The sequence below is a fragment of the Neodiprion pinetum genome, chromosome 3 (assembly GCF_021155775.2).
Source record: "Neodiprion pinetum isolate iyNeoPine1 chromosome 3, iyNeoPine1.2, whole genome shotgun sequence".
NCBI lineage: Eukaryota > Metazoa > Arthropoda > Insecta > Hymenoptera > Diprionidae > Neodiprion > Neodiprion pinetum.
The window spans coordinates 7,560,762-7,682,657 of NC_060234.1; the positions used below are offsets into that span (position 1 = coordinate 7,560,762).

A 121,896-nucleotide genomic window follows, 5' to 3' on the forward strand; every position below is an offset into this window, starting at 1 on the left:
TTCTCCGCGAATTGAAACATCTGTGACCCTTGGCCATGTATAATTTACACCAAAAACGGAAAAAGGCAAAATTGAATCTTCGTATAGGTATCTCTTACATTAACGAAAATACGACTGCACCAGCAATAACACTTGACCTAGATGCTTTAAAATTTTCTTTTCACAGTGACATTGTGAAAAATGAAAATACTGAATGACTTCTACAATTCAGATAACGCTTTTCAATTTATATTTCGATCAGGTGCCGACAATCCATCAATACTGCCGGATGAAACAAACATTTTCGTCAATACTCAATTACATTTTTTCGTTATAACCGATATGGCGATATGACGTACGAACGTAAGGACACCAGCTGACGCCCGTCGTGTTAAGAAATCGTTAGAATTCATTCAAGGGGGGAAGTTCCTTCAACAGCATTGTGATTGACATTGATGTCAATAATATTAAAAGCACCCCGGGTAGAAATTTACTAAGGCAAGCCCGACGTTCCACCCACCCTGATCTGCTCCCGAGCAGGCACATGTCAGGCGAATTCGACCTCGGCATAACTGATCAGGGCCCAATCGGGTACAGGTTAGGAAAACTTTACTAGGGCGCACCTCACTAGACCTGAGACATTGCAAGTACCGCGAGCAGCCACCAGGCATCTTGGGAGTCCTTGGCGTTCTCGTGGTAGAAGTACCAGATGACTTGTAATAACCTGTGTCCTCCATACATGTTGCAAATAACATTAAGGAGTATAATGTTTTAATGGATATCAGCTTACGGATAACAGCATCTGATTTGTAATAGACTCCTCTCGGTATCTATAGATAGGTAAATTACTTTGCAATGTAATTTTTAGAATTCACGAATCTGAGAAATCGCGGCCACAAAGTTTGATCAGGTTAGTGCCTCGACTGGCCCTGATTAAAGCCTGATGAGGTCCTGGTTCAGTTCCAATTCCGGACGTGATCAGGCAACCTGTTCAGAACCTGTTTTGTAAGTAGGAAATCAGTGAGGAGAGCCTAATGGGGGTCCTGATCCCAGCCTGATTTAAATTTCTACAGCGGACCCGATGGAAAGAAGGGGACAGCCTAATTCCAGAATTGGCATTCTTCTTTTCTTCTATTGTACTGAGAATGCGTTGTGTTGTTTACCAAGTGGCACTTTGTCAATACTGATGATCATATTATAACTGGATATTAGGACGTTTTTCGACACTTCGCGTAGTCGAAACTCCGGAAAAATTGATCGCCAGTTTAGTTTGAGTACTGTGCTGGAACTGCCGAGGTCATAACTTCAGGCAATCAAACTTACAGGTACATTGGAGCAGGTGCACGTTTAATTTCATATCCGAAATTGTTCCACATGCAAATAAAGGAATTAACTTGCAGGTGAACCAGTACCGCTTTCGGTCGTGAAATGAACGAACTATGTAGAGCTAAAATTGACATCAATACGCCGATTCGAATCTGCGGGCCATTAACAGTTATAGGACATAAAATTGGATATTCTTGTTGATGTTTGCATGCGAGATTGCCGGGATTTTTTTTTTTTTTTTATGTTGACCTATGCAATTTGAGTCAATTTTCCGCATCACCGTATTTAGGCAGAAGTCAAATCACTGTAATCGGTATCTTTTTTTCGTATAGAACCTGCATCAGACTCCTCGTGCAGGGATATATTGATAATGATACTTTATCCGATCATTTCGTACCTCGTATATATATATTTTTTCAGTCACGCAATTTAAAACTTGACACTCGCTGATCGTGGAGTCGATTAGTTGTGTTAACAGTAAGGGAAAATGAGAAGATTTCAGAGTTTTAACAATAATTATACTTGCGTGTAATTTTGAAAATGTAAAATTCGTAATGCGACTAAAGCCAAGGCCTAGCTGGCATGTGGGAAAGTGGCTGACGCTAATTAGGAAACGCTCTAAACCGAGCTCACTTTCGACAAAAACTTTCCCAGCGCAATTTTCATTCGTTATCCTCGTTAAACAAACCCCGAGGGTAACCTAGACTGAGTTACATTAGGTGGCGAGTGTGTAAGGAACTATCGCACCGCCCACCATGCCGAGAGTTAATTACTTTAAGATGTCGGGCGTAATTAAGGAGACCCTATTATGCATACCTGAAACGTATCCCACTCACGTCTCGATTGTACTTTCATTCCTCAACTACGGTCTACGGTTTAAAGGGGCGAGGGTGAGGCCAGCTGCATGGCGCAGGATCAACCCGATACTCCACTTTCATCCTCGAGCCCTCCACTTTCTAAGTTTCCATTTGTTCACCCCCGTCAGCTTCGGTTCTCGGTGGGTAATGAAGTACGGTGAAAGCCTTCAGTCCGTGCCGAGAAACACAAGGTTTCGGATTTTATGAACAAGTCATCTACCGGAACAAAAGTATAAACACACATCTACCAGTATTTGCTCGAAGTATCGATATTAATGATCTGCAGACGTCCAAAATTTATAGTGAAATGCACTCTCTTCTTTATCCTCTGCACTGCAAGCAAATTTCGATCTGGACTTCTAACGATCACAATTTCATGTTAGCCTAAACCTTTCTGAACTTAGTCCAACGCTGTCTAATGTCATCTAAGCATAGCCTGAACCCAATATAACTTTATTTAATGTCCTTCTACCACTACCTGATTTTCATCTAACACCACCCGATATTCCGATGTCAATCTGACATTATTTCAAGTCATCGTAATACTATCGGAGACTGCGATGTCAATCTAGCCTATCCCAACCCTACGTTATGTGATGTCATTCTACTACTACTTGATGTCAGTCTAACACTTATCGCATATTGAATTTCCAAATTGATCGCAAAAATTGTTCTCTATAAGTGATTCCCGCTGGTCGGTTTTGTTCGACATTAACACCGCCATCTGTTACAGTGATGCGTAAACTCAACGTCTGGCGTGTGGTGCTATACCAGAAAGTTGTACACTGTAATTTATCCAATTCAGGACTTTGCGATACAAAATCACGGATGGGTACCGTAACCATTACTACAGCACGAACATAATTTACAAGGTAATCGAAGGACACGAGGGTCACGCCGCGTTGATAAATCCCCTATGATACATAAATACATAAAGGTAGCGTAGTGTATAGCATAGAGAGGGATACATCATCTTCCGAACAATAAACTTCTCTCGTACGAAACCAGAAGGATCAGGAAGTTGCCCACCGCCACCGCACCAAAAAAAAGGGAAGAAAATTTATGAACTACACGCGCTCGCTCGCTCGTGTTCCATATAAGACACCTAACCGCTGTAAGCTCCCTGTAGTTCTCACATCGTGACCCCTGCCTTGCCCTGGTCATCGCTGCCTCGTTCCAAGCGAACCCCTGGGACGGCGGAACCTAGGCTTCGTTTAGTTTGCTGGGGAGACGGCAATAACGACTGAAGCACACTGTCCCGAATGATCGCGCATTATTCTTTCTTTCCTTCTTCCCCTGTTATTGTTATCATTCTTTTATTCTTTTAATTACATTTTCTTCACCTATTTTTCCACAATGCTTTAACAAAGTTCGATGAGAACTGAATCGATTCTTCCGCTGACAAGAAGTCATTTGCTCCAAGGTTTTACCCACCACTTTCTGGTAATATCGTACAACATTTCATAACTTACTGGCACCTTTTAGGTAGCTGTACGAAAACAGCTTCTCCCATATAAGAGGCTGCCTCCGCCAATTCTTTCACTTTTTTATTTCTTCCCAATACACTGCCAAATACCCTGTAAAATTTACAGCAAAATCGAAGGTGTCGCTTTGAAAGAAAAAAAATTATTTCCATTTTTTTTTTCACTGAAAATAGCCTTTCCGCAGACATATATAATATATATATTGCATTGAATAATTCATGTAAAAACAAAACTCTTTTGTATTCTAGTTTTTTCTTTTTTAGTCCGAATTCAACCTTCCATGATTGACGGGTTTAAAAAAAAAACCATTTCCGAAACGAGCAACTTAAAAAATCTGACAAAATTCACAGAGAGTACCTTTGAATAGTACTACTATACAATTAATTATAGAACAGATCCGAGAGAATAAAAAAATAAGTAGCTGAGTTGACGGAACTGCCCCATAGATGGTATTGCTAAGATATTCGACCAGAAATTTCCTCCATCAGAAACGTTCGTGAATCTATTGACATGTTGTGCAACCAAATCAGTTTCATTCAATTTTCGATGAGTTTTTTCCTCACTCGTCAGATCAAAATCAAGAACGCATGAATTGAACACAACCGAGAATTGTAAGATTAAAGAGTACACGCAGCTAATGCTTATTCTCCTTGCTGACTATAAACAGTAATATTCAATTTTCCTTCACTTCTCCACTTCGAATAACAAATCATCTTTGTGCAGTTTTATTTTCTTGGACCAAAATCCGACCAATCTAAAAATTGTCTTCTTTTTCACGTTCCAATTCGATAAAAGTTCCGCATAATCGAAGCACATTTTGCACAAAATGTTTTGTGCGCGTTTATGAAAGATTATAATGGATTTTCAGTTACAGAATATTCAGTAATGAATTAAATAGTTTTAGAATCCGTGGTTCTTGCATAATTCACCAAATAGTAATCTGGATGAAAAAATCATTGGTTGCGGGGGATTTCAATAACGGACGTTTAGGTTGTATGAACAGAGTATTTTAGAAAGGTTTGTTTTCAAAAGAAATATTATTCAAAGTTGCTGCAGTAGTTTCATTTCGTACTAATCTGCAACCGCTACCGCAAAATGCAATCTCCGTGAAATATGAACCCTGTGACTTGATAGCTGACCAAAATGAAGACCACAAAACTGGAGCAACGAAGCTGACGTTCGTTATCCACGAACAGTAATTATCGTTGTACATTTTCCCGGTAATAGTCCCGATGGAGTGTCTCGTTACCAATCGTGACCAAAATTCTTGACGAGTTGCAAGGCTTAATTGCAACGCAAACTACTTACTACTCCAGTAATTTGCCGGGTATGAGTAGCATCTGGTGGCGACTTGCTGCGGAATCTCTGTGGATCTCCAAGTGCACTGCATGGCTGCGACCTCGACGACATCCTGGCATTACCACTATCCTGGTTCCAGTGCCAAAGTGTCTCAGCGGCGTGCAAGTGAGATTAAACAACAATGAAAACATGTCTAGTCAGTGCTGTTCGCAACAAACTAAACTCCCTCAATATGTGGAAGAAATTTGTGTTCAATTTGAGGGACGTATTTCTTATGACAAATTAAAGGATTCATCCGTGTGGGAAAAATTTTCCACTTAATGCGAATCCATGATTTGAAAAACTTAAAATGCCAAATATAGTTGGAGTAAGATTTCCGAGTTTTTGAATCTCCTACCAACTCAGAAATAAGTACATATAACCACTTTCTAGATGCAGCAATTGATGTTTAAATTCAAGTAGCTTCAAGTATTGTGAATATTTTTGAAAACAGCGTTCGAACGAAAACAACCCTTACCTTATGAAAAGAACGGTTTGAAATATTCACTGCCAAAGTTGGTGGATTTTTACTACTGGGTTATTAAATCTCGAGGACGTTGCGAACTCGACGGACTGGCACTGAACCCTCCTCGAGTACAACAATAATTCGTGAATCAGAGTGTACCTGACTTCCGTTGTAAAACATGTCATACATCATTTATTTGTGCACAACACCGGACGCTTGTCAACCGGCACGGAGACCGGATGCGTCGGAGCATGAAAAACGTTGCTGAGCTTTGTGGTCAGCTTAACGTGAAACGTACAACGACTAGATGCTTTTGAAAACAGGGTATGAGTTCGCAATTCTCGCACCAAAAAGCGTAACATATTCGAAATTCTTTCACATGCACATGAAATAGGTTGAAAACAAAAAAGTGTCTGCTTACAGTCAAACGCTACTGATCCATAGAACGAATATTAAAAATTAGATCTTATTTGTTACAGGTTTCTGAGCAACCATTAGACTTCCAAAATTTACCAATAAGAAGAATTGTTTCACTTTTCTGAAATTCGCTCTTCTAACTTTCGACCAATTTCCACAAATTTAAGACTAACATAAAATACCTGAGATGAAAGAAAGATTTTAATACATTATTCCCTCCATTTTTTTTCCTGCTACCTTTTAATTTTCGACGTAGGGCAACTCAAATTGATGTATCAACCAAAGCAACAGAGTTCGCTGCTCGAGCCAATAACAATTGGAAAACAAATGTTGGGACACTACTGCATTATTATAACGGAACTGCAGCATATGTCGTACATTAACTTTGGAACAGTCCTGACAGTTCTGAATCAATAGTTACCATTAATAGACGAGTTCAAGTTACAAATCATGGTATTTTTTATGCTCAGTCACAATTTTTTCAATTGCTCCTCACGGCGCGCGGCGCCTTGAGCATATATTCAAAACCATTTTCTCGCCAAACTAAGTCGGTATAGGGTCGATTACTAATTGATTTCCAACTTTCGACGACCGATCAGGCAAATTCCAATAAAGCAGTGAATCGATACTTACAATTAGTTGTAAATCATCATCCGTGAGATTCATATCCAAATATTCGCTACGTGCTCGTGGCGTTGAAGCAATGGAATTGAGGACAGCGCGTGAGGAGGACTTCAGTGATTTGACTCAAACTTGTAATTCATCGAATGACTCAAGTAATCATAATCCAAATGTTGATAAAGAGATGCTAATTTGCTTGCGGGAAGGTAACAAGTCTCTCAGCTCCTCGCGGTGGGTTAGAGAGACTGCAATGTCAACCGCTTTGACCCGGTGGACATTGCAGAGTCCTGTTTACCATGCGGTCGCGATCATTTCACCGATATTTTCAAATAATGAAAAATATAATTAACTGAACAGGTCGATTTCGGGCATGTTGCAGATTCTAATCTTTCCACTATCCGTCAATAATTCACGTGAAAAATCTAATCGGGTTATTATTATTATTAGTCTTTATTAACGTCCATGGCAATGTTGGGAAACTAAGATTTGCCTGTCTAAAACAAGTGCAACAATTACAAAAGCACAGTTTGAGAGATGAGAATGCCAAGAAAACAACTCCAGATACAATAAAATAAAATACAATAAAAATTCTTAAGCCAAAGTAAACAATAAAAAAACAGTAAAAGTGAGGGAAACCGAGAGGTTAGCCTTCGGTTTTTCACGATATTTAAGGGCCTTTTTCCATCAACTGGATCCTAAGAGACTTATTAAATAAAAAATATCCAGAATATCGTAGAACCAGTATCTGAGAAAGTACAAAAAAATTCAACCGTTTTTCACCTCTAACTTTTCAGCAGTGCATCGCAACAACTCAAAAATACTTGCAATCGTTTTCTTCTATAAAAACACGTTGATATGGCCTATAATTGAATTTGTCCCAGCATTTTTCTTAATCGGCCAAGATTTGGCGAAAAAATGCAAAGGGTTACCCTTACTTTGAAGTTCAAAAAAGACATTCAGAACATCGTAGGACTAACAGCTGAAAAAATACAACCAACTTTTCATGTGTTGCGGCTGTATCTTTTGAAACGTCGCATGATTTAATTCGAGTTTGCGATCTTCAAAATCAATAAAGATCGCAAAAACCACAGTGCTAAATTGTACTACAGATGTCTGAAATGATTAGTAAAGCATTATTATCAACTTTAGAGACGGGATCCGTAGACATCGTCAATTTTCGCTGGCTTTTTGAAGTAGCGTCGCTACGATCAGATACGTTTAATATTTAAGAGGTAACAACACTCCAGCGACCAAAAAAAGGGCTCAACTTTGACGATTTATTTTGAGAGTATGGGAAACGAAATAGGATTTCTTTTCAGAGTGTTTATTTAACAGATATTGAGGTATGAAAAAAAAAATTTCATTATCATTTCGATGCAAAATGGCGGCGACGGAGCCAGTCTAGGATATCGCCTTTTTTTAAAACTCCTTCACGGGAAGATGGATTTCTCGTAAAATATAAGACCTAGAACAAAAAACCAAAATATGTTATAATCTATATACTATTGCCTATAAAAGTGCGTAGGGAGTTTTTTTTTTAAACAAATGTTGTAAAAAATGGTACACTTTTCAAGAAATGAATCAATTTTGGCCAAAAAATAAGCAGTAAATTACTTATGAAAGAAAAGTTTACATTGGGTAAAAAAACAGCTACGTACTTTTATAGAGAATGTACTTGTGAAGCTACTGTTAAAATTTCAAATCTGTCCGACCAACGTCGTTCCAATAATCTATCCTGCCAACGTTTTTCAAATAATCTATGCTCACACTTTGAAAAAAATTGATTCGGGAAAAATATCTTAAAAGTTTTACGAGCACTCAGGGCGCGCTTCGAGGTACTGGGGCAAAATCGAGTTTTGAACCTTTTAAAAAAATTTTCTTCACTATAGGACCAACTGGATATTATTCTTACGGCCTTAAAGTATTCTTTAAGCAAAAAAAAAAAAAAAACGCACTTTCCAAAATCCTAGAGTGGTGTTACTTAAGATGCCGCAATTTCATTCAATGACTAAAATGATCGCGGTATCAACAGCACTATTCGTTTCAACCAAAAATTCTATCACATCTCAGATATGATATTTGTGTACCAATGATTTCTATAAATCAATATTTCTGCTTGCAGATCGTATACCTTATGTACTTATGCTGTATAATGTGATATTCCAAATTATATAATATAAATATAATATCTTATGGATGTATCCAAACTTACCGCGTGTATGCATACATGCTGAATTTATTCAAACGGAACACCGAATCCAACTTGACCTATGAAAATCTCATGTACCATATGAGTCAATACAGCGTAGTGTGTTGACTTTTTTCCGCTTCCCAACCAGACAAAGGCTCCAAGCGCTTTTCATTCGGTTTACATAACCAAGCCCTTTGTAATTTCTCTCTATTGTGGAGCAGTATTTCCACATGTTTTTCAACGAAGTTTGAACCCATGTAGGCAAAGCATTATTCATAAATTGGTTCCCAGAATCTTGATTACTGGTGTAAGACAAGTGGTTTTAAAAAAATTATGTTATTTACCTGAAAAAAATTCCATAACGGTCGAGATTGTATTTAAAAAAAATTATTAAGAAATTGAAAGCTCTATAATCAAGTGAACACTTCTCCTTCATACTTTAATTTTTCCCCACTCAAGAGTTTTGATTATTTATTTTCTGTGATCTACTGAATTTTTTACAAGCTACAATCAAAAATGAAAAAAAATTCTTGCCTTAACTTATTATGCTATCTTAACTATCTTTTGACCAAAGCTGAATGTGCTCATTTGCGGTTACCAATAAATTTTGCATTACTTGCAATTTTTTGGCGAAAGAATTCGACTGATCGTGACTGACTGTAAAACGCAAATTTGTAAAATAAAATATCTCAAAGGTTAATGATCAGGTTCACGTGGTAAGTTCTATTTAACCATCATTTTGTCGCCGTAATAAGGAGTGACAAGATTTCTCCATCGCCGCAGTGCGTAATTGCTTGATCTGTCCAATTCGTTGTATTAGTTTTACACGTCCCAAAGATATTAGGGCTAATTGTATTTAGCAACCACATTCAGTGCTTCCCAAACACTTTCCCCAAGTTCCACATAGTTATATCACACAAACTCAGCTTGATGTAATAACGGATACCAATAAAGTACCAACGTGGTGGCCAAGTGCGAATCATCTAAATCTGCTGTCTTGAAATTAGCCAAGTGTCTTACGTGTTGTGGACCTCGTAAAAAACGTATCCGGTATCACGTGCAACTAAATCTACCTGGAAACTTCTTCCAACGTAAATTCACAAATTTACATAGGAAAAATGTAGAAAAAATCCAGCAGCAACAGGAAATTACAGCGACGAAAACAGCCCCAAGACAAGAAATACATTGAAGGTACTACCGAGAGACGATATCAGTGTACCACAGGCACAGATACAGCAGGTCATCAAGAAAACTGATAGCATTCGTGAAATAAAAGAATGAATTAACAAACAAATCAGAGAAACAAAGTCGTTATAGTATGACGATGGACGCCATTTAAGAATCTGTCAACTTTGGATTAGGAAAAATTGACGACTTCACCAAGCTAATTGTAGAAGTGATGCAAAAACCAAAGCGCTGTAAAACTACTGTGCAAAGTTGAAAAATTTAACCAAAGGATCGAATCGAAGTACCTGGAGCAGAAACTAGAATTCCTGGGACAGAGAAGAAAAAATCACAAAGTAAAGATAGAGGGTTCACCAGGTACGTAACGATTCTCACTGAAACGTGGACTTCCACAAAAGCAGAACGTGCGAAATTCAGAGTCTACCAAACTTACTGGGTGTAGTCCTTGTAAATTGCAGTCCTAATCAATAAACACGTATAAGTTCGAGAAACGGAGACAATTATGACAGATAAGAACTGCTTAAAACTTACGTTAGAAATAGACCAAGAAAAGGTAGTCTTGTATGCTACGCACAGATTTCCTTCGGAAAATACATACAAGCAGTTCCTAAACAATATCAGATCCAAATTCGAAACCCACCCTAGGCGAGGATGATGATCGTAACTGAGCATCGACATTGACACACTACCGAAGACCATATGGACTGGTAAACAAGTATATTTATATTATGGGAGAATGGGGTTTTGTCTGAAAAAATGGAAACTAAACAATATCCAAGCATGTGCACTAAAACTAACATCATATATCACTACGCCATTATACTAGAACTATAAGAAGAAAAAATTATAAAAGACCCCTTGATCACAAATCAGCACAATCGCAATGGAGAGGCTAGACGGGATTGTCCTTAAAGAAGACTAGATAAAAGTCCGCATTGGGAACAATGTAAATAAAACTACTGAGGAGTTTACGGGAGTAATAACAGCAACGAGCTTAAACGGGTGAACGATATATAAAATATTAAAATGAAGTAACAGAAAGAACAATTGACGTGATACACAGAATCAAGCCGAAAAGAGATAAACCAATGCAGAGGATAAGGCAAGAGTCTTTTAAAGGAAACGTAAAAGGAGAATTCTAGGGACTTAGGAATATCGTAACAAAAGAAATAAGAGAAATGGACAGAAAAAGACAGAAAACAACAAGAAGAAACTATGGAAAATTATAAACGAAAACAGAGGAACAGAAAACAGTACAATCAATACCAAAAGTTTACAAACAAATATGAATTGACTAATGACGACAGACAACAAAGAAATTTCAGATGGCTTCGCTTACTTTCTTCCTCAATATCGGAAAAGAAACAGCAGATGCAATACCAGTTAGCAAAGATACAGAGCACCAGGTACACAAAAGGCTGATGCAAAAAAGTATTTTCTTCTCACTGATTAGCAAAGCCGAGATCTACAAATACGTACAAGAACTCAAGATCAATAGAGCTCCCGTAGAATTAGGGGTTCCAAAGATAGCTAGATATACTAGCAGAAATAACGTGCGATCTTCAAACACGTAACACACATATTTAACCTTAGAATAGAAACTGGCTGCTTTCTTGCTATTTAAAAGAGAACCACCGTAACTCGAATCCACAAAGGCAGTGACAAAAAAGAAATGAAAAACTATAGGCCCATATCAATGATACAGAACGTAACTAAAATTTTGGAAGATTGCATTAAGGTCTTATTGAACGGATATTCCCAACCAAAAGTGAGTCTCCATGAGAATATTGAACACTTCGAGATGAGGTAAAAATCTGAAAACAATTGGTCGTAACCGAGTCAATGAGATATTTCGTTTTGAATAATAGTAATGCCAGAAAGTTGTTAATAAACAGTTCAAATGAAAATTTGTTCAAAAAACCTTTAGTGAAATTTGTTTTATTTCATATACAATGAATTCATTGACTTTTCTAAATACCTATGAATTTTTTTAGAATATTCGGCTATTTCGAATAATTCGGTTTTCCAAAATTTTCTAACGCCCTATTTATGAAACTGTTCGTTTCACGTCTCTAAAAGTTTTTGAGTCTAATATATAACCATTTACGAAAACCTATCGAAAAATTCAGGACTTTTGATCCATTTTTCAAAGTTGAAAAAATTCTCGGAGCCAGTTTTTTCAAAATCACCGAAAATTCCAATAAAATTCATAGCTATTCAAAAAAATCAATGAATTAATCCTGTATGAAATAAAACATACCTCACTAGAGATTTGTTAAACAAATTTTTATTTAAGCAATTTATTTCCAACTTTTGGGCATTGTTATTATTCAAAAAGAACTATCTTATCGAAAAATTATGACTGATGTTTTAACAATGCTTATCTCATCGCGAAGTGTTCGATATTCTCACCGAGACTCACTTTTGGTTGGGAATATCCGTCCAATAAGACCAGAAACGTCTGATACAATAACTAGACAAAAACGAAATAATCTCCAACAGAAAATACTGGTTCACGCAAAAAAAAAAAAAAACTCATAACGCCGTACGATGCCTTACAAAATATCGACCTTGCAGAAACCTTCAACACCGTCCACCGTTCGTGGAGTTCTGTTCCTAAACCTGCACGACACTGATATACGCGGCACTCTGGTTGGTTGATTCCAGAGTTATCTGAATAAAAATATACAATACCACCCAAGAATAGTTAAATATGGCCTACCGCACTATCCTTTTTGCAAGTTCTGCAACCTGATTTAGCATATCGGGACAATCTCTTGAATCTTGAAAACCAACTGCGCATGCGCCAAGTAATTCAGTCTCATTGGTCGGCGAAATCTTCCCGCAGCGATATTCTTGTCTGCAATGCAGGGGGCCAACGTACACAAAATGTGTACATTTGAATTTTCAAAGAGCATAAGCATTAAATTCCGATCGTTCTTTGAATAATCAATTTTCCGACCCAATAACAAATGCTTCGCAAACCTTTCCGAGTCATTAGCTCGATTATTTGAGATTCTAACCTCGAAAATTCGTATCAACTACATCGCCGGCAGAAACAGTTTGACAGCTGAAACTCGGGATGGCCAGCCTGCACGAACAGCCGATAAAACTCGCGCATGCGCAGTTTATTTTCAAGTTTCAAGAGATTGTCCCGGTATATGTGAAGGAAATGTAGGACATGACACCGTTATAGGTAAACAATAGACTCAGCAGGCTCAAACTATCTCTCAATGAAAATAAAACGCAATACATAACCTACAAAATCGACAAATCAGAAGCAAAAGCAGCAGGGATTGAAAAAAATCATATACGCATAAACTCATGTTTGTGACCAGAAGAAAAATGCGTGCAGAATGGAGTAAAATAAAGAGAGTGGACAAGTATAAGTACTTGGAAATAACAATCGCCTCAAACCTGAAATGACAAGAACACGTCAAGAACACCGCGCTTGGGTCAGGGAAGCAAATGCGCTCTTTTCTCAATATGAGAAACATAGTTGATACCGAATAATGATAATAATATACTACAACCTCGTTAACTCGATCTTGGAATACGGAATAATAGGCTGGGGAGCGAGTACAAAAGAATGCTAATGCCACTGATACATTCAGAAAAACTCATTATATGGATAGCATTCAAGTAACGGAAGGACTACGCAACTCGTTGAGGGAAGCATATACACGTTATATATGGGCATATAATGTGATAAACGTATAGACGTCAGACAAATATTCATGATAACAATCCTAATTGACGTCCGCGCAGACAACAAAGATGCAGGATCGGAAATAAGATACCACGTACATTAAACGAGGGCGAGCACTAACGAACAAGTGGCGGTTAAAAGAATAAAAACTACCAGAAGATAAAAAACAGGAAAAATACGCAGCGGCAAAACTATGGAACAAGATAACCCTGGAAAAGAAATAAATAAACGGATAGTAAACAAAGCACGGAGCTTTTATAACTCTATCTTTGTAACTTAAGCACGATATCATTGGTATAAAAGAATAAAGCATGTATTGGACTTACACGTATTACACTGTACCTATAAATTATATTACATATAGCATAAGTCATACATAGGCATTATAATTCGTCTTTGCGTGAAATAGAGAGCTATAAACATTATAACACCGTATGCTTCTGTATTCTTCGCAGTTACGTTGCGAAAACCGATCACTACAAGATGTGAATCTCATCATTTTTTATTTCTTATTTCATGCTCTAAATTCTTGAGCTTTTGAAAAAAATTGATAGTCTCAGATGTTTACTGTTCGAGAATGAAAAAACACATAATATACATGTAGGCTGTTTAGTATCGAAAATTTGATACCGATTTCCGGTATATCGAAACACCGCTCATGCTGGTGATTACGGTGATTACAAAACTGATTTTTCTACCGGTAAATAACGAAATACTGAATTACCGATAAAATATTGAAGTAAAGATGAAATATCTAAAAACCGTTTATGGAAGTGCGTATCAAATTCCAAACTGTTGCACCTGATTGCAGCAAATAGCTGAATGTACATGCAAGTTCATTGTGTAGAACGCAAATTCTTCCACGGTTAACCGTAGTCAAATATATCAGCTACTATCATTCAACAAGGCGGTATCACTATGTCAAAATACAACATTACACGAAGATTATTCGCACTACACAACGCAGAGGAAGTACCGCGAAACTACAGAATACTCAGTGGTTTAAAATCTGCATTTTGATATGACGGTCACCGTGATTGAGAGTTGGGCTTTCAATATTTCGGTATTTCGGTATTTGGTATGTGTAGTTTCAACTTTCGGTATTATGATAACGATATTTTGGTGTCAGTATTGGAAGCCGATCTTTATACCGGATTATTTTGAAAAAAAATTTTCAAAAAAATTTCTATTCACCGAAATATCGCGTAGTCCTACTATACATCATTGGTCATTGGCATCATTTGGGTCGGCTCATACATATAAGTTCTCTTTTAGGCAAAACCAGACGGACGTCATCATATTGACCGCACATCGTTGGTCCAGTTCGATTACTCGAGGCACAGTCTTCTTCGGAACATATGCCATTTCCGGATTGCATTGTCTATAGATATGCGTCGAAGACGCAAATAGCAATCCTGTATTTGCGATTGGTTTCAAAGAGAGGGCAGGTTCCGTTTGAAAGGCGAAGCGATTCGGAATTCCGCTTGTTATTCCGTGCTTACTCCTCCTTTCATCCCTCTCGCCTTCTTGCATGGTGACCCACGAGCGACCCAAGCGAGCAGCGATTTCGGTGACCCTTGCGAACCCTTTCAAAGGAGACGACTAAAGGGCAAGTTACGTAACATTTTCATCTGAGCAAAGAAGGCAGGAAGGTACCTACCCCAAAGGTACAACAAGCGTCACAACATTCCAACTGAATTCGAATCGAGTTCAATTTAAATTTCAAACACTGCTCTGGCTCGCAGCTAGGTTATACAAAAGCACACGGCCTTCGCCCGTTCGAGAGAGAACTTTCTGGTCCCCGTCTCTATCCCGAGTAACAGTTTAATGCTGGAAATTGCGAGGTTGGTAAATAGTCGTCGGGTAGTGGAACAGAATGAAAGTAGGAATAAGTTCGACATTTGATTCTTCGGAATTATACGGTTATACATAATGTGCTCATCTAGAACATTCCAACAATGAGAAAACAATTTTCTTCCTACGTTTTTTTCTTGTGTCAATGTCGCGTATCTTTTCGAACGCTAATAATAACAACATTCCATGCGATGCAATTCTTCCAGCAATATTTTTCTCCTCCTTTAAAGACTTTATACTGTGCGTATTCCGGGTTAAAAGCTTACGTCAATCAAGCAGTTCATCATTTTTATTTTAACCGTTTCATTATTCAATTTTTTTTTAAAGATTGAGTGAAATAACCTTGAGAACGGAAAAAAGTTTTCAAAGTTACGAAGTCTGACGAAAATTAATATCAAAGACAGATAATATATTGCTAGAAAATGTGCCGCGCCTATTTGTCTTCACTCTATATCTCTGTTCCGGTCATTTTAGCTACCGCAGAGAATAATGATAAAGAGAATTCGTTCCACCGTCCTGAATCAAATATTTGTAAGGGCTGCTAAATGTAACGTTTGGGAAATCGCGAGAGACAAGAGGATGAATACATAGTAAACGGACTATCTTCTTCTCCGATGTGTTAAAGTTACGGATCATAAACCGAAGGAACGATTCGCGCTTCATGTCCCGTGCTATCTTCAGCTCATTTTAATACAGATAAACCGTTTCATTTGGATTTAGTATAACGTAACTATTATAGCAGTGGAATTCGTCTGCATTTTCGATTCCTCTAAAACGTTTCGTATTCTATTGATAATTTTCGCATCGATTGCATAATAGTTGAAAAAATTAACTTGTTTGTCCGAGTATTTTATTCCTGCGTTCTAGTGAATATTAATCGAAAAAAGCGCACGATTGGATAGATTTTGCATTTATCGCATAAACAGCAATTTACAACGACAGTTTATCTACGACGTGTTTTCTCTGAATAACATTGATGAAACGGTCAATATGTCAAGAGAATGAAAATTGATTCCCCACAAAATTGCAAGCCCACAAGAGTAACGTAAACGCTATCATTACGTTCTCAACGGGTGATTTCAACTCACGAAAATCATCGTATCTGAAATTGTCAATGAAAATTAATATGCTGTGAAATCATCGAGGACTACCGAAGCATCGATAAACTATTGAGAAAAGATAATCCGAAGACTTGATACTGACGATATAGCGAATCACAATATAGGCCGTTTCCAAGTAAGCAACATAGTATGCTGGGTTGCCTACCGCTAAGGTGCACAAATATCGTTACAACAGATCTGCCGAGTTATCGATAGGCAACTCGGTAGGTAACGCGTTCAAGGTCCTCGCTAATGAGCTGCACACAACTTGGCAAGACGGGCGGTTCCGGCTCACTCGCGAGGACATTAAGCGCGCTAATTATCGATAAGTCGGTAGGTCTGTTTTACCGATATTTGTCATCCTTACTGGTAGGCAACCCAGCATACTGCGGCGATTGCTGGGAAACAACCTGTATTACCACCAAATATTGCTTCTCCGGATTCCCTGAGTAGAAAACAATAAATATCGAGGTTTGAAAAACCGAAAATGTGTATTGCACGCAGGGCAACAATTCGGGCACCGCAGCTGGAGATGTAAATAACTCAGAAGAGCGAGGTCTAGACTCTGGAGAAAAAAAAAAAAGATGAAAACAACACCCGAATAGGTAAGGTCTGCAATGGCGTGGAAGGAGTACTCGGCGTGGCTTCGTGGCATTTGTAAGAATAAGTGGCACTTTACGCCGCTGAAGTGAAATTAAATTCAACCAAGATAAATGACAGAGACTAAGCCAGCTGGGTGCGAACATGTGAAATGTAAATTAGCCTGAATTAAGGCGAATGGTCACAGCCCGTATAAAATATATAAATATAACCTGTTCCCATGTCTATGCCAACAGTCGACCACCTTTTCGCTCTCCGCAGGATTTAATTAAATAAAAAGGCACACGTATGGTGACAAATAGACGACGTCCTTTACGTCCACCGGTGGCTTTAAACTTTATGCACTCGGATTCCAGATTTGCGTAATAGTACAATTTATATGAATTATATTTCGGGTCAGCTACTCTCCGGGGAATATTATCGGGTCAAGTGCGATTCGAGTTGAAAACCGTTCGAGGAAAAATCACCGCTATCCGTTTACATTCAACACTTGAGCCTTTGCGTTCCGTAGCGAAGTATGGTAGCACTCTTTATTTTCCTGAATAAGTGTCTACGCGATAAGTTATTTCTTTTAATTATACAGAAGGCAGCCTAATTACTCGGTAATCAAACTGACCGTGGCATGTTGGCAGAACTTATTGCAAACTCTTGTGATTAATTGTTTCGCAAATAAACTATCCGTCACAGCTAATACAAAGCAAAATTTTAACAGTCGATCGACGATGCGTGCGTTTAATTTTGACCGGTAATTTTAAAACAGCAATCCAGTAATGGATCTACAATCTACATAATTAGCTTCAAGTATCAGATTAACTCATAAAGGAATGATTAATTTTTAGCTTAATCTATTGGTCGTGGTATTTTTAATACCTTTCTGGAATTTCCAAGGACCAAAAGTTTCTGCATTTGCATATATACGTATATACGTATAATGTACACGATACATCATCGCGGAGAAAAGTTTTGACAGCGACAACGAAATCTATATCTGGTTATAACAATGAGATGCAATTTAATATAATTAAGTAACGTTTGATCATTAATTACCAACGCTGAACGGCATATTGTCCGCTTTTCAAGTCGAGGCTACAAGTTCACTTTCACTCCGGAGAATTAATGAAAACCAAAATTAAATGTAACATCTGGCAGTAATATCATTTGTTGGGTTAATCAGCAAAAGAAGAAGAGAAAATGAAGTAGAAAACAAAATGTATACTCGCAAATTGAGCCGTTTCATTAATTCCTTCGAATTGTTTCACATCCCAGGAGAAAAGATTTACATCTCTATGTTCACGGTAAAAAATTCAACCTTCGATATTTAATTTATACATGGAAGTGTGAACGATACAAATAAAAGGAACGATATTCATCTTAATTCAAAAAGTCGATGATGCGTAAAATTGTGAAAGTAAACGGTGCGTGGAAATTCTTGAATGCTTAAAAAATGGAACAAATTCTACGAATGACAATAAAAACAGTAATTTCCTCGGCTCTCGGTTCGTCTAGAAGAAGATGATATGAAACCGGAAGTCGAACGTGATCGTGTTTCCAGACAGATCGGCCAACGTAATTTTACTAATTTCTACGCGTATAAGCGATTCCAGGCGAATGGATGTTAAAACATATTCATATACGGTTGGAAGTGTTATTTTTTTCCTCGTTAAATCGATTGAATCATTCGTTCAGTATACTATAAATCTGACGTTATTGAACCCCTGATTTGTCATTTGTGAAATGCTCGTTTCCTCTTTTCTCTCCTCGCTACTTTCTTTCATGCTATGGGTTTTTTTCACGCCTTGAACCTTGCATTTTCCATCGAGCTTTTCCGTTAGTTTTGAAATACTTTCTAGTCACGTACTGGATATGCATGGACTTTGAAAACGGCAGTTCCGTGCTTTACGGAATATTAAAGATATTCGCAGTAACCATGGCTGGATATAATGTGGAGCACTGAATGCCATTAGCGAAGTGATTATCTGCTTTTTACAGAACTTACTTATTTTCAACTCGGTATCAAATGTGACACGTTTTGTTTCAGCATCCGTCCCAAGATTTATAATGTTTTCTAGTTTTTCAGGGTAGCTACTTTGTTCCGACAGTCACATACAAATTAACTGAACAGAAACGTCCAATACAGTTCACGAAATGAATAATCACAGACATAAAAATTGGATATAAATTTTTAACGAGTGTCGTACAGTTTCCTGGAATCATTATTTCACGTTGAAATTTATTCTTCATTATAAATTGAGTGTAATTAGTCAGCTAAAACAAACGATCGAAATTTTATGAAGACAACAGCGATATAAAAATTTTTTTTCATCGTACAAAAACCATGCAATCAACTATCCATAAGCCATTTTTTCTTCGAAAATAAATTTCGCACATTGAAATAACCAAATCCTGGCGAGCCTGTTTTTCACTCTTTGTAGTTGAAGAAAAAATCCATGCATTATATACGCGTTACAGATATTCTTTGGAGCTTGCAATACGATGTAAAAGTAGTAAATTAATATTCAATTGATGCATTAACTTTCCGGCTAACTTCTTTTCGATTCTATACGAATTATGTGACAATGCGTCCGCCAATAATTGTCACATAAGTCGCATAAAATTCAACACGCGTTTTCTTTCGGACGACAAAAAAGTTAACCGGAAGGTTGAGGCGTTAATGAATGTTACTGTACATAGGTCATAAAGTCAAGCAATCAGAAAGTCGACACTTTACGTCCCGGCGGAAGAAATGTTTCTGTAATTCTTCAAGTCGGCAGATTAATTGCTTGCATATACATATATATATATATTAAATGCCAGGATAAACGCCATCGTTCTTACAGAGAAACGAAGTATAGTTTCATTGCCATTTTCGACGTCGGAAAAGGTTCGCATTCTTTCTGCCAGAGCTGACTCCCATATTTTCACGTCAACCCCTATAACGCGCAACTTATTACATAAACCTGAAGACTGTTGTTTTCCGTTTTTTATCCTCGATTCTATCTGCTTTCCTCCGCCCGTGTTGTTTATCGTTCTTCCTTACAGGATCCAACGGATTTCCTTTCCCAAAACTCTATAGGCGCGTATCGTTTCGATCGCGAAGTGAACGTTCTTCTCTTTTCCTCCTTTCCTTGCCTTCGCCAAATTCATAATTCAATCATTTCTAAGATAAATGACTTTCCGAAGGAGATGGAAAAATGGGAAATGTTTTCACCTTGTTTCCACTCCCCTTTTTCACCAAGCTCGTTATAGATATATCGGCGTACTTGTTCGATAATTTATACCTTGTCGTTTGAATGTGAAGCATTAAGAGCTTTTTGATCCTTTGATTACGAATATTTCCTCACGTTCCTTTCACTGAATGAATCGACTGCATTTTCGTGTTCAATAAGTACAGCTACTCACGCAAAATTTCACTCTGGGACTATTCACGAGTCTCATTATTTATCCCCGATCATACAACGCCCGCACAAAAAGCTGTTCCCACATCAAACCCGACTTTCGGCCGTACCCACACGAATTGGCGAGACTTGGGAAAACTTTTTTCCACGTTTTTTTTGCGTTCATCTTTTACCAAGTGAAAACTTGAGACGTTTACTTAGCAAAGTCTACATAATTTATATCCTGCCGCATGAGAAATTATGGACAGACACCTGTCATGAATTGTACTGCGTATAATTAAACGGCGTAGAAACAGTCAAATTCTATTTAGATAGGCGACCAGGTAAACATTTAACCCCGTCTAAGTATAACTTTTGGAATAGCAGAAGCAAGGGTCCGACCTGTGTAAATTCCACATCAAATCGAAATTGAAGTATGAGAATACACAACTATTTATCTACCAGCAGAGAAAATGGATTTTTAAAATTTACTCAAGCCTTTTCCAATCAAGTTAAATAACTAATTACTGGTATGTATCTATGATGTACGTATATTTGCCTTATACATAATTATATTATACTATATGACAGAAAATTCCTCTGAGTACGTCTTACGCTATTTCGAAAATAAATTGCAAGACGCCCGGAGACCGGAAAGATTCGTTTTCTTCTTCGACAGAATGGCTTGTCATCTGTTATAGTTTAATACGCACGCGCTACAATCCGAGAGGAGTTGTTTACCAGGTTGACCAACCGTCATAAAATTAGACGGCAGCTTGCCGCGATGTATGCAACCTCAAAAATTTCGACAGTTGTCAGTGTTGAACACAACTGTCAACGACCGTTGGCAAAATTTTTGAGGTTACCTTCGTGACGGTTGGCTGCCCTGGCAAACAACTGCTCTCGAATTATGCGCATGCGCATTAAACTATATCAGACAGCCGGCCATTCTGTCATCAGCAATTCACGTTATTCACCCTGTCCATAAAATTCGATGTTTCTCTGTCTGTCCGGCCAATGTCGTTTGTAACTCCAGAACTACCGAACCGATTTCAGTTAATTTCTTTTTTCCGTGAATAGCTGCAAAGTTTGGCCAGATTTTAGGCTATGTTTCGTTACAACCAGATTCATATTTTTGAAACTACAACGATATTTACACGCCAAGTCGGAACAGGATCACAAACTCATACGAACGCTGACTAAACTCTCACAGATTGAGGAAAATTGCGTTAAAAAGTTTTCAAGGTCTCGACAATCTCTACTACAAAGTCCGCCGGAGCGTATGGCCATTTCTGATAACTTCTGGAATAATAAAGGAAACAACAAGGCAAGACGATATCGGGATAACCGAATGTGGGACGGTACTTTGGTATAAATGGATTATGGAAAAGGGTAGGTATGATGTGTAACTGAAGCACATGATCGAAACGGGCAAGGATAAAGGGACGTGAGCCAACAATTACCGAAAACGACAAAGTTAGGCGCAAGCGGACAGCCGGCGTATAATTAAAGGGACTCGAACCGCGCCATCAACTGTTCCATTTCCGTTTTACACTCGTAACCGTTGCGGCTGGAGGCTGGGCACCGTGACTCTCGGCAAAGTTTTTGCCTCGAATTAGCGCGCGAATTTGCAGTCGGATCACGAACCGCACGCGTGTTATAGGACACGTGTGTCCCGGTGCTGACTGCGAATCAACACTCCGAGCAGCCGTTGGTTTACCGCAAAGTGATCAGACTCTACATTTAGGTACCTCTACGTCCAGGGTGCGGGTTCGTGCACCTGGTGCGTGCAGCCTGCATTCTCTCAGATAAAACCTGACGTGGGGGTAAAAAATAGAATTACCCGATGATGGAAGGAATGAAATGGCGAATTTTTAAACAAGTGGAAATCTGCGTCCTAGAATTATCAAAATTTAGAAATTAGTTCAAGTATAGAAAATTGAAAACATAGAAGATCAAATACTGAAAGGTCAAAACACGGAACGGCGAAATGTAGAATCTAATAGGATTCCATATTAGCGAAAGGAATTCTGAGTATTCTATGTTTTTGGCATTTTTTATTCTCACGTTTCTTCTGTGTTTCTCCTTCATACTTCTACTTTCTACATTTTCAAATTCTAAAAATTAAATTTTCGCTTCTTTAACCTTTGGCTGGCATCTTGCGGTCATTGACGACCCCAATAGAAAATTGCTTGCTGTAACGAAACAATTTAATGTTTCGACTTAAATTTTTTTTTTTGGGGCCTTTACGTGAAAGTCTTTTACGAGATATAAAAGATCGCAACAATAATTTTTAATCTTAAGGTACTAAAAATTTGAAAAACTGCAAAGAACAGTTTTGAACAATTACGTATTTCGCGGTTAGAACAATAATTTTTGTTATTGAGTAAAACGTGTGCATTTTTTTGAATTTGAACATAGAAAACGTTTATTCCAACATGTTTGGACAAATAAAATTTCAGATGATTCCAGAATATTCAACGATATTTGCAAACAAAATTCACAAAATATAATCGCAAAAGAGTTCTGAAGATTTTATTGAATGATTTTGTAAGATTTCAAATAATTTCGAGATATTTTTCGATGGTTTTAGAGATTTTAAATGACTTCCGATGTCCTCCTTCCATTTTAACCCGTGTAAATTTCACCACTAATATATGCACAAAGTTGATTCCTGGCTATAAAAAATAAATCATTATATCGGTTGAATTTGATTTTAAAATATGGCCACACTGTCATAATTATAACAAAAGATAATTGGACGTACATGTCCTTCGATAATAATCTTTTAAAATTACGAAAAGGCAAAAAGTGTTGAAAGTTGACCTGCTGATTAATAATAATCATCTCAGTTTACCACGATGAAACGAGTTCTCTTCTGAAAGAGGATATTACGTCAATTCATCTTTTACAATAGACGCATCGCTGTCTTCAGCAACCATTTCACTTGTTAAAAAATTGCGGAATCTCTGAAAAGTTTTGGGTAAAGCTTAACCCGGCGTAAAAAACCTACCCAACATTGTGGGGAAAACTGAAAACGAAGCGGAGTTTCAAAGTTTATAAGTTCGGATCCACGAGTTAATGACCTCTGCAGGATACATTTGGAGAAGAACCGTGCACGCAATTATTTCCCTCTTTGTATTATCCTTACCTGTATATATATATATGTATATATTGTGACGTGGATTTTTCCCGCTCTTCGGTCACTCGGAGAAAATGGCCGAGAGCTTACCGCGTGCACAATAATTTGGCGTCCACGATGTACCCTGGATCTGAAACAATATCGCAAAGTTTTTGTTGGGCGCCTGGCGTGATTAACACGCCTCGAAATCATTAATACGCTATTCCTCGGGCATATGCTCGATAGCTCAGTACCGCGGAGAGGAGAGGGGTAATTTTTGGAGAGAGAGAGAGACACTCGAAATATACACGCTATTTAACAAAAGTAAAATAAAATCTTATATTTCACAATAGCGGTGATACAAAACAAAAAAAAAATATAATTCAAAAATCGCTCATCGCGAGTCTAAAACTAAATAGAAAATTACACGTAACCTACTCTATTTCTTACTCTAATGAGCTCGCGGCTCCCTAACTAAAACGTCCCTCGACGATCACAAAATCCTCATACGCAGTTCTCAATTTGCAAATTCGCCATTTGTTCTCCATGGCGATTACTGCTCGAAACGAAACTAAAACTAATTATTCGACGGTGCGCCGTCAGGTCTCGCAACTTAAAACACCATGCTCAAACTTCTCGTCCCAACTGCTGCGCAACGCAACGGCAATTTCGACTATACATCGCCTAACCTCGACTAAACACTATCTTAACTAAACGTAAACTTAACTAAGCGCAAGCACCACTACATTTAACTTCAACTAAACACAAGCTCAAAGTAACCCAACTCAAACTACCTTATCTTAAATAACGGGTACGGAACTCAATGCAGGCGCCACTAAACGTAACCTAAACTATACGCAATCGCAACGCATCCGAACGTAATTCTTTTCAAAATCCTCCAAAATGTTACCCGCTAATCCGAGCACTCCAATTCGGCACTTCCCGACCTACTCGAGAGGTGACACTAAAAAAAAACGATAACGCGGCTCGACCCGGTACGGCGAAATTCGGCTATACTTGATTTCACTAACGAGAAAGATTCAACTGAAACCCGTGACTCTACTCAACTTTTTCAGAAACTCAAAATTTACTTTACTCTAACCCGCGTACTCAGGCTACGGTCATCAAGCAGGAGAATCGGCAAAAGAATTTCGAGTACTTTTCTACAACGCAAATCCAAAACGGCTATCCGTTACTCGGCAAGCCTTTTCGCAATTATGCTCGAAATTCAATCGCGGGGATAGAAGCAGCGCTTACCTTCTACATCCTTGCAACCCCCTTTCCATTCCCTTCGCGATTTTTGGGCGACTCCATTGCTTCGCGAACTCCCCCAAAACGTGACTACTAATCACGACCGCCAGAACCAGAGTGGTTTCAAAAACCTACCACCTGCCGCAACACGGATCTCGATACTCCATCCCACACGTGACGTCATACCCCCAAGAATACGCAATAATCGATCCGTCATCGATTTCGTCGATCGCGCAACTCGACGCGCACCTTCGATAGCATCGCTGCGCAGAACTTAAAGCTAACTCGCAATCTCGTCCTCCGCGCAGCTCCATGACGTCTTGGCGGTGAGCGTGGTGCTCCCTCGTCGCTAGTCGGTCCGTCGCAAGTTCGCTGGTCAATTGTTGGCGGGGTGAAGGGGAAGAGGCTGCGGCGCGCCGGCCGCCAGCGGGAATCGCGTCCACCTTGGATTCCCGCGATGCGGGGATCTGCGTCGGCTCCCCCTCCGCAGCCTCGACATCCTTCCTTCGCAATTGTCGCTAGTCCGCCACTTCGCACTTTCCTTGAATTCGGTGTCGACTTCTTGCCTGATGCCGTTGTAGCTCGAAAAATAAAAAAAAACAAAAAAAACTGAAATATCTTACGCTGGTCGCTAAAGTGTCCCCTCTCGTAGTTTCGGATGCGTGACTCTAGTCCTGGCGCTCTTTTCCAAAAACTTCGCGACTCAATTTCGGAAATTCCTAAATTTTTGGTTCCGCCCAGGGTTCAAGAAGCCCCTTGTAACGGGCATCAAAAATGCCACGTTACAATATGTATATATGCATATTTTCTTTCCGCAAACTTCGGGATATAGAATTTTTCTGGATTACTCTATGACCGTTTTTCATTCCAAGGAAAGAAAGCATAAACAGTGAGGGAATAACGTTATCCCCAGTTTTCACAGTGTCAAAAGCCAAATAATGGACCTTGGAGGATCTCACATCCACCTATTTTTATGCTCACGCTTGTATAGCCACATAAGCATGTCTAAAAGAGCCTTTTTAGGGTGTTCTCACAGATTTGCTCGTGCCTGGCGAAGGCAAGAAATAAAAAGGAGGAAAGACATTAGTCACTTGCTGACAATCGTCTTTATGTATCCGGATCTCCTCCCTCGAAGCTAGGGATCGCGATTAGGGTGGATTTATCAGATTTTGACGGAAACGGGTCAGAGACCGCGAGTCCAACAGCTGCAATTTTTTTATTTTTATTTATTTTTTTACTACCAGTTCCTTGCAATTGCCTTGTTTTCTCCAACCAGAAGTGGCTTTGGTTTGCTCTCACCTTACGTCGCGTCGTTTCAAATTCTGTCCAACCGTCTTGTTTGTTTATTTTGTAATCACTGCAGTGGAACCTAAATGAAAATTATGAAACCGTAATATTGTTTATTGCTTCTATTATAGTTACGAAATGATTTTCGCGTCAGTATCAGTATTACTGATCATTTAAAGGTAATCGCGATGGTTTCAGAAATTTAATTAATACATATTCGAATGGATCGTTATATCATTTTTTAAACGACGTCGATGTATACATATATCGAAAATTTAAGAAACGAAGTGTCCAGATTTTATTTAAATCTGAAGTGTAATTCAAATGTCCGAAATTTTGCTTGTTCAAAAACTGACACTGCACAGATGTCAATTAATTTTGCCTAAATCAAGATTATACTTGAAATGATCGCGCTGATTAGTTATTTTTATTATTCATTTTTATACACAATTATGTAATACCTATGATAAAAATGATCAGAAAATGTAGCAAAGGGAACTATACTATAGTGTTTTACAAAAGAGGTACAACAAAAACTATTATTCAATATTATGTCACAGTAAGTTGCTTATTTTTCTGGGTATACAAAAATGGTGAAAACATTCGAAAACGAAGTACGTGAAAATTGGAGTATTAAGGAAGTTTTATCGCAAAATGAATTGACGGTTAGAAAAAGATGAAACTCGAAACCATTCTTCTAATCGTCAATTCTTAGACGAAAAAAGTACTTTGCCATGAGAGTACTTCTTAAATTACGAATATACCGGAACAGTCTCTTAAAACTTGAAAATCAACTGCGCACGCGCCAAATAATTCAATCTCATTGGTCGGCGAAATCTTTCCGCGGCAATATTCTTGTCTGCGATGCAGGCGTGCCAACGTACGCAAAATGTGTACGTTTTAATTTTCAAAGAGGATAAGCATTAAATTCCGACCGTTCTTTGAAGAATCAACTCTCCGACCCAACAACAAATGCTTCCCAAACCTTTCCGAGTCACTAGCACAATTATTTGAGATTCTAACCTCGAAAATTCGTATCAACTACATCGCCGCTAGAAACATAGTTTGACAGCTGAAACTTGGGATGAACAGCCGATAAAACTGGCGCATGCGCAGTTCATTTTCAAGGACTTATCTTTAGATGTTTACATTACCCGTGTTTCAAATCCTATTTTTCTCTAACCCTCAATTCGTTTTACGATAGAACTCCCTTAATTCGTGCCCATGGTGGTCACGTCACGCAATTCATGTGCGTATATACGGAAAAGACACAGGTGCAGACATGGCAGCTTAATATATAACCTTAAAGGTGATGGGATGGAGGGAAAGCCCGAGGAATTTATTCGAGGACATGGCTACCATTATATCGAAACGGATAGTTCTGCCCAGGAGATGTATTTGCGGGTGTAAATAATTTATGAGCAAGTGCTCGACTGTCATCCGGACACCTTGGAGTTTCCTCCAATGCTCTTGAAATCGACACTCCGGCTGCATTGTTTATTCCGCTGTGTGTCAGCTTCGCTCACTTTACCTAATTCAATATGCATCTATAATATATTTTTACCTAACCGCGTTGATTCACCGCTATTCTCATACACAGCCCAACGCCACATCTAATTGTAATCTAAATGAAAATCTAATGTTTGATGGTAATATGTTGAGAAAAGTTGTGACGGGAAGGTGTTGTCTCCTTAATTTCTATCTTCCACTTTATTTTATTACGGTTATTTATTTATCTGGTTCGTTACGAGAAGTCTTATCAATTCACCTCAAGATAAATTGGTGATTTTTTCAAGATGTTTTCTTTTAAGTTTTGTCAATTTTTGGAATCCTTAGCCGGTTAAATCCAGGCCTTTAGTTTTCTGGACCACTTTTCCTTTTCGATAAATTACAGTTGCCAGAATCTCTCTGATGAACTTTTACAACAGAGGTGGAACGACTTAAATTGAATAATTAATTCAAATAAACTTTTCCAGTGCACTTGATGACACCAGCGATATCAAATTTGTAAATAACTTTACTTATCATACACAAAACGTCGCAATTTCTCCCAACATATTTTACCGGATTCTTCTCCTCCCTTTTCACAACAATCCCGTGAAAAGAGTGTTGTTTGTCAAACTTGAACTTATTTTCTATCAATCCAACATTTACAAATAACTCTAAATTAACTTAGAACTAATTTGCAAACTATAAATCAATGAAAAAGCCTTTTCTACACAAAGCATCGTTTTTTTATCGCTTATGCTTCGATTTTTTTTTTTTTAGTCCTCTTTCTTATCATTATACTGGTATAATTAGTCGTAGCAAAGTCCGAGTCGACTACTGACAAAAAAAAATTCTGTAGCAGTAACATTGTGAAATCGGACAAATCTATTTGATGTTTAACGATTTTAAACCGATTTTAAATGAAGCATCGATACCCCAGACTTTTATTTATCATTCGAATATTTTCTATTTGTGTATTTGTAACGAGATATTTGCACTTGACGAATATAATAATTAATAAATTATACTCGGCGTACGACTATCTCGTAATAAAATTATTAAAAAGTATGAATTTTTGTTCGTCCAAGCCGTAAACTTTATACGATTGTTACAACGATGTATTAAATATTATGTGACCCGATTTCCCGTGAATATTTTTAAACTCTACAGCTGTGTAAACAAATAAATCGCATTTAAACTTATTTGGGAAAGAATCGAGTCGGTGTGTACAGCGATAAGTGTGAGTGGACAGTCTCCATTCCTATCCCGACGAACTCGGCAGCCATATACTGAATTGCACACTTCATTTCAAGTGAATATTTATACGCTCGCTTAACGGTCGGTTGTAAACTCGTCCGAAAGTTTATGCATCGTATCCCTTCGCAGTAGTATTACTGCAATTTTATTGCGTTACTTAAAGTGATCTAGCTTTCTACTAGATCAGATCGTTGATGCAGCTTCCGTGTTTCGCTGGGAATTACGACAAAGACAGATGCGGTACACAGACGCAGTTTGGCTTATGGAAGGAAATCACTTCTCACTGAATTAAATCAATCACAGTTTGCCTTTTATCAATCTCATCTGATTTTGTACAATTATTTGAAACACGGATGGGCATATTTTTACTTTTCAAGTCCAACGTACAGAAGTAAAAAATTACTTAGTACCGATCAGATTATCAGTATCCAAGTACAGATGGATTTTGTATTGAGAAATGCAACAAGTACCAAATACCGGTGTATTTTTTATTTATAATTCTAGTCATTTCTAAGTACTACGGTATTGAGGTGATTGGAACTTGTCAATGCTGTAGTTGCAAAATACATAAATCGAAAAGTAGGCCGAGTTGCCAAATGCATTTATCTCTTTTAAACATCGTTACACGTGATCTCGTAATTTTAAATTTACGCGGTTGTATCGGTCATGTCAACAATTGTTTTATCGATGTATATAAAATTTGAAATTATATTTCCAACATTTACCATGTTTGCCGAAGAAACTTTAAACTTTTTCATCGTTATTGTTACAATTTTTTTCCTCATTCTTGCTTTTACTGCTATATATTTCAGAAGATGAACAAATTGTTCCTCAAAAATTTAGGTTGCAACTATTCTTGTACTATTTTGAATTCACGCGTGATAATTTTCTCATTCAAAATATTCTGGAGATATTTAAGAACGTCATAAAATCCTGAATTAGTAAGTAAGTCTTTACATTAACAGTACAATTTTAATTATTATTTCCTATTTCACAAAGTACAAATACGTTCGTGCTTGGTATTTCAACTTGTAATTAGTATCTCCTATCTCAAAAAATACGAAATACATTCGTACTTGGTATTTCCTATTTCACAAAGTAAAAATCAAAATTGCACTTGGTATTTTCTGTTTAAAAAAATACGAAATAAATTTTTACTTAGTATTTTGTATTTCACAAAGTGCGAAGTACATCAGGACTCGATATTTAGTCAATATCAAATACAGAAGTATCATGTACTTGGTAATTACCGGGGCTATTTTAAGTACAAATTTACTCAAGGGCTGTGCATTCCTCATATGAAATCTATAATAACCGATGTACTTTCTTTATCCGTGTTTAAGATAAAGAAAAAGAATAGAAAAATTCAAAATAATCAGATTTTTCAGACGGATTAAGTAACGAGAAATTCATCTTAAATAACGATTTTGAGTGGTCATCTTTGCGGTATAAATGCCTGAAAGAAATTTCAACACCGTTGAATGAGGAAAGTTCGAAACATATAACTCGGCATTAGGAGCAAAAGCTCCTCGAAACGAATAAAATTCATTTTGAAATGGTATATAATGCAACGAGGAGAAGGATCAGCGAAGTTTTTCTTTGAAACGAAACTCGGTCAACGATACCGCGAATTGTACTTAGCAACGGTGTTCCGGATCTAAATGCGGATATCATCATCTATCAGTTACCGCGGAACGAAGGGTAAAATCTCGAGGGAGGCCGGGGTCGAGGCATTTCTAAAAACGCAGATTGCAATATCGCAGGGACGACGGCGGAATCCCCGTAATGGATTCAGGAAACATCTATCATCTACCCGCCATCAGCGTCAAAATCCCGCAGACCGGCAACTACAGCGGGCAGCGAGCTTTTCCCCACACATATGTACGTGCCGGTGCAAGCATGGATGTAACAGGGACGCCGAATACCGAAGAGTAAATATAAGAGCTGGTGAATAGCTGATCACAGTGACTGGCATCTCCGTCGGCGAATTTTCACAGCCCCATCCCGATTTCTCCAAGACCAGACTCGCTGGTTATTTGCGATGAGATTTCACGGAAGTGTTTTTTAAGCCCTGATTTGAACCCCCCGCGATCCGCGGGGAGAAGGAAGAAAAGAAGCCGAGGGTTTTTCATGAATTTTAGAGATTTCCAAGATTATTACCGAACAACAATCAACCTCACCCAAAGTTTTCCAATCGTCCCGTCTAGTATATAAGACGTTATTGTACACGTTGATACAAAATTATGTTTTTTTACTAATTTCTTCTACTTTATGTACGTGTTTCAATTTGTATACGAACACCGTCATGTAATTTATTCTCGAGGCAATAAATTCACCTCGTGTAGTTCCGTTGAATTTAAAACTCCTTGACGTCTCGGAAATTGAAATATTTCCACTCTTGGGAATTAAATTTTTGTTACCCCGTTATAAGGTTAAAGAAGTTCTTATAATGGAAATAAAGAATTCATTCGCAAAACAAATCGTGAATTTGTCGTCAGCAATCACCGGGACATGAGCAAACTTTTATATCTACTCAGAGCAAAACCTTCGATTTGGTTCTCCTAATGGGAAAATCGATTGAAAAAACGTTTGAAAAGTCTACAATAGAAACCGTGCTGCAAACACATGAGAATAATTAGTATACCGTAATCTTTTTTCAGACCTTGATGCAAATATTCGCGAGATGTTGACGAGATTTAGGAAAATTGTTTTTTTTTTTTGCTCGTATTTTACGATGTCACATGCTTCCATAAAAGAAAAAAAGTTTTTCAACATACGAAATTCATTTTCTGCTTACTCGTAATTCTTTGTTCAGAAATAAATTTTTGTCAACCTATCGAAATGTAATTTTCAAATACCTGCGTCAGTCGAACAAATCAGAGTTCTAAGAAAAAAATGTATTTCGAGGGGTGTACACAGATTACTGTAATCTCTTGTATTCATTGTAATAATGTATATTCTCTGTTATCTTTACGCAATCCATGTGTAATCTTTTCTAATAAGTTGCAATGCTGCTGTAATATTTACAATATTTCTGCAATCTTTGCAATCCTTCTATAATCCCTGCAATCATTGTAATAAATTTGTGATATTTTTAATTGCAATCGGTACATGCCATGTTCGCATAGTGTCTTATTTCGCTTTTCTAAATATTACGTTAAAATACAGAAATGCAACAATCAACGAGAAAGATCGTGGAAAGTTTGCGTCAGCTTGGCCAATGAAAGAATTCCCGTGCATCTAACAGTTAAAACTTTGTCAAGAAGCTAAGGTGGTGTGAGCAGCTGGTCTTTGTAGCGCGATAGCTTTATCCGTCGAGAAAGTTAATTTCAGGTTGTACCACTGCCGAGCCCTCAAGTGTTTATAATCTAAGAAACCGTATCTTATAAAGCTGAACAGCTTAATTTGCAATCGCCGGCCAGGTTGAAGATAATAAGAATAATGCCTTGTGATTATGGGCTGGGTAGTCTTATCAGGGTATTGTTGTGCTCTCCCCGCCTGCACCCTCGAACATGAAAACGCTTCAAGGTTTTTTAACCTCTCAAGTTTTCGCCTTATCCCAAAGCTTAAGCCAAATCTGTTCAAATTCGAGAGATTCTCATTGTACGACGACCTTTATTGTCATACCATTGTTTACGGAATCCCGTGACGCGAAACTGCTCAAATCACACCGCGAGAAGGTAATGAAATAAGAGTAACGGTAACGATCGTGTTAATCTACAGATGTTGAAACGGTACCTTTTGAATGGAAATTCGCGTCGCGAAATCTCGCTGCTACTTTCACTTTAAGGGTGGGCGGGGTTTTATATACGACGTCAATTCAAGAGAGCATGCAATATCGATGCCAATCCACGCTTATCAGCACACCGGGGGTAAGTGAAGTAACCCAAAGTCGATGGGATCCCGGCTCTCCTCGAAGGAAGCCAGGGAGACACTTTTGGGTTCCTTTTTCGCGGGGGAAAAGGCAATTCTTTTAATGGGTTGCGTGATGGCCCGATCAGTACGTATCCGGAACACGCAAGCCGAGGGAAAACCCAACTCGCCATCCCGTGCTCGAAACTCCGGCGTCTCTATGGCGGCAGGTTCGGCTGACCGTTGGCCGACGTCGACGTCGAGGGTGGGTATCGTCGGATAACGCGGACGGCGACGATGAGATAACCGAATCAGTCGAACGTGCCCATAACACGTTAAATTGGAAAATTATCTACGATTTGTTTGCGCTGTCTTAGCGACGACGAAGAATTCGTCCCGCGTCGAACCCAAGCGATCTGGTGATGAGATACGAGGCTGACTGGTTTAAAAAAAGTTGGTACAAGCTAAAGGAACCGTTTAAAGAACCTCTTGTTTTTATTTTCCTAGCATTTGATTTAGGGGGCCGGATCCGTTCATTCGTAAAAAGGAATAAGATTTTCCCTGTGCATGGAAATAGTGTTTTTGTTCAGAAAAACATCGTGCCATGAAAATATGGTGTTTACAGTTTTTCGTTGTATGGATTATGTAGTGCCTGGGGGGTGGGGGTAGGAAATCAGTAGAACCGAAAATCAGAACGGACAGAATTCCGAATTTAGTAAACTCTAATGACAAACGTAAGAGAAGAGATACTGTCAGAAATTTTAAGTCCCTGATGGTGCCCAATAAAAAGCTGCAGTTTACCTAAAATGTATTTGGTAGAGGGCTCTATTATCCGAACCCATTTACTTCAGAAAACGTTAATCCAAGAATTCAGAGATGCAGAATTTAATAATGTATAGAGTCAATATTCCAGTGAACGAATTTGTAGAAAGTTTCATATTCTCAAATGTCCAAATATTATAAAAATAAAAGTTGGAACTTGATCATCTAGAAATATATTTACGTTCGGAATTCTGACCATTCTGATTTGTTACCCGCATCAGTGCCTGGGTACAGACCTTGAATTTGTATTCCCAAGGCAAAGTTTGGAATGAAACACCGAAGAAAGAATAGTACATTTTCGATGAAGGCAACAATATTATACTGTAATAAATAGCTAAGTCATTGACCGATGGTCAAATTTCCCACTGGAATAATTTTCTTCGCTTACAGAACAACATTCACTACCTCCGAGTAACGTAAACTATCTTCTATAATCTACAACAGTCGTATATTATTCATACCAAGTACTTGGAGCAGACCGACCGCAACCGTACGAAACTACAGAACCGTCATTCGACTCAGCTAATTGCAAGACCATACTATCCACCGATGATCAGAGGTTGAAGTTTAGATTAAAACCATCCGAAGAAAGTTGCGAGGGCTTTGCGTCGAATCTGTGTTGACCTTTAGGAAGTTTCACAAACTGACCACAGAAGCAGAAACAGAGCTTCGCTGCCAGTTTCTCGATACTACAGGCTGTCTGTCCTATCCTGAAACTAAAGGTTACTTAAACACGAATTGCAATCAGTCTCCAAGGTACGTATCGAGGTATGAAATCGACCAGATGTCAACGAATTTAGATTAAGATGCGTAGGAACAATGCGACTAATTCTCATCTCCAAAGACTCCGAGTGCTCGCAATAATGGCAACTCTTGATTTTCTTTTCAGTGTGCCGGCACTCTGCTCTTGCAGAATTCCAATTGAATTCCGCCTGGGGATGAGAAATATCGAATAAGACATTTTACCACACAGCTAAATACGTAGCGAACCCTTGATTCGACCACTTCGTCTTTTTTGTTCGTTCTCTAGGCTTGAATCCGACCAAGCAATCAATATCTATCCACCATTATTCGAACTAAAATGCAGAGTAAGTTCACTTATTACTGATCGACTGTTTTAAAGCCCACGTAACTTTATCACTGGCCTGTTTAACCGTATTCCAGATGAACGTCTTAGATGTTCGCCATTCTTTATTTTCCTTCGCCAAAATTCACCTATTAAAGCAATCACGAAACAAGATGTCAGTGATTTATAACGATATGCTAAATATAATTAACGAAAATCATGAATATTGTGTCAGTTTCTTCAAATCAGTTCCAAAAGATTTTCGTATTTTCAATATTCATTAATTTCAGGTGAAATGGAAATATTTCGTTAGTATGGGTATATCTGTTTAAAATGAAGCCACTTGTTATGTTTCTGAAATGAGAAACGAAGTAGACAATACTTTTTGAAAACATTATCAAATAAGCGGCACAGTCTTGTCAGAGCCAATTGTAACGGATCGAAACTTTTCAAGTATGACATACAATGGGAACGTTATAAAAATGCGAGCATTCCGTTACCCGTGAAACTGTTGGATCGAGGGTGAAGCGCCTCGGGTATGGAACACAATCATGTTGATGATTTGCTCAAATGAACTAACGAATAAGCTGGTACAGCATTGTTAAAACTTTATCGTCAAACTTCTCACTTTGGCACTACGAACTGCAAGATGCAGCGGCTCGAAAGTTACCAGCAGCAGTTAAAATTCATACCATCCGAGGAATATCTAGAACAGAACCAAATAAAATGATTCACCATTCTCATTGAAGACCCTTAAAAGTTTAATACAGAAATTACAGAACGGAATGAGGAGTTGTTACCGCTTGAGAATTATCTACAGACAGTATCTAGGACGGGTTAAAACATCGCAGTAACATCGCGGATGCGTGAAATAATTTAAGTACACAGTGTGCGGTGGGAACTGGGTTACTAATTAACCCTAATCGATCACGTTTCTTTCATAGTTTTTTGCTCAAAATCGATTCTGTAAAAATAAAAATAATTTACAATATTAAAACAATCAATTTTCGTTAGGAAAACTGTTAGAGTTTTTTCTGCGATCCTTAACCAATTACCAGATATTTGTCTAAGATTTTTAGAACTCATTATTGAAGCAGGGTATAATTTTTTTGGAACTGGGGTCAATTTCACCCCGTGTGGCCGTTATGCGATTCTACTGACAATGAGGTATGAACTGTTAGGGTCAATATCTCAGCTAATCGAATTCCAACAACTTCTGATAACATCACCTTCACTATACTGCCATTGTTTTTCATTTCTTGTCCCATTATCATACAACGACATCAGTTTGTTAAACTGATGGGTACTTATGATCACCGACGAACAGAATTATACTAATCCTTCGCCAGTTGTAAAGTAGGTAATTTCCATTCGGCAAAATGAGATGAAATAAGTATTGAGGCATAACAATGTCCATGATCGAGGTAGAACATGCCCTGTTTCCGCCTCACTGACCACCGCCCATTTCTAATTGTGACCCCCATTTGTCATGGGCTACAAGCTGCTTTCGTGTTGATCCTATCCCGTTGCCCGTTATTACCCAGTTTATACACACCTATTCAAATATCATCTACGGCTGTACTACGAGATCAATATTTGCTAATTAATACCCGTCAACCAAAAATAGGAACACTAGCAACAGTATCGGGTTACTTGTACCGTTGGTTATGAAAGCCGGATAACACCGTGCAGTATAATTATTTACTGGTATTATTACATGACTATAACAACGTTGTTACACTCTCGGTCATTCGTAGGTCTAATTATTCAATTTGAACTTTGCTGACCATCTTCAATTAGAGTATTTACTGATCCTTTGTTTGGTTTTCAAGCGTTGATATCTACACTTTCGAAACAAGCTGTTACATGAACTAGGATAACGAGTAACATAACCTCCAAAACCGATGCATATGCGACGGCCTCTGATAAGAGTTTTTATCGCTACCCAGCTGAAAAAAAAACATCTTTTTTCACTTCGTGCGAGTCGTTGTACCTTCATCAAGAGCACAAAAAATAATTAATTAAGCGACTTCAGCGGCATTCTCACTTTAGCTGAAACATAAAAAGATTGCAATGTCGGATATGCTTTTCGTCTTAAGCCGTCATGTGTACATTAGAGTGGTCCTTACTTAGGGTGTTGACGAATTTCTGGAGCAAAGAAATAAAGTATAAAGTGATCATAAAATCCAATTTTATTCGTATGTCGACGCAAAAACCTCTTGGAACCAGCGTAAGAAGTTGGCGTTAAAGAATAATCAGTGGATAATATAGCGTGTCCATTGAATTGTATTTGAGGTACGTGGTGGCGCTGCCGTATACTTGTATCTATTTAGTCAAGTTAGCCTTCTTGAGACGGCTGTTAATTATGTTACAGTGACGATAAAGAACTTCCAAAAGATGTGTGATATTAATTAGAATCCCACCAGATCTGTTCAGTTGGGATAAAGATTTGAACTCAATTTAGGTTGCACGGCGCGAGAAAAATTCAACACCCCAAATAAAGAATTATTCGGGAGGTTATGTTGCCCGCTTCACTGGTTCATAGAGTGTGTTGGGAGCGTAGATGTTGGCAGTAGAAAATCGCAAGAGGATCGGTATTAAAGCTGTGTTCTAATTAAACAAGTTATTCAAAGTCGGAGGAGAAAGCATGAAATTAGATTTCTCGCGCACTAAGTATTCGGCTTTGAAAGGAGAAGGGATTCGGTCGGACTCGAAGTCTGTATAGTTTTCAATTGTTCTTTTCTCACGAGACGTATATAATACTGTCTGTTCATTGTATACGAAATGATTTAGACTCCAAGCGTGGATCGTTCCGTAGTAGGTGACAGACCAGAGTAGAAATTGAGACGTTTTTTCATATCTCAAAAACGCAGAACGTTTAGGCAGCTGGTTTTGGGTAGGCAAAAAGGTCGGTGTGTACAAGGTATAAAAAATAATAGTAACCCCTGCAGATGCTATAAATTTCTTTGGACGACGGGAGATGAAACCGACTGTAAGCTCGGCGGGATACGAAAGAGCGGATATAAGGTAGTACGAAAATGATAAATTTCTTGTGAAGGATGGTAAATTGATGTTTGCAAAAGACAAGCGAGAGGAAGTCTACGGGTGACGATGTAGGGGGGGGTGAAAAAGTTGAGGAATCCCGGGGTTTCGATGCCGCTGTGTCACTCGGGCATTTTTGAAGGATTCGATTAAGGCTCTACCTCCAACCGAGATGGACCAGAAGTTCCGGGAGGGGATGGGAAATAACCAGCGAACGCCCTTCGGCGGCATATCGCTTCTGGGGAATTGAATACCGCGGGCTTTTCCCCATCCTCTATTTTTATCCTTTATCTTTCTGTCCCGCCTCGCCCCTCCGCGAAAATTACATTCCGCAAGTACGAAACGAAGATTTCGATCTTTGATATTTGTTTATGCTTCACGCCTCGCCCCTCATCTCATAACTTAAAAACGCGTCGGTGCCGCTGCCGCACAGGAAATCGTATTTTTCACAAAACGAACGATGATATAACGTAAAAGTTATCGATACGTTAGTATACTGGACTACTCAAGCGTTCGGCACCGGTTTATATTTCGGAAGAAATTATATCGGATGCAGGTGAAAATTCAGATTTATATGAACTATAATCATGCCTGTACAAGCTTATCATTCCAGTGGGTCAAAACTTGAAAATATTCACATAAATTACGATTAATTATCGCAAAATTCTAATCAATAGAAATTTAAATTCTTAGACTAATGAGATTCGACACCTTGTGGCCAATCTCAATTTTTGTCCACCTGGATTTTGACCCGTGTTAAAAATATGAAAATATGGTAACGATATACTTTTTGCAAACAAAATAATTTTGGTATCATATTTTCAATCTCCCATTAGTCGTATTGACTAGTTCTAGTGACTAATGCAGGCTTCAGACAACACTATTAATAAATGACGGTGATGTTATCGGAAATATTACCCCATTTGGTTAATAAGTATAAATAATATCCCGGTTCAAGTCAGTTGTACAAAATCGTAGACAAAAGTTGGCTGTTTCCAGACGAACACGAAATAACAGAATCGATTTGAAAATAAAAGATACCTCAACCTAATGGAAATCAACTTACCTGTTTTTTAATAATTGTATTCCAAAATCGAAGAATGGCCGTTATTAAAAACATTTTCGTAGAATTATGTTATCGCGGTCGCATTTTATATATCGCTAGGCGTAGTGCGACACGAAATACTGAATCATATGAAAGCCCTTGGGCAATTAACGAGCTTATCTGACGAATTTTTAGTGACACGGCAGACTTAAATTCTTTGAAAGCGTAGGTCAACAAACTATGGTGATGAATTCTTTATTTCAGTACGATTCAACGTCACGATTGTTGATAGTGTGAAATTATTCCGCAAATTTTTACAAACTTTCCAAACGTTACCCTTACAATTAGTACTTTAAGATAAAAAGGTAATTTTTTGTTTGAACAAATAGTTTATAAATCAAAAATACTTTAATATTAAGAAGGTATTTTTTACCCAAAATCTTGAAATCGAGTTTTATGTCAAACTGTAATATTAGTGTATGTAAACATAGTTTATATAATCTATGTATAGTTTCATTATTCCTATATGTGCAGAAAATCGCAATGTGTGTTAAAACAATGTTGAGGGGCCGTTCAAGTATTAGCTAACGCTATAACGTGTAGGCCATTTAGAGAAACGTTATCAAATGTTACCCTACAGTAATAGGCATTCCAAGCAAGTGTTAGCTAACGTAGGAAATTCAAAGTGCGTGCTGAAAGCCGGCACGCTGCCTGCTCGAGAATGATAAAAAAACTTCTCTAAAAGGATGTGTTAATAATACATGAATTGCTCAATAATAATATCTTAGAAAATATATTGTTTATTGTATGCATTTATGAAGAAAGACAATATATAATCAAATGTCAAATTTCGAAGTCCACGCATCTGAAACGCGAAAAAGAGCTCTGCTGTCTCGTTATATACGCAACTCTAAACAAAAACACTCTAATACGTTTTCATTTAACGCAAAAATAAAAAGATGACACGGATTCTACGAAATTGCAATGGCAAGTTAGTAGATCTCGTGCCATTTCTCTATTTCTATGTCCAATCCGGCAATGTCGAAATCGCCTAGGACACCCTTTTAATACTCAATGAATAATAAATTGACGTTTTATCAAACATGTCAATGTATATTATTAAGTATTAATAATTAATATTTAATAAAGTAGGAATAAATTGATCAGGATGTGACCGTAACTGGCATTTCTGCCATTCCCAGGTAATAAATCGATTTTCAAATAAACTTTTCAAAACGTGTTAGCTAACGTTAAAAAACAGTTCTGGGCAAAATAAGGACACGTTGCCAATCGTTATCACTAGGAATGGGATGCAAAAATTTGCAAAACATGCGTTAGGTCATAAACCGAGAGAAATTTTTGGTTCCGGTTACCGTTCAGTCCTTAACTATTTTCATTTTTTACCACAATCGAAAAATATACTTCTAGGTAGAAAATGAAAATTAGTCTTTTAGCTGTTACCGAAAAGTCTAGTATCCGTTACTATTATTTCTCATCACGATCACTATTTGCTATACTTTCTTGTAAGTGTTGCGAAAATTTAATGCTTGAGCAACAATAAATTGACGTTAAAGCCTTGTTTAACTAAAAAAGTAGACTAAACATCACAAACTGATTTTGCGTTGCAACTACCAAAAAAGGATCGGCAATAGCGCAAAATGGTTAGGCGTGCCTCGTTTTTCGTAATTTCAACGATATTAAAACAGTTTTTTTAACGATACCTGTTTTACTGAATTTTTCTCAGTGTACTTCAATGGCTCTTGAATAAAATTTCCCTCGTAAATAACACGATGAAAACCGATCAATTTGAAAAACTGTTTCGTAGAAAGAATCCAGCGTTTCGAAACTTGTAAGCGCGTGTAAGATTTAAACAAACGCGTCTGAGCTCCGCCTGACTAGTCGTTATTTCTACGTGGATAAACCATGTAAATATTTGCGTCAACGTACAAGCGGAAGAAGTTGTGCACTCGTACATATGTACACGTGTACGAGTACATGTACCTCTATGTGTGCCATTGAGGAGCGGGAAGAAGATGAGGAGAATACACCGCAATGCAACATCCTTGGCAATTTGGTTTTACCGCACCGCCGAGGCTTATCTTCCGCTGCTCCTCGCGTCCTCTTTTCCTCACACTCTGGCCCGCATCGGCATCCGCATTCGCAATTCAGGCTGAATTCAGATATGCGGGTGGCAACGGGGTAGCGAAGTGACGAGTGCCAGGCTGCGATTTCCCGTCTATATAAGAAGCAACGTTGTTTGCACCTGTAGTTCGAAGGTAAGATATGCTGAAATTGAAGGTAGCGGGATATCCATTGGCGTGTAAATCAGATCTCGAAAAATACTGGTATAAGACTGACATCGCTTGACGCCGCGACTCGTCGTGATATAAAGGAATAAAGATAAGAAGGGACGAGAAAAGACCGAAATCGGCAATCGGTGGAGAGCAACGGAAAAAGAAATTTAGTTTCCGCACTTGAGCCGGTAGCCTTTGATTACAAAGTTAAATTCAGTTTATGGTAATTCGACGACTAGATATACCTGCAATCGCCGACTGAAAGCAGTGTCGTCACTTTGCGAAGAGTCTTTGTCTTATATACAGGCCGGATCTTTCAATAAATAAAGAAAATGCTCAGCGTAAGCTCGGACGGGAATAGATACTTCAAACGTTGTCGTTTCAAATGAATTATTCCCAGTAGAGTCGAAATTGAAGGTGGCATAGTATTTGAAAAAGGGATTATTTAACCTTCACGGTATTCTGCTCGGTGACCAAATAGGTCGATATTTATTAAACATTTACGATCGATTCAAAGCAACGAAATTCAAGTATTGTAAAACTTACTTGAGCCTATAATCAGTGTCAGCTGAACATCGAATTCGCTTTGTCGTCATTAATGAATAATATTCTGCATGGTTTATTTCTATACGGTTGAAAAATACCGATTGAATTGAAGAAGAAGTGAAAACAGAAAATTATGAAATAACGGCCAAAGGTTTAACTAATTGTAAAATTGATTGTGCTCAATTCAATTAAACAGCGTATCCTCTGATTACAAAAGAAAGAAATCGTTAAATCGTGTACTGCAAATAATATGGAAATGGAATGAAACTAATTGTGAACCAGGATTAATTTCCACAATTTTGGAGACTTCCAGCTTTCATCCTCAATCTGCCAGAACGCCCCCAGATGCCAACGGAAGTCGCCTTCTTGACTCTGCTGCAAGCCTACTGAGCGTCAAAATTGATCTCTCAGAAATAGCGACCCAACGGATTACATCCACGGATTCAACTGACGATAAAACTTATAAAGGAATAGCTGAAAACCTACCAGTTATTGCATTTCTAAGAACACTACCACGAGCATTAATGAAAATTAATAAAACACATCAGTCGTATCAGGATTTTTCACATCTTAGGTATGTTACCTGAAGATTGTGAATCCGTCGAGTCATGTATCAAAATTTGGCGGTCTACATAGAACTCATCAGATTTCAGTGAAAATTTACAGGTCAGAGTTATTTAGAATTTAGATGAAATAGAATTTTGAAAAGTTGACGTATTTGCATGGATATATTTCTGAAAGTACGCCTTCCATACAGTTTAACAGAAATTGGAGCAAAACAATAATTGCCACGATCATTTTGGAATTCTCCGTGATGTAACGGTTTATCAAGTTATAGATCTGCTTAATTTCGACTGTATTATGTACTACGTATTCCGATCGGTATCCTTAGCATCTCTTCATTTAGGTGATCGGGAAATAAAAAAAAGATCAATCATCACTGTCGGTATGCCACTTGACTCTGTCGGTATGTCACTGGATTTTGCCGGTACTGCAGATACCAATCAATCACGAATCCTACCAACTATCTGTGGGTTACCATCGAATTTCAACACAACAAGTTGAGCATCTGCTTTACCAACTGATAGTTATCAGCTGTTAGGAAGTAGTAACAGTATTAGTAGGTCTTTTCGAACTAGCTCACGAGTAGTTACTAACCAATTAGAAAAAATAGTTGGAGTAAAAAAAAACTGTTCAAACGTCAAAATTTGTTCCATCATTCACCCGACGTGCAAATGAATAAAAGTATATCATGGCTGAACGAGCCATGAACACCGGTAAACGTTTAATTAGCCCATTTATTTCAACTATCCACTGTCTTAACCTCAATGAGTTTATTTTGTTGAGAGATCGTTGTAAAAACTTGAGACCAGGCGACTCTAAGCATATTAGAGACGCAGCTTAAGAACATCCTCGAACATAATAGTATCTTCATGTTGCTTCCAGGAAATTTCTCTCACATGTTTGGGCCGCTCAATTTTCCCACCTGCAATTCTTCGAAATGTAAATCGCAGTTTATTGAACTGGACGATAGACCTCAAGATACTAGATGCCTGCTGTGCGAAGAGACGTATTTGCTTCCTAACAATCAACAAGAAATGTTGACGCATATTTTCACACAGCATCGGCTTGTCATCGGGGATGTTGAGAAAATTGCGTCCCTCAAAAGGTGGATAGAAAGATGGAAAATTGTTTACCAATCATCTGTTATTTTGCTCTCCTATTTATTTCATGCGCGTGTATCTTTATTGGATTATATTGAGCGATTCTAGAAATTTATATGTAATAAATAAGCCGTTGTCGTTCCTAATTGCAATTTCACTTTCTTAAAATGGGTAGCTACATTCATTACTGGAGAGTGAAACTAAGCGAAGCTCCATTGACACAATTCTGCACTTCCTTACTGATGGATTGCACCCCCGATGGAAAGCCAAGTAAAAACGAACCGTACTTCTTGCTATCTGACTGCGTTGCAGAGGACAAAACTGTACGATTCGAGATACAACAGGCCAAACTGGTAAAAACAATCAGTCTAAAGAATCTTGTGCTCGTAACAAGAAAATAATACCATATGTGCACAATTTGTAGTGTACGTTTTTACAGTAATAACTGAATTCCATTAATGAATGATTTTAGTTCTTACCTTGTCCTTTTTTTTCTCACGTCTCAGAAAATTGGGTTTGTTTTCAGTCATGCCCATTCTGCAAACATGTGAAAGATTCTATTTTTATGAATAGGAATGGGTCCTGGCGCAGCAAGATAAGGAGAGAGCCGACACTAGCTTCAAGCGTGGCTGTATGTTCTGTCGAACCGAGTTCTCAGGCTCGCGTAACTCTTACTTACAGCATCTCTCCCGAAAGCATAATCTACAACTCGGAAGACCTGAGAATTTAGTTTTCGTCGACGAGTTATTGGACATGCTGCAAAATAACGTTGAGAAGTATGCTAGTATGGTAAAAAACTCCTAGCTATGATTCAATGTATTCTTTCCACCTTTCAGACTGATATGTTTTTACTGCGAAGGTGTGTTCAAGGATCGTAATACACTGAAAGAACACATGCGGAAGAAACTTCATAAAACACTTAATCCAGCGGACAAAAAGTATGACAAATTTTATGTCATCAATTATCTGGAACCCGACAGAAATTCACAACAGAAGCAGGTTTGTATTTCATAGTTCTACATCTTAATTGGATTAACAGAAGTTAATGTTATAGATAATGTTTGATGAATTCTAATATTGCAATGCTGGATTCTAAAATCTCATTTTAAATTGTATTTGCCAGTTGTTTTGACAAAAAAAAATCTCTCAAATCTATTTCAGTGTCAATTAAACTATTCTATAAAATCACAGTAAAGATTGCAGAGTGTTGAAAAATTTGTAGAATATCTTTGAAATATTGGTAAAATCTGTAAAATTTGGTATTCTTATGTTACTATTGTGATAAAGGGCAAGATCATTTTATTTCCGTTTTAGAATTGTGTTGACGATTCTGAGGATCCAACTGGCTTCACCAGCGGCAGTGAAGATGGTGAAAATGCATGGTCTGATTGGGATGAAGAAAGCGTCAATGTAGTCTGTCTATTTTGTCCTTACAACAATCGCGACTTCGCTAACATCCTCAGTCACATGATCAGCAAGCATCAATTCAATTTTGAGGAAGTAACCAAAGACTGCGATTTTTATCAGAGGGTACGAAAAATAATAAAAAATTAGAATATTCTTCGAAAACATAACGAATTAATTTCTATTACTTTCCTAGAGTGTATAATAATAACTTTTTTTTTTAAATTGATTTTATTCAATATCTTCTCGAAATGTTGGTGGGGTATGAAAAAAAAATCTGACTCTTTGAGAAAGTCACTCTACTTTTTTTGCTATTCTCATTCATTTCATTCAACAGGTGAAGATAGTAAATTTTGTACGAAGACAAATTCACATACAAAAAAAGTGCGTATTTTGCGATGAGGCCGCAAATGATCTTGGTGAACACATGAGTCAATTACGCCATTGTAAACTACCTGCTCGTCGTGTTTGGGATCAGCCAGAGTAAGTATTTTAACGCAACATCGCCCAATCCAGGTCAACACAAATCTGAAAATTCCACTCATTTATTCAGGACAGTAAAAATTGCTTTATCGTTTTCTCATGATTTGGAATCAGTTTCACTCACAATCAAAGAAGCAATATTGATTTTAGTATTTCAATAAATCGATTTTGTCAAAAACATAGATAGTCGGTAAATTTCTGTACGCTAAACATTTTCAACAATTCTTTAATTACTCCGTACTTTTTTCATGTAATAAATCAGAGATTAAGTATGTCATTTCTTGAAACACCAGTAGAGAATTTGCTGTCTTTTAAAATTTTTTATATTTTGATATTCCAGATACTATTTTCCAACGTATGAAAACGATTCCTTTCTGTATAATCTCGAAGTAAGTGGTGGCGACAACCAAGATTCTGATACGGATAACCTTTCTGCAGAAATGTAAGGGTAGAAAACTGATAATCATAATTATTGACAATGAGCTTTTCAACTACTTACCTCGCAATTAGCTTTGACTAATTGAATTAAAAAAATTCTTTTTTTCCAGGAGCAACCTGTCAATAAAACTGTGACTCAACCGACTAAAAATCGAACTGTAAAATGTATATACATATAATTGAGTGTGAGGTTATTTGTAAAAAAAAAGTAAGAAATGATTATTTGTACAAAAGTATGTTTAGTTAAATTATGATTGCCCGTAATAATTTATTAAAATGTTAAAAGTTTGTGTAAAAAAAGAAAGAAAAAAATATATATATTTCGCGTTACTATAATTATGTTGTTGGTAAGTATATCAAGTATTTCATTGTGAGTCAGCAATTACGATATTTCAAAAAATAAACGGGACTATCAAGGATTTCATTTCTTTACCTCAACATGTTAGAAATGAAACATATTTCCATATCCTGTTATTGGTGTGTAGAAGGTTTATACAAATGTAATATTGGTTTCTTTTTCTTTTTTTTTTTTTTTATGACAAGAAATCAGGTTCGTTATATTTTTGCGACGAAAATAAAGCGCATTTACACATGTCTGTGATCGATTATACCATAATTTAAGTAATATACAAACTCACGTTTCAGAGCATTCAATAACAAGCCTTCGCTTTTATTCATCAGTATACAGTTATTCTCAAAATATAAATAGATATATTAAAATAAGCTATTCGTACAACAAACCCGTTGCTGTACTGATTATATCACTGAATAAACGTGATATTTCTCTATTAATAATCTCTATTGCAAGGCCACTGCAATTCACAAATATATTTTCTCTTACAACAATTTTTTTAATTTATAGCTAAAATCGAAAAAACGAGGTATTATTTTTGTAATTTGATTACCCAACAGTGAAACAGGCACATTTAAGTGAAAAATTGTTCTTGGTCTTTTTCCAGGCTAATTTCATCAAGATTTTACACTCCAGTCATGTCTCAGGAACGTTAATTTACTTTTATTCGTCAATCGCAATTACGGTTACCCTAACATAGTGAAAATCTATCCTAACTATGGGAAATCGTAAAAGCGTTCATTTTAGATATACATACAATCCTTGTGCGAGATTCAATAGTAAAGTAAATTGAGTCGAGTTATATGTATGTACATCTGCTTATACGACTATCAATACTCGTCATGTAGGAATGAGATAATCAGAAAGGTTCTGCAATAACAATCGGAATCTTCTGAACACTCCAGTCAAACCGGATCCATTGAATGTCCAATTTTTCTTGAGTGATATAAAACTGTAGTAAATTTTCGACGTGTTCGAGACTAGTTAAAAGCTATGAACTTGTCTGCGAAAGCGCAATAAACTCAATCTTTGGCCATGCTCAGTGCAACGACTCTTTAAACCCCTTTTTTGCAAATATTAAATCATTTGCAAGATTGTTCTTGTGCGTTACCAAGCCGATAACATCGTACCCTCGTTTTGCCATCATTGACGACATAAGCTCAAGACTATTGTCGCCGTGAATGTATTCGACGGAAAGGGTCTGAAGAGAGAAACAAACATTTATTGATTGCGGTTCTTGCACGAGTTGCAAAGTCAGTGATAATTATAACTGTAAGAGCTCGGCCCTGAAAATCAATTTGTCTCATTATGCGGTTGTCTTGTTCTCACCTTTATATCTATCTTGTCAAAAGGAATCGTTTCCAGAACTTCTAACTCTTGTCCCTCGATATCCAAACTGAAGTAATCTACTCGTTTGAAGTCGAGCGCTGCGACGTAAGATGCCAATGGTAAGCACTGTATTTTGATATGCTCGCCGTGATGGGCCACGTCTGGAGTGTTTTCCAAGCCTTCTTCATCAGTACCGAGTTCCGTATGTAACCGACCGATGTTATCAGCCATCAGAAAAGTTCCCTGAAGGAAAATTTATTGTTGGACATAAATAATTGCAAGATATAATGATAAGATAAGTGAAATGGTAAGATCACTTCCTACGGTATCGATGTTAATTTGAGAGTATGCTGTATTAAGTCTTTACTGATGGTGTTGAATGTGACTTAATGTCAAAGCATGTAGATATCACAGTCAGCGTAATTCTACATGCAACGCGGAATACAATTACCCCAAAAAAGTTTTGTTTTACGCAATAATGCCGAGAAATGTATGCCTGCGATTAAGTTACCACTTGTTTCAGGAATACAGTTCCTGCCATTATTTTCTCATTAAATGTAACATTTTTTTGGACAGTTTTGTTTGAAATTTCATGCAGAATTGTACTGACTACAGCATTTTCACAATAATTCTGTATAGAGTTCAATAATAGTCAAAATGAGCGACATTTTACTTGATTGGTAAAGACTGACCAGAGCATCTCCGTGAAAGTTAAAATGTTGTTAAAAACTTTATGAGGAAAAAAACAACTTACCAGCATAGGATATTTTTTAGTACTAAGACAAGTGTTGGATAAGTATGCCTTTCTATTTTTCTGCTGCAGTTTATGGTAGTTGATGGGATCAGCCTCGATGAGAATACCAGTCCAGTTCAAGTATCTTTCGAAGAACAAAGTGTTGCTTCTGGTCTCACCGTCGTAAGCACCGCATTCTATAAAAAACCCATTTGTCTGAAAATAGATAAGAAACAAGACTTGGATTACCAGCTAGAGGAAAGTCTGAGAGTAAAGAAAATCGAAAGGTACGTTACATTGATATTGTGTAAATCATAAAAATCGACTTGCCATGTTTTTGAAAACTTCATTGATTTTCGCTGCTTGTCCCATCGATGGGTCGATCACTTCTGGGTTATCGAGATTGTAAGGCAACGATGCGTTGTATCTATTTACTATCCACTTTTTCCGCATCTCCTCTAAAAGTCCAGGATCAAACATGGAAATGCTCTTGTTGTTGTAGTTGCTTTTTTCGACTGAACAGAAAATTAATACTCATACAAGATCCGTGCTGATTTTATTTCAATCTAATACAATATCTTCATAATAAAAATTATTTCAGAGATTTTCAGAAACTTTAAGAATATCCCATACTATTTGCTCAAAAAAATGTTGCAATAACTTTCCCAGAATTTAAGTTGGTAAGTTTTTACCGACTGAGTAAAATTTTTTTCATGTCGCGCGGTTATATTATATTAGTGCTAGACGTTGATGCCAAAAACTTGCAGTCAAACAAGAATATCAAAAAAAAAAAATGCTCATACTAAGCAACAATAATTACAGCAAAAGTACTTCGTCTAATTTAAAATCACGACCAAATTGCAAGGATACATATTTTGATTATCTGATATCATTCTCACAATGTGTAGAAAAATATTTGAACAATTGTATTTTCGACATAGCCGGTAGAATTACGCTATTTGATGATAGTCAAACCAAGTGACATTTTACTCAGTCGGTAAAACATAACTACGGCATCCTCTTAAGATTTTCATAACAGTTGATGCTGCTCATCGCCATGAACATTAATTCAGAGGTTTTCAGAAACGCTCTGAATTACCCAAACTATTCACTTGATTAGTTGAATAATTTGATAAAAAATTTCGCTAAATCAGAGTTTTTGAGCCTAAAGTAAGGTTAGCTTTCACGGTCAAATTAACCAAATCAATTAAAAAAGTTTTAACGCAATACAGTGACACTTAATCAACAATACAGGCATTCTTCAATCTCTCACGAATAAAACGACTTTTTGTGTCGATTCTAGATTATTCTAAGCTAGATGCGTGACCGCGTTATGCAAAAAAAAAAGTGTAACTTCATCCTATAATAAAAAAAGAAATTCTACTCATGTTGCACATGAATATAAGTAGTGAAGGCCAGCTAATTGTCATACTCTTCAGTTTTCACGTATAAGGATGGAGATTCAATAAATCTTGGCTGTTTATTACGAATTTTCATTTCGTCAAACAGTCGCGAACAGAAATAATTTAGGCTGATTTGTATCCTTTGTTCACGTCTAACATTTATTCGATTCCCCTGAAAATAACCATTTCTACTATCAAATTTCTGCGCTAACAACAAAATACTTCAATGATTCTTGTGCGCAAAATAATTCCAATGATTGTTTCCTGAAATTCTTTGACGTTCTCCATCAGCGTATTTTTGTGTATTCATAAAAAGAACAAAAGAATTTCCATTCCACTTTGAGAGACAATTGAAAGATTCACTTAAAATGTATATCGTAGGTTCTAATACCGCTATACGCAACAGAGCATATAATGCTTCGCCATAATCTAAATTCATCCCACGTTAATACCGGCCTATTAACTATACAATACACCAACTATTCTATTGTATAGAATTCTGCAATATATTAGTTATTCGCTGGTAAAATGTCTCTGCACTACTTAAAATGTGCAGAATGGCGTCGCAATTTTACTACATTAAATTTCCACTTTAGAATATATATCATGCACTAATGTAGCGCCTGATGCAGATGGTATTACGTCACCAAACTTGATGCTAGTATATATATATATATATATATTAGAGAGCTAGGTATAACATGGTAGCAAAGAATCGATACGTTTTAGTAATTATAATTACGAAGATAATCAGAATAATCTTACATCAGTTTCGCAGGTACAATCATTAATCATTCGTTCAACATGTTGAGTGATTAACTTACGTACACAAAATCCGGTAGAATTTTCCGTGGATTATGTGTGTCAACGAAGCTATGAAACTTGACGAATCAATTTGAGATAACCCTGTCACAGATAATTTACTCATCTGTCATCAGGCTTCATAAAAGTTTATAGAGAGAAAAACTTATATTTCTGGTGCTCAATCATTCGAACGGAAGTTATACAAGTAAGCGAAAAAATGTGTAAGAATGAAAATACGCGTCTCGGCAAAACTTAAAATTTTGACGAATGCGTGTTTCGTCAGAAAACTTATATTTTTGCAGGTATTCGGGAAAAACAACTTTTGTGTTTTGAAAAAATGTTTCAGAAGTCGTAAACATTGATTTAAAAATTTGACATTTTTTCGGAGCTTTTGGTAATATTTTACCAAAGATTGAAAAATACAATTACAATCACGATTATGCCTCGAGTCAGTGTCCATATAAATTCTAAATAAATTCTGTTATTTATTCCTGAATAAATGTACTCGTCCAACAAATTGATTTATTTAAAATCTTTGAAAATTAACTGTATTTTTGCTAAAGACTCGTACTAACGAGAACTGGCCAAAAACATGTCCGCCGAATAGAAAGAGACAAACAGCAGCACAGGCTTATTTGTGTTTTTCTTTGAGCTATGGCGATATTCAGCGGATAGCGGTCTTAAAAATAGACAGTGATTGGCACTGACCACCAAAAAAAGGCGACCAGTTTCCAGACCTGTGTGCTGAATTCGCAATTGTCACACTTTCATGCAGGTTACATACATCGTAGCGAACTGTCGTTTGAATTTATGACGGTTAGTCGCCCTGGCAAACAGTCGCCCTCGGATTTCGATGCGTGCGCATTAAATTTTAGCAGACGACGAACCATGCAATCGTAAGAAGTCGTTCTGTATATGTACGTATAACGGAACAATCTCTTGAAACTTGAAAATCAACCGCGCATGCGCCAAGTAATTCAGTCTCATTGGTCGGCGAAATTTTCGCGCAGCGATATTTTTGTCCGCGATGCAGGCGTGCCAACGTACGCAAAATGTGTACGTTTGAATTTTCAAAGAGCATAAGCATTAAATTCCGACCGTTCTTTGAAGAATCAACTTTCCGATCCGATAACAAATGCTTCCCAAACCTTTTCGAGTCGCTAGCACAATTATTTGAGATTCTAACCTCGAAAATTCGTATCAACTACATCGCCGCCAGAAACAGTTTTACGGCTGAAAACTCGGGATGGCCAGCCTGCAAAAACAGCCGATAAAACTGGCGCATGCGCAGTTCAATTTCAAGTTTCAAGAGATTTTCCCGGTATATTTACCAATCATTTCGTTTCTCGTGTAATTTTGGAACTTTGTTACTGATCTCTGTGAGGAGAGTTTCAGCGAACACGACTTCCTGAACTTTTTCTTGTATACCTTCTAGTTTTCGAGATATTATCCTGAGGCGGATAAAAAATACTAATCTGTATACATATATATCGACGTACATTTGAACCTGAAAACTTGAATTTTGAATGCTGAGCTAATGCGATGTTTATTTGTAGCTCTTGACTTACATGAGAAAAAAAATTATTTATTTTTTATACAGACGTTTGAAAAATGCATGCATGCCAATAAATTGTTGCATTTATTTTCGACAAAAAAATATATCGTCAGTATAATATATTTTAGCATTTCTCACTATGTGAAGAAAATTTATAGATCAGCAGTGTAGATAATACGAGCAAAAAGTGATATCTATTCCTTTCGATTTTCAGATTCTTGGGTATTGATGATATGGAATTGCGTTAGTAACGTTGATGTAACGAAACATTGAAGCAAAAATGACCATTCTGAACTTTCAAAATGACTTTAAAGAAGTCAGGTTCCCAAAATATCATTGTCTTCTGTTTTATGACGGCTTTTACCAAATTTCAAATATTCGACAGTCTCCGAAACAAGGATTTTTCCTAAAAATACATCGTTACATCGACGTTACGAATTTCAAGCCGTTATAATGGTAAGTATACTTATTTTTCTTTTTTTTTTTTTTTCGTCTCCTAGCAACTACAACGAATGCTAATTTTTCTCAGTCTGAGTACTTTTTTGCCACAGATACTACGGTATTTGGATATAGCTCAAGACTAGCGCTAAGTGTTTAAAATATGCAAAATGCCATATGGAAAGTCGTAACTCTGACAATATCTCTATCAGACAAAGCCTGCACGATACTTAACTCAGTTATTGGTCCGAATAATAATTGTAACTGATAAGCGGTGACCTATTCGCATGCACAGGTGTGTGTATAATTACATAAGTACCTACAGCTCGCGGGGCAAACATTGGAAAAGCGTCGGTAATTGAGAATGAAGGTTAAAAGTAAAGAGGAAAAATTCGAATTACAGGTTCATGACAATGTTGATTCTTAGAAATTCAAATATATTCAGCAGTTTGTCTGATTTTATATAATAGCTCGGACATTTTGGTTTTATATAACCGTATAAAAATGGTATACTTAAAGGCTGATGAAAAAGAAACGCTTCTAGGCTGTTTATTCAGAAGATATTAGGAACTAGAATTGAACCATTTGTTCCAAATAGTGATTGACATTTTAAATTCTACGGGTGGATAAAATTGATACTCTCAAAACAGCGTTTATTACAATCAGAATTTCAAAAGTAAAAACTTCTCTGGTCAAATTGTAGATTGTTGTGAAATTGAAATATTTGAAATTTAGATATCCGGGTGTTCTTCCACCAAGTATTACATTTGTTACGCTTAGTAGTTTTTTATCCGAAAATCAAATTGTGATTTTTCATTTTCAAATATCGAATCTTTGTGATTTTTTTTAACTCGGTATTTGTTTTTCACCCGATTTGTTGTTCCTCTCGAATTCTGGTAATATCGACAAACGGCCCAACTTCCTCCAGTTGCAATGTTTCAAACAAAATTTTGAATAGCGTATTGATTAAAAAATATATTCTTATCCGCAACTTTTCGTTCTTGACAGAATCACGCTGAAAATTGTTAAAGCCAAAATGTAACCTCAAAATTAGTATGATTTCGAAGTCTATCCACAATCACGTCTTAAAATTGCTTGAAATTGTTTTTCTGTACATTCTTTGTGGTGTATAATAACAATCCTGACTTTTGTTTATCAAAAAGCATAAAATTTGGCGTTGCGAAATTTGATCAGCGTCTTTGTTCGATTACTTTTCATCATCCTAGACTGGAATTAACAAACAAGTTTCAATGTATTGAAGCTAGTTGTATTAGTTGATTAGGAGTTAGAGAATCTTAGCTGTTTAAACTGGTATTGCATCATTTATTCCACGCTTTAACCGCAAAAATAGCATTAAAGTGGCTGTACTACATGTGAACTAGAATTGAATAGCTAACTTTTTCCGGCATGAGGAAAAAACTGCCCGCGATGTATTTTTCCTTACGATTAGTCCAAACAATTCCTGAATTTGATTCTCCCTTACGAGACTAATTAACCAATCAGCAATCTCAATAATTTCAGATTAGACACTAAATTTGTTTCGATATTTACCGAGTTATCAGAGCTACGAAAATTGTATACAAGAATCTAAACACTTAAGTATCGAAGTAATTTTTCTTTTTACATGTTGGTTCAGACACACATTACGTGATCTACCGAGCTTCGAATTAAAGTACTAATTTTTCTGAAATATTCTACGGCTCGAATATCGTTCACGAAGGCCAACTCATCCTTCATAAATCAATATGGAACGTTTCGAGAGCGAAACAGATTCTATTTCCTTCACAAGCTATAGAACCGTACAAAAAGTGTAATATCAGAAATCCCCTGTGACGAAAATTCTTCTCTAAAATATTTTTGCCAATGCTGTGATGTCAAGTACTTCAGAAAATGAGGTTCTCTAAAATTTTTGCATTCATTCCGAAATAAAATATTCCATAAAATATTCGAATTTATCTTCGATAAATGTCAATCATAAAATAGACGGTCAAAGTCTTACGATGAAAAACGCTTGGAAATTTACTCTTATTTGAAAAAACTTTGCTGAAAGAACCAAGAAATTTCCAACTGTAAATAAAAGTTTACCGTAGAAAAAAGTTTGCCTTAAATTCAGTATTTAATACTACAACGCAAAAAATTTTCCTGATAGTCGGATGGCAGAAAAGCTCCGAAAAGCTCCGACTTTTGGAACAGTTGTATTTATTTTTGATGTTTATTCGGGATATTCTGAAACTCACACGTTTATTATTTAATGAAATATGTACCGAGTTTCAGAGTATTATTCACACCACAATGTTATGAGTTAAAATTCTCATTCATCTATGGAACTCGCTGAATTTTTTGTGTAAAGTGTAACCGAGACCGGTTTTTAAGATGACTTGTTACGTGTCTTAAATCAAAACTAATATATCCACAGTAGTCGAGCCAAGGAGTGATCCATTTTTTATAATTTTTGGTTTATTACTTCAGATCCGTCATCAGCGTTCTTAAAATTGCTTTAAAAATCCAATTTTCATCCCAATCGAATAACTGATTGCTTTTTAGTCAGCCATGCTGGATCCAAAATTTTGAATTTCCAATTTTTGAGTTCAGATTCGTAATCAGTGACGTCAAACTCACCGGTTTTTCAATTTGTAGCAACCGAAGGTATGCTTCAATTGGTCAAATACTCAAGTAGTCACTTTTGTTGCATCACATGCATTCGTCAATATGTGCGATAGAAAAATTTCACTTCCACTTTAGCACTCTCAATTTCATGCGCAACACCGCTACGGCTGTCATCCATGTATACCTATGATAACGATATCGCAAACATCAGGGCCGGCTTATCCACTATGCGGACTGGGCACCTTCCTATGGGCCCCAAAGCAATAGGGCCCAATTAATAATAATAAATAATTTCTGTAAAATTGCAAAGAAAGCAACAAAATGATAATATCGACGAATAGACTTAGAATAAGGAGCATATATGAGGTATTCCAAACGAATGTGAACAATGTTTAACCCCGATAGCCACCAATTAAGGAATCATCGATTTTTTCGCTGATTTTGCCGCACAAAATGGACATTTCCAAATCGCTCTAGATCTTTTGCATTATAAGCTGTTTAAGAGGACCCGCAAGTGAAATTCTAGCCATAAAATACATATATGCTCGAAGGCAGATTTTTTTTGTGCATGGTTTTGGGTAAGAAATAATGTCCCACGTCGAAAAATAATTTCGGCAAAATCTTCACCGTGATCGAAATTTTTATTTTCGAATGAAAAAGAGTTTCGCTAAAATCATGCTTGAAGTTGTTCGAAACAGTCGACGGAAAATGTGAAAAAATCGGTCAATCTTGATAACAAGAGATACGTTTTAAAGTAAATAAAAACCACTAAAAGGCCGTTTTTGTACTAGCAGGCTTCTCAGTTTCATGTTTTATAACTTCTACTGTCATATTTTCAACAATATTCATTCTTTAACAAAACCAAAAAATATCATTCTGGGTATAAAATGAAAATTGTATCCTGATTATATCTTTAATCAAAGAAAATGCACAGATAATTTGAGTTGAAACAAAAATGGAGCTTACGAAAAAAATTCAACTTCGTACATATGTCGGTGCAAACAACTTTGTACAATTCCAAAAATTTTAGTATAATTGATTTTTTGATTTCGAGCAATTCAAAACAGAGTTTAATTTTTCCGTACTCCGACAAAAGTGTAAGGTTTTCATTTTACGAAGTAATCAGTTTGAGATACCTCGGTTTTAACAATTAGTGCAAAAATTCCTGTGAAACTAGATAATGTCTATCTTGATGCGGTACAAGTATAAGGAAAGCAATTGGGTCGGAGTGAAAACTAATATTCTTTGTTGATAACGCCTAACGTAATCAAGGATTGTACGAAACAGGGCCCATAGTTATTATACATACCCTTGTCGATTTCGACGTTGAGATATACAGTGAGGTACGTAACATGTACATGATATGTACGAATACGTTTGTCCTTGTTATAACGGCAACTTGTCTATTAGTACAGGCAATAGGGAATTTTTTCCTGCACTAATTTACAGGAGTTATTTTTTTTCATAAATAGGTTCAGTATGACGTACCGAATGTAAATTTACAAAATCCTTACAAATTTTAAGGGCGGAAGTGCCGCCATTTTGAGGAAAACCGTTTCGGCCTATATCTCCGTAACCGTGCACTCTAGGTCAAAAATGATAATGACCTTTATTGTAGACAATGATATTTTCTATCTTTTTTCTTGAATAATTTTTTTTGTATCACTAACTATTTGTAAGTTGTTACTTATACGACTGCCAAAATTTATTTATTTACTTTTTGATCAATATCTCCCCGAATAATTGTTTAAACAACGAAATGTTAATAATCTAACTTTCAGATCCACAAACTTCCCACAACTTTTACTTGAAACTTTTTGTCCTCAAATAAATATTTACGAAGTTATAACGCTTTCTATGTTGCACCATCGGGTGGAAGGTTAATAAAAACGCGGGATGCATAGAATAATGATGAAAATTCTTCAAACATGTGCAAAAAATATTGATGAGATGACAAATGGCAATAAATAATTTGCTTTCTTAACTGCAGAAAAAAAAAACAGCAACTACCTGATGGAATTTTTTTCAAATTTATATTACATTTTGGCAGTCGTATAAGTTGTTAATAGTTAGTGATACAAAAAAAGTTATCCAACAAAAAAGATAGGAAATATCATTATCTACAATAAAGGTCATTATCATTTTGGGCCTAGAGTGCACGGTTACGGAGATACAGGCCGAAACGGTTTTTCTCAAAATGGCGGCACTTCCGCCCTTAAATTTTGTAAGGATTTTATGGACGTACATTCAGTACGTCATACTGAACCTATTAATGAAAAAAAAATAACTCCTGTAATTTAGTGCATTATGGACAAGAGTAACGGGTCCCCTATTGCCTGTACTATATGCAACATAGGATAACAAGTCCGATTCTATATGCTCGTTTACGTTAGTCTACAGATATGAAATAAAACAGCACGAGTTTGAATAAATAAACTAATTAAAGAAATTATTCCTTATCTTATTTAAATATATCCACTGAAAAAGGGTTCAACAGCCCGATTCTACATGCAATTCTAAACAAAAACCCTGCATACATTTTCATTTAACGTAGAAATAAAGTAGAATTCGTGCCATTTCTTTCTTCTCAAAATATACGACATTTTACTCGGTCGGTAAAGGCTGACTACAGCGTCCTCGTGAAGGTGGTTGGAAACAAGCCGGTAACCCACTGCAGCATAAAAATGATAGCCCGCCTTTCCTTTTGTTGTTATTACGATATTATTTAGTACGCCACGTGACGTAATTGGGGCCCGTTCACGCATGTCGATCAGCGAATCAAACTCGCTTTCAAACTTGTTCCCTGACAAAATATTGACGAAAAGAGATTGTTTTGCCAGCCATAGACAATTTACAGTATTTGTTAACGTCGATAGTAAGTTTCGGATGCGCAAATTATTTTGTAAAAATAATTACGCCGGTTGTTTTGTCTCAGATTAGTCTTACCGCGAAACGTCATCGACGCATTCGTGCTCGATAACACATTTTCTTGCAAAATATATTGCCTGTCACATTGTAAGTTATTTTCCTAATTTTCAAGGATTGTTCAGCAAATCAAGAACTGAGTCAAGCATCTTCACTCCGCAAATCACGTATAATTAAGATCGCGCATTGATGCAATCTCGTTAAATGATATAAATCAACGTTAACGGAACAAGATTGACCAACAAGTGGAAGAATGGCGCTTATGAATGAAATTCTGGCAAACTCGGTGCGTCTCAAGTACCATACAATATCTAGATAAGTTAACCGCGGCAGGTATTGATTTAATTACCTTATCGCTCGTAATATTATGTACTTCGCCAAGAATTCGATCTACATCTGTAACCCGTAAGTCCCTCGATTTCAATTTATGTCGCACATGTGCAACAATGGAGTTATTGATACATCGGATAAAAGTTGCCATGGTCATCCGACACATATATCGTATAACTAACACTATCACTTTCTAGAGATGAAACAGCTGTGCAATTTAAATCTTTAACCCTGCGCTGACCATCTGTAACCATATCGTTAAAACATCATGCTGGTGTAACGGATCGAAAAATAGCTGATTGTTCCAAATTTTTTTTTTTTTTTTTTTGATGGTTAAAATACGCTAATGAAACGTTGACTTTCATTTTTTTTACATTTTTTACAAAACGGTGTACACTCTCAAAGGAAGAGTTTTCAAGTTATCAGTCTTACATTTGGACACAACATTCTTCATACCATTCTTATTATTGCTATGGAAACTTTTATTTTGAAATCTTCATCTTTTTTTTTTTAACGAATAACTGTGAAAAAAATTGGCCAAGTTTGATAGTTTTTGTTCAAACCACCGCCGTTTTGTCAATTACGATAAAGAAAGTCTCTTTGGCAAGATAACGGCTTTCACACTGATTAATAATCTTTTTACTAATATTGTTTTAGTTAACATTTACGGCCACAATCGTTTACACCGTGAGGAATCATTTTTTTTTTTTCGAAGTCATTTTCAACCTTATAAAACAAATGTAAAGAAAATAGAAATGAACGTTTAAAAATTTATATTCTGTTCTTAATGAGTGCTTTAATTTGGCATTGAAAACATCAGACTGATCAGCGTATTTTAACCATCGAAAAAAAAAATCGCGAAAATCAGCTACTTTTCGACGTCAAGTCCGTTTCTATTTGTTAAACAACTAAAAATGTTGTGATGTAAACTGTTGAATCATCAAGTAGAAATGTTAAACTGATTTTAAAATTTTTTTCAGACTTTCCGGACGCTCCTAAGCGGGTTAAAAATGGCCAAAAACGATATCGTCATAGATGGTCGGCGCAGGATCAACGAAACAAGTGATCTTTTATTCAGACCCTTACTTATAACTTGCTGTTAAGTGAACAACAATTGTGACGTTTACAAACCAGATGAAATGAATTTTCGTTAAAATTTGTTAAACTTCTGCGACACTCGCACATTTTTTATGTTTCATGTCATTCTTAGATTTCAGAAGGTTGGATTATTCTTCATCGTTAACAGCGACCAAAATTATTGAGGATAAAAAATACATGCAAAATTTATATCTGCCCTGTTTCCGAGAATATGATGAATCTGTAAACTTGCCGTTGCGCACAAATTCGACGCGTAGATTTGTCGCGCTATGACGTCACTATCGGTAGAAGTGAGTCGCCAACATTACATCAAATTCCAATCTATCGGACCAAGTCTCAATTTTTTACAAAATTTTTGATATCACGAAATCTTAACAAAGTCATCGCTGCATTTTTCCATACTTCGGTACAAAAATTTTACTCTCTGATTTTGAGTCATCGTTGTCACCACGTGACCAAACTTTGACTCGTAACCGGCACGTGTTTATTCTTCCGATGGATAACACGTTTTTCTCCAACGTGTGACTTGCTGACGTAATTTTATTTAACCTTGCATCTACTTATTGAAGCATTCATTCATTCATTCATTCATTCATTCATTATGGCGAAACGTACCTTGCTGGCCAATAGTCGCGATGAAGAAGTCATCCGCATAACTGGGTAACGGTTCTGTGACCGAAGTTTTCGACACAATGACGTAGAGACCGATGAGAAACAGAATGGTTGCAATAATGACGTATTTTTGGCGCCAAGCTAGATGTACAAGACCAGTTCCAATTTGCTTTAAGCGCTGCAAACGTTTTTAATTACCATATTAAAAAACATTTGTCCAATAATCGTGTATAGGTACTGTTAAACACCCTCTTCAATCAATTAATTATGTAAGCTATTTTTGTCAATTGTCATGTGTACGTCACAAGGTAATGTTCAATCATCGCAATGGAATACGCTAACGATAAGATCACAGATCAAAAAGAAAGCAAGTGTCACGTGATTTGAAAGTATGAGGATAGTGATTTTCGTGCTGTTCCAACATCGCCACAATAAGTGACGTCTTTCATCAATTAAAACATTTACCACAACGTAGGACTTTCTAACCCGGTATAATACGGACGGGATAGTAAATTGAGAGAGAAAAGAGGCATGTACAGCAAGCTGAAAGCGATTTCCGACACTTATGTCACAAGTGCGCTGAACGCCGCTGGGCTGTGATACCTTTGCACTTTAGTGTTTAAATGAAATAAATCTAACTAACAACCAGTTTTTCCATAGAGACTAGAATCGCATATCGCCACTCGCGCACAATCGAATTGCCAAAGAATCACGTGGCGATGTTGACACATTCAAGCTTCACCTCACATCAACGACTCTAGACGTATAAATAAAGATCACGGATGATATGAACGACAAAAGATACCAGGCAACAGCTGCGAACAAACATCAGCTTCCAATAGCATCGTGGCAAAGTGCACGCGAATACTCATTGTTACGAGAATAGAAGTTAGCAAATTCAAGTCAATATTAGATTCAGGCACGTGTTAGCTTCACTTATTAATAACAGAGGGTTTCTAACTGCACCCAATGATTCAGCTGCTATCAACCGTTACTTATACGGTTCAAAGGTTTCGAACATTCCGGAATCGTACTGGCTAGTCTCCGTTACCTCCATTCTAATTCAAAAATCGAACACTCGGTACGGAACTCCGATCCGCCTTGCTTCCGCATCCGACTTCAGGGCGTCGCGTCGATGGTTCACGGTACACTAACGCTGGTTTAGTTTCGGAGTCATTCGGAGCCGGTGTCGACATTCGGTGATGCTCGGTGTGTTCCTCTCAAAGCAACGACGATCTTAGTCCTGCGGTGAGGGGAGGGGCGGGGGAGGGGGGGGGGGGGGACGAGGAGAGGGAGAAAGAGCAAACAAGTTACACTGTCGGAGGCGTTCGCGTAGAGCGGATTCTAGACATAAGTGTGGACACCTTTTGGTGAGCGCTGCTGGTGCGACGTGAAGCTTGCATAAGGGTACCAGAGTATACCAAAGTACGGTTCACGTCAAGCATGCTGCTGTTTCGGTATACTTTGAGAGTTTCTAGGCGAGCCAACTACTTATTGTTAGCTGAACACGGTGATCTCGAAAAGATTTCTCTGTTTGAAGTTTGAGGCCCGCCGAACGGCCATCAGGACCAAGACACGCGTATCACGTGCGATATGTGATGTGGATTTAGGCTCCGCGTGTAATTTCGCGAGTCACCCAAGATTTTAGCAACAGTATTTGTTCGAGATTCGAGATTGAGGTGTCAACGTTTTTGACGATCGTTTCAACGGCGCCGAGAGTGTTCACTCTGATACTGATCGCGACGTTTCTGCGACCCGCTGCTGCGCCCACGCGGTGACTGAAGATTTACAAAGATAGCCAGCCTTGTGTATCGTTGTAAAGCAAGTGAAAGGGTGCGGAGGTGACGGCAGTTTTCTACACCTACCGACTCACCTACGGGATTATCAACGGGGATTATGTTGTTGATTCGGTTGGTAACGATGAAAGTTTCGAGTTTCTCGCCTCGTCCCTCGAATAGCTTTAAGGGGTCCCATTTGGCTGGCCGTGTTTAGAGATCTTTGATCAATGGCTTAACGTACGTAAATACAATCACATGCATCCACGTTAAGTCCGTGATCCACGTACACGAATCTTATTGAGTTCTCAAGATGTGGTCTTAAGTGAGCGATGCGCATGCGCAGTGAGGAATTTTGTCATCCATCTATGCGCACGGATTTGGAGTTGTAGATTGGAGAGAACAACGGAACTCAAGATTGCCTACGCTTTAGTCTGCGGGAACACTTTAAGTGGGAATATTTCTTCGATTAAGCCCTTGACTGTCAGTGACACACATATGGGCAGAAAAAAGTCGGGCCATTTTTGTAGCACGATACATATATGGGCATTTGAAAAAAAACATGTTTTACTACATCTATTTGACTGTAATTTAGCGAATCATCGTTTTTAAGGTCGCTGAATTGTAGGACAAATCTATGAAATTTTTACTCCAACAAATCTCATTTTCGCCTGGCTGCTAACGGGCTAGAGAGTCTGTGAATCGCAAGCTTAGTTAAATGTCTAGATACTCGTCGCACAAGTTTACTTCTTTAATTACCCAGTTGCTTACACTGCAGCCTTTTACGCTGATGAATAACGGGTAGCATTACAGAAAACTGTTGCGATTTGCCAACTGTTGGCATATTGGTGACAGTCATGTAAGCTGGATTTCATTATCAGCTACTGTCAGTTACCAAGTTTCGTGTCTCCGTTTGTTTGCTGGATTCTTGACAAATAGTATCGAATTTTCGGCTTGTGATGCGATACACTGGAAACAAACATGTGTTCAACAGAAATTGAAAGTTGGCGTTAACATATCGCCAGAATGCACTAGGTCTCCAAATATTTTGTACGGATTGGTCGGTACTTCCTAGTTGACAGCAAACAAGTTGCAATCAGTTCATCTTGTTTAGAAAGTTACAGCTCAACTCATTTACCAGCCGAATCAATCTACGGAAACATCTTTTTCGAGCTCAAATTCCCGGTCTGACTTCTTCTTTATCGACAGAAGAGAAGTGCCACCAATATTCTATTCAATGGTACCATGGGAACTGTTGATCGGATCCGTTTAATTAATGCTCCAAGGGCTCCAAGTAACTGGAATGAAAGAAATTACACTATTTAGGGTTAAAAATAATTCCCGAGTTAGTGTCTTTCAACCTCAAGAATTATATGATATTCCACAGCAATATATGTTCGTACACGCAAGTGCAAAAGATTAATTGATAAAACTGATTAATGCTAACAATCTTTTCAGATGACGCCACGCGAATCGAAAGTTACGCAAGCGGTAACTCCAACGGCACATTGAACATAAACGAGGCTGAACATGAATCAGATCTTTGCGCTTCGTCTTCATATTTGTCTTGCATCATTTTCATCTCAAGCTGATATTTTGATCGTACGATAAGTTCCGCTGATACCTGATACCGCGATGTAATTCCTGATCAAAACGACAATCTGTTACCTGTAAACGGTAGTTTAAGATTCTGCCAAGGCTGACGGTACGATATTCTCGCGGTCAAATTATTGACCGTTTCACTGACGTTGCGTTGGTCAGCATGCTGAGAAACTTACCATCACAGCTGCTAATGTACGCACAGCTGGGAGAAGTCAGCTGGTACCGTTCGTGTCAGTTGATCATGTGACACGCTGATAATAACCTGCTGTATCCAATATGGCGGCGCTGAAGTGCGAGTCGACGGATGTCCTCAGTGCGGATTTGTCAAAATCGCCGATATTCTCGGACCACACCGTTGAGACAATAAAGGAACATGAGACTTCCGGAATACCGCTTCAAACCGCCTGGACATTCTGGCTGGACAAGTGAGTTAATCATAAGGAAACGGGAAGTATCCAAATTCCCCGGATACGTGTTGTATATGTCGATAGTTTATGCCCACGAATGACATTGTCAATTTCAATCAAGCTCCAGTACCTGTAACTTGATGAATAAAAATTCCACTTTCACCACGTTTTTGTTTCTCAAGTTTTTCACTTTCTCACGTTTTCTTTCGTTGCCATCACTGACGATGTATTACAACAAGTAATCGAACGTTAAAACGTTTCGTAATTATAATATGCATTTTCAGCATTAGAAATTGTGTAAACAATTGTTACACAATTATCATGGTTGCGAGAGATAAGTATGTGATATTCCCATTGCCAGCTGATGCAGGCTATCCAATACAATGTTTACACGCTGTTAGTAATACTTGTTTGTTTCTTTGTTGCTTACAACGCGTGTACTCCTATCATTATACGTATCAATTACTACTTGTCTAGATTACGTATACTCGCAATGTTTACATCCAGATAGTTACACGTAAGACGAATCATTCGGATCTTACATTATATTTAAATCTTACAACGTTTTTCTGATTCTACTTTTTCATGTTGATAAGATTTTATCGAGTTGTTTGTGGTACACTTTTTTCAATAAATCGTAACTGTGTCGACATTGATTATCTTCTTTATTCTTTTTCGGACGATAAACGTCAATGTTTTAGTGAAAAAATACCACTTATCGTCATCATTTTTCCAACAGTACTATAAATATTTCCATACTTACAATAACTAAATATATATAATTGTTGTTGTAAAGTAATGTCCGGCAAATATTATAGTTATAAGATTCTATAACCAAACCAGAAAATAATAAATGTACTTTAAGTTCACTAACTTTCAAATCTTCATCCGTATAAACGACATATTTGTATTTTAAAAAGTCGTAGTAACTTATGTGAGAAAACAAATTATTGATCCAGTCGACCGGAATGCTCGTCAAATAAAGCTTGAGAAGTTTTCGTTGGCAAAATTTTTACATCTATTGTTTAAAAATGAGCAGTAATTCGCCATTCTTTATCGTTATGCCAGAAAATATAAATACGAAACTTTCGTTGAACGAATTCGTGAAAACCAACACTGCACGGAGTCAAAACACTCACTCTGTTACACAATTTAAAACAGACTTGCAAAACAGCATATTTTAACGTCTTTCAGAATTTCGTGCCTTTCGTTTGTTTTCCGTATATTTTCTTTCTTTACTCTGCGCCAAAGAACAAAACTTGCATGCTTAATTAACGTTCGAAGTTTCATCAAATTCGTTAATTAATATCCGAACGCTTTCATTTACGAATTTTGTGCCTCAGAGTATTTTTGTAGAGCGTTAAACTCTTTACAAAAATACGTATTTTCCATTAGTTTCGGTACATGCGTCAACGACTTGAAAAATTTCAAAGAGAAAAATTTTTTTTTGTTCCATATTAAGTTCATGAGAAACTTCGATCGCAAAGCGGATTATGTTAGAATTGATGTAGAGAGCTCAAATTTTCAGGAAATTTTTTAAAATTCATTTGAAAGCGTTTCAGCCCCTGGGGGCATAAAAATTCATAAACAACCTTGTTAAAAACCACTCGAAGCAGCATAATCGCTATAGAAGTATCTTCCTCAATTATTCATACTTTGCTATCCGGAACCATTGGAAATGAATACAAATTATTCTTGTCCGTACTTCAAACCATCTGTGATCACTTGAGATTCCTGCCAATCGATCTTTACTTCAAATAATTATATTACGGTGTGTTGAGCGCAGTGTCACCTGACCGATTTAAGAGTTTTTATGAGAACGCAACTTCGACCTTAGAATAAATTTGGAAATTTTTGTTCTCTTGTCAGCTGCAGCTGAATAAATCTACAGATTTTTCTTGAGAATCGGGAGTCGATTCTCATGGATTTTGAGTCGATTTCAGCAAAGATCGGCCGGTGGAGTTTCGATACAAACGATCGATTTTCAGGAACCAAAAGATAGATTCTCGAAGGGATTGGATCTTAAACCCATCACTACTGAAAATCGTAATTTCATATTATTTCAAACAAGCAAATTTCGTCAAGAGAATTCAATATTCTCCGTGAGAATCAGCACATCATGACATTTTCTTTATCCCTTGTTCCAGTACATTTTAAATGATCGAATAACAAAGTATAATTGATAGATCGCTACGCAAGAAAGTCTCGTCTATAGTATCAGCTTAATCTTTCATATCACTGAACGACTTTCAATCAGTTCACTTGAATTCGTCACTCAAGCATCGTATCTTACCCTGAAATCAATACTTGCATAACATGAGTCAGATTTGTATCGAGTAATCGCATAATTTTGTAGTAAATTACACAGAACCAAACCACTCAATTAGATTTAAAGATAGAAAACAGATTTTTCTAATAATTAGTATCGGATTTATAGCGCAACGAAGAATTGTACTTATCGATTAGAATGTCAGGAAACTTCATTTACATAGGAATGGAAAACAGAAAACTTCAATCTAATTTGCCAAATACCATTCAATCGCGATTTTAATTACCATCATACGAAGTTTCCAAACCTAAGATTTTGAAATTTGATTAAGACGAGGATCAAGATAAAAGTTTGTATATAATTTTGAAACAACGCTTACACCGACATTTCAGGTTGGTTATAAACTTGAAGCATTTAAATTTTCAATTCCGATACATATATTATTATTTATACGCCTTCCATAAGATATTCATGAGGTGGGCAGAAATTCGATTTCCGTTCTGAAAAATCTGTCAAAATTATTGAAAAATACCAACGCAAACTGTATTTTTGTTTTTACAGAGCTATTTCAGGAACAACGGCAGAAGAATACAAGGCAAATTTGAAAAAAATTTATACCGTCAACACGGTACAAAGTTTTTGGGCGGTCTTCAACCACATACCAAATGCTGGTGATATTCAGGTCAGTTTTTATCCTTTTTTTTTATTCGTGAAAATGTATATTATAGGTACACATATACGTCATTATTGTGCGACGATAATTTCAAAAAAAAAAAATTTTTATAAAAACATAAAGAATTCAGATTTACCATCGCAAGATATCGAAACCAAATACATTTTTTGTCCGGTGAATATACCGTTTGAAAAATTTCGCAGATACAGATCCAAACTTGCAATAACTTTAGTGAAACCAATACGAGGTGAATTCGAATTCTAGGATAAAAAAATGTCGCATTTCAAAATGTTCCACAATTCTCGAAAAAAACAAGGTTAGCGAGCATCTGTTCGAATTCCTCCCATCTCTGAAAAAATTCCCAAGATAAATCTACGGTTAATCGTGATTGTGAGGGTCTCTTGTAATGACGAAAAGTACCTTGACCCCAAAATCAGGCATCCATAGGCATAGGAAAGTACGTTTTCATGTTTGACTCACTCATTATCTCGCAAAATATGAATAATCTGGAATTATTTACGTACTGCAAAACAATTCGTTTCTCACACCACAAAAAAAAACCGCTGTTGAAGCAAATTTTACTTAGGTGACTTGAAAATTTAGATTATTGAAGATCGCGGCTGATGAAAAAAAAACAAAAAAACAAAATAAAAATTGTAAGTAAATTGTAAAACAGATTTTTATATTTTTCAAACTCACGGATTATCGTTTCTTTTGCAACAGGTAAGGTACAGCTATCATCTGATGAGGGATGAGAGATACCCGTTATGGGAAGAACCCGTTAACCAACACGGTGGAACATGGAGACTCAAATGTCACAAGTACGATACGGTAAGTGGACATCGGGTTCCTAATTCGGTTACCAGCACACTGACACAATTTACCGAAATTTCCATTCGCTGGAGGAATTTTCTTGCGAAACGAATTGCGAATCAAGTTATGAAGGTGTATTGGAAGTATCGATAACAGTAAAGACACTAACGAAAGCTTTTATTTAATTATCCATGCTTTATTTCAAATCACTCCGAACGATTGAAAATCCATCAGCTTTGTTTGAGAAGATTTTACTCAACGATTGTTCGTTTTTTGCAAAAGGTTATTTTCCACGCGTGCATTTTTTGAATAAAATCAGCGATCGTTAAGTAAGATTGAACGAATCTATTAAAATATTTTTCATCATTTAGAATCGATTCGGAACGAAGCATCGAAATCTGAGCCTTTGTTCGAGATTCCAATGTTTTTCGTTTTTGCATTTTTATTCGAGAAATCTTCGCAACTTGTGAAAAGACCAAATTCATAACTTGCGAAAATTAACGAAGAGTATCGATTTTTGGCAAATAAACCTAAATTAAATTTGATAATGTTACACAGGCCGATGTATGGAAGGAAATCGTTTTGGCAGCGATTGGAGAACAGTTTTCCGACAGTGTCGCCGAGGGTGACGAAATCTGCGGTGTCACAGTCTCGATCAGGGACAGAGATGATCTTATACAGGTACGCTTGTATTTAAACATAATTATTACAAAGTTACGATTTGGCAAATTCCTTACAGGACAATAACTGAATCACTTTTCAATACCAGGCTTGAGAATTATGGAATTCAGTCTGCATCACCACGTGGTCAAAAATCTTTATGTAATAAGGCTGCTAGCGGACAACGGGTTGATGACTTATGTTCGTACAATCGTTACATAACAACTTGTATTTTCGCGTATCATTATTTATTCATTTATTCAAAGACAGTTGTCGTTTCGCCGTCCTTGAAAAACTGTTTTTATTAACGCGGATAATAAATTACAACACGTAGAAATCGATGAAAAATTCTTGACCCAGAAAATTGACGAAGAGTGGAATGAGGTTGACATTTTTCTTGTACAATTGACGCGACGCACGTACCGAGTGAAAATATAAATAAATCTCGACTGGATTAAATGGCGGAATCGTTTTTAAATCTTTTCACACGAATACGCAGATTTGGGGAAAATATTAACTATACAAATATAAATATTTTCTTCAGATATGGAATGCTAACGCCGCTCTGGCGCCTTCGGCCACCGTGCTGAAAAAAGTTCATCAACTATTGCCGGAAGTCAAGTTCCCTGCCGAATTCTACAAACGTAAGTGTTTCCGGATAATTTAATCACAAATATTACGACTGTTTTGATGATATCCTCGGTATGAGGTGATTACAGATCGTTACATGCGTTACGCACGAATACTTTTGTTAGTACGTATTTCGCAAATGTTATTCGATTGCATAATCGACGACGTGGAATAATGACAGTGATATTTTTAGCCCATCAATCCAATCACGCTTACGGCCGTCGCTGAAGACCAATTTACAAATATGTCGAAGTCGAAGTGGCAATGGATGAAAAATTGATACCCAGTACGTAAAATGTGCGTTCCGACGAATATGCGATCAGTCCTGCAATGTTAGTAATGTTATATAATTTTATGGATTTTTTGTACATGCCGACGAATGTGGCCAAAGAATTATGGCAGGCAACAGCTGATCTGAAAAACGCATCCTACCATAATGTTATACATGATATAGAGAAAAGCTGTGATCATCGTGGAATGATTAATTAAGAGGAGTAAGAAAGCAAAACTGTCGTTCTTCTTTGATCAAATGAATTTCAAAGCTTTTTGTATAATCCGTTGGTATTAATGATATTTTAATATTTTATTGCAACTTTGTGATATCGAATTTGATTGTTTCTTTACATATTATACAATTATTGGTGTTTTTTGAAATGTTGAATATATATTTTTTTACACTCAATTTTTCTTCAAATTACTTTTCACGTTACGTACGATAATTTTAAGGTCGAAAAAAAGTCAACCAAAATATGAAGATTTTTTTATACTATTTTTACGACATCTAGAATTTTAATGCGGTCAATATTTATCTTTATTTATTTATAAGTATCTTATAGCCCTGGAATTTGACGAACGTATTTCTATTCAATATCACCGAATGTCTCCAGAGATTTTTATGAAGATTTAGGTGAAACTCTGAAAATTAAAAAAATTCCGATTTAGATTCGTCCACAGAACAAAAAAGAACGAACACAGCACAGAACAGTTTCTTTTTCAAATTTCGCTGTTGAAAATTTATAAATCTGTCGATGGTATTGATTATTATACCGAGACAATATTTCGCGCAGAAATTACAATCCATTTCCTGAAATCCCTTGCCAAATTCTTAGAGTTTCTTCGAATCGAAAGCATAATCGGAGTTATATCCAGAGATCGAGGATTTTGCAGAGAAAATCATTGTATAACGATTGTTCAGAGATTTATTTTTATTCGAACATACCGTTTCTCTATCATTCCGAAAGAAAACGTAGCTGAAAAATGTTCATCGGTCGAATTCGAGTATTTTCTTTACTTATTCATGCAATTTACCAGGTATACCAACTTTTCAGTGAAAACCTGACAATCCATCGACGAGCAGCTTACGATTAGCCATTTTGCAAGTTAATTTTCACCTGTAATCAGTTATTTCTCACGTATAAGTAAGTATAACCAGGCTTCACGATAACTGGAATTGAAATTGAAATTTGTATTTTTCTTCTCAGAATCAGTAAGGAATTGGATTGCTTTGGAAAAACAATAATTTCATTGGGCTTCGATACCTATAATAAAAAACAGTTTCAAAAGTTTGACATCGCAAAGTTTTCATATTCTAATAACACCGGAAAAACGTCATTTAATTTTTTCGTAATTTTTTCCCACTCGAGCGCAATCGATGACTTGAACTTGATCACGAAAATGTTCAAAAACGCAATCAAATTCCGTGCAAAAGTCTCCGCTGACTGAAACTCGCGGGTCAAACAGTTGAAAGTTTACAAATTAAATTTATTTTTCACATTTTTTAAAACTAAATCATAGACTATACGATAAAAATTCAAACTAAATTTCGATAAAAAATTAAATTATTTACATATTGCATCCAGGATCAAGTGGTAACAGTTAGAGAAAAAAAAAAAAAAAAGAATACCGTCTTCCCCGCGTTATTTGAACAAGGAAAAATTCGAGTTCCGATAGCGACCTTTTAAAATTCAATATAAGAAGTATCCTTCAGCGAGGATTACTTTTGCCACGTACAGAACAAGTTTTTCGAGTGATATCGTAAAAAATGTCGCCTTTACAAGTTTATAACAAGTGTCCTAAAAATTTCGATTTGCGTCGTAATTTGCTTGTCGAGACGACTCTCGCGACTTTGAGAAAAAAAAAAAAAAAAAAAAAAAAAACGAAAAAGAAAACAAAACGTTTCCAAACGTTTTTCACTACGCTCGAGTCGCGGGTTTTCAATAAATTTACACCACGAATATACCTTATCGCCCATTTCGCTGTACACAAAGCTATTACAAGCTGATCAAAACTACCGTACAATATCGCATAATGAAAGCGTTTTCGAGAATCCTCGAGTTCTGCGGTTATAGATTATTGTTCGCTCTCGCAAAAACGGATATATGTTAATAAGTCAATCAGTCACACCCGACTGCAGCGTGCTTGTAACCGGCCAGATACGAGGATATCATTCGTTTGGGGGGGGGGGGGGGGGGGTGGGTGGGGAGAAAACCAGTCTCGCGAGTTTAGAAGGCTGTTGAGAAAAATTTTATCATCATTATTAAATTATCTGTGATTAATCGAGTGAGTTTTTGTGAATACCTAAAATTCCTAGTTGGCCGTTCCCTAGCCGATCATCATACCGTCTGCCTTTTAAGATTATGTTTGTTGTCGCGCCGTCTCGGCGCCAGGCTTTACACGGTTCAACATCGCGATTCGACGCGGTATTCAAATTACATCAAAGCGCTAGTTATATTCCCGCGTCGCACAAATCCCCATTTCCGTTTTCGATATGCCGGCATATGACGCGTTATTTCGAGCAAGGAATCAATAACGGGGAAACGGTTTTCAACGATTTTCTCCGTAATCGCGAGTTCTACGTCATCGATTTACTACATTTACACGTATTTAATTACAATACGTTCGACGCCATATCGGTGTCTGTATAAATTCGTTATTTCAACTACCGGTCGGCTGGTTTTTTATTCCCATGATTTAATTGCGATTATGCGTGTGTGTGTGTGGGTGTGTGTGCGTGTTTAAAACAAAGCAAAAAAAAAAAAAACGAAAACATGAAAACAAGTCATATCGGACGATGCAGCTGGGGGGAAAATTATGGACCGTTCGTAAATTACGTCATAGGTTTTAAACTATTTGGGAGGGGGGGGGGGGGGGGGTCACGTTATGACTTCGTATGCAAAAAAAAAAATTTTTTTAATCAGCGCGTTCTCGCTGAGATCCTGCGATTCGGAACTATTGTGGCTCCGATCGCAGGTAACGGACAAAGTTTCCGCAATGCGTACCATTGTCTTTGATTAGTCGCTGGTTTGAAAAAAAATTCGAGCCGAGAAATTCCATTTTCGCACCTAAGTAGGATTGTTAAAGGGGGGCGGGGGGGGGGAGGTCGTAAAACCCTCAAAATTCGATGACGTAATTTACGGAGACTCTCTTAATGTCGGTCAAAAGCGCTATTAAAATTTGAAACGTAAATGTGAAACCTATGCGTAGTGTATATTGTTGTTATAAACAACTTCTAACATGGGCGCGAGATCCTGGTTTTATTTTTTTTTTTTTTTTATTCTTTTGAAACCGAAAAAAAAAAAAATCACCACATCGATATAAATGCGCGCCAACTGTGTTTCGCGAAAATTTCGCGAAAAAGATTTTATTCAGGAATCCGGTAATCGATAGATATAATATTATATCCTTAAATTATACTATATCGTAAATCAGGAGATACTGCAATCAAACATTCAACCGATCGAAGCGATAATATTAACGTCGGTATAATATTCACTTATTATAGTTACTCGGTTACGCCTACGCAAATACATACATATTTGTACATGACGAAAAATTTGTTACTTACATTTAGGAAAATTCAACACTTTTGAAGGAACCTTTTATCGCCCGCCTCGGTATTGAGAATGAATCGACGAGTTCTTTGTTATTATTTTTTTTTTTACAATCAACGTCTATAAATGTGTTCTACTTTAACATACGTTCCACTTCAAATGGGTTCGATATAAAAATACAAAAAACGGGTTTTTCCCTTGGTTATTGTGTAATAAACTAAACGCTAATTGGTTAAATTTTTCGTCAATCTCATTCCAGGCAAACAATTCTTGGATTCCAACGCACCCCGTTAACATTTTAAAATTATCGAGTGGTCAAATTTCTTTGGTATACTTTTATCGATTTCCACAATTAATTCTCGTTTCCACCGTTCTTCGAACTGTGGTGAGAATTCGATTGAATTTGAACTAATTTAGGTGATTAAAACCATTAACGAACCTGACGTTTTAATATCTTGAAATTCCGACCGTCATTTTTCTGCTTCTTTTTTTTTTTTTTTCTTTGTATGTATCTAAACTTTCAGACAGAAAGCAGTCGAAGAAATTAAATTTTTTCGCGAGTTTACACTCGCATGAATAAATACCCAAGTTCACAGTGTTTTCAATTTCATAGACATTCGCGAATTTTCTATTTCATTGAATCTTACAAGCGGGTTCCATACTTTTGTAAGTATCGCACGTACGCATACGGTTTCTAATATATGCACAATTAATTACTTTCTTGTGCCTCCGCGTTGTTCAAGTTCGACGCAACGAGTCGAGAAACATCGAGAATTAACGATAAATATTAAAAGTCGTCCAGAAAAGAAGCAGTAAAACTTTGCTGCGCGTCTGCCGATTCCTTTATTTTCCATTACACTGATTGTTTTTTAAAATAAAATAAAATAAAGATAAATAAACAAATAAATAAATAAAAAAGAAATCCCCACAACCGAATGAATGTTATACATATTTTACCCCGTATTATTACAATCGGTTAGATAAATCTTGACATCTTTTAGCTACGATCACGGATGTTCCAAGCATCTGCAATTAGATCTGTCAGTTATACACCCGAAAACACAGAGAATACATTAAACGTATCCAATTTTACGGTATAATGTCAAGTGTATGCTAATGTGTGAATCTTTTTTCTTTTTTTTTCTTTTTTTTTCTTTTTTGTTTTCATGCCGTATTATAACACGAAACCGGTGCGAATTAACATTACGTTATTTCAACCGTGCGTACACGTCTATAAATTTTTGCGTACGTGTGTGTGTGTGTGTGTGTGTGTTCATTATGCATACATTTGGTATAACGCAAACTGTATACGAATGTATGTATATGTACCTATAATGTAACCCAAAGTCCGGCAGGTGCCGGAGAAGGGAGTAGGCGACCTTGCCAAGGAGACCAATAATTTAACTCCATTGCTCGTTGAATTCCTCGTAAGTTATAACGTGGAAATTTTATTTATTTATTTATTTATTTTTTAAATTTAAAAATTTTTTTTTTGTCTCTTCCATTTTCCCTTCTTACTCGAGTATTTTTCTCATGGAATTATTACCGGAGGTGGAAAATTTTTCAAACTTCTTTTCGCCCGTGTTTCGTCGAAGATCGTCAGTAAAATTTTTCAACGATTTTTCGGACTTGCGGTCGTGACGTAAAAAATTTCGACACGAAAACATTGTCAAACGAAAGTTTGAAAGCTGCAGACAGGAAAGTGGATCCAGCTGAGTTGCATTAAAACTGTGTTTCCTTAACTTGTCGGTAGAGGAGCGATTAAAAATTAACGAATGTCGTTTGAAAATTAGAAAATTTTAGTACGACGGATATCGTTATAATTTTAATTATTAGTAGTAAATTTTCTGGTTATGATTCACATATCTGTTGCCGGTTTACTAGATTTTTTTTATTCAAGTAAGGCCTCGACATCAATTTATCGGTTCACCAACTTCAAACAGTCTCAATAGTTACGATATAATCAAAAGCTTGTAGTAAGAAAAACTTATGACTATACATTTTCCGAATGCGATCGCAATATTCATTTGTGACTATAACTTTCGGTGATGATAATGAATAAAATTGATAATTAGTTTCGGGTACTTGGTGAAGAATATATTGACAAAGTCGGATAAAAATTCCGGTTTTAGCATTTAAAAAAAAACCGAAACGATTACAGGTAGCGATATTTTTTCAAATTTATCAACAACCAAACTTTCCTTACGATTACGAACCTGTACGAAAATTTTAGTTCCAGTTACCGCTCAGTCCTTAACTATTTTCATTTTTTTTTCAACGGTACCTGTTTCACTGAATTTTTCCAGTTACTATAACAAATGAAATTTTTTGCCCAGCGTACGATTAAAATTTTTTCACCTCGTTGAAAAGAGGTTCTTCTAATAAAATTCAATCAAATTGACTTGGTCAGTTTTTCACTTTTTGAAGCTTGCGTGCCGTGATTAATTTCCTTGTTTATCAAGTTCTTTCTTACTCCTCCAAACGAGACGAAAATTTCAAGTCGAAAGAGACGCTGCATCTAATCGTTTGTCACACGTATTTGACGTCCTCGGGTTAACGGCTGAATACATGAGTTGATAATTATCGGTCTCTCGTGATCGTGCAAGTTGACGGATGACATCACGAGACGATGCGAGCCGCACGTCAACAGTGATTACAATAGGGTCAATGCTATCGGCGATTTATACATAGGCATTAGCATCAGCTTGGTAAAAACGAGATTCTTACGTATAATTTACGTCGCATGATACGTGGCACAAATTAGTTTACATGCTTAGGGGCAATAATCATGATATATGCGCTGTTAAAAATGCTTGTAATTGTACTAAATTTATGCTAAAAAAAAGTCAAGCAGAAGTAGAATTTTTGCGTAGCAAAATCGAAGAAAGTCGTTGGAAATTTTTTGGAAACTTGATAAGAATGTCGGAGTTTTTTTTTTAAATAATTGTTGCAAAAATACGGAACTGCTTTTTAAATTTACCAAGCTTGTGGTATGAATAGAAATTGTTCTGAATTTTCGGTACATTTTTGTAAATTCACCGAACTTAGGTATAAGAAAATTAACTAACGGGAATAATAATTTTAAAAAACATGATTAAAAAATGGAATTTCTTCATATTTCATTTGACTTTTCTTCAAATCTTTTTAAAACCAAATCAAAATATTCTTCTTGATTGTTCTTAATTTGACTCATTATTTCTACCCAAGTCGTTTGTTTTATTTACAATTTTATTGGAACAGAAAAGAAACGCATATAATTTTAGTCATCCTCAATTTCAGTTTACCATTTTCAGTAAAATTAACACTAAATTAGTAAAACATTGATTCGATGTAATTAAACAAACGTTTCTCGAATTTACTACGCCGTAACAGCCAGAAAATTAATTTTCATTTTGTACCTAGAACAATATTTTTCGATTGTGGTAAAAAATGAAAATAGTTAAGGACCGAGCGGTAACCGGAACTAAAAATTTCTCTCAGTGTAGACATATTAGGGTGGGCCAAAAAAAATGAGTATTTTTTTTTTTACTTTATACTCTGAAAATCGGTTGCTAGATACCTCTAAAGAATTCTCACCAAATATGAGCTCTTAATTTTGATAACAAGGTCCTCCGCTTTGCAATTTTCCATTTTTTCCTGAGTATTAGAAACAAAAATTCATATCTCTTTGACAACTGTTCGTTAAAAAATATCTCCCCTCATATTCTTGTAGGAAATCGAACGCTCTACAAAAAAGGTCTCTTACAATTTTTTCGTAAACCTTACCGTTTAAAAGATATCAAAGCTTAAAGTTTGATTATTTTGAGAGAAATTTCTGTTTTGCTTATGAATTTTTTAACTCGCTTACAAAAAATTTTGATGAATTGCACAACTCATAGTTTTGTAGGAAATTAACTGCTCTACAAAAATGGTGTCTTATGATTTGTCGATTAAGTTAAGCGTTTAAAAGATATTCATCGTCAAACTTCAATGCATACTAATTTTAACAGTTTTTGATGAATAATTCGAAAAATTTCAATTTAATTTATAAGCTTCATGAAAATTTATTCCAATGTGAGTTCCTAAGAAAAGAGAAATGTTTTAAACTATTTTTCTTTTATTTTTTTAGTTCTATATATTATAATATATATATAGTTACATATATTATATAGAACTAAAAAAATAAAAGAAAAATAGTATAAAAATATATATTAAAAATTGAAAATTAAAAAATATATATTATTTTTAGTTCTATATATTATATAGAACTGAAAAAATAAAAGAAAAATAGTTTAAAACATTTCTCTTTTCTTAGGAACTCACATTGGAATAAATTTTCATGAAGCTTATAAATTAAATTGAAATTTTTCGAATTATTCATCAAAAACTGTTAAAATTAGTATGCATTGAAGTTTGACGATGAATATCTTTTAAACGCTTAACTTAATCGACAAATCATAAGACACCATTTTTGTAGAGCAGTTAATTTCCTACAAAACTATGAGTTGTGCAATTCATCAATATTTTTTAACGAACAGTTGTCAAAGAGATATGAATTTTTGTTTCTAATACTCAGGAAAAAATGGAAAATTGCAAAGCGGAGGACCTTGTTATCAAAATTAAGAGCTCATATTTGGTGAGAATTCTTTAGAGGTATCTAGCAACCGATTTTCAGAGTATAAAGTAAAAAAAAAAATACTCATTTTTTTTGGCCCACCCTAAGACATATGTTTAATTAATACACATGTACGAGTATGTTGTAATCCATGAGATATAATATTGTCCCCGATAGTTTGTGCAGCGATGGATAATAATCGACGATTGATTTTACCATTAGCTTCTCCGTTTGAGAGAGCTGAATTGCGATTTATCGAGGTACAACGGCCTGCAACTGCGCGTTCCTATTTCAATAATTATTATCCGTTACAAATCGGTGATCTCATGCTCAGCGTATGTTCATGTGAAATCAATAAAAAAATTTCACAAAACGTTTGTAACGTACCTACATATTTCTTTAATGCCATTAACGCTTTGCACGCGATCAGAATTATTTCTCAGTATATATTAAGGCACACACATTTTTGCCTCGCTAATTTGCGTCTCATGTTCGTTTGAAATATTTAAGGACGAATCCGGGGATCCTCTTAATCAAAGGTTAAGAAACGAGTGAAAATCGTTCAAACAAATCTCCGGCAGTGTTGTTAATAGCGGCAATGATGGTGAACACAAATGAAAAAATATCTGTATCAATTGATTGTTGAAATGAATCCGAGTAAATTTTAATAAAAAGAGCTGAGATGTCGACGACAATTTGAGAAAAGGTTTTCTAATTCGAACGATCGAAACTTGGATTTTTCATCCGATACCAATTTATTTAGGCTTATTTTCTCCGCCATTGAGATCTCCAAAGATTGTTTTGTGACTGTACTTATTTATATATATTGTATATTATCTATAACGTAAGATTTCCTGAATGTTTTTCAAACAATTTATGACGATCAATTCGCCGAGCAAGATAAGCCCAAAGACAATCGTATTAGATCAAAAACACTAGAGTTTCATTTTGAACGTTCCATTTATAAACCTTCATCAATTTGTCGATATTATAACTTCTGTTATTCAAATTTATTCGGGTTCATTTCTATCACACGTTAAAGATGGTGTTCATCATTATCATCGGCGCTACTGACATTGCTGGCGATTTTTCAAACAGTTTTTTCGCTTTCCTTAACCTTCGATTTATAGACAGCCTGGCCGATACATCCTTATAGTTGTTGAAAGTCTGTTAGATATGAAAATATTCGATCATAACATGTTTGTTCCCTTGAAAATATTGCGAGATATTTTAGTAAGATTTCGGAACAATTTATAGCCTACGTAAGTATTTCATTAAAACATGGTTATATGTACCTAATTATTCAGAACGATCAGAAATACTTTGAAGTTCATCAGCTATATTTTACGGTTTATTTTTTAGAGCATAAATTCTGTTTGCAGATGGAAAAAGGTTTTATAGTTGCCTGATCTTCAGTTTCTGGAACGCTTCTTAATTGTCCCCGGAGACGTTTAAATCATTTCAGAATTCTTCGGAACGATTATTGCTCTCTGAATTTGTCGAATAACGAGAACCTGGCTATTTCACGATTTTTCACAAAGACTCGCAGCGCTCAACTTTGAGGAAATTAATTCAACGTATATTGCAATTAGAAATGATTTTCCGGGTGAGATCACGGAAAATTCAGTGCGCTTTAAAGTCTTCAACCGTTTTGTCTAACTAAATCTGTATTCTTATATTCATGCCTGCATTTATGTTATAAAAATAACAAATGACTCCGCATAAATTCGAATTATTTTCTGCTCCGTCATTGTGTTCGGTGTTGAATGCTGAAATATATCTAAAACGACCCGCAGGTATAAGATATTTATAAAATTCTGTGAAAACCCGTCAGACATATGGTTTATGAGAACCCTCGAGGCAAGTTCGAAGCAATGAAGTTTCTGAAAAATGATCATGTTTTCAAATTCGGACAAATATGTTTTTTTTGTATATTCCAAGTCACGATTCCATCGTCAGGGTTAAATGAAAGTCAAACTCACGAATAAAATCAACGGTCCCAAAATTACACGCAAATTCTATAAGAGGAAATAAAGGATATGAGATAATACATATTTTTCCTCCTCGCAGCTCGCACGAAACAGGATGCAGATTTTGCCGTCCGGCAATTAGCGCGACCTTGTCGATTGGTGACCTGCAGTGAAACTAATTGTCTCGGGAATTCCCCGTAAAACGATGACGCATTAACTCGGTATTAACTCAGACGAACCTAACCTAATATGACCTGATATTCGTAGCAGTCGGTCGCTTTACGCCTGGATTCAGGCAACGCGCGTACGGTATGACAGGCATATTGCCTGCCGCCAGGCGCTGCCTGGGGAATCCCCGGCGTGCTTTTAGCGTCTATCTATGATTGTCACGGTTATTTTATAGACCTGTTCACGTGGCCCGGCAGCGTACATACATCGGTGAACTCGTGTTTATATCCCACATTATAAACCGCGTTAGGATTATCGCCTGGCGATATATAACGGTAGTGATAAGTAGTTGCTTACCGTGAAATAAACCAAGGATTTCGATATATAGGTTATGATTGGACAAAGTTTGCTTACTACGGTACCGGTAAGTGTCTATTTTGGTGTAATGATCTTATGCAAATCAGGTGAATCTTCCGACCGGATGCTTGACGATCGCCTCGCTTATATTGTTTGACAATCATCGTTCTTCGAATTTAAAGAGGGCTTAGGTAGTCGGAATAAATGACCGATTTGTTGTAAAAATAGACAGTGACTAGAACCGATCGGCGAGGCTGGTGTTCCACACATGTTTAGACGATACACGCCTCGCGTGGCTGGCTGCGTGCGTATGATGTTTGGAATCTGTTCGATCCACTGGATCGTCGAGACGTTCGTCAACTGTCGTAAGCGTGAAATTCCACATAGGCACGTGCAGGAGGTAGTCACTTAATTTCTGAATAACCTGACGGGTGTAATTGCTTCGCTTGGCAAATTAAATTAGGGCCTCGTTAGCCGGCGTGACGGTTAATCGCAGCTGGTGTCATTTCACTGTCAACTTCGACTTTGTGCGATATTGTTAAGTGTGTTACAGGAGTCTCGCCTCCGGCATTTACTTTTCATCGTGAAAAAGTATGACCTCACGGTTGTCGCGTATAAGACAAATTTTAGTCACTGGGCGACGATGGTCACGATGATTTGCATCCCAGTTTGTGGAAATACACCTGACGATGTTTACGGATAAAAAGATAACACCGTAAATGAGCTAAAGTTTAACTCATAAGGTACACATCATTATACCATTATACTTATACCATAATTTTCCCTCTAGACAGATGCAAAATATGACTAATTGCTATCTATCGCCTGCAGAGTAAACTCAGGCGAATAACTCAAGTTTACATTTGTCGGTACACGTGACGGCAAATTTCACGGACTAGGTTATCCATTTTTGGGAATTTGGCGAAGCTGAAATCATACCTAGGTTATTCTACTGTCGTTTCATGTGATACAATCTTACACCTGAGAAGAAATCGCATGCGCGTAATTTCAATACAACCGCCATTGACACACTTGCAATCTTATTTCGACTGTAAAATTATTCCCAGCTCTCGTCAAATGTTAAATACCGTTTCACACCGAATAAAATTGCAGCATGATTAGTTGAGCGTAACTTTTCCTTAACCAAGCCTTTAATATAAATTCACGATTTGGTGCAATTCACGCGCGGATGCGTCTTCTGCAATTGTAAGAATCGTTGAAGGGACAATGTAGTCGCCCATCTAACGAATGTACAGTGGTCATGGTTTCAGAACTCAGATATTCATTTTGGTACTGCGTCTATCAGGAAATTTCCCAGGAAAAGTATCAATTTCGAGTGTTATTATAAAACAATTTTTTAGTATATGACACAAGCCATTTGTCAATCGATAATTGACAAACCAATTTTTGATAACTTGAGTTCGAAAATTTTCTTACAAATAGTAGATTTAAAATTACCAATGCACGGTTCTAGAGAAAAATGTTTGTCGTTTCTTCCGCTCTTTCGTAACCACATGTTAGAACGGTACACAAGAGTTCAGAAGACCGCACGGAATTACAAGAGAAAATAATGAATATTCCATAGAATTCCATTCTCGGGATTCATCAAGCTATTTGGAGAACGGAGCGTTGCATTCCGGTTAGAACTGTGAATACCTTTATAATGGTAGAGCGAACGCGTGGGCAAGTGCGTTAATCTGTCCTGCATTGACGTGACGCAATTGATGTTTGTCACCAGATATCGCCAAGGAATTCTTGAAATGACTTTACGACCATGTAAATTTGGAACGGCGCAAGTGGGTGTGGCGAAATCGTCTATAGCCGACAAGTTTTTATTAAACTATTTCCATTTCAACAATTCGGCTGGGTCACGGTCAACCAAACTGCATTTATGTACACATTGTAACATTGAAGTCAAAGATCGAAACTCATTTGGAGAGCTTTTTTCATCGCCTAAAAATTATTGATTGCTGCGTGCGTTTTCAAATTTGCAAGATTCGTTGAACCACGTTTTCTAATTTGCAAATTTCAAATCCGGTTCACATGTTTGGGAACTTTTTTATAATTCTACTTCTCTCTGTTTTATGGGATATTAATTGAAATTCAAGTGTCGCATCGATGATTTCTGGCACCAATCGTAAATGAGTTGAGTATTTTGATTGGCTGGGATAAGAATGTTCGGGAAGCTGTTTTCGTAGTTTTATGATTATTCAATGGTACCTGAATACTGTAATTTCTCGTAAAAATTCTTGAACGTGTCCGGAGTGTCATCTACATTGTTTTTATAGACGCCGGCTTGAAGACGCCATCGTAATGTCTATCTCGTAAAACGGTAGTGAATGTATTCGAGATTGTTGTTATTTTTTTTTTTTTTCTTCTTATCGATTTCTTTTTTTACACATACACGTATCGAAGTTTGCTTAAGCTAACGAGAAACCTGTGTAATACAACTTGAAGATTGTGAACTGATAGTGAGCTCGATAATAGCTCATATATAAACCGGATTTTATCCAATATCTGAAAAACAAATTTCTGCGCGCCGACAGAGGCGCCACAATTCAAATGAATCTCGTCTGCGTATGAGATTAGAAATTGAGTAAATAGATTAACAGGAATCGTTGATATTAATGTTGTTTTGTTATACGGGAACACCATAAATTATCGACGAGATATACGATTATATTACATTATCGTTAGAAACTAGCAAATCAAATTTTGAATAACACGCGCGGCAAATTCCACAAGTTCAAAATTACAATATTTTAATACTTTATCATCTTTTGTTTTCTCTCTTGTCTATTGCTGTTGTTAAGTTTCTTCTTCCTATCGCTAGGTAGGGATATTATAATGCCAGCCAGCGCCAACGATCGAATCTACAAATTACACGGAAGAACGCAGGATCGTTCCTACCTGACGATATATGTTAGAGAAACAATAAATTAACCCGCGTACATAATCAAGTCATCATATCTCTTCGGAGAATAATACCGTCATCCAATTCGATATGACAAGACAATCCTTAATTTCAAATAACCGTGTCGCAATTTTTCATTATTCATCATTATTCTTAGTGTTTATTTTTTTATTTTTTTTACACCATATATGTAATTACCTCCACGTTTATCTATCCTATAAAATTCACATTATAGGTGGGTGTAATTTCGGGTGATTCAAATTGATGAATGCTCACCATTTATCAACGGGTCAGATTTTGCTTCTTCTTTAATGTACATAAATTTTCACGCATACATTCTCTATAATTCAATAATATATGGCTTACAGTCTAGTCTTTTTAACCTTTCTGTTATTATAATACGCCCATAATATCATTCGATTCGTAAAATATTTTTATCCGCATTCTTTATCATAACAAAGATGAATATATTCATCCGAATGATTACCTTGCGGCACCATATTTCGATTTAAATTATACGAATAGTATTCGTACTATTTTTTGCTAATGTATTATCATTTGCCTCATCACTGTTCTGCAGAAGATGGAAAGCATTCGTCTCATTATTGTTCTTCTCTCTGTTACATACATACTTTCTATGGTATAATTTGACAAACACATGGCAATTTGTTTCTCACGACTATTATCACATACATATATTTTTTATACTTAATAAATCAAGGTTAAAATAAGAATCCCTCTCTTCAACAATCAACGCCAATTGAAAAGCCGGATGAAATTTTGATAACGTTCCAAATTCAAATTTACGCCGAACGAAGAAGCTCGTGCGTCGGTTCTAATGGTTGAGAACGAAGCAAGCAGCCTGTGTAACTGGAAACAGGTATAACAGTTGGACGGCACGTGCTGAGATGTTTAGACACGGCTTAAGCCTTCCGCGTGAATTTATAACTCGTGAAATTCTTTCGGATTGTCAAACATGCTCAAACCGCGTTCAAATGAACCGCGAAAGTTGAATATTCGAAGAAATTACGAGAATCTCGCTGGCGAGTGAATCGCTTTTGAATTTCCCGACGATTGTCGAACGCCAAAAAAATTTCTCGGCTCGTTTTTTAAACCATTGTAGACAACTGATTTCCGCGGGTTGTTTACGTTTATTTCAACGTGAGCGCGGCTTAAGAGTTCGACGGAAGCCCGACGTCCTTGTCATGGCCGCGGGGCGTCGCTAAGCGGCAAATTATGACGCGTCGCGAGGCCTCAAAGGCGAAACTTGTCCTCGACAATTGGTAGATTTCCGTTTTTAATCTTCATCTTGCACGTAATATTGCCGGCATGGATGCGTATTATACGTACACAAACACACGCGTAGAAAATACAGCCGGCTACAGATGTACGTATGTTAGGTTATGTATAGGTTATGTATACGCCTATGTACTTCGCAATTCCGAAGATTCTTCAAGAATTTTGGCAACACGCATTAATGTCACGACTTAAAGGTCGTTACACGGATGGAAATGTTCCTTTCATCCGTGCATATATCTGTTGCTTAATGCCCAATTATTAGACATCACCGTTATGCAACTAGCTTTGTGTTAATCTTGCAATTCAATTGTCTTGGGACTTGCGTGTTACAAGCGTGTAACTTTTATGCGCGTGGTCGGGGAATCGCAACTACGCGATTGCACTCGATGCATTGATTGTGAGAGAAATTGGGTTGGCAATTTAGTTACCAGAAAATTATCGTGAAATCGACGGAATGCTTTGAGTGCTTTCCATTTACTGACTCAAATCGACTTGTGTCGTTATTTCTGGTGTAACCGGCCAATCTAGGCAAAGGAATACACCAGAAATAGCGACACGAGTCGACTTGAGTCAGTAAATGGAAAGCACCCTTTATTGTTACTACAGAACACTTATTTGAGACAACTTATTGCAAAACGTTACCACCTGAGTCGAGCTGAGTGATGAAGTAACTAACCAAAGGTTTTTGTAGAACTTTTGAGTTTTCCCCCAAGTTTGTTGGTAATGCCACTTTTTCGTAGCGCACTCTCGAGTCAGAAAAGCAAACAAATTTTCATTATTTGTTATTATTATAATCAATGCTATCACTCTTACTAGTCAATTTCCATTTCAGCATTTATTTTTGTGGTTGTGGTAATAGAATGTCATAAATTCTCAAATAAGAAAGTAGAAAGGAAAACTTGTGTCATCACGCTGTTGACCATGTAAATATTGTTTGAACTACAAAAAAATGTTTAAATTCAATGCGAACACGCTACAGTCCGAGGGCGGTGGTTTGCCAGGGTGAGCAACCGTCATAAATTTAAACGACAGTTCGCCGCGTTATACGTAACCTCAAAAATTTTGACAGTTGTCGGTGGGAGTTTTACTCATTGCACAACTGTCAAAATTTTTAAGGTTAGAACAGGTTAAAGACCCTAGGAAACAGCTGCTCTGGGATTGTAGCGCGTGCGCGTTAAATTTTAGCAGACGACGGGCCATGCAGTCGTTAGGAATTCACTCTGTATATTATTCAAACTGGAAATTCCTCTCAATATGATGAGGATGAATCGCTTGTCTTGTTTTTTTTTTTTTTTTTTTTGTCTCACAAATCATTACAGTAGTTGCCATTTTCTCCCACGTAACAAATTAAACGTTTTTTTAACGTTTCAAAGAATCGGTTATCGCATAACTACATATAATTGGTATTTTTTTTACGACCGTTTCTTTGTCCGAGAATACCGCAGACGGCAACTTAAATTAGAACTTGATAAGCGAATATTTGAATCCAAGATTAATGACGCTTGTGATTTAAGTATGGTTTGTTTTACGACACTTTGACTTACTAAAAGTGTGTTTCTTTTTTTTTTTTTTTTCTTCGCTACATCCGGTTCAAGAAAGACTTCGAATAAATTTATAGCGTACAAGAAATGTGAAGGCTTCTAAATCTCAATTGTATTTGTAACATAGCCTCGAACTACAAATTTTCACTGTAACATTGTTCATCCGATTCATCTGATTAGAATTTTAGTATTTCAAATTTGAACCGATGGATGGATCCAGTAAGTAATTCTTTGTGAAAAATATTTTTCATTTGGAACAAAGACGACAGCATCTATAGTCCAGAAATTTTAAACTTCACCTTTGAATATAAACAACATACCTTATACTGCTTGTAGGTTTAAAATTGAAACAACTATTTGTATAGTTTTTAGTAGGCTGCAGTGTAATGGATGCAGTGTCACTGATCTTAATGTTTACACGCGGTAACGTAACATACACATAATGAATACTTATACTCTTGTTATTACGAAAGAATTACATAAATCGAACGTCGAACGTCGAACGCGTTTAACTGATTTCTCGACCAAATCCTGTTGTGACGCTATATTCATGCGATTTGAAATTCCGCATTTTACGAACTTTTTCACTCCATTCGGATGATAAACATTTAAATTTTCGCACCTGGGTGTGTACCTATGCACATTAAGTATACGGATATCAAAACGAAAGAAAAAAAAAATAGGAAACATAAAAAGAGACTCATTGCGAATTAATGATAATTAATATCAATTTAACATCGTAGGTTTAGTTTACTCATTTTCTTTTTTTTTTTTTTCTCTTGTCCCACTTTATTCGTAATATATTACAATAATATACCTCTACTCCTCATTTCATTTCACACCGTTGACGGACACATGGTTGTAAATTTTCATACATACAAATCACATGGAAAATTACGTGTAGGCCACGATCGTGACTGTTGTTATTATAGATTTTTTTTTTCTATGTGTTTTTGCTTTTTTTTTCTACTACTTTTTTTTATTTCGTCGAATATTTGGAAATCCTAAAATTCCACTGAGGCTACCGCGGTTTTAATGTTTCCAAGTTTGCGTGTGTGTGTGTGTGTGTATTACGTAGGTATATTATGTACATAATATATCCGTGTAATTGAGTTGCGGAATGACTTTCTGACCGGGGAATCCTCGATCGTTTGAACGAGCTGATCGTGAGCCGAGTTCCTGTTCCACATGGTTTTAATCGAATGCATGAAATATAATGTCTGACTCACAATAACGCAGAGTCGAATAATATTTGAATAACGATAAAAAATGTTTAATATCAATTCAAAATCCATCCGGATTTCCCAACAGTTTAATCATTATCAATCGACAAAAGAATAGACAAAAAAAAAAAAAAACAGCACGTACTAATTTGAATTTTATACTCAGAATAACGATGGCGAAAGAATTGTATTATTTAAAGCTGAAACAATATTGTCCGCCTTGTTCACATGTTTTCACACAGTTTCGCATAATAATTATCTTGCTTTGATATTTCAGCTTGTCGAATTAATTGCCGTGCGTTACTCCGAATGCAACAATGCAACGAATCAATGAATCGTGTGTTGAGACTGCAGCCTGTAACGAAATCGCGGGCTTATTCCTTTGTTATGCAAATCCTTTGTGATGTGATCGAATTTCGCCAACATTAATTTTTCATCCCTCACGAATTACGCGTCCAGCCGAAACGTGTTTTCAACTACGCGCAAATCTGCAGGCTGCTCCAACGTATGCCGGAGGCCTTGTTTTCGTTTTCATCGTCATGACTTAAGACTCAAACAACTTACTGAAAACACCGAACCGTATTTCGAGTATAAATCATATCGTTGGAATTTAACATTCCGTAACATGTAAGAAATAAGCGTCGCTGAAGGAATTTCAAACGCAAACAGCCAGTCCAAAGTTTAGTTGAACTAAATTACCGACTTTTGTCTTCATATATTTTTTCAATTTCAAAATATATATATATATTTGTGTAACTGTGTCGTGACACTCGCGGAAAAGTATAAAAGTTTTTATTGGTCGGCAGTTACAACAGCACTATAATTGTCTCTTTTTCAGAAGCAAGATAGAAAGAAAAAAACAAACCAAGAATTAAATACCGAAAAATAAAATAATTAGGTTTCCTCTATCTTTTTCATCAGAAAAAGGTAATCACTAATTTTATAAGCAATTGAATTTCACTAACTTTGTGATATATAGATATAACTTAGCATGGGTGACATCATATTGTTATCGTTTCAAGACTTGTCCTACTTTCGTCAATTTTCGCCTGACCGAAAAGAGAAGAAATACAACCATATCATTTTTTCTCCGTGTCTTACTCCTAGAATATTTTATAGTTTATCACTTGATAGTCCGTGTTTTTTTTTTTTTTTTTTGATTTTTTTCCTTTCTTCTACGAATAATGTAAGTTGTTGTAAATTGCCATGTGTGGCCATTGTTCGGTGTATTTTTGTTTTTATTTATTCTTTCGTTTTTTTTTTTTTATTTGTTTGTTTGTCAACCAACAGTGGTCATAAATCTGTTAATATCAGGGTCAAGGTGAATGTTTGTTGGAGAATTTTTTGTGGGATACAAGTATTGAATAGTGAGGCTGAACTTAACGTTTAGGTCATACGCATGCATTATCCCATTATTACGTTTGTGATGTAACTATTTCGTGGTTGAATGCCCTCTTCGTGTGACTATATTCACGCTAGTCGTACTTATAGTTTCCGAGAACTTTATTACACAATTGTTCGATTCCTTCAATGAGTCGATAAAGCAAACAATAATTACCGTATCATTTATAAATTAATGTAAATGAACAAATTGACACTGTTTGAGCTGAAGCAATTCTATATACTCACGAACTGTCGAATGACGTGTTCATTGAATTTTTATAATCGAATCAATGTTTTATCTTGCTCCTTCTTGTGAAAATTTTCCCAGGTCGACGCTGATACTTCCATCTAGTTAATTGCAGACGAAAATTAAAAAGGGCTGTAGTGGCATTTATTTTTTATTTTTTATTTTTTTTATTCTTTAAATTTATTTGTAAAGTGTCACAGCGGTTTTTAATTCTCCTCTGCAATTGATGCGAGGTGAAAAATAAAAATATCGTCGCACGTGGCAAGCCGGTTACGTTTAATTTAATAGAGAACGAAGATGAACAGAGGATTCATATCATTTGTTTACGTCTCGTGAGTAAACATTATTAAAAATCCTGGGTTGGTTTAACTTATTACGTACAAAACTGGTTAAAAAATTTTGAATTCTAACTAATTGTTCGACATCCGCCGACGACGTGTCTACGAGACCTCTACAATTTTATTGTACAAACAATCTCACAATAAATTTTATACAACGATATCAATTTTGCCGTGAAAATAAAATTAGGTATTTTACTCGAGTTGTAATAATACAAAAATGAAAAATAGAAAACACAAAGCCAAGCAACTTTGCAAGAGTGACTTTAATCAATAAATTTTAAACAATTCTACAGCGATTGTTTTTTTTTTTTTTTTGGGGGGGGGGGATTACGCGACGTACAAAAAAGGTACAATTGAAAAGAGTAAGCCCGTTGAATTTTTACCGAAATAAAACTAGACAATTTGCCGTGTACTGCGTGTTTTGTATTATACGTATGTAACGAGAGCCCGGGAGCGATTAATGCCAGTGGAATTTTCCAATTAATATCGTGTCACGAACAGGATTAGGAATTTTTGGCACATGTATAGGTTTTGGATAAGTAAGAGATACGCATAGAGAGAGGTGGGGAGAAAAAAGTTGGAACAGAGAAGAAGAGAAAAAAAAAAAATAAAAAAAAAAAAAAAAAAAAAAAAAGAAGAGGAAGAAGAAGAAACGAAACGAAACGAAACATTCGACATTCCTGTGGTAAAATTGATGTCTGTACGATAAATACATGATGATCTTTGGCGCCAGTGGCATTCGGCAAACCGCTAACATAGAAAATCACCTCCCAGCCGCTGTATCTTACATACTTACGCGCCTGATTTAAACACGTTTTAAAGTTCGACACCGTCCCGACATTGTGCTCGATTAAAAATTACACAAATCTCACTGGCTGCTCGATGGCCCTTAAAAGGAGCTCGTGCGTCAACCGTCACAATGTGGGACGAGTCTAATAGTTTTCTGTGGGCTAGACGGATTCGCTTCACTCGCAACGGACAGGAGAAAAAAGAGAGAAAAAAAAAAATTAAATTAAATCGAATTTAAATAAAAAACAATAGATAAAAACAGCGACGAAAAATAAAACGAATAAAAGAAAGCGTCAACGGTTCGGCGAACGTCGATAGCCGCGAGTTTGTAAAAGAGTTCAATCAACTGCAATTGTATAACCTACTCCACTTGAATATACCGACTTTATAGCAGTAGATACTCATGCATCCGGATATTGGAAAGATATTTACACGTATGTATAACGAAAATGCACGAATATAACACAACCATCGAAATATCGAAAGCTGATATACGCAGTAAATTGCATTATTAGATTCGTTCTAACGTGATCGACGTTATGCGATTTCTCTGTCCTTCCTCTTTCTCTATCTTATCAATTAGTTCATTTCTTACCTATTGTTGCCCAATACGGATCGACTTCGTTATATTCCAGTAAATATAATTTTTTTTATCAACTTGTTTTTATCGTTTTATTTTATTTTATTTAGCATCAATCGCAACTACTATTATGTTAATTAGTGAAAGAAGGGTTATACTTGCTAAGTATTTATTTTTCTCCAAAGTGCTCCAAGGCATGAAATACAAGATCTTTCCGTCTGTTTGTCTGTCCGTCTCTCTGTCTCTCTCTCTCTCTCTCTCTTTTTCTCTTTTTCTCTTTCTCCGGATTTCAATTATACGAGCGTAAAACCCCACCTCTAAATTTATTAATACTACTCTAAACCAGTAACTGTTTAATGAGCTGGTCGATAATTTTGCCCCCTTGCCTGCTCGACAAGTAGCCGCGAGGTATAATCATTAAATACGTGTGACGCGGAGACTTGAATGCATGATCAAACAATGACGCATGGCGGCTTATAACTAGGTATATGTAATGTATTACAAATGTACAAGTGTTTTTATCGCGTCGTCAGAAATATGACGTTATTTCGTCTATATTCTTGACCCTGTCAATTATTATTATCGTAACGAAATCCTGTGGCGGCTGACGATCTGTGATATTCGAAGGTATCGCCTGTAGGAGGATAAGATAATAATATCCCTAACAGATTACGTCACGACTAACTGGCCACTTGATAAACGGTTGAACGTTCTTCGGCAGGCAGGTTTCATAATGCGAGTACGCACAATGATTTACAGAATTTTACGTTGCCGGATAATTTGGGACAACGAAACGGATAAACGTTGAATTTTCGAATTCGAACACGTTCGAATTGCGTGCAGACTACGTACATACATTGTGTATTTGACGATATCTCGTCTGTTTTTCTTTACTCAATCCTTCGATCAAACGACAATCTTTTTCACGCGACGTTTTTACGAAACGAGCCAACGAACCCGTAACAACAATAATAAACTGGCTTCACGCCAAATGGCTACACATACTACACGAAGAAGGATCTTGACAAGACCAAACAAGGTTCTCACAGTCGGGATGCCTCTCATCCTTATAATTATCACCCCGGCAATTTCTACACATACACTTTATAACCCAAGCGTGATTCGTCTGGGGTAAAACCCAGGAATGCTGTTTCTATCTGGTCGCCTTTTTTATCGATACGCTACAACGTAGAAGACCCGGATCGTTTAGTCCTCATCCAGTTGAGCCAGTCTAGAATACTATACCAATCGTGGTATAAACCGGTGATCGTTATTAAGTCTTAACTACTTCCAACAGTTATGTTCCTGAATACGTTTCGAAGCGGTAGTCGGAGAAGGTCAAGAACATCAGAGTTTGAACAATGTATCACAGATCAGCCAGAGCTGCATCTTATACCTAGAACTGACATTTTCGAACTTTCGTGTCGAGAGCTGATCGCTCTCATCGGCAATGGTTTCGACGCGCCAAATTGAACTTTTAACCAACACCCTGAATTTTGATGAAATGACAATAAAATTCTTATTCAGATACACGAATGATCGTTTCAACTTACGTCAATTGACCGTATATTGCGAAGAACGCAAGTATAATACGGATTACCGTTCAAGCGATCGAAGTAAAATGTTCCTTCCTTATTGTTACTACCATCTTGTTTTGGTAATACCAAGGTAGTTATTATCGCCCACGAAAAATCCGAGGATTCCGATCACAAATGCGGGTGAATGTCTGTTCACAAGAAGACAGCTTTTGGTGAAAAGCGTCGTTACGATCAGGGTACGGGGACGTTTGTCTCTACACCAATCTCGAGAACCTGTTGGGATGATTTGAAAACTGGAAGTATGTGGAATCTGATAGCACAGTTGGAATCATGACGTGGCAAGATTTCGATCACATGTCGTACCGATCTCAGTCAACCGCAACATTTGTTTTACGACAGATACATGGACTCGATACGGCGTAAATGTATTCAAGAACACTTAAATTGTCGTACGTGAGAACAGAGACGTTTGACGGACGTCAATTATCAACATCGCAAGTCACGAGACACTCGCGAGTTCAGGAAACTATTCGATGACTCGCGTGATAGTGAGGTTGCATTTTCATCGCAATGAAAGTGAACGGAAACAAGCGGTGAAAAATATGCCGACAACGTTAGCAGCAACTTCCTCTTTTTCAACCTGCACGTGTAGATTCAAATTCTTGACTCAAGTTTCCTGCACTTGACGCGTTGGTACCAGTTATATGTCAATAACAGACGATCCAATCTTCAAGCTTGTCGTCTCGTTATGCGGAACATACGTTACCCAAATTTGACTTTGTTTTCAATCCAGTTGCCCGTTTTTGCTCGTGCTAATCTATTGATGTAACAATTTGTATGCCGGCTGGTTTTTCAGTTAACGTATGCAGCGAAAATGATGCAGTTAATGACAAGCAAATGCGAAAACATGGACCGGCTCGATAAAGACTTAACGATGATGGGCTGAATTTGAAAAATTTCCAACGCCATTGGCGGTGTCAATGTGGCTTGGGACCGTATGATACAGCTCGTTTAGTAGCCAGTCGCCTCTGACGGTAATTGATTAGTGTGAGCATAAGAACTGGCGCCGAATTGACATTTAGTACGACTTGATGCGGCGCCAAAACAACATTATAGACTTCGTATATTCCTCCTCCTTTGGGTTCGAAGGGTAAGATTCCATCTCTGGCTCCTCTTGTTTATCAATCTTTTATCATTAGCATAAGTCCGGTATACACGTGCATAGAAATAAGATACATCGCTAAATCGACAGCTGCAATTTATTGCTCAGCTTTCGCAATTCGAATCACAATTTTGTTTAAATTGCCACTCACCGATTAGTTTTACGTCTATGTTTGTTTCTCGTTCCTTCGCTCGTTTGTTTTTTCCATGAAATCTGCTTCAACTAACGCTCTCGACACTTCGGACAATTATATTCAGTGGGATTTACAGTTATATTATACATATTATGTCTCACGGAAATGCGACCTGGCGTTCGTTGCTCAGAATTATTCGAATTCCTCAACCACATGGAATTAGAAATTCCATAAACAGTACGGTCCATCGACCCATATTTTTTTAGATGATCAGATTTTATCTTTGGTCTGACGTAAGGCTTCCAACGATTCTTCGCAAGGTGTATAATGGACTGAAAGATGAATATTCGAAATTCCACTTTTCAATCGGGATCAAACAAGTTTCTCTTCATACAATTAACATAATACAGTCCATTTTGGGGTCCTGTCGTACTTCAGAGAAAGTTGGGCAGATTTTCCGGAATTTCAATCATCTTTTGAGAAACTCCAGCTAAGTCTTCAAGATACACTGATATAATTATAATCTGTCTGACACAAGGGCCATTGATTTAATTTCATTCGGAAATTCAGGTTCCAATGTTAACCCTGAATAACCGGCATCGTATTGGAGAAGATTTGATTAAAGCACTAACTTTTGTTCATGCGGCTGTGAACCTCCTCAATATATGTTCGTAATTTTTGTATGTGATAAACAGCTGGAAATCAATGCCTTGATCTTCTGTCAAAAAATCAGAGCACCGTGTAAAGTAGAAACTTGAAGGTAACCTTGGAACTTTGTAACTTATTAACCAACGGTGATTCTAGAGAGTTTTCCCATCAGTCATAAACTTCAAGCCTTGTTCGTAATAACCTCTTTATGGAACATTAATGCAAGCACATATGATCCATGCGTATTGTCATCGTTCGAATATTACTAAAACTAAATTCTGAGATTTGGGAGTTAACTAAAAGTAAGAAGCAATTTGACACAGGAAGTACTAGGAGAAAGCCAACCGGAAGAGTGAAGAAGAAGAAGCAACTGTTTGGCGTTAGTGTTCTCGATGGAATTAGATTCAGTGTGTTATTGAACTTTGAAGTGTATAAACAAATACAGATAATGCAAGGCCCTTAGAATGACAGAGAACAAGGGACCCTTGAGGGTATAAACTAATGCACTGTCCATGTAGGAGTACATGCTCTAAGGCTTTCATAGGCGTCTCCGTACTCGTCGTCATACCATCACGCGTGCAGGTAGAAAGGTTGGGTATACGTTCAGAATAACAACAAATGGCATGATTTGTTAACTGTGTTTACAGTGACTGTCTGGTGAGTCGAAGCTTGTTACAACAGTATCAATACAGCGATAATTTGCACTCGATCAAGGCTCATCGCCATCGAATTGCGAATTGAAGTCCAGATGCATAATGTAATGCGTTTAGAAATGATGCCGTGCAATCGATCGTTGTAGGAGTCTTCACCTTGACTTTCTTTTCCTTTAAAGTTACCCACTCAATTGCAAACGAGACTTGATATCGCAGCGAAGCTGGTTCAACGTTTCCTTGCTTTGACTTTACTTGGGTAAACCCGATTTGGTGACGTGTCGGGATCGCTAGACCGGATTGACGATTTCCGGGATGATTCCGTGACTGCATATGTACAGTTAGAGACAAGAATCTGGAGCCGCTTTTGTCAGTTTGTAACATGCAGTTGCAGGTATTTCTGCTCGTCGTTGCAACTAGCTCTGAGTGAATCCGGAAGACATACATTTGTTAAATGTCAAGAGAATGTTTACCCGGCAGAGTGGAAGAACGAACCTTGACATCTGGATGATGAGAACGCCGTATACCTACGATAATTAGCTGGAACATAATCCTGTCAAAGATAAGATCTCTTGCCGAAGAAACGGAACTTTGAAACCTGGAAGTTGAAAAGTTTTTTGTCGTAATCGGGAACAAACTTCACTTTAATTAGACTTTTTGCCATTGTAAAATTTTTTTTGCCCTCTTCGCGGTTTCGACCGATTTTTATACACATGAGCATGATTATATATCACGAACTGCAGGTGATTCGCAGTAAAACCAAATTGAAGCATGCGATTTCTGTAGAGAATCAATGCGTTCAGCTAATTCCACAGCTTAGTCCGCGTAGAGAACTTGTAACCGTTCTTTCAGTGAAAGACTCACAATGAGTACCGAGTTCATTGCCTTCTCTCTTTATTTTTATGCTCTAGTTAACGCAATGTAAACAACGGACGTTCGACTATAAACACATGCACTGTAAACTACGAGAAAATTGATAGAGATAAAATCGTTTATACATCTTTGCTCTCAAGGTATGCCGTAAATTGATGCAAATAAGTAAATTACAAAATAATTGGAAATTTTATTGCCAACCTTAGATGGTCTTCGCTGTAATTTTACAATTCCACTTTAATTAATAAACGCATTATCGAAATTAGAATGAACAGTGTAAATAACATGATGGTTTCTCGGTATACCTGTACAACTGTGTCAATAATCTTACCCTTGAAAAATCATACCTACTATAAAAGTCAAAACATCTTAATGAAAGAATCTGATGCAAGCGCGATGAGCCCGAAGCAATTTGCCGAATGATTTAAGGCATGATTTTTTTTCATCAGCAAGCAATTCGTATTAATTAACTGCGTAATCCTTCATAGATTCCTGAGACGGGATGACGGTGGGGGTATCCATTTTTCGGGCATTCAAATTCCTGCGAGTTCCTAGGGGCAAAAAAAAAATTGTTTACACATTATATACCTACGAGTAAATAAACGAATATCATTAGATCGTAAAATTTTTGCTAAGATACTATGCACGGAAAGATGCGCAGTAACAAACAGCCTCCGTGTCAATACAAACGGCTGCCATGAGTTCGAAATGCCATAAAAATTGTGTAGATCAGACTTTAAAGACACTTCCGAAATAAGACATGAATTATAGATTTTAAGCGACCTGAATCGGTCCAGCCTTGAGTGAATTCTCTAAGCATATGTTAAACAGAATTCGAAAAGGTGCGTGAAAAGATTTCACAGCCTGACGGATAATGAGGACCTTTTCTGGTCTTAAAGGGCGTTACAAAAGTCTTTAATAAAATATATGTTTTTAGAAAACCTCTTCGAAAGACCTTGCAGATTCAGATTATAACAGCGTGCTATTCAATTACGCAACGCTTCGCAGTGAGGTTCCTTTTTTGAACGAATTACGCCGTAGATTGGATCTCTGGTTTCTTTCTTTCCTCTAACTTTCGACAACGGTTGTATCAGTTCTGTTGTTCATGGCTTGTCATCAATTTGAACGTCGCACCGTTACCCGATCGTTGGTTAAGTAACATCCATGTACGCAACGTTTGACTTAATTCTTTGTTCGTCTTCTGGCTTGGTGCCACTAGAAAAGACAGCGAACTCATTGCAATTCCACGATTTATCGCCGCGAAGACTGTCACTTCGGGTCTGATTGCAACTGTGACACAGCGCAACTCTCAGCATTTTTTATAAACCGAAACAGGATCCACTCCTACAGAAGCTCGCGACCAGCTATAGACGACGATAGGTCAACAAACATTTATATCCTTGTACATCACTGCAGTATACATCATCAACTTAATCATAGAAACACGTACCTCCCGAATTTATCATACATACCTGCAAACTCATCCGACAAGCTAATACGAAAAGTAATCACAGAGAGTGAAGGTACATTTAAAAGGATCATAAAAATGCAACCTCTAGCCGGCAGTGACGAGAGAAGATGGGCATTTTGACCATTGTGGCACCGATTTGCAGCTTGAATGTGGTAAGAAGGGAAGGATCCAGTTTTCAGAAGAGGGAATGAATTCCCTTGATCTCGTCCGGCCATTTGAAGGCCGGTTCTTGAGTCGTGATATAAATTGTGAAGCATAAGATGCTGCGGAATGAGTTCATTGCCTGCACGTGGGTGACCGAGAAGAATGTTGATCAGAGGCATTTCCTCGACCGAGTTGCTGGCCTTTCCTGTCTGCCAGGAAACCCGTTAAATCTTATCTTTTCGGCTTTCACGTACATCTCATACCTGAATAAATGTTTCACACATCTACACCTGCATTATGTTGGATACCGTTGTGTACGATTTCGGTACATAAAAATCGATTTTAGATCATGGTTCGTTATGCTTTGTAATTTTTAGACAAGCATGAGCAGTTCTTTACTTAATTGTCTCGTACTTGCACTTTATCGTAGAATTTGAACACCATTGCTTGGAAAAATTTCTAGCGTAGGGATTCAACTAATTGTAAGCGGCACAGTCTGTCGGAATTCTGACACATTATGATGTTTTGGAATGAAGAAGTGTGTTTTTGCGTAGTCAACTTTGATACCACATATCTCATTGTCAGCTATTTATCAACATGATGACGTTCTTTTTTTCATTCTCTCTGTTTTTGTCTTTAATGACTTACGTAACAATGTGAATAAACATTACATAGTCGCACATGTTCCATAGTTTTGCTAATTTCTTCAAAATTGTAAAGCTTTATAGTTCGGTAACATTTCCACCTTGTTCAAAATTTTCATACCGCGGTAAACGACGAAATTACATTACTGTCCATTTTAATTTTTTTTCCTATTGTCTCGTATCGTCGTTCGTTTCGACAAGGGATTTTCTCAGCACGTCTGATTCACTTTCAAATGGCAGCATTCACTACGTTGTGAACAATACGAATCTTAACGTCTTTCCTTTTTCCTCAATTCTGGTCGAGAGTTATACGGTATCGCCGAGTGAACAACTTATACATGTTTGCAGGTACGATGCGACGTAGGTGTAAAAATTGTGTTGAAAAATGAAAATAGCACGTGTTCCGGGACGAGATGTCAGTGAGCCTGAACTGGATGGACAAACATCTGCGTCATCTCCGACCGATCCGTATCCGGAATCCTTGCCGATCGGTCGAGGAACGCGATACATGCGCTCGGAATTCGCATCCGAAGGTTTAAAGCGCCTCGTGATTCCCGTTCCCTCTCCTTCTTGCGAGCACAATAATTGCCGAATTCCAGTCCACACAGTCGCAGGCCGGTAATTATCATAATACTCAAACCGAGACATCGTCGCGTCGCCGGATCCGTTGGGACGCGACGGGATGAAATAGTGTCGCTGCCTTCTGGGAGACGGGCGTGGGCCTCGAACACCGAATCTCGGATCTTGCCTCTTGGAACTTGAATCTTGAATCGCGTCTGGTGCCTACTCTGCCTCCAGGATGCTGTAAACACGCGTGTGGCACCGAGTCTTCGCCTCGGGTGGAGGGGACGGGGTCGGCGGGTATTTCGAGGAGGGGAGGCCGGCTCGAGGAAGCTCGGCATATAACGAACCGACGTTTACCTGAGGATAGACAGTTCCATACGAGCGCTTCGCACGGACGTTATACAACGAAGGCGTTTCAAGCTCACCGTCGTCGCGTGACAATTGACGAAAACTATCGTTCACAGAATAGAATTGGTAACAAAAAACAAAACAACAACAACAAACAAAAGCGAAAGAGGACAGAAAACAAGAACGACGCGGCGATTCTAAACCGTGATTATACAAATCAGTGACTCCGGCTGCCAAAGCCCAACCGTCACCGAACAAACTTCGGGCATTAACTATAAACAGTGAAGATGATTCGGTGTTCGATTATCTCGGCAGCGGTTGTTCTGTGTCTTGCTGTCGCCTACAGCGAAGGCTCCGCTATTCCAATGTGGGAATTCCTGTCGAAGGAAGAAAAAGTAAGTTTTTTAATCACGTTTCACACTCCGGGGGTAAAAGTCGGGCGCGTTTGTAGCCTGAATGCAAAATAGTTAGGCTAAGGTCCGATGGACAAGCTAGACGCATATGTCCGTCAGACGTCGTCTCTACATGACCAAGGTTTTATGAACGACGTCAGCCGGCGTCAGTTGGTAATGAGACGCGTAATGTGAAGAAATGTAGAAACCTATTATTCGTTGACAAATATTATTCGTTTTGATACGAATGCCTGCGGGATTTTATTTCGGCAAGACGGACGAGTAACCTATTGTCTTAAATATACCACCAACGGCTGTAGAGCGTCTTGTATGTTCGTATTCTATGGCGCTGCACCAATTCGGTCACTGCCCTTCTAGTCGCGTGCAGTAACAGCGTAGCGTCTTATCGCACGCAATCACGTTGGGAACCACCGAGCAGTTCCTTCCAAGTACAAGTTCATGAACACACCGCTACATTTATCGTACCGAGTAATTCTTGTCTGGCACACTCGCACGTACTCGTCGGCGTATTGATTTACGGCGGGAAAAAGTAGAACACAAATGAAAGCTGATTGGGAGAATTCGTCGACGCTTCTCGGCGGAGAGTGAAAAATGAGAAATTTACTCGTGGCAAGTTCGTTCGGGAATCCCGATCCACGTATTTTACCGTCAGCTTAATTAACACGACGAATGCTTGAATACCTTCGCTATTCACAACGATTTTTCCATTACATGGACGCGAACGAATCTGGGTCAATAAAAGTATTTGAATTCGGATTGATGTGGCCCATTGCCACGCGAAGAAGATATGTTCCAGAAGTAGAAGGATAAATGTCAGGGAAAGGGCGGGAAATTTAAACCTAAAATTAATTGCGTTGATTCTGTAAACTTGAAAAAATTTAACTTCAAGTACGACAAGACTAACTATTTACGTAGGTGTGCGCAATTTTGATTCTAACATAATTTTTCTGTATTTTCGATACAATTCTGTTACCTTTGATGTCACAAACCAGTCGTCCAATCGTCATTTACATCCAAATTCGGCAGCCCGATAGAAAATAATTACAATAATAAGACTATATCGATGAGGAAAAAACTACTGAAATAAGTAGGACTTGTATCCGTTTGGATAAAACTTAAAATGGCAAAAACCCATCGCAATTAAGTGTTACGTCAGGTCTGGCCGACCGGTCAAGAGAGTTTTTATTACATACGAATGTACGTACATGTCGATTCTGAATTGATAATTGAACGTATCTCGATGTATGCATGTACATATAATAATAAACGATCGGCGGAACGACTGTTTTGTTCAATAAACCACAATATAACGAATTCCAAGTGCAAATTAAATCGGGACTTTTTTTTCTCCCTCTCCCTCTATCTAAATATATATCTCCCTTTTCACAACAAGTAGTTTCGAACCAGTTCGTACAATGGAGTGTAGTCCCGGTGTAAAGCAGTAATGTAATATGCTGGCGTTGTAACGTGGACGCCGATTTTATTATGTAACTTAACACGTACACACATACCGCGAATATTTTCCGGCCAGCATAACGAACGACGCTGCCATAACTTCGAAGCCCACTTGCATGAGGTGCGAATATTCATGCGTTAGTCAAATTTGAGACCGTAAATAATTTGTATGTGCATATGATTTCGCCTCATTGGCATTTTGATGTATATCCCCTTACACAGAACGTAACACTACTTTATTTGGCTGCAGTCGAATATCGCTAATTGTTATTCGAGCACACGTTTCGATGCTTTGGTCGACATCCATTTTCGGGCAAAACAATTAATTTGATAATAATCGAAATTTAATGGGCATCGATGCCCACACACGAAATATTTTATAGCCCATTTCATGTCCGAACATTCGGTTCTTAAATTTTCGACTATTGCGTTAAACGGTGAGATCATATATACAGCGATTGCAGGCTTAAATTTAACCTTGTAAAATGCACTCCACTCGCTAGTGTGTTATTAAAAAATCCACTTGCAAAATAAATTGCGAAATTGCATTATAGTGAAAGCTGCAGCCAGAGAAAAACAATTCAACCGTTAGCGATTTAGCTTCAGCAGATATCAATCTATATCCATTGGGGTTTATCATGTTCCGTGCTGTATAAACGATGAGAATCCCTCGCTATCGGTTTCTCGAATTTACAAATTATGTCAATCCCCGTAGAATCGTTCAACTGAACAATGAACCCCGCGATATTCTTGATGCGGCAAACTCTCTCGGGGCAAAATTATTGCGTGTAACAAACCAACCCATGCAAAGTCTCTGAAAACAATTTGAATTTCAATCACGTATTAATTCATTGTGAAAAGTATTGCCAACGCCCTTATACAAAATGCGCGTCGTGCATATGTAACGGTTCTGCAGTGTTACACATTCCCTAGTTTCACCAGCTGTGTGAGTCGAATTTCAATTATATCTCCGAATGCGGACCTCTTCCTATACAAATTTCAACACAGACTTTCTCCAGTAAAACAAAAAGTAAATAACAAAAAGCCCGCCGCATCGGTATTCATTCTGTTTCATTCTCTAACTTATTCTCTTTGTCTCCTCACTCGTTAAAAAAAAAAAAAAAAAACTACATTTTTACTACTTTGATAATTTGCCGAAGCACCAATCAACTCGTTAAAAATTTAAACTGCCCGTAATTAAAACCATCCGTGCATATAGGTATCTCTTTGCATATTGAAAAATTAACAAGCCGATTGTGATCTGTGAAAAAAATTGATTTACCGCAATCGGTTGCTGGATTCGAAAGTAGACCAGACATAATTAATTTCACGCTGTCATTAGTATAATATTGTATATGCGTTAAATCTAGAACACGAAAAATTCTTCACGTCACGTCACGCTGCGCAATAGTATCTAACATCATTGTTATTATTGTTGTATTTTATTTTTTTCTATGAAGCTTACGAAACGATTTAAATACGATAGATGGAGTTGAAAAATCGGGTACAATCCATCAGTCGGTGATCTTAAATGTACATATGGCTATTTATAACACACATTTGTATATATATACCAAAGTCTCGACGTTGAAACAAGAATATTATATTATCTACCTTCGGTTGTAAAAAGAACAAAACAAGAAAATAATAGGTGTGCAATTTATACTTTATCATAGCACAATGATCGGGCTTGCGTAACAATTTCTTTTCCTATTGTTTCAGATGAGTCACTTGTACAAAGTGTTCAGCAAACAGGTGGCAAAATATTGCGCGGATTCATCGAAGCCTGATTGCAACAAAAATCTGCTAGTCTCGGGCCTCAGAAACCTCGCAAACATGGACGAGGATTATCTCAACACAATGGACCCCTACCAGCGTGGTGCCACGGAAATGAGTAAGCATTTTCGATTTATTCGTTGGTTCTTATTTTTTTTTTCTCTTTACATATTCGTTCAATTGTTACCTTTTCCGTGTCGCTTTAATTTCGCCGTCATTCATCATCGGGGACAAATATATAATTTCAACGATGACAATAACAACGAATGTATAACCTATTTCCGTGCTGCTAAAAAGGTTAGACAATTGCGCGGACAATGAGTGACGTACGCTCAAATTGATCACGGCGGATGCGATAGTGAATAGTCAGGAAATGCGCTTCGCGGCGTTCTGCTACACACGTACCAAGGCAAACGTATCGTGATTCGATGTTAAGAGGAGGTTATGTAGTCAGTTCTTACCGACCGAGTAAAATGTCGCTTATTTTCACTGTGAACAGAGTCTGCGCATCGCTGATGTGAAAAACCCGTAGTTCGTGCAATTCCACATGCAATGCTAAACAAAAATATGCAGAAACTCTCCCGTTACCATGCGAGCATAACGCCAGTAAATACATCTCTGTAATTATCGGTGATTCATTTACTGAAATACATTTCCGGGGCTTTTGTCGCACAAAACAAAATTTTCTTTCGATATTTGTCTGCAGTTTTACAAGCGAAATTTACGCTAGCTGCGACATTCTCGGTTCAAATGTGCATAAGCTTTCGTATAAGTGGCATTTTACTCCGTCGGTACAAACTGACTATGTGGCATTCTCCAAGTTGTTCGGTAACCGTACACATATAGCTGTGAAATGTTCTGTTGTTTCGAAACGATTATTTTTCTTTAAAAAAGAGATAAGTTCGTACATGTACTAGCAGCGTGTGAATAAATAGAAATTATAGAAGAACATGAAACGACGTTTTCATTATCTCTGATTCATAGACTATACATATCTACGTATGTATTGAAAATTTTTGTAGCAAAGATGAACTTTTGCTATCACACAAGTTATCAATGCAAGCTGTTGCGCCGCATGCTACCAATGTTATAAATTTTGCATAGCTACTATGTATAATGAAGAGTTGTTCCACGCGTTCCGGTAGTCAGAATGCATCGTTCTATTTATATCGATGCGTTCGGAACTGGTTATGCAACGAGACGTATATAATGTGAAGAAGTAATAAAGAGACGCAAAAAAAATTTATCCGGTGAGACAGTGTCGAGTTTGAAAATATACATTTCACATTGAACTGAAAAAGAACGGGAAAGAATCCGTTTCAGCCGATACCGAAAATTTCCATAGGCAATTTTTTATTGCCTGATAATCGCTATGCCTACGGAAGTGTTTTTCGAGTTTTTCATTGCGTATAATTTTAACCGGAGTAACTCTTAATTGGGAATATTTAGCGCTTCTTACTTAGAGTAACTATGAATATTTTTTCTTTGGCTTCTCTGCAGTCAACCGTTTACCATTTTCTTAAATGTTTACTCGACCATTTCGCGAGTGATTAAAAAATCGCTGCCGTAAAATACTTGAAGCGTCTATCTAGGACAAACAAGGATGTTATAGACGCGTAGCTAACTTATGATACTCAAAGAGTATTATTAGCTTCTCAATTATTTGCGATTTAGTACTTAGTTTATAGGTTGTGCAGCATATCAATCTTCCTTTTTGCTTTACAGTTTGGCACGCGTTGTTGACCAACGACGATTTCGAATCTACATTCGAACGTGAGGGAGATTCCTTGTACTACTCTTCCGAGTCTGATCGTTTCGGTGAGTTGAATTCTTACTCTCATAAATAATTAATCTAAAAAGAAAATACACGCTTTCATACATCTAAACGCAAACGATCCACTGAGCATTCGATCCTGAATGTAGAGTTTAGAAATTGTTCAGATTTCTCTTCATCTGCCAACATTGCAAGTTAAACAAAAGCCAAAGTTGGCGGCTGTAAAATCTTGTAAAAATTTCGAGTGAACTGAGAGGCGAATTTTACTATGTGATAAGAGCGTGCTTCGATGTTGATTCGTCAGTAGCGAGAAAATGTGTCTTGCTTTCGCAGTATACTTTAAAAAGAATAAAAAAAAAAAAACGACGCGCACGAAAGAATAATTACGAAAGTAATAAGGAGGTGGATTTTTTTATAAACGAGATATATTAATTATAATAATTTGTCACGCTTTTGAGAACATAAACAGTGCATCTTTTTATACTTTTTTGACAGTGATCGTACAGGAATTCAGTATATATGCACCTGTAACTATGAGATTTTGAAATATGTTCAAAGAACGTTAGCTTAGCGTTATTTCATCTTCGTATCTTTCTTCTTTTTCTCCTTTCTTCTCCTCGTCTCAATACCACAGAGTGATTTCTATCGCTTTCACATTTTCCCCGTGATTTCTATCACTGTGATTGTACACGTTAATACTATGAACACGCCATTCTACAAAGGCAATCTTAAACGATGATCTTGAGACCGCATCGTTTAGAGCACTTATCTTCGCTGACAAATTATCGTTTAACCACGTATTATAAGTATTATACTTTCTCAGATTTGTGAGATTTCTACTTTTATTGCTCGCAGACTTTTGTCTCTTGACGTAAAAACATTCTCGGTCTGTGAAATGTTTCTTCGATATTTTTGTTTTTATGTTAACACTCCGCGGCGTGTAAATCTTTTTGTCAAAGTTACTTTCGAGATTTGTCTGGATTTCTTTTCCAATGGAATTACACACAATTTTGGAACCGTTTTAACAATTCGAGAATCTTTTTCACAAAAAACATTTCTCGTCAATTTCTTGTGAACTTTCTTATTCGCGTACTAATTATTACCTATACAGACGCGGAAAAAATTAATGAGATGCAATTTTGACTACATAACAAACCCGATGATATATCGTGATAATTTCTAGTTACGTAGATACGATGAGCAGAAAAAGGTTCTCAAGACGCTGAGAAGTTATTTGCTTGATAAATAGAAAGTTTAAGAGGAAAATATACTAAAAAAAAATTTCACATGGATTCTCACACAACATCTCATTTAATTACCGTAGATATTTTTCAGTCTCTATTCCCGATGATTTCGCCAGTAAAACATTTCCCAATCACTGACGGAACATTTTTACGTCCATATCAAAACGGTGTTCATACGACGCGTAGAATCCGAGACAAGTTTATAATATGAGAATGAGAGGATACATGAAATTTACATTACGTAAAATAAAAAAAAAAAATCTCACCAACGATATTGAGAAATCTCCGCAGCGGTAAATATCGCATCGAAACAATTATATTCCTGGTTCGTAATATGCAGATGAGAAAAGAATTCAAGCACGCATCTTTGAGTGCATTTCTTATTCTGTTTTCTCGAATTTTTTCCTCTCTGATTTTTTTTGCTTCTCCTCCATCTTTATTTTCCCCCCACTTCTTTTCTCTCGCGTATCGCGTTTCAATGACAAGACTTCGACGTATAAGATACTATTTAAAGAATCAAAATAAAAAAAATCATCCTCGTGGTCCTTGGCCTAGTTGCTGTTGCTGTTTCTGTTGCAGTGTTCTTCACGCGCGTCGTATGACTGACTACCTATAGGCATTTCCATTTGTATAAGTCGCCTACCTTATACCACCTTGTAAATTGTCGAGGAGACGATGACATCTCCGCAGTATTATATACACGCACTTTAATCACGTCCTGCTCGTTAACATTGAACACAATTACCAGCTATACCTCATACTTGCATGCAACGTTTCTACCTTCCATGTACTTAAGTTGTTCAACCCCGGTGCTTGTAATGCCGAATTGCAATTTCTGCGATATTGCACAAAAATTTGTGTTTGCAGTCACGCGTATTTGATCGTGTCAATTTTTATTGTCGTACTTTTCAGGCATGAGGTTCAAGTTATTAGCGTTGACCTAATTAAATGTTGAAGAAAAAAAATCCATACCGTATTACAAATTTAAAATGATTTCGAAACAGTTGAGTTTCCAAAGTATTAATATTCTTTGCCTTGGTATAGTTTACCAAGTTTCAGACAATTTTAAATTTGCCGCATAAAAATTTCTCAAACAAAATCCATCCCAAAACTGTAACTTCAAAAACCAATTAGCCTTCAACTTTTATTGAAATCTGAACAGAATCCAAACGGCAAAATGTAAAAAAAAAAAATGAAAATCCATAAGACTTCCCTTTTGATTATTGAGAATTGAAGTAATTTCGGCCTCGATCACAGATTATATACTGCAGACGCGTACATTAGTGTCTAATTCCGGTATTCTCGGATCGTCATGCGTCAAGAACGCAAAGACTCGGGCAACACAGCCTCGTCGGTATTGTATTTAAATTCAAGCTCAAACCGCCTGTCGGAAGTAAGAAGGTTTTCCCGTTGATATCGACGGCCTTTAACAGCAAATAAATTATCATATCGCAAGGTAGTCCCCTCTTCTTCCCTTGGCACATATATCGAAATGTACAGACGCATACAGATATACTCGATCGAGTACAGGAATTTGCAAGAATCTTGAACTCCGATCCCACGCCTTCTGTGTAAATTGAAATGAAACGTACTTTAACATGATAAATTTGATAAGATTATGGAATTGAATAAATTTAAGCTTCCGCTGCAGCAATGAGGAAGCGAAATTGCAGTGTTGCCAACTTGGTGGCTTTAAAAAGTTGTTACTTTCTGGGCAAGAGATTCATCTGTTTAAGGGTTAGCGAGAAATCTGCTGATTTCGAGATAGTTCTCTGTTTGCAGGGAAAATGTCTGCGGATGTGAAATTGATTTGGTCAATTTTTTGTAATCAATTACGTTTCGATCATTGCTGGAAGTATGGAGTATTAATAACGAATTTATTACGAAAACAAAAAAAAATCGAATAATCAATGTTTTCGACATCGTGATACTCTGTAAAGAAATCTACAAAGAATAGTAACTCTTAGCACTACGGATGAAACTCACTAGTGGGATAAGGAGAATCTGAGTTGGCAACACTGACTCCTAAAATTAGCGGTATAAAACGTCTCTCATCTCCGTATTATAATCTCCGATTCTTCGTTTTCTTACAGGCGACAACTTTGGCAGCGATAATAACGGCCTTGCTGAAGAGTCTTCGGCGCCTTCCGGTGACTACGTTCGTCCGGCTGGTCACACCGGGCCTTACCTGATGGGCCCAATGGTGATCCGAGTGTTTCCTGACGGCCGTCCCGTTCCCGGCGATTCGAAACTTCCGCTGCCCCGCGACGAGGACGTCGACGATCTGAAGTACGCGAAGTTGCCGTCCATCGCGGAAATCGAGTCGAGGTCCTTTTTCTTCGGGAAGTCGCTTACCTCGTCGGGAAAACCCGCTAAACGGCCGATATTCTCCGTAGGGCAGCAGAAGCCGAGCGTGATCCTCACTACCAGACGATCCGGAAATCAGCAGAAAAATCCACTTTTCGACGACAGAGTTCGCGGAGAAAAAGATATCTTCGACAGCTACGAGCGGTCCGTTAGATATTATTAGAAATCCGAGTAGTTTTCTTGTTATTCCCGTTATTTTTTCATGTCTTTTTTTTTTTTTAAATTGAATTTGACAAACGTCGATTATTTTTGACGATATTTTTTAGTGATAGTGATTAACGATTGCTTAGCCAAAAAGAAAAGAACAAACACCTCATTCTGATCTGTTGGATAAAAATCGTATGTAGTTTAACTTTCATATACGACACATATATATATATATATATATATATATATATATATATGTATTTGTGTAGGTATGTAAATTTACCGAGAGAAAATCGTCAAACTTAACAGATCGAGCGTTCACTGCGCATGCTCGAGCTTCGTCGGATTTTCGTACAGGCTGACCACCCCAAACATCAACTGTCAAACGCGACTTGGACTTATGAAGATTACGTAGGCGATACGATCTATTTTGAATCAAACAGATCTTAAATAGTTGATGTTGTGATTCGGAAAGGGTTGGAGACATTTTAATGTTAACTGACTGATAACTGTTACGAGTCATCACAGCAACATAATTTCAGAGAGTTTAATATTTCGTGTTCCGTTTCGAGTAAGTTGGCTCCTATGATTTGCATGCGAAAATATTGCCACGGTACAATCTTGCCGACAAATTAAGCTCGATTATTTTGCGCATGCGCAGTCGATCATTCGGCCTGATAAGTTGCACCGTCTGATCTCGGTATATAATACAAAATATGCGCACTGACGATTGGTTGGCTGCACAATGTCCGGAGAAATAATGTTGACGCGAAACCGTAGTTTTGTGGTTTTTTAAGTTGATAAAGTTGCGTCGAAGTGATTACGAGGAAGAGTAAAATTTTTACGTCAAATGTCGTTTCAGGATCAGTGAGTTGTACAATGGTAGGATGATTTCTATAGATGTTTAGAAACAAAACATCAGGCTGACCATGACGAAACATTAATTTAATAAAATCTGTAGATATTAAGTTAGGGCTAAGATTCGCTAAGTTAATTTCATGCATTCCTATTTATTCAACTTTTAACACCTGTTATACATACTTGTATATCTATTAACATTTTTGATATTTCGATTTTACGTTACATATACGATTTTGAGGACTGTTCGATATTAATACAGCCGCCTGAGAATTCCATCGTATACATCTGTCATATTCAGAAAAGAGGCAGTTCCTGGCACTCTTGATTTTTATACACGAATAAAAGTCCAACGAGATATTGCTTTGAGACAAAAAGAGAAAGCGAGTGAGAAAATGGGAAAAGGATCATGTCGACGATACAAGGAGTTCCCATGGCTGAAATGAACAAAAGTCACTTAAATGCCCATAATTACATGGGCATAGTAATTCGTTGTAAATATTATATTGTAAATAGCCTAATTTTTGCTACCACCGTTCATCTTCATTTTCGATGTATTTTTTTGTCTAATATTTCCTTCAACTTTTCATTGGTTCGCGGTTGTAATGTGTGATATAATGCGTTGAGGCTCGATTCATTAATCAAAATTCTAACAACTATATATCCTTGATTAACGAAGTGTTTTATTCGTCTTTCTTATTTCTATTTTAGTTAAATCAACACTAAACATACCTATATGGAATAAATGTGTAACATGTAGGATTTGTGATAAATGAAAACTAAAAAGCTAAAAATTACAAGTTACAAAATTACATTTATAAGGAGTAAATTGTGAGTTAAAAGTCACAAAATTGTATGTCATATTGATAATACTGATCCAAATCATTAAAAAGAAAAATCTTTTAAGTAAGAAAATAACATTTTTTGTTTACGTTTCGTTTCAAAATATAATAATTGCAACGTGAACGAATTGTTCGCGGGCAAAAAAATTTATAATTATTATTCGGTACACGTTTAATTTGTGATGTTACCCATTCGTATTATTAGACGTAATTATTCTCACTGTACATATATATGTATCTGTATCTATCAAACTATATACGGTAGAAGATAAACTCGATTTATTTTATGTACGTGTTTTCTACGAGATGTACAAGTTTTTGAACACAATTAAAATGAAACATGCTTCAAAATAATTGTCTCACTTGTGTGCCATTTTAATACAGTTATAATATTTCCCAAAATCTTGCGAATATCAAATCCAAATGATTCCAGTTCCACTTTTTCCTTATCAAATATCCCGTCAAGGCTCAAATTCAATTCGTAGACGATTCGTTTCAGGTTAAAAACTAAAGATATAGTAGTAATGACATATTTCCGGTTTAGCGATTTATGTACTTGGTTCCGTGTGCGGAAATAAGAATATTCCCCCAAAAAGCACATTGAGTGTTCAAAAAGATTCAAATCACATACCGTTACCAAGTACGTCATGTTTGTTGATTCATAATAAAACCATGATTGAAACTTAGTCTAGACATTTCTCTGGAAAAACACTGCTGCCACACTTGGGTCAGACTGACTCTAAATTTATCCAATTACAAATGATAATTAGGTATGAATAAAAAACAAAATAACTCATACATTGATAAAATCCAGAAAAAAAATTGAATTAGTCAAAAAAGAAAAAAGTGAAAGATGGCGGGCCTCTTTCAATGCATGATGCATACATGAAACGATGACGATAGAATTTGAATTTATTCTTCAGGGTATGTTTCTAAAATTTACTCAAATATATATAATATGTGTTTATATATTCAAGACCCATATTAGTGAGATGTGCGCAATATATCTGCAATATATTAATTTAATAAATGTGAAAAATGAGAAAGAATTTTTAAAAAACAACGTGGTTATTCGTTCTGTAACTTTAGTCATTTGTTTGTTTTGTAAATTCGTTTCAAGACCATGCTGTTAGCAGCGCGCGACATGATTTCCTAGTAAGATGTTACGAACTCATTTTAAGGAAACTTATAGTTAGCTGAGTAAAGCATCAAAAGCGACATCTGGCATGACTGTTAGGAAACTAAAATTCATACCAATGTCAGGTAAGTATGTTCAATTACCATTGCCTGCAGGCATCACATTTACCCACAGCCATTCGCGTAGCATCTACAGAGATATTATAAATAAAGTAGGCAAGTGAACCATGCAATTGTCTAACCGAGAAAAAGAGAAAGAAAATTCAGCGACTCATCTATCATTTTCTACCAAGCATGCGCAGTGTGTTACTGCGCAGAGATAAAGCAGAGCTATGATTCTGACGCATGCATAAATGCGTATGCAAACAAGGATAGAGGGATCACTCGATTTTCTTTTTCTTTCCATCCGACCTTTCGGCTTATGCTTATCCCTATACCTTGCCTAGTAAATCGTATATAATATCTCTATACGCTTATCGCGTGTCTGCATGAAATTCTCGTCATACTTTGTCTTGATCGACTGGAGATAACAAAGATATCTTCTCGCGCCGATGAGTTACCGCTATCCCCGCCACTCGCCTGGTTAAACAGAGACAGAGTCTCCGACAGAACAGGGTTGTCTTTATATTGACGGTCTCATCGCCGTCCAAGGAACGCGCAAAGTCTATGGACAGAGTGATCGAGGCATAGAGATCGTGGTTCGATTAATCGCAAGCTATCGAAACAGATAACGAGCGCCGTTGTCATTCTCTCATAGTCCAGTCCGCTCGTGATTCACAGTACGCCATTTTCTTAGTTTGTGAAGTGTCGAAGCAGACGGAATATCGCTGTTTTTAATTCAAGTAAAAGGTAACCGTCCCTCAGGCAATGACACTCGACCACGTTTAACCCATCCAGCATCTAACTCCCCGTCATCAACCCGAAATAAGCAACAATTCGTCGCATTTACTGCGTACAATTGACGTCGCGACGTCCTACTACGCATTGACAGGTCTATCACCACTATTATTGGTTGGATAGCATCAGCTTTGATTGCTATTACGCCTCAACTTTCACGGCTTCGATCTAACGTCGCTATTCGTCAGTCTAACCATTTATCCGATACGCGTTTACCTGGCCCCAAATCCCTGCGAGACAACAATACGGCAAAAATCTTATCAAACCTACTATGTACCTGCCTATCTGCATTACTCATACCTACTTGCATGTCTCACGAAATACATATCACAAAGCGTTTCTCCTCACGCACATACGAATTTCGTATGCGTGCACACTCGATTGAATATTCGTCATTGTGGGGGAGAATAGTTTTGCTACTAAAGGACGTGTTAGCACTCGTCCCTGAGTACAAGGAGAGAAACAAACAAAGAAGAAACTATCGGAGAAAAAAAATCACTTTGTCATTCTATTTTTTTTTTTTTTTCAAAAGTATCAACACACTTTCGATTCTTCTACACGTAGTTTTAACTCGCCCAAGCATAGGTACGTTATTTTTTACTCGTTTAGTTTTACTTATCTGAGGCATTGTCGATTCATTAAAAAAAAATTTAAACTACTTTCCACCGTTTATTTAATTGAACGTGTTATTCGATTTACTTTCTCCGGATCATCCCAATCGTTGAATCATCGCATTCTTTGGTATCCTTTTACATATGAAACATCTAAAAATGTCCTTTATCCGATGTTGTTTTGTCGGAAGCAGCATTTTTATGTATCTTGCAAGTTTCAGCCTTTCACGGGCTATCCGCATCATTAGAGATTAATGCCAGGCGTGTGATTTATCATGGAATAGGAAGTAATACAATATGAGGCATGTTGTTTGTCTGTATTTGAACTATCAAAGTCTGCCTCTTATCAGGTTTCTCATGACACACATACAGACAACTGTGTCGATCATTCAAATGGTATCGATTTTTCATAATATTTACTCCACCTGGCATCGCTGTCCACTCTGAATTCAGCCCGAATCACCTATTTTTCACCCGATTCTTTATTTATTGTCAGTTAATTCAATAACCGATTCTAAAATTTAATGATTTGATTCATTGTTTAACTCATTCTACAGCTGAATCTTTTCTCTCGCTTGCTTTGATTATTATGCGTTGTCCAATTTTAAAATCGAGGTCTATTACAGCGGATCTAGTTGACGAATAATGAATATAATCATGCCTTATTCAACAGCTGACAAGCTGAGGTTAGGGAAGCCCTCATGTCACGATAAGTCAAGCAATCGAGTCACGGTTCAAAGATTAAAAAAGAAAACCATCGTATATAAATAATCTAGCACAAATTTCACTCTGAAGTATCATTCTAATCACGGCATCATCACTTTCAGCTTTTTCTTTCATTTTTGCTATTCGCTGACCTAGAAAGTCGAATAAAAAGAAAAGCAAATGGAGGAAGAAAGCTCGAGGTAGTCAAACATTCTTCGATCTGTAACCTATGATGTAACTGTAAAAAAGAACTCGAGACTTTTTCGAATGAAATTTTCATCACACAGACTAATTATATCCCAATCTAGAGCTCTTTCAAACTGTGACGACTTAGAACAGTGAACATCCACTATTGCCTCGCATATTTATAAACAGACAAAGCAAATACAGTCGATATTACAAACTTCATACCTGAGTCGAACATTTCGTTTGAAATGCTGAATCTTCTTTGCGGAATTACCACCTTTATGAGAAATTGGGTTTTTTTGAACCGGTTAATGTACAATAAATCACATTTTCTAATTTCACCGAATTAGAAAATCAAATGCATCCTCACGTAACAAGCACAGGTGGTAAAAAAATTATACCTCGGGCATAGCCAGATTAGTTTCCTTCAGAGTCTTCAAATTAAGCATTAACAGAAAACAATTTTCTAGTCTGATGTTCTTCGTTGCTCCAGAAAAAATATTTTTTGTAACAGAAAATAACAGTGGGAACAGCGGCGCTCGACAGCTTTCAGGACAATATCGCTAAAGTTTTCTATTTAATTAACTGCAGTTACGCGATGAATTAAATCGCAACTATCTAATTTTCCATTAATTTGTTAGCTGTAACAGTTGTTTTTTTAAATTTCAGTTAATCTCACTACTGTAGTAGAGAGAAATGGCGTCGCGCAAGAAAACGCTTCTGAAAGTGATCATCCTCGGTGATTCCGGAGTGGGAAAGACCTCGTTAATGAATCAGTACGTTAATAAAAAGTTCAGTAACCAGTACAAGGCTACGATTGGCGCTGACTTTCTCACCAAGGAAGTTATGGTCGATGGCAGGATAGTCACGATGCAGGTAACCCTTGTCTATATTATTTACTTTATTAAATTTACGAAGAAGAAAGATCGATGAAAGAATATTTGGATACACAGGGACAAGCAAAATGAAAAAAAGAAAATATACAGACCCGTTTGTTACTAGGAAACTTCGTATCTGATAATATTTTTCTCTGAACAAAAAAGGGAATACATTGCCCACTCAATCTTTCATTTCGTCGATTGATTTTTTTCCATCAGTTAGATTTAATTAACAAGGAGAATATTTCATTGTAGAGGTTTTCTGTGAAAACTAGAATCATTAAAAGTACAAAACAGGCATTTTCCTTCAAAATTTTGAAACACTTGTCTGTATTGTCGGAAGCTTCGACAATTAGTAATAATATTAAGGCAGAAAAACCCTAGTCAATTTGAAAAATATGAGCTCAGAATAGCGCGTATGAGATTGAAAATACTTCCTTTCAATCATTTACGAGTAATGAAACAGAAGACAAGATAAAATCTAAATTTATAGATATTGCAGCAAATGAAATGGAAGTTTGCAACGTTGATGTAACGATGCATTTTTAGGACATCTTGTTGTTTCGTGACTTTCATAAATCAGAGTACACTTATATTTTGGAAATCCGATTTCAATGTTCATTCCAAAACTGCAAAACAATGATCTTCTGTTTCAATATCTACTTGTTTCAAAGTTACCAACTTCAACTTCGTTGTAGCGAGAGTAGAATAAGTCTTCTGTGGTAAAAATAATTTCTATGCCAAACTACGATAAAGTCCACTTCATTGAAAATTGTAGGACATGTTCGAAAATCGTAGAAAATCGTCAGAAAGTGTGGAAAATTGTGGAAAACCGTCGAAAATCGTAGTATTTTACATAGAGAATTACAAATTTCTATGAAAAATTTTTAAAACCTGTATTTTTGTATAAAAGATAATTACAATTTCGGACCCAGACAACATAAGTTGTTTTGCTCGTAGTATTCTTAGAATTTCGTTGAAAAGCACAACTTTTTATGAACTCCATGAATTCTCATAAAAAAGTGTTACGAGGTGAATGATTGTGAACACTACCGGCGACTATCGACGACTGCATTCATACCCAGCCATGACGTTATTACGGCTCTATTTTGTGTTCGTAACTCGTCGACTATGTGGACGTACAAAGAATAAGGGGAATTTGTATTGAGGAGTTGAATAATTGATTATATAGATGAATTAATGTAAATGATATAGAGAGTACAGCGAAAAGATGTGGAGGAGAAATTTTCCCCAGGAGGAAAATAGGAAGAAATGTTAATTAAGATGTTGGCCAAATGAAAGCTGACTTGAGAGTAGATATATGGGAGGAAGGATACAAGGGACTGGCTAATTGCAGTTTAGCAGTAGAGGGAACATTCTGCTGATGTGGTACGGGAACCGAGACAACGAGTTGATGATAAGATAAGCATGCATGGTATAAGGTAGCTGTAAGAGCGTGCGAAAAGAATCTGAGATGGGGAGGAGGTAACAAGAGTACGAATTTCTACGAAAAATTTACGATCGACAACTTTAGAATTAAATTTAGATTGATAAGATTACAAATATGTACAAGAAAGTATGCAATTCTTTTTTTAAACCACCGCTAGATGTCGAGTCTGTTTCACAACGAAAACTTATCGCAGACAAGTTAAACACTTGGCAGAATTTGGGTCTACATTGGAAGATTGATCTTTTCATCTTTTAAAGTATGATCTAAATGGACTTCTGTGAAGTATTTTTGAACTCACCTTGTCTCGATTTATCTAAATCAAGAATTCTACGATATTCTAGAACAAATTGTATCCATTTCGACATTGGATATCGGAAAAACGCTCGCGTAAATGTGAACTGTTCTATAATTATCTGTTAGAAACGACGATAATCTATGACAAAAACCAATATCTGACAAAAATGTACGATAATCTGCAAAAAAATTCAATGCCAAAACTGTGAATGTGTCAGAATTTCTGTGCTTGATTGTAAAATCAAATTTGTAGCTAGGTGTAGAACTTATTTTCAAGTGAATCTTCAAATCTTGCTCCTTCGGTGTTAGCCAACTTCTAGAATTCGTTTTACTCGTTGCGATAGTAAACATTAGATAGAGAATTGTTTGTCATTGATGTCTCATACTTTGTTTATCCTTATCAACATGTGACGGATTATCGACGCTTGTAAGCCGTCAGCTGGGAGAAAAGAAAGTAATAAAACTATTGGCTTCTGCTTTTTTTTCTTTAGTCTGCTCTTATTAATTGCATAAAGACTGTTTATTAAGTACACCGATTTGAATAACAGTTTTCTCTCAGTTCATACTCTGATTAACAGCAACGTTTGCGATCTTAATCACAGCCTGTATTTTATTTCTCCCAGATTAAATACTCGATTTGTGACTTTCAACTGTAGTAGTATTTGATCATGATTGCAAACAGAAATTATCGTGTAATGCGAGACTCGAAGAAATTTCTTATTTTCCGTTTTTCACGTAATTTAAAAATAATCGTTTTATGTCGTGATTTTCATTACCTTTCTTGTGCTAATTCGAGTTTAATTTTGTTCTCCACAGATCTGGGACACGGCTGGGCAGGAAAGGTTTCAATCCTTGGGTGTAGCTTTTTACAGAGGCGCCGACTGTTGTGTTTTGGTTTTCGACGTTGCTGCGCCGAACACCTTCAAGTCCCTAGACTCATGGAGAGACGAATTCCTCATTCAAGCGTCGCCCACAGATCCGGACAACTTTCCATTCGTTGTTCTGGGCAACAAAGTCGACCTCGAGACTAAGGCCGTCAGTCATATATTTAATTACATACCCTATCATACTTTATTGTTTCCATTTACTTTTCGACTCTCGAGACCAATCATGCATACAGCGGTTCGGTGAAATGATCATAAAAATCGTTTTTCACGATTTCCCATTTCGTTTTTAGATTTACAGTTTTCGTCGGTACATACTTTTATAGTTTGATCCATCGCAAACAAATCCTGAATGCTATCGTGACGTATATTTGAAGACTTCAAATTTATTTTGTTTTTACTCTTTAGACTTAATATTAGACCCACTATATTTCAGTAACTTGAAGCTTTTATGTGATATTGATTTACGATGCGTCGAGCTTGTCTTTTGTTTTTCCCAAAAGAATGTCTTTATTTAACTTTATTTAACCGAATGTTTCTTAGAGTATCCACATTTATCACTGTTGGATTTGATATTGGTTGCATTGTTATGCTGCGTATGCTATTTAGCAATATTTAAGGAGATTAAAATTTCACGTATCGCTTGTTTCAGGTGGCGGGAAAACGAGCTCAACAGTGGTGTGAGTCTAAGAACAATATTCCATACTTTGAGACGAGTGCTAAGGAGGCGATAAACGTCGAGCAAGCCTTTCAAACGATAGCCAAAAATGCGCTAGCTCAAGAAAACGAGGTAAAATTGCACAATCATCCACAAGATATGAGCATTATTATCGCCTGTTCCTTATTCAGTATGTACTGTTGAATATTCAATTTCCAAATGATTCGTACTTCTCGATATTTCTAGAATCAGTGCCAAGATAGTTCAATGAACTCACACGTCAATTTTTATTACTCATAATTTGTAACGATGCTCGTCATGATTGGTTTCTCATTTCGTTGTTTTCACGTTTTTCAAAGGTGGAATTGTACAACGAGTTCCCACCCCAAATAAGATTAACCGACGATACAAAAAACAATGGGAAAGGAGATTCGTGTGCCTGCTAGATACAAACGTAACTCAATTTTGGAGCAAGTATAACGTCCGGTCAGCGTCCTGAGCGACGCTAGGAGTAACCTAGACAAAGAGTCGAGCTGAAATTTTTGGAATTGGTGAAATGTAAATGCGATATTGAAGATAAACTGTTAAAAAAATGAAGTTAAACTGAACCCAATGATGAAGAAAAGGAAATTTAATTAAATCTACACATACTAGGCTCAGAACTCTCGATTTCTGATTTATATTAATTATTTTATTGTATATGTGAAATGTATAGGTATCTATATTGAAGAATAAAATATTGTATAGCATTACAGTTTGAAAGAAAATTTCAACATATCTACAATAGTAACGACAACTTCAACAACACGAAAATAATAACAACAACAACAACAACAATAATAATAATAATAGTTATAATAACAATAGTAATAACAATGGAGAAAATAATAATAGTACTATTGATAGTAAAAGAGTTATTAGGTCATTGCTTGATCGCGATAGTCTAATATCTGTACGATATAACATATTATAATGTTTAAAAAGCATGGTAATATACTTGATCTTAAAAACATGAGATATTCTGTCTTATAAATTAGAAAACTATATTACATTTGTTAAAAATATCATTTCGCTTTCTTTTTCTTTCTTTTTTATATACATACGTAACGATATGCTACTTAGTGAATATTCTATAGGCGTTGATAATAATTGGAAAAAATACTTAAAAAAGAAAAAAACTGCAACGCGTGTCGCTATTCATAAATTACATTATTGTTATTATTATCATTATTATTATTACTTTTATCTAGTTTAATTTGTATTTACATACTTATTTATAGCTGAGCAAATGATTGAAACGTCGCAACTGCCCACCGTGTTTAATTCGAGACTTTGTTTTCTAAAACCGGCTTCGGAAAATAACAGTTGTGGTAGACATCAGACGTCGTCACTGCGGATTTTTATAAGCTCAAATTTTTGTTCTGTATCGGTACTTGGGATCATATTACCTAATTGGTCATTTTTTACGACATACGATGTCCCGAATCGTTACAAAAATTAGATCAACAAAATATTCTTGAATAAAAGCCGTGAGTGTTTATGGATCTATTGTCATGTCTCCCTCTCTTTCTCTATTTCTCTCTTTCTTTCCTTCTCTATGTATCTAATGTTATATGAAAAGAGCGATAACATGTTGACATTGCAATATCGTTAGCCAAAATCGAGTAGAACGACACAGGCAGAATATTTTTCTTTTGAACATTATCAGCTAATTGTTAATTATTGGTATTTACGCTTCGGCGAAGAATTTATTAAACAATAAATAACTTGAGCATGATCTCGCATTTAATATTGTTTTACATAGTAATAATATGAATAAAGTACGTATAGTTGACAGCTCGTTCGTTTATTCCGCGTATTTTCAATGCCTTATTGAATCGATCGGCAAACGTAGTTGTTTTCAATTCTTTTGGGTATTTCAATGATCGATGAAACGAATCGAAAAAATCGACCATTTGAATTTCACAAAAAAAAAAGTATAAAGTAAGTAAAAAAGGAACAACCAATTTCATCGGTTTACCGTCTAACATAATTGACGTAAATACCTGATATAACATACAATGAAAAATCATGCTTAATTAATCATCGTATAATTGTACATCCGATTTCATCGCATGTATTATTAAAATTGTATAATTAAGCAAATTAGTAACGCAGCCTTCGTATGATTGCGCGATTAAATCAATATACGTATATAATTTAATAATGTATATTATTGTGAATAATATTTATACACAATTAACAATGCCATTGTGTGCATAGCTTATTTTCTATAAAACATTTTTATCCGTCAATTTATTGCCTACACATCACCTAGACATTGATCCTCGGTAATGAAGTAACAAATTAATGCAGAATACTGTAGCATCGAGGAGAAAGGAAAAAGAATTTTGTCCTTTCGCAACGTAAGGGAAATTAATATACATATGGTGAAACGAATGGTTTCTTTTTGGGTTAAGTTATATCATAAAGTATTATTTTATAAACATTTATATGAATATCAAAACGAATTAACAGAAAAAAAAATAAATAAATAAATAAATAAAACCAGACCAATGATTTTTCCACTTACCTATGATTCGCTGTGTGGTTAACTCTTTGTTTCGTATATTAGATTTTCATTTAAGTGGAAATTCAGATTTTAGTTCCTAATCATATTTTTGCGAGCTTTATAAAAGAGACAGAAGGAGATAAAGAATAAAAAATCTACCGACAATGAGTTGTGTATCACGAGTTATAACTCGTATCTATTCTTATTACTAGCAGCGACCTTGCTTACTAACGTATTTACGTATTCATTCGATAATAAGTAGAAGTTAGTTTATTTAGTTGTATATACTGCGTGTCACGATAATTTTCGAAAAATTTTGTCTCCGTTTATCATGTTTCACACACGATACATGGCAAAAAAAAAGTATGAGGTTTCTACGCGAATCAATACGGGTGGTTAATCGAAAATAAAAATCTTCGAGATTCAGAATTCAGGAGAATTATACGTAACTAATTATAATTGTATGATTTTTCAATGTTTCGAAAATTATTCAGGATTCCACCTCTTGATAGACTTCATATCCATCTCAACAGTGTCAAAATTACATTCGATTAATTCCATTCAACTGTAGAATTTGGCATTTTTTATTCGACGAAGAAAATATAGTAACAGTGATCTTAATGAGAAAGAATAGTAACGGATACTAGACTTTCCGGTAACAGCTAAAAAACTAATTTTCAATTTGTACCTAGAACTATATTTTTTGATTGTGGTAAAAAATGAAAATAGAAAATAATAATTTCTCTCAGTCTATACCTTGTCAAGTTGGTGATGACTTGTAACGTCTTATTTATTTATTTTTTTTTTGGGAGTAAAAAATACAATATGTAGTACAGTACAGTTAAGAGTTTAATTTAATATACTGCAGAGAATCTGAATTTTACAATTCGTATATACAAACAAATGATATATCAAGTACTTCAAACATCAAGATCCGACTCTAAAGAGCGGCGACACATTTCCTGACGTCAATTTGAACGCCGGTCATTCCTTTGCGAACGGCGATGTCCGGACTTTGATTGCATTTTATCACGGTTATGTATATGGTATTAGTCGCTGAACTTGAGCTGCTCATTACGGTGTTCGCGGTACTTTGGATTGATCTAACTAGTTGCGTGGTTTCTGGCAACTTCCCAACGACACAAGGCGCCATTTGCTGGGTGCTGATGAAGAAATAGGACGGAATGATAGCGCCCAGATATAACAAAATCTGTTGGCCAGTCTGAAACCGGACGAATCTCATTTTACCAATTTTTTTTTCTGGTTGATAATAACACGACAATAATCCTGATTCAATGATTTCGTCTCTCTGTTTCAACGCATCGACATTAACGATGAATGGGACTCTGGACAAGAAGTTCAAAATCCAGAACAAAACTGTTAAAAGAATTTCCAGCTGAGTTGTTTGCGATAATGTTATGTAATGAACAGGAATGAAACGACATCCCTGATCTGTAATAGAAGTAATTCTGAGCGAATTTCAACATCACGAGATGTAAATACACAGAAAAATTTGAGAAAAGGTTTCGTGATTACAGGACATTCAAAACGTTCGAACTCTGGACTTTTGGATCCGATTGTAATATTTTTGGAATTATTCCCAAATAATTGCTTATTTGAGAAAATTTCCAAAGATTGTCTAAAAATGTCTAATAAATGTTATATCATAGTACAGTCACAACGCACAAATGTAATTGTTGTCGAATAGTTATCTCTTACTGGTTACTCACAGAAATCTATTCTTATTCACATTTTGTGACAAACGTTTGTAAATTTTTTAACGGTGATACGTGGCCTTCTTTAGGGTAAACAAAATACGCCTACAAACATTACAGTCGGATCGAAAACACCAGAGTTTAATAATTTTTAATGTTCTAATTGTACAAATCATTTTCTCAAATTGTTTATAACTCAGCTTGTTGTTCGAATTTACTGATTCAACGTCATTGGCCCTAATAATATTACCGGAGATTTTTTTTGCTTGCATTTGGTTATTTTTATTCACTGCGGATTGTTTCAATAAGATCGTAGAATCTATTGTATTTTGAATCTGGCTGACTGAGCTTAGAGTGTCGTTATGGCAATTCTTGAAATCGCTGAATCCAGTGCTTCTATACTCTTGAAGTCTGACTTTTGGGGATTCGTAGCATCGTGTTGCGTTCTTTCCACTCGCAGTGGGTTTCTTTTAACGTTCTATACATCGACGAAAAAACATTTCATGGTATGATTCGCCGTATGATTTTTTTATGTATTTTATTTTATAATCTATACTTCACGATTTATTATCTGGTTTGTTATGTATTAGATCGTATTCGCATGTAAAATTGCATGATGAAATCCATCGGAATTTTGGTAAAAACGCTATGCGATTTATCTATCACAAAATGATTTTCAGTAGGATGACGTTGCATGTAAACCGTCGTTACTAATTTTGAAAAGCACCGACGATAAGACGATGTTGTCATAAAAATAGTTGCACGCCATAATGATGCGATTAAATTATTTCAAGAATATTTAAACTAATTTAGCAGCATCTATTGACACAAAAAATTTTTAAGTAATTCTGAAACATCATCGATCGATCATATCATCATCGTATTTATTACAATTACGCAGATATTATCCCAAAAATAAGGCTTCACTGAATGAAATGCTGTGACAGTGAATTAACATTGGAAAAGTCTTGGATTATTTTTAAAAACAATTACAATTATACTTAACAAAATAGTATAAATTTATATATCAATGGAGATTACAGATTACACTTTGAGTTGCATTATGA

At 36.7% G+C, this 121,896-nt stretch overlaps 5 protein-coding genes and 2 long non-coding RNA genes across 10 annotated transcripts; 5 read left to right on the forward strand and 2 right to left on the reverse strand.

Moving 5' to 3' along the window:
* The first annotated feature begins 42,683 nt into the window (after nucleotides 1-42,683).
* On the forward strand, nucleotides 42,684-46,486 carry LOC124213946 (zinc finger protein 277). Of its 2 annotated transcripts, none has more exons than XM_069134877.1 (9): nucleotides 42,684-42,849; nucleotides 43,019-43,241; nucleotides 43,412-43,589; nucleotides 43,810-44,012; nucleotides 44,073-44,235; nucleotides 44,551-44,766; nucleotides 44,978-45,123; nucleotides 45,464-45,568; nucleotides 45,670-46,486. In XM_069134877.1, coding segments are annotated over exons 1-9 (1,260 nt in total). In that variant the 5' UTR covers nucleotides 42,684-42,824; the 3' UTR covers nucleotides 45,671-46,486. The 2 variants fall into 2 exon arrangements, with proteins under 2 accessions (XP_068990978.1, XP_046471737.1); XM_046615781.2 differs by having other exon boundaries at nucleotides 45,464-45,565; nucleotides 45,672-46,486.
* Nucleotides 46,487-46,609: 123 nt separating this feature from the next.
* LOC124213947 (uncharacterized) lies at nucleotides 46,610-61,512 on the reverse strand. Of its 2 annotated transcripts, none has more exons than XM_046615783.2 (6): nucleotides 61,112-61,512; nucleotides 59,751-59,925; nucleotides 48,306-48,490; nucleotides 47,997-48,191; nucleotides 47,243-47,485; nucleotides 46,610-47,114 (listed from the first exon to the last, which is right to left on the reverse strand). In XM_046615783.2, exons 1-6 carry the CDS (start codon nucleotides 61,190-61,192, stop codon nucleotides 46,953-46,955), a joined length of 1,041 nt encoding a protein of 346 aa, XP_046471739.1. In that variant the 5' UTR covers nucleotides 61,193-61,512; the 3' UTR covers nucleotides 46,610-46,952. The 2 variants fall into 2 exon arrangements, with proteins under 2 accessions (XP_046471739.1, XP_046471740.1); XM_046615784.2 differs by lacking the exon at nucleotides 61,112-61,512 and adding an exon at nucleotides 60,799-61,098.
* LOC138190726 (uncharacterized) lies at nucleotides 48,016-59,357 on the forward strand. The gene is made up of 3 exons (XR_011176809.1): nucleotides 48,016-48,262; nucleotides 51,952-52,193; nucleotides 59,018-59,357. It is a non-coding gene; the product is annotated as an uncharacterized lncRNA (long non-coding RNA).
* Nucleotides 61,513-63,358: 1,846 nt separating the features above from the next.
* On the forward strand, nucleotides 63,359-69,258 carry LOC124213948 (eukaryotic translation initiation factor 4E type 3). The gene is made up of 6 exons (XM_046615785.1): nucleotides 63,359-63,549; nucleotides 66,362-66,482; nucleotides 67,197-67,304; nucleotides 67,845-67,967; nucleotides 68,491-68,590; nucleotides 68,770-69,258. The coding sequence occupies exons 1-6, from the start codon at nucleotides 63,401-63,403 to the stop codon at nucleotides 68,802-68,804; spliced, it is 636 nt and encodes a 211-aa protein (XP_046471741.1). The 5' UTR covers nucleotides 63,359-63,400; the 3' UTR covers nucleotides 68,805-69,258.
* A 25,728-nt stretch (nucleotides 69,259-94,986) lies between these two features.
* Nucleotides 94,987-98,047, reverse strand: LOC124215353 (uncharacterized). 2 transcript variants are annotated; one of them, XR_006882333.2, is made up of 2 exons: nucleotides 95,772-98,047; nucleotides 94,987-95,367 (listed from the first exon to the last, which is right to left on the reverse strand). It is a non-coding gene; the product is annotated as an uncharacterized lncRNA (long non-coding RNA). The 2 variants fall into 2 exon arrangements; XR_006882332.2 differs by having other exon boundaries at nucleotides 95,759-98,047.
* Nucleotides 98,048-98,239: 192 nt separating this feature from the next.
* Reg-5 (Rhythmically expressed gene 5) lies at nucleotides 98,240-109,217 on the forward strand. The gene is made up of 4 exons (XM_046618659.2): nucleotides 98,240-98,382; nucleotides 101,578-101,749; nucleotides 103,357-103,449; nucleotides 106,743-109,217. The coding sequence occupies exons 1-4, from the start codon at nucleotides 98,275-98,277 to the stop codon at nucleotides 107,177-107,179; spliced, it is 810 nt and encodes a 269-aa protein (XP_046474615.1). The 5' UTR covers nucleotides 98,240-98,274; the 3' UTR covers nucleotides 107,180-109,217.
* A 1,474-nt stretch (nucleotides 109,218-110,691) lies between these two features.
* Rab7 (RAS oncogene family member Rab7) lies at nucleotides 110,692-118,857 on the forward strand. The gene is made up of 5 exons (XM_046618660.2): nucleotides 110,692-110,849; nucleotides 113,069-113,275; nucleotides 115,838-116,056; nucleotides 116,558-116,695; nucleotides 116,923-118,857. Exons 2-5 carry the CDS (start codon nucleotides 113,096-113,098, stop codon nucleotides 117,007-117,009), a joined length of 624 nt encoding a protein of 207 aa, XP_046474616.1. The 5' UTR covers nucleotides 110,692-110,849; nucleotides 113,069-113,095; the 3' UTR covers nucleotides 117,010-118,857.
* Nucleotides 118,858-121,896: the final 3,039 nt, after the last annotated feature.

Bases quoted from the DNA above. Each gene is read 5' to 3' on its own strand.
- LOC124213946 (XM_046615781.2), top strand. From the start codon at position 42,825: ATGGCTGAACGAGCCATGAACACCG. The intron at 43,590-43,809 runs GTAAAAACAATC...TTTTATGAATAG, and splicing joins AGATACAACAGGCCAAACTG to GAATGGGTCCTGGCGCAGCA. The intron at 44,767-44,977 runs GTACGAAAAATA...TTCATTCAACAG, and splicing joins ACTGCGATTTTTATCAGAGG to GTGAAGATAGTAAATTTTGT.
- LOC124213947 (XM_046615783.2), bottom strand. From the start codon at position 61,192: ATGCTTGACGTGAACCGTACTTTGGTATACTCTGGTACCCTTATGCAA. The intron at 47,486-47,996 runs GTAAGTTGTTTT...ATTTTCCTTCAG, and splicing joins CTAAAAAATATCCTATGCTG to GGAACTTTTCTGATGGCTGA. The intron at 47,115-47,242 runs GTGAGAACAAGA...TTCTCTCTTCAG, and splicing joins TTGACAAGATAGATATAAAG to ACCCTTTCCGTCGAATACAT.
- LOC124213948 (XM_046615785.1), top strand. From the start codon at position 63,401: ATGGCGGCGCTGAAGTGCGAGTCGACGGATGTCCTCAGTGCGGATTTG. The intron at 66,483-67,196 runs GTCAGTTTTTAT...CTTTTGCAACAG, and splicing joins CAAATGCTGGTGATATTCAG to GTAAGGTACAGCTATCATCT. The intron at 68,591-68,769 runs GTAAGTGTTTCC...TGATATTTTTAG, and splicing joins CCCTGCCGAATTCTACAAAC to CCCATCAATCCAATCACGCT.
- Reg-5 (XM_046618659.2), top strand. From the start codon at position 98,275: ATGATTCGGTGTTCGATTATCTCGGCAGCGGTTGTTCTGTGTCTTGCT. The intron at 98,383-101,577 runs GTAAGTTTTTTA...CTATTGTTTCAG, and splicing joins TCCTGTCGAAGGAAGAAAAA to ATGAGTCACTTGTACAAAGT. The intron at 103,450-106,742 runs GTGAGTTGAATT...GTTTTCTTACAG, and splicing joins TTCCGAGTCTGATCGTTTCG to GCGACAACTTTGGCAGCGAT.
- Rab7 (XM_046618660.2), top strand. From the start codon at position 113,096: ATGGCGTCGCGCAAGAAAACGCTTCTGAAAGTGATCATCCTCGGTGAT. The intron at 113,276-115,837 runs GTAACCCTTGTC...TGTTCTCCACAG, and splicing joins GCAGGATAGTCACGATGCAG to ATCTGGGACACGGCTGGGCA. The intron at 116,057-116,557 runs GTCAGTCATATA...CGCTTGTTTCAG, and splicing joins TCGACCTCGAGACTAAGGCC to GTGGCGGGAAAACGAGCTCA.